Source organism: Salmo trutta, chromosome 14, assembly GCF_901001165.1.
Source record: "Salmo trutta chromosome 14, fSalTru1.1, whole genome shotgun sequence".
Lineage (NCBI taxonomy): Eukaryota > Metazoa > Chordata > Actinopteri > Salmoniformes > Salmonidae > Salmo > Salmo trutta.
Genome location: NC_042970.1, coordinates 12,991,183 through 13,135,361, shown reverse-complemented (window position 1 = coordinate 13,135,361; position 144,179 = coordinate 12,991,183). Strand labels below are relative to the sequence as shown.

The 144,179-nt window shown below is 42.7% G+C and overlaps 5 protein-coding genes and 1 pseudogene across 7 annotated transcripts in view; 3 read left to right on the top strand and 3 right to left on the bottom strand.

Annotated features, from left to right (window-relative positions):
• Window positions 1-7,467, top strand: part of LOC115207432 (monocarboxylate transporter 1) — a 19,213-nt gene extending 11,746 nt beyond the window's left edge. For all 3 annotated transcript variants that reach the window (XM_029774501.1, XM_029774502.1, XM_029774503.1), the window contains 3 exons: window positions 2,992-3,135; window positions 3,468-4,253; window positions 4,398-7,467. In XM_029774501.1, coding sequence (XP_029630361.1) covers window positions 2,992-3,135; window positions 3,468-4,253; window positions 4,398-4,660 — 1,193 coding nt within the window. In that variant the 3' untranslated portion in view covers window positions 4,661-7,467. The remainder of the gene's footprint in view (window positions 1-2,991; window positions 3,136-3,467; window positions 4,254-4,397) is intronic.
• A 24,203-nt stretch (window positions 7,468-31,670) lies between these two features.
• Window positions 31,671-54,507, bottom strand: LOC115207431 (sodium-coupled monocarboxylate transporter 1). The gene is made up of 15 exons (XM_029774500.1): window positions 53,229-54,507; window positions 52,007-52,072; window positions 51,699-51,750; window positions 50,564-50,631; window positions 47,096-47,250; window positions 46,855-46,995; window positions 46,618-46,747; window positions 46,330-46,418; window positions 44,417-44,529; window positions 44,135-44,202; window positions 43,953-44,039; window positions 43,541-43,734; window positions 40,116-40,225; window positions 39,640-39,725; window positions 31,671-32,556 (listed from the first exon to the last, which is right to left on the bottom strand). Exons 1-15 carry the CDS (start codon window positions 53,583-53,585, stop codon window positions 32,434-32,436), a joined length of 1,839 nt encoding a protein of 612 aa, XP_029630360.1. The 5' UTR covers window positions 53,586-54,507; the 3' UTR covers window positions 31,671-32,433.
• A 4,158-nt stretch (window positions 54,508-58,665) lies between these two features.
• Window positions 58,666-59,515, top strand: LOC115207430 (thyrotropin subunit beta-like; annotated as a pseudogene).
• Window positions 59,516-72,641: 13,126 nt separating this feature from the next.
• On the top strand, window positions 72,642-79,528 carry LOC115207429 (mitochondrial glutamate carrier 1). Its single transcript, XM_029774499.1, has 10 exons — window positions 72,642-72,752; window positions 73,864-74,001; window positions 74,225-74,350; window positions 75,243-75,298; window positions 76,678-76,768; window positions 76,924-77,042; window positions 77,149-77,341; window positions 77,476-77,630; window positions 77,748-77,823; window positions 77,960-79,528. Exons 2-10 carry the CDS (start codon window positions 73,979-73,981, stop codon window positions 78,117-78,119), a joined length of 999 nt encoding a protein of 332 aa, XP_029630359.1. The 5' UTR covers window positions 72,642-72,752; window positions 73,864-73,978; the 3' UTR covers window positions 78,120-79,528.
• Window positions 79,529-82,021: 2,493 nt separating this feature from the next.
• LOC115207428 (CD9 antigen) lies at window positions 82,022-94,411 on the bottom strand. Its single transcript, XM_029774498.1, has 8 exons — window positions 94,130-94,411; window positions 89,642-89,744; window positions 85,358-85,455; window positions 84,485-84,559; window positions 84,283-84,378; window positions 84,084-84,149; window positions 83,642-83,725; window positions 82,022-83,495 (listed from the first exon to the last, which is right to left on the bottom strand). The coding sequence occupies exons 1-8, from the start codon at window positions 94,196-94,198 to the stop codon at window positions 83,430-83,432; spliced, it is 657 nt and encodes a 218-aa protein (XP_029630358.1). The 5' UTR covers window positions 94,199-94,411; the 3' UTR covers window positions 82,022-83,429.
• A 17,856-nt stretch (window positions 94,412-112,267) lies between these two features.
• LOC115207427 (nerve growth factor) lies at window positions 112,268-142,325 on the bottom strand. The gene is made up of 3 exons (XM_029774497.1): window positions 142,193-142,325; window positions 117,243-117,385; window positions 112,268-112,981 (listed from the first exon to the last, which is right to left on the bottom strand). The coding sequence occupies exon 3, from the start codon at window positions 112,967-112,969 to the stop codon at window positions 112,355-112,357; it is 615 nt and encodes a 204-aa protein (XP_029630357.1). The 5' UTR covers window positions 112,970-112,981; window positions 117,243-117,385; window positions 142,193-142,325; the 3' UTR covers window positions 112,268-112,354.
• Window positions 142,326-144,179: the final 1,854 nt, after the last annotated feature.

Below are 144,179 nucleotides of genomic sequence, written 5' to 3'. Positions count from 1 at the left end.
CTTTTACTCTTCCATCCATTGAAGCACAGTTATTAACAGTGCAACAGTATCTGTCTCTACAGTCCGTGGATGGGGTTCCTCTCTTCCCATTGTACTTGTTAATGCTCTGATCAGATGAATGTTGTCCCAGGTGTCTTCTGAGGCTGAGGAGATTAAATGATTTACATGAGAGTGGCAGGTGAGGCAGACTGTGTCAGCTGGTCTAGCTTCCTGTACTGACTGGGTTGAATCAAACGCTAGGTGTCAGACAGGTCTTCCCAGTGGAGCGTTGATACGCCTCTTTTCATCTGCATGACATTCAACACGAACAGACAGAACCGTAATCAGAGGGACTCTTGTACTCAAGACTCGTTGTCCCACAAGAAGAGGTCTGAGGCTGGATAAAAAAAGCACTGTCAAATAGTGAACAGACTCGTTTTCTCTCAAGGAGGGGAGATAAACTGAATAAACATATTCCCGAGATATGATGCTGTTTTAGAAAATGTCCTCTTTTTTCCATATTGATGTTGTCCTGTACACATTGTTATTAGCTGCAAACTTCTACAGCATTTTCAGCTAGCTTAGTAGTAGTGCCTATTTACAATAACATGTGGAAGAAAAACTACTGAAGGAGTAATTACCAAAACACTGAGGATTAGTGCTGATATGTTCCATGTATAGTACCACATACTGTATACAGTACAGTAGGTCAAGCTTCAGCAATAGCAGCACTTTATGAAGAACTCTTTAACGATTTCTGAACCATTTCCCTATTTCAGTATAGAGGGGACCCAGCACCATGTGTACATATGTACATATTGTCCACTAAGAGAGATAATCCGCCATTTCCCTACTAGAGTACATAGCTGCCATGGCTGCCCCCCACCAGCCCAGTGAATGAATGCTATTTATTGTTCAGCAGCCCATTCCCTCAAAAGGTAGCACTTAGCTCAGGCGCACATTCAGGACCTGCATGGGCGAAAGCCAGGTCATTGGGTCATGCAGTAGCTTTGTCTCAGACGGTTCCCAGTTCTCCCACTCTGAATGTTGCCTGTTAGTTGGGCTGTGGACACATGACTGCCTGGCTGGCTGCGCATGATGAGGAGCACATGGCTGTGTGGGGGCTGACCTCTGACCTTTCTACAGGACCGGAACACACAGGCCCTGTTAGACTCAGACCCTAATGATGTCTATGACCTATTCCTGGCAGGCGTAAAAAAAAGGGAGGTTACAGCCAACAGTGCACAGCACACAATGTGTTCTTCTAGATTGTAGTTACAGTAATCAATGAGTAATTGAATCAAATGGCTTCAGAAAGCCCTTTTTTACATTAACAGCTGTCGCGAAGTAAACAACAGGAACCTGGCCTAGAACCCCAAATAGCAAGCAGCAGTACAGTGGCAATCCATGCTCAATTGTGCATGTACGCTTACTGGTGCTACAGAAAATGGGTTGTGTTTCTTGGCTTATTCAACTGTAAGTTGCCATAACAATGTATTGTAGAGTGTTCATGTGTCATCCATGAACGCTACAAAAATAATAATGTTATGGAAAATGTATACATTGACTAAATAATGGGACATAATCCTCTTGTCTTGACCTCTCTTTAATTTCTTTCCTATCCTTCTCATAATGTCTTATATTGTCAGGGTTGGTCTTAGGGTGCCTCCTCAGACTTTTCACCCCCCCACCAGCTCATCTTCGGAGAGAGAGGGGTCAGGCTCTTTGTTGGTGTTTAGCCTCGCCTGTATTAGAATCTAAAAAGCCTTTGTCGTGTTCCGAGCTGGCAAATGAGTCTGGACAACCTCTAAACAAAAACTGTCACATTCCATTTAGGTTCCTTCAGTGGTGCCGGGATTTGGCAGGGAGGCTGAAGCGTCTTCCACATGGATCTTCGTTCCCATTTAGGCCTTGTTGGTATAGGCCAGACAGATGGTGGGCATGCAGCCAGCAGAACTCTGCATGCCATCTAGGCATATATGTTTACAAGTTGTAGTGAGCTAGGGGTTGTTAGGCTCATTTTATGGCCCGTAGTTACCTTAAATTTGTGTTGCCAAACCCTCTGAGATTTAGCCAAACCTAAATGGAATGAATATGTTTCAGTCTAAGACTATAACAAAGTGGAGCTATTGTGAATGTAGCCTCCAAATTTTCCAGTAGGGGAGGTGATAGGGTAAGTAGAAGTAGACCATTGATTAGAAAATCTATGAGTAGGCTATGTTTACCAAGTCATATCAGTAGACAAGCTGTCTATTTCAACAGCAGTAGCAGGCTGAGTGGGACAAAGGTAGAGTCCCTCTCAATGTGAAGCTCTCATCTTTCAAAATGAAGGGATATTATTTACTATTACATGGGAACTATGGTAGATTACCCATAGGAAATGAGTGACTACATGTAACCTGCTCTACTGTAGCGTACTTTAGATGCATTTTTTCTATACCCAACCTCTCTAGCACAAACACACAAAATCCTGCACAGGATTTTACAGTAGCCTAGTTAGAAGTGCTCTATAAGCGACAGAGCCCTCTTCTTTTGTCATTCCCCGCACATACGTTAGGAATACACAAACTGTAGCCACACCTCACAATATCTTGTTTCATCGCGATTGTCTTGTTTTCTGTGCGATTGCATTGCCAACAGTGGCTAGACCAGAGAAATTGCTGCAGTGCAGCAGTGAGACAAATCATTGCAGAAGTTGTGTGGAAGCTCTGGCTGCACCAGCGTTTCTCAGAGTTGGGGCTTTAGGGACCTCTAGTGGTGAAATATAAAATTTCTCTAAAATTGTAGACTTTTCTTATGGTAGTCTAATTCGCATTTTCACCTATTAAAGATTTAAAATCACGTTAATCAAGGAAATTAATTCAAGATGCGAATTTGCAATTCTCTAAAGTTTTTCAAATGAAATTTCGATAGTCATTATGGTATAGTCAGTTATGCTTGGGCATATTTGCCTAACGTGAATTTTCCCAATGTATGAATCATCTTGAGTGCTTTGTATTTGTCACCTATCAGGTCCTATCAGCAGTATCCTGGTTAATAAGTATGGGAGTCGTCCCGTCATGATGTGTGGAGGATTCCTGTCTGGCTGTGGACTGATTGCTGCCTCCTTCTGCAACTCAGTGGAAGGACTTTACTTCTGTGTGGGAGTGGTCGGAGGTAGGCCTCTATTATGGTTAGTGCTATCCGGGATCCTCAGGACGTCCCTAGCTTACCCTTAACCCCTACCTTAACCATTTTACATTTCAACTTCAATGGGGAGTAGGGACATCCCAAGGAACCCGAATAGTAAGGATATGTTCATTAGTTTACTGTTCATTAGTTGCTGCTGTTGAGGAAATGTATTGCCCTCTGGGGCCCTCTTTAGGAAATCTATTATCACTTTCTAGTATCCTGAATTTCTTTTCGGTCTGGTTTCATGTGTTATGTATAATGAATAACTATGCTGTCTGATATTGGACTGAATGAATGTATTTAATATATTTCAACAGGTTTGGGACTGGCATTCAATCTGAACCCAGCCCTTACTATGATTGGGAAGTACTTCTACCATAAGCGGCCCATCGCCAATGGAATCGCCATGGCGGGCAGCCCAGTGTTCCTATCCACCTTGGCCCCTCTCAACAGCTGGTTCTTTGACCAGTTTGGTTGGAGGGGCAGCTTCCTGATACTGGGAGGCCTGCTGTTCAATTGCTGCGTCGCTGGTTCTCTCATGAGACCCATCGGACCAAAACCACAGCCTGCCGTGAAAAGTGAAGATGCTGCAAAAGAGAGTACGACGTGTGGGCAGAAGTGCAACAGTTTTATTGACCTCTCGCTGTTCAAACACCGGGGCTTCGTGCTCTACCTCATGGGTAACGTCATCATGTTCTTTGGTCTCTTCTCCCCACTAGTGTTCCTTAGTAACTTTGCCAAGAGCAGGAACATCCCCAAAGAGAAGGCAGCCTTCCTGCTGTCTGTCCTGGCCATTGTGGACATGGTGGCTCGGCCCTCCATGGGCATTGTGGCCAATACAAAGTGGATACGACCCAGGGTGCAGTACTTCTTTGCCTGCTCTGTGCTGTTGAACGGTGTGTGCCACGTCCTGGCGCCCATCTCCGTGGACTACACAGGCTTCGTTATCTACGCCATCTTCTTTGGCTTTGCCTTTGGCTGGCTGAGTGCGGTGCTGTTTGAGACGCTCATGGACCTTGTGGGAACACAGCGCTTCTCCAGTGCAGTGGGACTGGTCACCATTGTGGAGTGTGGGCCTGTCTTGTTAGGTCCCCCTTTGTTAGGTGAGTGCATACATGTATTTGGAGTTTACTTAAGCTCCTTGTTTCTATTTAAAGGCGTTCAATCATCTAACTGGTTTATTTTTTATGAAAAGCAAAGACTTAACTTATGATACAAGTTAGAATTCATATTTTGTTTTGTCACAGGGAAATTCAAAGACATCTACAATGACTACCAATACACCTACCAGAGCTGTGGGGTGATCCTTATCATTGCCAGTGTGTTCCTGTTTGTGGGGATGGGTATCAACTACCGGTTGTTGAACAAAGAGAAAAAGGAGGAGGAGGAAAGGAATGCTAAACTGGAGGGAGAAGAAGAAGAGTCCAACAAGGACAATGCTACCAAAGAAGCCACCAATGACAGGGTGGGAGCAGTTGACAAGACAAAAACTACAGAAGACATAGTCTAACTTTCCTTGACATCAAATTCACACATTCACATGGTATCTCAATACAGTCAATGCGATAATATAGACATCAAATTAATTTGGTTCAAGTCTTTGGCAGACAGCAATGTTCATGTAAACATATTTCTTCACCATTTCCACTTCTGTCATTGAATAACGTATTATCAGCATAATATGACTGTGTCAATATACATGTATGTATGCAACTTTTTACTGAAATATACGGCTGCCCTGCCAAAAAATACTATATTTTACGAATCTGGAGTCCAGATAGTACATTTTCTGCATAAGTGTTGTGATATATTTTAGAATATTATTATATGGAGGTAATTTTTATGTGTATACTGTATTTGGAATTTCAGAAGTCCACCTCAAATAACTACTATGTACAGTATTATTCTGTGAAAGCACTTAATGGATATACTACTGCTTTTAGAAGGTTTAATGAATCACTGTAACATTTTGTTCACACTGATGAATGGTAGGTTTCTTTAATCTCCGAAAGCATTGACACATGAATAATCAGGCATCTCTTGATATTCACAGGTCTTCAATACATCTTCAAAACAATTATATTCCTGTGTTGACTGTACAGCTAAAAGCTAGAGAGACCGATAACAACACCAAAGATAATACAGTATGAAGACTTGCAGAAACTGCTTCTGCAATAGAAATCCCCGATCACACTTGTGGAGTTGTCACTATTTACAAAAACTGGCTATATCCAGGGGCGCAACTTTGGTTTTAGAAGTGGGGGGGACATAACCATTATTATTTTTTTAATCCAGTCGGCTAAACACTCGAAACAACCTACCCAACCGCTCAGAGGCGTCCTCATGGTCCTAAAGCACACCGTTGCCTGGTTTTGTATCATATTCAACTGATAAAATTAGGGAGGGACAAAATGCAATTTCAGAATGTGGGGGGATGTCCCCCTCGTCCCCAGTGATAGTTGGCTATATCGTTAAAATTATGTAAACAAAAATGGGCTTTTTGGTATTAATTTTAGTTTAGGCATAAGGTTAGCATTTTGGTTAAGGTTTGGGTTAAGGTTAGGTTTAAAATCAGATTTTAAAAAGAGAAATTGCAGAAAAAGGCAGGGTTTAGCCATATTTCTCACTATATGCCTCTGGTAACTAGTGATGACCACATTTTGCCGTTAGCTAGCTAAACTCATGCGTAGAAACACATCATCAGGTCTAACGGTTGTCTTGCGCCAAAATGCGCATGTGTAGGCCCTAAAATTAATGTCACTAATTCAATATAAAAAAATATGTATATATATGTACGTGTCAGTTTGTCACTTTCACGAGGTTGGAATAATAACTACTTTAGCCATTGGCTCGAATCTAGGTTGTGCCTTTAGATTTTGAGAACATTTACAGAATTTTGCACTTCTATCACTGACTTCTCATTCCTGGCCTGGTCTTCATGGTCTGTTTCGCAAAGCGTTTCCAGAAGTCTAGCGATGTTGCGCATCTGGGCTTAGAAACTCTTGGTGCTTTCAAGACAGCTGGGAACCTGGGAAGTACTGTTAACAACAGCAAGGGCAGGTTTTCGGCAGGCGTTTAGGACACTGGGTGCTAGCTAGTTAGCTAGCTAGGATTCCAGCAGGTGTTCGGCAAGCCGGAGCAAAAAACACTGTGTGATAGCTAGCTAGTTAGCTAGGACTCCGGTACACAGCAGCAGAAGAAAGGTTGCTAGTTAACGATAGCTAGGACACTGGTAGACAGTGTACTTCGCCCATGCCTGTCATGCACTAGTTTCCCACAGTTCTGGTAGTAATGGCGAGGGCAGATGTTTAGCAGGTGGGAATGAAGGATACTGTGTGCTAACTTGTTAGCTTACTAGCTAGGACGCCGGAACACAGCTAGCGGGGGCGACTCCGGCAGATAGCTGTCGGGTGGGGTTCCTGCGGATGCTTGGAATTTCCAGTTACTACATTTCCTGCCTTAACCCATTAGCTATTTATCTCCACTCTGTGGCAGTATTTACTCTTACGTTAATGACTCTTGAGCTCCTGAAAGTTTATCCTCATCCTGGAGGAAATTGTTTGCACGTTATATTGGAAAATTACACTGTATATCACTGTTACTGATTGATTTAATTTTAATTTTAAGTAACTTAAAAAATATTCCTGACATAACCACCTTGAGGTTGCACTGATGTAGCCTACTTGATGAGACTAAAGTCATAATTGGGAATGCAGAAATCAAGGGTTTGATCCAATGAAAGTTGATAGGCATTGATTGTCATGTGATGGTACCCTGATCCATGAGGGAACAGACAATCTTTGGTCATCATCATCATTTTCATATGTTCAAGGGCACTTGGAGGGTCTGGAAGGGATCCAGCTTTCTGTCAGAATTTACTTTTCTTATCAGGGTGAGGAGAGATTACGCAGCAGGTTAGGAGAATTAGGTTAAGATTATGTTTTCATAAGGGTTAGCTAAAATGGCCAAAAAAATTGCCTACTTTTAACGTACATTTTTCAAAAGCTGGGTCCAATCTAGACATGACCGACTTGAAGGGAGGCCCTTTGAGTTCAGCACACGAAGACACTTTTAATCATGTGTGTCATACATGGATGATGACCATGATGTGAATGGTTTTGTGGCATTTTAATGAATGTCTTTTTTTCTTTCCACAAAAAATACAACTGAAATGGGATGTTGTGTTCATATAACATGTAGAGCTAATGTATTATGATGTATTTAAAGATATATTCAAAATGAGGAAAATGCAATGACAAACAAATGAAGAGTTATTTACTAAGTATAAGTATAAAATAAAATATCCCCACAGCTATTGGACTGTTTGAATTCATTGGCTAACCTGGATTACAATGTTTCCATCGATTAGTATAATGCAGAGCAATATATTAAGAAAATATAAATATATGACTGGTTAATGTACATTTATTTCACATATGTAGGCTATCTATTTGATACAGTACATTCTGCACGCATTCACACCAACAACAAAACATCTGCCATTTGAACAAAACAAACATTGGCTGTCTTCACTTCCAGGTAGGGAGCTACTAGCTAACATTAGCTAATATTTCACAATTAGATATTAATTATTTAGCTTGGTAGCTAAGTATGTTATTGCAAAATATTTTGTTTTGCTGTAAATGTGCCCAGTCTCTAGCTAGGTTAGCTAGCTAGCTAACTTTTTGCTAGCTAGCTATTGTTGTGACAATATTTCAGTTTGCTCACTAACATTTTCTGGAAAAAAAATAGCTATAGCCAAAAGCCCTTGCTTGCTAGTTTACTAACTGTCAATAAAGTGCTGTTGTCAATGAATATTAACGTTACCAATTCGTTGTCAGCATGGAGAGAGAGAGAGAGGATTCAACTTCAAGCTGTTGGTTCCTCCTACAGAGACAACCCACTCCCAGGCACTGTATGTTCAGCTGTTGGAAAGCCGCTGTCGTGTTTTTGGCATCATTAAACTGAAGATATGTTTATCAAATAACTCTCTGTAATTATTATTACGCAATTAAACTGATTAATCGTGTAACTGTAATTAACTAGAAGGTCGGGGCACCAAGGAAAATATTCAGATTACAAAGTTATAATTTTCCTAATATAACTTCCAGATATTATAATATCTGATCGATTTGTCTCCTCATTAATGATGTGTTATTTACCTCACGTCAATCTCATTCCAAACGTCGTAAATTGTTGGTTATCTGCACGAACCCAGTCTTCACTATGAGTCATCCATACATCAATTGTCTTAAAATCGTTTATTTACTAATCTAAGTAATTCACAGAAATGCTTAAACAAACAGATATGGTTACAAGGAAATGATAGGAGAATGTGCCCTAGTGGGCTAAACCGGCATGGCGGCTTGGTACACAAAGAAAGGGGGTTGGGCTTGAATGAAAGAGCGGGAAGACTGAGGAACGAAGAAACAGCTAAGCTATCGTAAATACAGAATCTTATGCATTCTAAATTACCGCCCATTTGGAAAAGGAAAATGCAATAAATATTTACTCTGAGCTGCGCTTCGGTAGGTTGGTCGTAGATGCTGGCCGTGTTGGCCAACAGAGATCTTCCAGTCCTCGGAAGAATGTCACTGGTGGTAAAATGGATACGTTGTAGTATCTTCGTCGTGTGTTAGACTGGATACGTCATCCATCCTTTCCTAGCTCACGTCTACAGCGGCCTCTGCTAACTCAACGGCTAGGAAGTATCACTTCTGTAGTGAATAAGGGTTCAAAGTTCATACCATTCGCAACCAAAGCTCACGCCGAGGTTGGCTTAGTTCTGTACTTGACATGTGTGTCCTTTTAACGCAGAGGCTGCAGACCTCACGTACCCGGAACAGACTGGTTACGTTTTCGTCACTGACTTATATAGTGGCAAGGGGAGATGGGTGTGTTTCATCGTTTATAACCCCTGTCTCTTCACAGGGGCGGGCCACTGATTGGTCAGGGCTCTTTCCTTATGAAAACCCAATTCTCTCATTTGGAAGCTAAAATTACATTTAATCTCCTAACAAACAGTTTCAATATCAAACATTTAAATTGCACAACAATTCCATGTGAATCTGATAACTAGAATGTGTAGACTTTCCCAGGTACAGTTTATGTCATCCTGTCATCAGTCATAATGTCTCAGATGACAACCGAACTGACATCCATACTCATTAAGTTCCAACACATATTTCCAACTGGTTCTATTACCGAAATATGGTTCCTTTCCCCCAACTTGTTTGATGTTCCCAGACTCTCTATATTTAACAAAGGCTATTCAAAAGTCCTTCAGTAGGGTCAGAGAGAGAGGGGAAGGGAGAAAGGTATTTATGGGGGGTCATAAACCTCACCCACAGGCCAACGTCATGACACCGCGCCAGGAGCCGGTCCTACCACTGTCCTTCCTACCACACCCTAAAATGCTAAAAACCGCTCCACACTCACAAAATCCAACACCCATCAATTTTTGTGACTACCTGGACCTACCAATTGGTTTTAAAGTATTGAAACCAAACCATATGGATTTCAATGAAAAGTATTCGAATAAACATGGAAAGGTGAATGTAAAAAGCGAACATCATTTAAAATAGGCTACATGTGTAAGGCTTGGGCATAGTTGAGGAGGAATCAGACGCAGGAAACAGCGATAAGGGTGATAGCTTTAATGCTCAACACGGTAAAACACCAGCCACCCCAAATAGCGAACTGAGCGCACACAAAATCAAATTGCCCCAAACACAGGGGACAAAACTCGAGCAGGAGGGGGCGCCACCTTCAGTGGGAGTCGTGACAACATGTCCTATTAAACAGCATATAAACACTCTAAATAGGTCAGGAGCCAGACAAGGAGCCTAAGAAGGAACAAAAATGAATTATTTAGGCTACATTATTTCAAATATTTCAAGGCTATAGCCATTAGGCTGGCAGGGATATAAAGCACTCAGCATTTTAACAACATTTCATTCTATTAAATAATTATAGTCTATACATTGCGCATATAGGCTGTGACTTACTTAGAATTAAGTACAAATTAAACAAAACATGACTTATTACTGCCTTTGAATTCATTTTTAGAAACACGAGTTTGGCCAGTCTGGGGCTTCAGACTCATGCGATGGTTCCAGGAGAGCCTGCCAGCAGCGGAGAATGTCCTCTCCACACTTGCAGAGACACTGGGGATTCTAAACACCCTTTTGGCCACTCTTGCCAGGCTGGGCAGAGATTCAATTGTGTTTTACATTTTTCTATAGGTAAGCCTAAGGTTTTTAGGCAAAATAACCCTGTCAAAACGGAAAGCTCCTTGAACGTGGGAATATGCCAGGCCTCTTAGGCCAAAATCAATTATGGCCTATTGTATAGATAATAGTATGAAAATTAACGAAACGTTTAGGAGATCAGATGTTTAGTTAATAAACACTTCGCTACAATGACACTTAGTTATCTACCCACCTTGTTCCTTTATTTTAGCATGTGCACGTAGTAATTACACCATCATACTTTTGGGATTCGTGTCTTTTCAGATTCCACAATGATTCTTTAGTTATTTCATGTAGCCAGCGTGTAACAACTGCCATATCCCGCGGGTAGAACAATGGAATCCGATATGTAACCTAAAAGTTTAGCACCATACCAGCAGGTGGTATCCAAGCTTTACACATAACAGTGGCCACTTCATCCCTCTCTTGGTCTTGGTCCTCATCTTTGTAAGTCACCTTGATTTAGCACCTGTGTGTTTTATCAGTTTCTTTATGATATTCAACGGATATTCGTGCTTTCAAACCTCAATAGCTGTAATGGTTATCGCTGGTGAAGGAGGACCAAAATGCAGCAGGACTGTGTTTGTTCATTTTGAACATTTATTAAATCAAAATGAACACAAAAAAACAACAAAACAAACTCACGATCACCGAACAGTCTTCTCAGGCTCATACACGCTAGACAAGAAACAATCTCCCACAAAACCTACACCAAACAATTACCCATATATAGGACTCTCAATCAGAGGCAACGAGGAAACACCTGCCTCCAATTGAGAGTCCCAAACCCAATCAACCTAACATAGAAATACATCAACCAGACTACACATAGAAATACATCAACATAGACCATAACTCAAAACCCGGAAATAATAAATCAAACGCCCTCCTAACTAACACACCACCCCAAACCACATAAAACAAATACCCTCTGCCACGTCCTGACCAAACTAAAATGACAATTAACCCTTATACTGGCCAGGACGTGACAATAGCTGTCACGATTGTCGTAAGGAGTGGACCAAAACGCAGCGGGAAAATGTATACTCATCTACTTTTTTTTATTTGAAGAAGGAAAAACAAAAATAAACACGTATACAAAAACAAACGACTCCAAACAGTCCCGTCAGGTGCAACAAACACAAAACCAGGAAATAACTACCCACAAACCCCCTTAGAACAAACACCCCTATAAATAGGACCTTCAATCAGAGGCAACGAGAAGCAGCTGCCTCCAATTGAAGGTCAACCCAATAAACACCACATAGAAATAGACCAACTAGAAATAACATAGAAATACACTAACATAGAACATAACCCAAACAACCCCGAAACACCCTAAACAAACACCCCCTGCCACGTCCTGACCAAACTACAATAACAAACAGCCCCTTTACTGGTCAGGATGTGACAATAGCACAACAATGCACAGTTCTTATTTTCAAGATTTGGACATTAATTTGCTTTCCAAAGCTAATAAACATGTAGAAATGTGAGCAGCATTTTGTATTCCTAGTTGAATTAGTTAGGGAGCGTAAAAAAAGTACAAACTTTTCTTAAATTCGAATTTCAATAGCTCCTTGGTCATGTGACCTACTGACCTCGAACAAGGTTCAGAATGTACACTTAGTGGGCATACATATTGCACACCATTTAGTTTGTCCATTTTCATCTCACACATTTTTTTCAAAAGATCTATTTTCAATAGCTCCTTGGTCATGTGACCTACTGGACTCAAACGAGGTGCAGAATGTCCACCGACTACCCTTCTATATTGCACACCCTTTAGCTTGTCAATTTTCATCTCACACAATTTTACATGAATTTTGTCATCTTTAGAATTCCAATAGCTCCTTGGTCATGTGACCTACTGACCTCTAACAATGTTCAGAATGTACAATCAGTGGGCCTACACATTGCGCACCCTTTAGTTTGTCCATTTTCATCTCACACGATTTTACATGAATTTTGTCATCTTTAGAATTTCAATAGAACCTTGGTCATGTCACCTACTGACCTCAAACTACTTTCAGAATGTCCACGGACTGGTGGAGACGGGCACTGCGAGGCGTCCAGTGCGGTAACGTGACCTATCCCGGAGAAGCTGGCGGGAGCCCCGGGGAGAGTTCTCTTTTCTCTGTGAAGGGCAGGGCGCCCTGGAAACCCCGAGAGAGGGACCCAAGCCCTGGAAAGCGTTGTGATTTCGGCGGTGTCTGGTGAGCTCTCGCTGGCCCTTGAAAATCCGGGGGCCATACACATATCTGCAGCAGGTGTCCAAGGTGAACAGCCTCTGGCATGTTATAACAATGTTGGTAAGGGAAGTTGGCAAGTCAGATATGTAACTTCGGAATAAGGATTGGCTGTAAGGGTCGGGTCGGTCAGTCGGCTGGGGTGTGAAGCAGGGCTGGGATTGAGCCGTGACTGGGCGAGCAGTCGCTCCGTCGCCCTCCTCTCGCCACCTTTGGAAGTTCGTGGTGCGGCCCATCTCGTGGTGTGTGGTGTTGCAAGGGGCTGTATGAGGGGGTTTGTCGGGGTGGTGTCTGTCGGCGGGCCGAAGGCGGACCGGTGGGGGGTTGGGGTAGTGGAGATGGCATGTGCCTTACCATTAGCTGACACAACCAGGCCTCAGGCTTGCCTGAGTGCGGGCCACCACACATTGTAGGTGGGTAGAGACTAAACCCAGTGATAGGGCATTGCATAGGTCTGGCTCATGCCCTACAAAGTGGGGAGAGGTATCTCCAGCTTGTCTGGAGAGGGAGGCCTACATCTGATGTGGGTAGTACCATCCACGCCCATTGATTTTCTGCGGAGCCATAAAATGGACGGGAGAAGCATAGGTTCCTGCTGGGCATGGATCACTGAATGTCAACTTGATGAAATTCAAAGGAGCATACCCACCTGTAGTAATCCTGCTCAGTAGGAGAGGAACCGCAGGTTCAGACATTTGGTGTATGTACTTGGCTGAGGAGCCAATGGTGCGAAGCTATCATCTGTGAGATTATGACTGAACGCCTCTAAGTCAGAATCCCCCCTAAACGTAACGATAACGTAGCGCAGCAGATCTTCGGTTGGCCCGGGATAGCATGCCTCTTTTGGCAGGTGAGTAGAGCCGTTCGTGAGGGGGTTGGGGTGCGGCCGGATGAGTTGCCGCCCCTCTCCTGATGCGTACCACATGTTTGTGGGGAACCTGGTGCTAAATCACTTGTAGATTACCTGACTCTGGGTCAATATGTTGTACGTAGCAGAGCAGCTCACTCACTGCGATCTATTGAAAGTCAGCCCTCAATCCAAGCTTTTGTTGGGGACAGAAGGCGTCTTCCTCGATAATAATCCTTCTTTACTTACAGGTTACCAGGTGCACGCAGAAGGGCCAGGGGCCAGAGGCCAAACACAGAGCGTGAGAGAGCCCAGGCAGGTGGGTAGAAGATGTAAGACATTGATATTGGGCTCTGGATAGCTGGGAGGCTACGTGATGGTCGCCCAGCCACCCGGGCCTGTCCTCTTGTGGGACTGTGAGTCAGGTTGGGACTTGATGTGGAAGTCAAAGGGTCACCAGGTGCACGAGGAGGCCTCCCCCAATGCGGGGGGCACTCAGAGTCAGAGCAGGGGCAGCCGGAGTAGGGACTTAGTCTCTGAGCAGAAAACAGGTGCACAGAACCTGTTTCGGGTTACCAGGTGCACGTGGTTCCTGACAGTGGGACTATAGACGTTTTAGTAATTCCAGGGAGTAAGCTATACTCTATGGCCAAAGGAGAGGGGTGTTGACGGGGTAGGGAGAGTAGGTGTGGAGGCCTGAAGGTCTGTAGTTCCAGGGAGTAAGCCTAGAGGCCAGGAGTCAGAGGTCACCAGGTCAATGGGGGCCTGCCTGGAGGTTAGGAAGGCCCCAGGGAGAAGGCCAAAGTGAATAGGTGTGTGAGTGACACAGTCTTTCAGGGGGGCAGAGCCGGCAAATTCATGTAAAATCATATGAGAAAATTGACAGACAAAAGGGGGTGCAATTTGTAGGCCCACTTAGGTGTACATTCTGAACCTTGTTTGAGGTCAGTAGATCACATGATCAATGAGCTATTGAAATTCTAAAGTTTACAAAATGTATGTATAATCATGAGAGATGAAAATGGACAAACTAAAGGGTGTGCGGTATAGAAGGGTAGTCAGTGGACATTGTTTGAGTCCAGTAGGTCGCATGACCAAGGAGCTATTGAAATTAGAAACATTGAAAAACATAGAAAATTCATGTAAAATTGTGTGAGATGAAAATGGACAAACAAAAGGTTGTGCTACATATAAGGCTACTCGGACATAAGACTAAGGAGCTATTGAAATCTGAAAGTTTGAAAAATGTATGTAAAGTCTCATGAGATGCAAATGGACAAACAAAGGCTGTGAAATGTGTAGGCCCGCTCAGTGTACATTATGAACCTTGTTTGAGGTCTGTGGGTCACATGACCAAGGTGTTATTGAATTTCAAAAACGTTAATAAATAATTGAAAATAGTGCGAGACGTAAAATCGACAAAACAAAGTGTGTGCAATGTGTGTCTATGCCTTTGGGTTAGCTAGAACCAGTATTGAAAGTTTTAGGAGTAATGGTTAAAGAGCTATTGACATTTGAAAAAGTAGATTTGTCACTATGTTGGTGGTCCCTAACTGCTGTTGTAAGGAAAACTACAGGCGAATATCAGTTGAATATCCAACCTGAATCTGTCTTTACCTCGGTCTAAAGCAAGGGGCTATTAGCAGCACACAAGTTGACTACAAATGCATGCTGGCATGCCCTGAGCTCGTGAAGTGAGTGCTATTGGAGTGCTACTGGAGCGAAATTGGAGCAGGTAAGAAAGCCGATGCTCTAGCCTTTGGCTCCACACTCCAGTCAAATTGGGGCATGCTCAGCTCCAGCTCTGCTCACATACTCTGTTCACCGGACAGGTTTCTACCGTCAACCCACATGAAATAGTGGAGGATAGTGGATGTGTCATGCACACTTTGCAGCATGTTTTGCTGGAAATAAAATGGTTTGGTATTTTGTCAATATGAATGACCTCGTATCGATGTGCTACTTCATTTCTTAAAGGCTGACTACACTGCAAAATCAATTTTGAAATCTATGTTATTCGTCCGTCTGCGTTTCCAAGGGCTAAAATATAATTCAGTTCTATTTCTGATGCAGATCGCGCTGCAAGTCCTGCCTCTCCCATCTCCTCATTGGTTTATAGAAGCAGGTACCCACGTGCCATCTCCTCATTGGTTATACCCACGTGGGTGACTGAAAGACGAACGAAGTCAGTGGCGGTAATGCACCTAATTTATGGAAGTTGCCAATCGCAATATAAAGTCAAGAGAAGAAAAAGCCTGGAAGGAGGAGAGATGACTAGAAACGATTCGGTTGACCGTTATATGTGTGGATTAATTGCCGGAGTAGAGGACCTTGTGCATTTCAGGTAAAATAACAACTCAATGTTAATATCCCAGGACAAATTAGCTAGCAACAGCAAGCTAGCTAAAAAGGACAAATTAGCTATCAAGTGGTAAGCTAGCTAGCTAAATTGCCATAAATGTTTAATGCTTTTCGACCTGTCCCCAAATTAATTTAATTGGTTCAGAGTTTGTTTAGATATTTTAACCTGCGTGTTGTGATCACATTTGGTGTGGGGGGACAAAATACATTGATGCACGCTGGCGCACAATGGGGCACGCGCGCAGCCGGTTTGGGTTCCGTGTTATAATAAATGTTTTGACAAAGAGTCAAACATGCCTTTTCCCTCGACGAATATGAAACCCACCAGATCAGGTATTTTATCATATGGAACATTAATTGCAGAATGCTGACACTTTTTTAAACATTTAGTGTGTTTTTTCAGACCCAGATACTACATTGATAGTGTTTTTTAGTCAAGGAATTAGGTTTAGGCTAAACCGGCTCCTAGAATTTTGGGCAAAGTTGATTCATTCAAAGGCATGAGTTGCACATTCATCTCGAGGTAGAATACTTTCCTAATATATTTTCTCTCAAAAGATGCATTCAAGATGAAAGTTGTGCCACCAATGAAAAATGAAGAAGTAAGTAAACTTAGTTTGGTGTGACACAGATAAAAAAACAATACTATGTGATGTGACATGGAGCTGGTGGGTTGTAGGGGAATAAAACTGCAAAGTGGAAAAGTCAAAGTGGACTCAGAGGCTATGCAAAAAGATATGAAGCTGCAAGAAAACAAAACAACATTTGAAACCTAACGCAAAGCCTTTCAAGAATTGCAGGTATGTACCACAGTACCAGTACATGTTAAGGTATAGGCCTATATTGAAATGACAGAGTGAAAATGCTACAGTCCTTTAAAAAAGTGTATTATTATTGTTATCGTATTTTCCTTTATCTTTCCGTTCGGAAATGAAAGCCTCACTATTAAACTAGAAGATCAGAGCAGTGAGAATGATGATCCGCAGAACAGGTATGTATTTGATTACAACATGATACTTTCACTATAGATTGTATGATCATTCTGCTTTTATCTGGCGCGTTTATTTCTCGAACAGAAACAATGCAACATGGAACATAAGTCATATACTGAAAGATACGTTTGAAAGATTAGCGGAGAAAGTCCATCTACATAAGTAAAACATGCCGTCTTGTCAGCCTGTGTACATGCTAGTACCTAAATACAAAATGAGGACATGTTGTGGTCTACGTTGTCCTCAAACTAACCTATGTTCTCTTAGAGAAAAAACCCATCACATGTTCATGGACAGAAGATCAAATATTTTTTGTCACATGTGCCGAATACAACTGGTGTAAACCTTATCGTGAAATGCTTACTTACAAGCCTTAGCCCTTAACCAACAATGTCCGGGGGTACAGGTTAGTCGAGGTAGTAATCGCTGTTCTGATATCCTGAAGCTCTTTTCGGTCTTAAGAGAAGGTAGCAGAAGCATTATGTACAAAATAAGTTACAAACAATGAGAAAAAACACACATAATAGCATAATCGGTTAGGAGCCTGTAAAACGGCAGCCATCCCCTCCAGCATCATTATCACAGTGAAAGTACTCAGGTGAATATTAATATTTCCTGTTCTTTTGATTATTTGTTATCTACATGAATAAAGCACGTATGGTTACATGATGCTAGTGAAATGTGTTTATTTAATGAACTGTTATAGAGGATGAATGCTGCCTTTAAGAGCCTACGTATTCAAGCAGAAACTGACCGCCATGAGATGCTGAAAGGTATGTGTACTTGAAATACTGTATATAATCATCAATGCACTTGTGTTGTTATGAACATAACACTAGGCAATGTACACAGTATTTACAAACAGAGCAACAACTCCTTTGGTGTGAACATTTCACACAGTCAAAGAGGGTTTGTAAGAATTGAATGATCTAAAGGAGAAGTTTGAGGAAGAATTCAGCATGAAACAAGAAGAGATTGGTCAATAACTGACTCAATCAACATGAGTAGAGTAATGGGCACCGTCTTGCTGAGTGTTTCCCAAAACACACATTTTTGGAAACCTCTTGTTGTCACACACAATATGAACAGTATGTAGACTATTCAAACTGAAGATATCTCATACACGTTGTGATACAGATGAAAAGGAAGAACAAAAAAGAAAGACTTCAGTAAATCCTGTTCAACCTCTATGAAAGCCAAGAGAGTTGCAAAAGTTTACAAGAGGCAGCAAGTAAGATTGGCACTTGAAAAAAATCTAATTTATTTTGATTTTGTTCATTGATTAGGCCTAGGTGTGAACTTTTCCATAAATTCCATGCATTTTACTGAAAGTGTAACTTCAAGCATGGTAGCTGCATCATAACTGCTTTACTCCTGTAAAATTTCATGATTTACGACAAAAATCCTATTTTTTTTGACAGAGCAACATCAGGAAGGCCTTCAAAGTTCCAAACAAGAACAAGAATCCCTGTTAGAGTCTGCAAAGTGCCGAACAGCTCAATAAAGACTTTGAAGTTAGTATGTTATCTTGTACTCCAATATGCTGATGAAGATAATATTCAGAACACAGGTTATGCAATTCATCATGCATATTCCAAGGGGGCGTATGTTTAATTTTACATTCTATATTGTTATTTAGCTTTATGTGGCTGTGGACAGAACATAATGAGACAATGGAAAACATGCATTGTTACTTATTTGTATTTAGCTTGTATGCAACCAGAGATTAAACATCAGTTTTGTTTTCTCGGAGAGATTAAAGAAAAGAAAGACAGCCAGCTACAACTCCTTGAAGATGAACTGGTAAAGATTATACTGTGTTTTGTGAACTCAAATTGGCACTTCCCTCTCATAAATGTCATGCCTAGTCCATGTAGTGAGGTTAATGAAAGAGCAATTATTTAAATCTTGCCTTTAGGATGTCAAAACAAAATCCATACAGTCACAAAGTTGTTGAGACCAGAACATCAGAACTCACCACAGAGTTTGAGATGAAACATGCTGAAATTCACTAATTCAAGGTGAGATGATGACCGTTGTGTAGATACATTTGTAGTGCTACTTATTCAGAAGGATATTGTTTGCTTAAATCTTATTAATGTGTTGTACCCTTCTAGAATAAAGTCTGCTGAAAACAATTTACTGGAAAAGGCTCTTGAAAAGGCTGAAACGATGCAAAACTATTTGAAGGAAAAAGCCAATATGACTGAGGTTTGATTCTATTAATTGTATTTTCCTAGCACAATATTGGCCTCAATTTTTTGTTTGACACCTGTACATGCATGCGTCCAGGAAAGAGATTGTTCATATGTTCTCTCCCACAGAGGAAAATACAAGAGATTGAGGGGCAGTTATCTGCTGCAATGAGAAGAGATGAAAAATCCATCAAGGAAAAAGATAATCTAAAGACAGACATTGTACAACATGAGTAAGACCTTTGATGTTCAAATATCACTTATACAATAACAGTTTTCCTCCATGTCTCCAATTCTCCATTTAAATAATGCTGAATGTGAACTCTTCCCCAGGGTGAAGTATGAAGAGCTATCAGCAAGTTTCAATCAGCTGCAACTTGAGAACAAGACTATTCTGGAGAAGATGCAGAATGAATCCTCAGAGGCAACCCTTCTTGTAGCACGACTAAAAGTCTGTATGAATTGAACATGTGTTGCTATATGTATAGAATAATACAGAATAATTTAGCAGTTTTCTGATCATTTATGGTATTGTGTTGTTATGGGAATATTTTCTCTCATTCAGGAGAGGGAGGCAAAATAGATGAAGATGAAGGAAATTGAAAGACTCCAGGAGGAAAACCATCAATTATGGTCAGAGTTGATTGTTAATATTTAATATGCTGCTATTAATATGCTGCTATTTTTATTGACTTGGCCAAAGATTTTGATATGGTAGACCATTCCATTGTTGTAGGCCGGCTAAGGAGTATTGGTGTCTCTGAGGGGTCTTTGGCCTGGTTTGCTAACTACCTTTCTCAAAGAGTGCAGTGTATAAAGTCAGAAAATCTGCTGTCTCAGCCACTGCCTGTCACCAAGGGAGTACCCCAAGGCTCAATCCTAGGCCCCACACTCTTCTCAAGTTACATCAACACCATAGCTCAGGCAGTAGGAAGCTCTCTCATCCATTTATATGCAAATGATACAGTCTTATACTTAGCTGGCCCCTCCCCGGATTTTGTGTTAAATGCTCTACAACAAAGCTTTCTTAGTGTCCAACAAGCTTTCTCTACCTTAACCTTGTTCTGAACACCTCCAAAACAAAGGTCATGTGGTTCGGTAAGAAGAATGACCCTCTTCCCACAGGTGTTATTACTACCTCTGAGGGTTTAGAGCTTGAGGTAGTCACCTCATACAAGTACTTGGGAGTATGACTGGACGGTGCACTGTCCTGCCACCAGCATATATCAAAACTACAGGCAAAAGTTAAATCTAGACTTGGTTCCCTATCGAAATCGCTCCTCTTTCACCCCAGCTGCCAAATTAATCCAGATTCAGATGACCAGCCTACCCATGCTAGATTACGGAGACATAATTTATAAATCGGCAGGTAAGGGTGCTCTCGAGCGGCTAGATGTCCTTTACCATCCGACCATCAGATTTGCTAACAATGCTCCTTATAGGATACATCACTGCACTCTATACTCCTCTGTAAACTGGTCATCTCTGTATACCCATCGCAAGACCCACTGGTTGATGCTTATTTATAAAACCCTCTTAGGCTTCACTCCCCCCTATCTGAGATATCTACTTGCAGCCCTCAACCTCCACATACAACACCCGTTCTGCCAGTCACATTCTGTTAAACGTCCCCAAAGGACACACATCCCCGGGTCGCTCCTCTTTTCAGTTCGCTGCAGCTAGCGACTGGAACAAGTGGCAACAAACACTCAAACGGACAGTTTTATCTCAATCTCTTCATTCAAAGACTCAATCATGGACACTCTCTCTGACAGTTGTGGCTGCTTTGTGTGATGTATTGTTGTCTCTACCTTCTTGACCTTTATGCTGTTGACTGTGCCCAATAATGTTTGTACCATGTTTTTGTGCTGCTACCATGTTGTGTTCCTACCATGCTGTGATGTAATGTGTTGCTGCCTTGCTATGTTGTTGTCTCAGGTTTCTCTTTATCCAGTGTTGTGTTGACTCTCTTGTTGTGATGTGTGTTTTGTCCTATATTTATATTTTATTTTGTTTTTTATGCCAGGCCCCCGTCCCCGCAGGAGGCCATTTGCCTTTTGGCAGGCCGTCATTCTCAATAACAATTGCAATGCAGCAAGATACTATTTATGTTAGCTGGTCCGCTTCCGTGTTGTGCGGGATTATTTCTATTGTGACGGCTCATGTTTGTGTCGGCGCTATTTTACGCCGTGTGTATTTTCTCCCCTGTGTTTGGGAGTATTTTGTTTGATGAGTGAGTGTACATTAAATACGCCACTACCCTGTGCTCGCTGCTTCCTGTGCCTCATTCCTTCACCACGACTGCCAATCCGTTACAAGGTTGGAGTCATTAAAACAAGTTTTCAACCAATCCACAAATTTCTTATTAAAAAACTATAGTTTTGACAAGTCGGTTAGGACATCTAAAATGACTTTGTGCATAACACAAGTAATTTTTCCAACAATTGTTTACAGACAGATTATTTCACTTATAATTCACTGTATCACAATTCCAGTGGTTCAGAAGTTCACATACACTAAGTTGACTGTGCCTTTAAACAGCTTGGAAAATTCCAGAAAATTATGTCATGGCTTTGGAAGCTTCTGATAGGCTAATTGACATCATTTGAGTCAATTGGAGGTGTATATGTAAACTTCTGACCCACTGGAATTGTGATACTGTGAATTATAAGTGAAATAATCTGTCTGTAACAAATTGTTGGAAAAATTACTTGTGTCATGGACAAAGTAGATGTCCTAACCGACTTGCCGAAACTATAGTTTGTTAACAAGAAATTTGTGTAGTGGTTGAAAAAACAGTTTATTGACTCCAACCTAAGTGTATGTAAACTTCCGACTTCAACTGTAACCTGATCCCTGCAGGTACAGGAAGTACAGCTTCGAGCTACAGAGGCCATCAAGAGTAAGGAAGATGCTGAAGTCAAATGTCAGAACAAGGCAGCAGACATGGTTGCCGTGACAGAAAGCACAAGGTTAAGTTCTCTGTTGGTATCAGAACCACTATGACAAAATGGTTGACGAGAAAGATGCAGAGCTTGATGAGAAGAAGAGGAAAGACATGGAGGCAGCTGTTAATAGAACATCACTGGTATGATACATGATAGTATATGAATTAACATGTCATTGTATTAACTGGGAGTATTTCAGTAGGGTGTTATAGCTCTGCTTCTTTTCTGATTTTTCCTCAGGAATTGGATCTGTCACAGGAACAACTGGAGAAAGAAATGAAGGAGAGGGTAAGTCCCCTGCCATCCACCATGCTGACAAAGCTGTGTCAAGTGACAAATGTTGTCTATTGACTCAGTTGTGATGTCATGTTGTGTTGTAGGAAAGCTGACTACAGGAGATTACAGGCCTGGAAAAAGAGACGGCGTGTCAGAAAATGAGCAGGCAACTGGAGACACAGGATAAACAGGTACATATTCAGATATCAGAGCATTACAACAACACTTAGTGTTGTTTAAAAGTGTCTGACAAAACTATTGTTTTTCCCCAACAAAAAAATATTTGCAAATGAGCTAGCTGCCTGAGTCAAAGTCCATAGAAGTTACAGTGGGGGAAAAAAGTATTTGATCCCCTGCTGATTTTGTACGTTTGCCCATTTACAAAGAAATGATCAGTCTATAATTTTAATAGTAGGTTTATTTGAACAGTGAGAGACAGAATAACAACAAAAAAATCCAGAAAAATGTAAAAAATGTAATAAAATTATTTGCATTTTAATGAGGGAAATAAGTATTTGACCCCACTGCAAAACATGACTTAGTACTTGGTGGCAAAACCCTTGTTGGCAATCAGAGGTCAGACGTTTCTTGTAGTTGGCCACCAGGTTTGCACACATCTCAGGAGGGATTTTGTCCCACTCCTCTTTGCAGATCTTCTCCAAGTCATTAAGGTTTCGAGGCTGACGTTTGGCAACTCGAACCTTCAGCTCCCTCCACAGATTTTCTATGGGATTAAGGCTAGGCCACTCCAGGACCTTAATGTGCTTCTTCTTGAGCCACTCCTTTGTTGCCTTGGCCGTGTGTTTTGGGTCATTGTCATGTTTTGGGTCATTGTCATAGCCATCCATGACCCATTTTCAATGCCCTGGCTGAGGGAAGAAGGTTTTCACCCAAGATTTGACGGTACATGGCCCCGTCCATCGTCCCTTTGATGCGGTGAAGTTGTCCTGTCCCCTTAGCAGAAAAACACCCCCAAAGCATAATGTTTCCACCTCCATGTTTGACGGTGGAGATGGTGTTCTTGGGGTCATAGGCAGCATTCCTCCTTCTCCAAACACGTTGAGTTGATGTCAAAGAGCTCCATTTTGGTCTCATCTGACCACAACACTTTCACCCAGTTGTCCTCTGAGTCATTCAGATGTTCATTGGCAGACTTCAGACGGGCCTGTATATGTATTCTTGAGTAGGGGGACCTTGCGGGCGCTGCAGGATTTCTGTCCTTCACGGCGTAGTGTGTTACCAATTGTTTTCTTGGTGACTATGGTCCCAGCTACCTTGAGATCATTGACGAGATCCTCCCGTGTAGTTCTGGGCTGATTCCTCACCGTTGTCATGACCATTGCAACTCCACGAGGTGAGATCTTGCATGGAGCCTCAGGCCGAGGGATATTGACAGTTATTTTGTGTTTCTTCCATTTGCGAATAATCGCACCAACTGTTGTCACCTTCTCATCAAGCTGCTTGGCGATGGTCTTGTAGCCCATTCCAGCCTTGTGTAGGTCTACAATCTTGTCCCTGACATCCTTGGAGAGCTCTTTGGTCTTGTGTGTGGCTCAGTTGGTAGAGCATGGTGTTTGCAATGCCAGGGTTGTGGGTTCGATTCCCACGGGGGACCAGTACGGAGAAAAAATTTATGAAATGTATGCATTCACTACTGTAAGTCGCTCTGGATAAGAACGTCTGCTAAATGACTAAAATGTAAATGATTGCTTCTGTGGACAGGTATCTTTTTTACAGGTAACAAGCTGCGGTTAGGAGCACTCACTTTAAGCTCACTACCTGTATAAAAGACACCTGGGAGCCAGAAATCTTTCTCATTGAGAGGGGGTCAAATACTTATTCCCCTCAGTAAAATGCAAATCAATTTATAACATTTTTGACATGCATTTTTTTCTGGATATTTTTGTTGTTATTCTGTCTCTCACTGTTCAAATAAACCTACCATTAAAATTATAGACTGATCCTTTCTTTGTCAGTGGGCAAACGTACAAAATCAGCAGGGGATCAAATACTTTTTCCCCCACTGTAGGTGTTCTGAAACACTCAGCCACGATGCCTAAGGACAGTCACACAAAGCCTCTGTAACCCAATCCCAAAGCTCAGACAAAAGAGATGCTGTGACTCCAAACATTAATGTAAGTGATCATGAACGTCTTAAAAATGATTGGGTTCTTTCTGGTCAAAAGCTTTCTGAGATGTTTCTCCATTACATCCCTGTGCATGATCACTGTATAATACCTCAGATTAACTGATATATTTTTGATGTGTCACAGGAAATGGAAAGCGAAGCCCCAAGAACGTCGTCTTGGAGCTTCATGACTACAGTTAGAGCAACACCGCAAATGAAGGTATTGGAATCGGTTGATTATTTTGTGTGTTTTATTTATAATGTAGGCTGTTCTATCATCAATGAGCTATATGTTGTATGATCACTGTAGAATTTATTAGATTAACTGGAGTGGTATGTTTGTGTCAAAGGAAAGCAAAGCTCTCAAAACTCCATCTTGGCGTTCCCCTAGTACAGCTGGCGCAACACCACGGATTAAGGTGGGGCTAGATTTTTTTATGTGTAGTATTCACTAACTGTGTTTTATTTGTTGACCGTGACATGTGTACCATTCCCCCAGAGGATTCTCTCCATCCTATTTCTCTGTGATTGAGTGATTTTCTCCAGTCTTACAGAATCAGAACTCCTCCGTCCGCTGGGAAGTCTGTGTCCTGGGGGAAGAGCATAATGGAGCTTGACCCCAAGTCTGACAGCTCTGAACATGAAGATTTATATGGTCGATCTAATGAACACACTGCTTTAACCTCTTACATCTAGACGTTCCGATAGCGGAACACCACTCCAATATCCAATGATAGGGCGTGGCGCGAAATACAAACTCCTCGAAAATCCAAAAACTTCAATTTTTCAAACATATGACTATTTTACACCATTTTAAAGACAAGACTCTCCTTTATCTAACCACACTGTCTGATTTCAAAAAGGCTTTACAATGAAAGCAAAGCATTAGATTATGTCAGCAGAGTACCCAGCCAGAAATAATCAGACACCCATTTTTCAAGCTAGCATATAATGTCACAAAAACCAAAACCACAGCTAAATGCAGCACTAACCTTTGATGATCTTCATCAGATGACACTCCTAGGACATTATGCTATACAATACATGCATGTTTTGTTCAATCAAGTACGTATTTATATAAAAAACCAGCTTTTTACATTAGCATGTGACGTTCATAACTAGCATTCCCACCGAACACTTCCAGTGAATTTACTAAATTACTCACGATAAACGTTCACAAAAAACATAACAATTATTTTAAGAATTATAGATACAGAACTCCTTTATGCAATCGCGGTGTCCGATTTTAAAATAGCTTTTCGGTGAAAGCACATTTTGCAATATTCTGAGTAGATAGCCCGGCCATCACAGGCTAGCTATTTTGACACCCACCAAGTTTGGTACTCACCAAACTCAGATTTACTATAAGAAAAATTGGATTACCTTTGCTGTTCTTCGTCAGAATGCACTCCCAGGACTTCTACTTCAACAACAAATGTTGGTTTGGTTCCAAATAATCCATAGTTATATCCAAATAGCGGCGTTTTGTTCGTGCGTTCAAGACAAAATCCGAAGGGTAACGAAGGGTGACGCGCGGACGCGTATCGTGACAAAAAATGTTAAAATATTCCATTACCGTACTTCGAAGCATGTCAAACGCTGTTTAAAATCAATTTTTATGTGATTTTTCCCGTAAAATAGCGATAATTTTCCAACCGGGCGACGTTGTTTTCGTTCAAAGACTGAAAATGTAAAATGGACCCTTCACGTGCACGCGCGCACCCGTCTCATTGTTCTCAGATTGACCACTATCCAAATGCGCTACTGTTTTTCAGCCAGGGACTGCAGAATCATCATTCAACATTCTGGCGCCTTCTGAGTGCCTATGTGAGCCTTAGAAAATGTCACGTTACAGCAGAGATCCTCTGTTTTCCATAAAGAGGCTATAGAAGGCCAAGAAATGGTCAGAGGGCACTTCCTGTATGCAATCTTCTCAGGTTTTGGCCTGCCATATGAGTTCTGTTATACTCACAGACACCATTCAAACAGTTTTAGAAACTGTATGGAGTTTTCTATCCAAATCAAACAATTATATGCATATTCTAGTTTCTGGGCAGGAGTAATAACCAGATTAAATCGGTACGTTTTTTATCCGGCCGTGAAAATACTATTACTACCAAATAAAATTATTTGGTAGTAATTTGACATACATAATATACACTGACTGTAAAACACATTAAGAACATCTGCTCTTTCCATGACATTGACTGACCAGGTAAATCCAGGTGAAAGCTACGATCCCTTATTGTCACTTGTTAAATCCACTTCAATCAGTGTAGATGAATGGGAGGAGACAGGTTAACGAAGGATTTTTAAGTCTTGAGACAATTGAGACGTGGATTGTGCCTTTCAGAGGAACAAGAAAACAAATGTAAGTGCCTTTGAACGGGTTATGGTAGTAGGTGCCAGGCACACCGGTTTGTGTCAAGAACTGCGACGCTGCTGCTTTTTGGGGGGGGGGGCCTATTGGCTAGGTTTGACTTTACAATTGATAAAGTGAAGTTAAAGAAGAGATTTGAGGTAAAAAATCATAAACAATAGGCTGAAATGAATGAGAAGTAGAGGCCTCATAGCCTTGGGAGAGCTCTCGTTCTTCAGTTAAGATCTCCAGGTGGAACTGTGATGGCTGGGACACACGTAGATGGTTGTCAAAATCCATCATATCAAATCAAAATCAAATTGTATTGGTCACATACACATGTTTAGCAGATGTTATTGTGGGTGTAGCGAAATGCTTGTAATGCTCAGTAGTTGCCATAGTAGGATTATAGATTTGTGAACCATCATGGAGTCCTCCAGAAATGACTAGTGTGTTGTCTGCTGCTTGGGATCGACCCACTGAAATGCGTTGAGTAGAGTTAGAAAACTAATGTGACATACACTACAGTAGCACAAATGTGTCAGCTTGTAATACAATATTCATAAATGTATGAAACAATAATGAAATGTAAATAATAACTCCCAACTGTGTGCGTACAGTGTTGACCAACATTATCTTTATTTCTCTCAGACTGTTTGTTCTAATATTGAAACAGCAGAAGCCTGTACTTGTCCTGTTTTTTTTCACAGTCACAAAGGATACCATACAAATAAGTCACAACCCACGTTTTGACATTTTATTCAGGTAGGCCTGCTGTGTATAATACCCTTTGTATTAGCAAATGTTACAGCAAATGTGTATTTGACCGAGGTAGATACAACCTAAGAATTGCCCGCTCTTTCAGCCCACTAAAGAATTAGCATCATAATAGTATAAGAATATTTCAAAGATAAATACACATAACAGAGACAGGGGACAAGACGTCAATAGAGTAATAACGATTAATGGAAATAGTGTTTTTTTCTGTAATAGGGAATTATCAATGGAAATAGTTGGTTTTTAGTTCAACATCTGTTAGGAATGTCAGTCCTGAACTTATGGTGTAGCACGTTCTCACTGGTCCAACCTGAAATAGGATAGAGTTTTATTGCAAGGAATTCTAATTGGTCAGCCACGGGCTAGGGCTAGGTTATAAACTATATCCTGTCCCTCTGTTCACTGGAGAGAAACACAGGAGAGAGTCTCAGGAGAGCATCACTGATGACAGGGGAGAATGACCATTTACTAGTGTGCACCCCGCTAACTAGCTAGCCATTTCACATCGGTTACAGCAGCATGGTCTCCCATTTTGATTGGAGACGTGTTCAGGATGTAGTTTAGTTCATTCTGGACTAGCTGGCGTGGCTCACCATATCTCGCTTTCAGGGCCTGGAGAGCAGCAGTGTATGGTGTTGCGGAGGGCATAAAGGATTTGGCCAGCTTGTATGTACTGGGAAACCGCAAGTGATCCATCAGTACTTGGTATTTGTAGCGTTCTGACAGATGACTGTGAATACCCAGTAGGCTCTCCAATGCCATTTCCAAAAGGACAAAATCACTCTCATTTCCGCTGTCAAAGTATGGCAGTTTGGGTCTGGGAATTCCATAGGCAGTTTCATGATGTTAGGTCACTCTTCTGGTTGCGTGAAGGATAAACCCGGGACTGCTGATGAGCTCACTGTGGCCTCATTGGGCCTGTCCACTACTGTCCCAGACCCTCCATTGGTGGCAGCCTGAATTGGTTGAGAGCCCTCCCACCTGATGGTTGATGACTGGCCTGGCCCAGGCCCTGGATGAGAGGAACGATTTGCCGTGGTTGGTAATTGGCGGAAAGGCGAAGGAGTGGTGCTTTGTCTAGATGGAGGAGGAATGCTAACTTGTGTCATTGGCATAGAGGGCATTGGCGGAGTGGCTTGTCCCCCGTGCTCCATGTTGGCTGTTTGTTCCTCTCCAGGAAGGATGAGACCATCCGTGCCTCCTCCAATTCCCTGCTGGCTTGACGGTGCCGTCGCTGCTGTGCCAGCTCCTTGGCATTGAATTCCCGTTCCTGTAGCGCTCTACGGGCCTGCACATCCAATAGGTGACACTGTTCATCAGCCTGTCGTTCCTCCTCAATCTGACGCTCAATTTCCTCCAACGCTAGTAGTTTCATCCTCTCTCGTAGGACAGCGGTCTGTGAATCACTGAGGGCTAGTGAATGGCGGCTGCCATGGCCACTTCCAAAGGGGTATCCACTGGTCGAACTCTCACTCCATGTAGAGTGATGATTTCCCATTACTTAAGGGGTGAGCGGAGCCTGCCTCAGGAAGCTGGTTGACCTGTGCTGTGGGAGTTACCTCCTCCATGGGTTCTTCCTGTAGACCACTTTCCCATCCCAAAGCAGTTTCTGGTCCTTGGCTCAGAGGGGATGGTTGATGGCTGAAACGTACAGTTGATCCATCGCCACTTTGAGCTCTGGTGGGCTTGCCCTTTGATGTGGGAAACGCCACCACACAATCCTTAAGATAACCAATTCTTCCCTCTCCTCCCTTTCCTTTTCACCTGTCTTTGGTTCAGTCTTCATCCGGCTCGAAGAACCATTGAAGACTAGTGGAATCTGTGTGGGTAGCTGGACAGGTAGGATGACTGACAGTGAAGGTGAACAGGTGGTCACGGGTCAGGTGACAGAGGAATGGATGAGACTGAGGCAGGAATTCCTTTAATCATAAAGGAAGTCTGTGCTGCATAACAAAGGAAACAGAATAACATGTATCCAATCAAATTCATAATCAAAGATCAAATCATAACAATCATTCATTATTAACATAATGAGGTAATTCAGAAATTCAGTTCAATAAGGAACCATCCTTGAGTCATTTAGGCTCGTAACTATTCATCATAATCATGAGAAGAATAATACAAATAATTAAATCAGTGATCGGTTATTCAATCGATACTCCCCATTAGTTTGATATCAGAATTGATCAGTTCAGCAAACAATGACATTTCATATTTCACCCTTTCAAGTTTGTCTTCGTATGTACATGTAATTTCATTCCATATTAACCATATATCGATGGCATAATTGGTCTGTGATGATCTGTAGGGCCGTGATCATTGACCATTTACATTACATAATAGGTTTGAAGCGTGCGCTCCAAGCCGCGCTCTGCGGTATTAACTATAAACAATAACTGATGGCCCGCTCTCCCGATCGCAACAGATAGTTCAGATGAAAGGTAACAGATTCGGTGGACGTACGTGGATTCATCGACGCACAGAACTTCTGGATTAGATGGAGTCAACCCCTTACAGCCCTTTAGGGATAGGGGGCAGTATTGACAATTTTGGAAAAAATGTGCCCATATTAACTCTTACATCTAGACGTTCCGCTAGCGGAACACCTGCTCCAATATCCAATGATGGGCGTGGCGCGAAATACAAAGTCCTTGAAAATCCGAAAACGTCAATTTTTCAAACATATGACTATTTTACACCATTTTAAAGACAAGACTCTCCTTTATCTAACCACACTGTCCGATTTCAAAAAGGCTTTACAGCGAAAGCAAAACATTAGATTATGTCAGCAGAGTACCCAGCCAGAAATAATCAGACACCCATTTTTCAAGCTAGCATATAATGTCACAAAAACCAAAACCACAGCTAAATGCAGCACTAACCTTTGATGATCTTCATCAGATGACACTCCTAGGATATTATGTTATACAATACATGCATGTTTTGTTCAATCAAGTTCATATTTATATCAAAAACCAGCTTTTTACATTAGCATGTGACGTTCAGAACTAGCATACCCCCCGCAAACTTCCGGTGAATTTACTAAATTACTCACGATAAACGTTCACAAAAAACATAACAATTATTTTAAGAATTATAGATACAGAACTCCTTTATGCAATGGCGGTGTCCGATTTTAAAATAGCTTTTTGGTGAAAGTACATTTTGCAATTTTCTGAGTAGATAGTCCGGCCATCATGGCTAGCTATTTTGACACCCACCAAGTTTGGTACTCACCAAACTCAGATTTACTATAAGAAAAATTGGATTACCTTTGCTGTTCTTCGTCAGAATGCACTCCCAGGACTTCTACTTCAATAACAAATGTTGGTTTGGTTCCAAATAATTCATAGTTATATCCAAATAGCGCCGTTTTGTTGTGCGTTCAAGACACTATCCGAAGGGTAACGAAGGGTGACGCCCAGCGCGTTTCGTGACAAAAGAATTCAAAATATTCCATTACCGTACTTCGAAGCATGTCAAACGCTGTTTAAAATCAATTTTTGAAACCATGGAGTCTTCTTGTGCACGCGCGCCCCAGTCTCATTGTTCTCAGATCAACTACTATCCAAATGCGCTACTGTTTTTCGGCCATGGCCTGCAAAGTCATCATTCAACGTTCTGGCGCCTTCTGAGAGCCTATGGGAGCGTTAGAAAATGTCACGTTATACCAGAGATCCCCTGTTTTGTATAGAGATGATCAAGAAGGCCAATAAATGGTCAGAGGGTGCTTCCTGTTTGGAATCTTCTCAGGTTTTGGCCTGCCAAATGAGTTATGTTATACTCACAGACACCATTCAAACAGATTTAGAAACTTTGGAGTGTTTTCTATCCAGAGCTAATAATTATATGCATATTCTAGTTTCTGGGCAGGAGTAATAATCAGATTAAATCGGGTACGTTTTTTATCCGGCCGTGAAAATACCGCCCCCTATCCATAACAAGTTAAACAGCCTCCTACTCAAACTCAGAAGCTAGGATATGCATATTGTTAGTAGTTTGGTCCCATTCTTCAGACAGACGTGATAATAAGTGTGCATTTGCCTTGTCTAGCTCATTGCCTTGTTTATGAAAACTTGACAATATAAAAAAATTCCCAAAAGAACAATCGCAGATAAATCAAGCAAGCAAACAGATATGCATTTCAGCACAATCTTTATATCCACAAAATTAATATTACATACTGTAAAATGTCTCATATCAGCCTAAAGTGCTGTAAACACAAAATAAATATGATTACATATGAACTGCATATGCTTATTTGTACTGACAAATAAGTTAGATTCACATTATTATATATTGTTTTATCTTAACACATGGTTGAAAAGTCCTACCTTACAACAAGTGCTGTATACATTAAAATATTGCTTTACATTGCAGTACCCTTCCATGGTCTAGGTCAGGGATGCTCAACTACTATTTGGGAAGGTCTGGCCACACACATTTCCTAGGTGGCTGGATGGATATTGTAATTTATTGGGATAGTAACAAACCACCTCACAACACATGGGATCCTAAACTGTTCACACCCCTCTTGTTGGTTTAGAGAACATTTAACAGTTTTAAAGCTCATTTCCTGCAATTCTACACATTTTGCCATGTCTTATGCATGTTCATATGATACTTTAATGACTCCACAAAATCAATGGAGGCCCCCTGGGTGTCGAGGCACCTGGGCAAGTAATCTGGCTATGATAACTATAAGATTTAGATAGCTGGTTAGCCTAACATACATGAGCTAGCTAGTTGATCAACTGGATCAACCTGCATTATTACACACTTGGGGTTCCTTCTCTTAGTAATGAATTTCGTTACAATAAAACTAGAATGGAAAGGTGAGAGGAAAAATCATTCTCTTGGAGCACTCCAGTTGACAGAGTGCATTTAGCTTGGTGGCAGCATCACATTTTAGTGACCTTCTCCACATCCTTCTCCACAATGTTAAACTGAGGGTCTTGGAATCCAGCGTTGTTTGATCCCTTCAGCTTTGACCCAGCCTTTTCATTTATCTCTGGTTCTGATGCCTGCAGAAGACACACAAAGACCACACCGGGAGCCAGTTAACACAGACACAGAACATTTAATACAGCTGTAGGCCTACGGTATGAGAGAGAGAGAGAGTCATGCTCAACATGAGCTCCTGATATATTCATATTTTTTTGTTTTTAGAATGAGATAAACACTCTAATCGAAAAATAATTCCAGACAAGAAGTGATGAACAACAAGTCTATGCATTCAGAATAGAAAAAAAGTAACTTTGCACCTCAAGTTAAGAAGTTTTGACTCTAGCTAGCTAGCTACACAACAAAGACCTAGCCAGCAGGCTAGCAAGCTAGCCAGAAGAAACGAGCTAGAACAAACCTAGCAAGGGGTGTTAATACAACTACATCAAACAACCAAACTGAGTGAGTAAACCAAAAAGGAGCACGGACTAACTTTAAACATATCTTCTGTTTTTTGGTGTGAAGATCTGTCACTCTTTTTGCTGGTTTTTGAACTAAATTAGCGCTAGCTAGCAACAGCAGCAGACAAACACACCGGTTGCTATGGCAACGGGGCAGCAGAACAGAGCAGCAGCTGTAGTAGCAGAGCCCACAGGCATCATGTCCCCACTCCCCTTCAGCGCTGAATCCATTCCCTACCCTCCAGAGGCCAAAAATGACACAACGAGGAAAGCTTTTAAACAGACACTACTAAAGGGGAGGCCAGAAACCCTTTTTGCAGACCTCTACAAAAACAGTGATGTGACATTTTTTTACATTTTAGTCATTTAGCAGACACTCTTATCCAGAGCGACTTACAGTAGTGAATCCATACATTTCATTTATTATTATTATTATTATTTTTTGTACTGGCCCCCCGTGGGAATCAAACCCACAACCCTGGCATTGCAAACACCATGCTCTACCAACTGAGCCACAGGGAAGACTAATTAACAAAATTAGCGTTACATTCAGGTAGTCCCTTCATCCCTGTTTCCAATTTTTATTTTTTACCCCTTTTCCTCCCCAATTGGTAGGTAAAATCTTGTCCCATGTGAGTAATCTCATCTTCCTCACTGACCAGCCAAATGCATGGCGCTCAACAGTGTGCTGTCACTGCCCATCCATAAAGAAAGAGGGAATCTGTAATGGGTGGAAGCTGAAAATCAAAGAGACAGACGACCCTGACAGCACCATGATAACAATCAACCTCTTCAAGACTGGGACTGTCATGGTGCAAGGTAAGATTAGGCTGTTTGAAACAGACTTTCAGACCATTAAGGAGAGAGCGGCGAGCGAGAAGGACACCATCAGTGACTTGCCCTTCCACAAGACAAACTCCACCAGCACCACCCTCACCCCTACTATCCCCACCCAAAAAGGCACATCCAGCACCTCTCTTCCCACCATAGTGGAGGACACGCCCCAGGAGGAGAGCAACCCCCTCAGTGCAGAGCAGGCTCAGGCCCTCCTCACCACCATGGCTGCCATGAGGGAGGAGTTCACCAAACTGGAGGGGGAGGTGGTCCTGCTCAGGGAGAGTGTGAGCAAACAGCAACCAGACATCCACATCTTAGAGGAGCTCCTAACCAAGGTGCGGACAGAGCAGGACAGAAGCCTTGCAACACAGCTGAAAGAGGTTCAGCAAGAGAGAGACGGACTCAAGAGAGAGCTGGCTGATCTAACAAAGGAGGTGAGAGAGCTCCAAAAAGACAGGCAGAGCAGTAATAGCGATCTGACCTCACTAAGAGAGTAGCTGCAGGAGAGAAAGAGAACAGAGGACAGGCTGCAGGAGAGAAAGAGAACAGAGGACAGGCTGCAGGAGAGAAAGAGAACAGAGGACAGGCTGCAGGAGAGAAAGAGAACAGAGGACAGGCTGCAGGAGAGAAAGAGAACAGAGGACAGGCTGCAGGAGAGAAAGAGAACAGAGGACAGGCTGCAGGAGAGAAAGAGAACAGAGGACAGGCTGCAGGAGAGAAAGAGAACAGAGGACAGGCTGCAGGAGAGAAAGAGGACAGAGGACAGGCTGCAGGAGCAGCTAGATCACCACTCTATGACCTGCCCTCACACAGCAGAGGAGCCCAGCTCAACCAGCCAGGCTTCCCCAGCCCTGCCTGCTGCACCCCTCCTCCCCAGCCCACAGAACAGCCTCCCACTGACAGCGGCACCGGCACAGACCAGCCACACCCCTGCTCCAACATCCACCAGCCCCCCCCCCCCCCCCTCTGCCCCCTCCAGTCCAGAAGAAACACTGTCTGACATCGTCCTGTTAATGGACTCAAATGGGAAGTTTGTTCAGGAGAATAAACTTTTCCCTGGACACAAAACGATAAAGGTCTGGTGCCCAACAACGCAGAGTGCCATGGAGCTGCTTGATATGGCCCATCTCGGGTCGCCAAGCCACATAATCATACACACCGGAAGCAACGACCTGCGTGCTCAGCAGGAGAGGGTGGCGACTTCACTACTGGGAGTGTTTGAGAAGGCCTCCGCAATCTTCCCCACTCAAGAATCGTGGTGTCAACCCTTCTACAGAGGAAGGACTTCCACCCTGCCACAATCCAAAGAATAAACGCCAGCCTCTCCCGGGACTGTGCCCTGCGACCCAATGTACACCTGGCCCACCATCCCACCCTCGATCTGGACTGTCTCTATGACCATGTGCACCTGTACAGGGAGACAGTCCCCATCCTTGCCAAGACTCTCAAGGATGTCGCTTTAAACTGCAGCCCGACCTCTCCACCCAGGAACAGCGGAGCAATCTCCACCCCACCGAGATCACCGAGACAACACCCCGGACCAGCACCCTTGAACCCCCAGCCACGACCACAGCACCACCAACCTCAATGCCCACCACAGCCAGCGCAGCACAGACCACCCCAGCCCAGCTTCAGAGCCACCCAGACGAGGCCTCCCACCCCCCTGCCCCCCACCGCAGACCCACACTTGGAGGAGCCACAGCCCAGCAGGCAGAGCTACGCACAGGCTGTGAGAGGAGCAACTGGTCTAGCCCCCACCAACGAAATGAGTGACATTAAACAAATGCTGAGTCTACTATGCTCACGTGATAGGCCGAGGGTCATGGTAAGATGAGCACAAGAACTCCACCATCCTCACACTACACCCACCCAAGTGGCATAACACAAATGCTATCTTAAATGATAAACAAATCACATTTGCATAATAAAAGATGACTTCAATTGAAAAAAAAAAAATATTTTAATAGTTCTTGTTGGATTGTGAGTGTTTGTCTCATTTTGAAGGTAAAGAAAAAAAGTTATGAAATCTTTTTACATTGCATGTTGGAATTTACAAGGGTTGAAGTCCTCAGCTTTTGGGCTAAAAAGTAGAAACCCAGTCTTCCTGAAATAAATTGATGATGTTGATATTGTAGTACTACAGGAAACATGGTGCAGAGGTGATGTTTCCACTGGCTGTCCACTAGGTTATAGGGAGATATTCCTACCATCCACCAAATTAAAAGGAATCAGACAGGGCAGAGACTCAGGACAGGGCAGAGACTCAGGACAGGGCAGAGACTCAGGACAGGGCAGAGACTCAGGACAGGGCAGAGACTCAGGACAGGGCAGAGACTCAGGACAGGGCAGAGACTCAGGGGGAATGCTAATATGGTATAAATCTGAACTAATTCATTCAATCAAATTGATCAAAACAGGAGATTTCTTTATCTGGTTAAAAATCAACAAGGAGGCTATCTTGACAGATAAAAACGTCTTCCTCTGTGCCACATACATTCCCCCCTCAGAGTCACCCTAGTTCAACAAAGAGAGTTTCTCCATTCAAGAGGGGGAAATTAGTCACTTTCAGGCTCAAGGCAACGTACTGGTCTGTGGAGACCTGAATGCTAGAACGGCAGAAGAACCAGACATTATTAACAGTCATGGGGATAAACACCTACCAGGAAGCAACAACCTTTCCCTCCCACATACCCCCACAGAAACAACTATGACAAAGTGAAAAACAAAAATGGAGTACAGCTCGTGAAGCTCTGTCGAACACTGGGTCTGTACATAGTCAATGGTAGGCTGAGAGGGGACTCTTTTGGTAGGTACACCTACAGCTCATCCCTTGGCAGCAGCACTGTAGACTACTTCCTCACTGACCTAAACCCAGAGTCTCTCAGGGCCTTCACAGTCAGCCCACTAACACCTCTCTCAGACCACAGTAAAATCACAGTGTATCTGAGAAGAGCGGAAGCCAACCATGAAGCATCACGGCCCAATAAATTACATGGTACTAAACAGGCCTATAGATGGAGTGCAAACAGTACAGACATCTACCAAAAAGCAATTAGTAGCCAAAAAATACAATCTCTCCTGGACAACTTTTTAGCCTTAACATTCTCCATCAGCAACGAAGGTGTAAATTTGGCCATTTGGAACATAAACTTTATATTTGACAAATTAGCCTCCTTGGCTTATCTAAAGAAGCATAAGAGCAAACCAGAAGTAACAGAAAATGAAAAATTGTTTGATAATGAATGCAAAAATCTAAGAAAGTAATTGAGAAATATATCTAATCAAAAACACAGAGAACCAGACAACAAAAATATACACCTTCAATATGGGGAAACACTGAAGCAATACAAACACACCTTAAGAACAAAAAAGGAAAAGCACATTAGAAAACAGCTGGATGTAATTGAGGAATCCATAGAATAATAATTGGAATAAATTAAACAAACCTCATCAGGAGGAATTGGCTATCCAAAATGGGGATATGTGGAGAAATCACTTTGCAAACCTCTACAGCGATATAACAAAGAGCCCAGAACAAAAAGATATACAAGACAAATTACAAATCCTTGAATCAGCAGTCAAAGACTATCCGAATCCTGTGGATACCCCAATTACAGAAGAAGAATTATTGGAAAAACAACGCACTCTCCAACCCAAAAAGGCCTGTGGTGCTGATGGTATTTTAAATGAAATGATCAAATATACAGACCACAAATTCAAATTGGCTATACTCAAACTCTTCAACATTATCCTCACTGCAGGTATTTTCCCCGATATTTGGAACCAGGGATTGATCACACCAATCTATAAAAATGGAGACAAATTTGACCCAAATAATTACAGAGGAATTTGCGTTAACAGCAACTTAGGGAAAATTCTCTGCAGTATTATAAATAGCAGACAACACCATTTCCTTGACGAACACAACGTCCTGAGCAGAAGCCAGATTGGATTTCTAAAAAAATTATCGTACAACAGACCACATTTACACCCTCCACACTCTAATTGACAAACAAGTAAACCAAAACAAAGGCAAAATCTACTCGTGTTTTGTAGATTTCAAGAAAGCATTTGATACAATTTGCCACGAAGGTCTTTTTTATAAACTAATAGAAAGTGGTATTGGAGGGAAAACATATGATGTTATTAAATCAATGTACAGTTAAAATGCAGTTAAAATTGGCAACAAGCAAACATACTTCTTCTCTCAGGGACGGGGAGTGAAACAGGGCTGCCCAATAAGTCCAACACTATTTAACATCTACATTAATGAATTGGCAAAAACATTAGAAGAATCGGAAGCACCTGGTATCACCCTACACAACACTGAAATCAAGTGTCTGCTGTACGCAGATGACCTAGTGCTGCTGTCTCCCACTAAAGAGGGGTTACAGCAGCACCTAGATCGTCTTCACAGGTTCTGTCAGACCTGGGCTCTGACAGTTAACCTAAAAATATATATATATAATGATATTCCAAAAAATGTCCGGAAATCAGGATGACAAATATAAATTCTATTTGGACACAGTTCTATTAGAACACACTAAAAACGACACATATCTAGGACTAATTATCAGCAACACAGGTAGCTTTCACATGGCTGTGAATGAGCTGAGAGACAAAGCAAGAGCATTCTATGCCATTAAAAGGAACATTAAAATTGAAATTACAATTACAATCTGGCTAAAAATTTTCCAATCGGTTATAGAACCAATTGCTCTATATGGCAGTGAAATATGGGGTCCACTCTCTAATAATGAATTCACCAAATGGGACAAACATCCAATTGAAATACTGCATGCAGAGTTTTGCAAGACTGTATTGCAAGTGCTTAGAAAAACTCCAAATAACGCATGTAGAGCAGAATTGGGCCAATACCCCCTCCTCATTCGAATAGAAAAAAGAGCCATCAAATTTTACAATCATCTAAAAACAAGTGACCCCAAAACATTCCATCACACAGCTCTACAATGTCAAGAGATGAAACCAGAGAAGAGTCCCCTCAGCCAGCTGGTTCTGAGGCTCAGTTCACAAACCCAAACCAACCCCATAGAGCCTCAGGACAGCACTCGGAAAATCTGGCCCAACCAAATCATCACAAAACAAAGATAAAAATATATCACCTATTGGAAAGACACAACAAAAAATCAAAGTAAACAATGCTATTTGGCTCTAAACAGACAGTACTTGGTGGCAGACTATCTGACCACTGTGACTGATAGAAAACTGAGGAAAACACTGACTAGGTACAGTCTGGCTATAGAGACTGGTCGTCACAGACAAACCTGGCTGCCCAGAGAGGACAGGCTGTGCTCACTCTGCTCCAGGGGAGAGGTAAAGACAGAGCTGCATTTCCTATTACACTGTGACAAATACTCATACCTAAGACAATATTTCTTTCCCAAAATTATAATTCAATACAAAGAATTGGAAACTATAAAAGATGAAGAAAAAATCAAATATTTATTGGGTGAAAAGCCAAAATGTGCACTTTTGGCAGCCAAATATGTGTCCTCCTGCCACAACCTGAGGGACTGTCGATAATGTCGATAATATTTCCCATCTTGTTTTGTTTTGTCTTTCATACCATGTCATGCGTCTTCTCAGTCATGTTGACACTGGTCTACTACCATCGCTTTAATGTATTGTTGTTCTGATTAACATTGTTGTTGTAGTTGTTGTTAATGGTAATCCCATGTCCACTACTACTATTATTATTGCTGTTGGTCCCACCATTTATTTATATATAAATATATATATTTTAAATATATATAATATATATTTTTTTCTATATGTATACTTTGACAATGAGAGAGAGAGAGAGAGAGAGAGAGGTGGGGTGAGAGGTGGGGTGAGAAGCTTTACCTCTGAGTCCTTGCCACAGCCAGCGCAGAATAGATCACTTCTCCTTACAAAGAGATCTGAGCTTAGCTTCTCCTGCTTGCAGCCACCTGGACAGACAACACAGGGAGACGCCATGCTTAACTAACTGCATAAAATATTAATTTGAACCAGCCAAAGTCATTATGCCTAGTGCCAGGAATTTTTCCTTTAACAGACCTGACCAGGAACAACTAGCCCCAGAGTTAAGAGCTTAGTGGTTAAGAGCTTTGGGCCAGTAACCAAAAGGTTGCTGGTTTGAATCCCGAGCTGACTAGTTGAAAAATCTGTCTGTGCCCTTGAGCAAGGCACTTAACCCTTATAGCTCCTGTAAGTGGCTCTGGATAAGAGTGTTTGCTAAATGGCGTAAATGTCAAATGTAAAGTTTGTCCTGGTCAGGTCATGCAGTCAAAAATAATTTATATCATGCAATATGCTGTTAGGGTTGGAGGTAGCCTCACCTGTGATAGCGCTTACCACCAAGCCCACGATCACAGTCACCAAAGTGCCCAGAAGACAGAAGTACAAGTAGGACAGGGAGTACCATGAGTCTGCCAGAGCCGGACGGTCACTGTAACAACAAGATGAAGAGTCATACCTGAGCCTCCACTAACACAGTAGCCTTGTCAAATCAAATCTTATTTGTCACATACACGTTTAGCAGATGTTATTGCGGGTGTAGCAAAATGTTTGTGTTTCTAGCTCCAACAGTGCAGTAATATCTAACAATACACAGAACCTAAAAGTATAAGAATGACAGGACGATATTAGGACGAGCAATGTCAGAATGGCATAGACTAAAATACAGTAGAATAGAATACAGTATATAGATATGAGATGAGTAAAGCAAAAATATGTAAACATTATTAGAGTGACTAGTGTTCCATTAAAAGTGGCCAGTGATTTCAAGTCTATGTATATGGGACAGCAGCGTCTAAGGTGCAGGGTTACGTAACCGGGTGGAAGACGCCTAGTGATGGCTATTTAACAGTCTGATGGCTTTGAGTTAGAAGCTGTTTTTCAGTCTCCCGGTCCCAGCTTTGATGCACCTGTACTGACCTCGCCTTCTGGATGAGAGCGGGGTTAACAGGCAGTGGCTTGGGTGGTTGTTGTCCTTGATTATCTTTTTGGCCTTCCTGTGACATCGAGTGCTGTAGGTGTACTGGAGGACAGGTAGTTTGCCCACGGTGATGCGTTGGGAAGTTGCCATACCAGGCGGTGATACAGCCGAACAGGATGCTCTCAATTGTGAATCTATAAAAGTTTGTGAGTGTTTTAGGTGTCAAGCCAAATGTCTTCAGCCTCCTGAGGATGAAGAGGCACTGTTGCGCCTTCTTCACCACACTGTCTGTGTGGGTGGACCATTTCAGTTCGTCAGTGGTGTACGCCGAGGGACTTGAAGCTTTTCACCTGCTCCACTGCGTCCCGTTGATTTGGATAGGGGCGTGGCTCCCTCTGCTTTTTCCTGAAGTCCACGATCGGCTCCTTTGTTTTGTCGACATTGAGTGAGAGGTTATTTTCCTGGTAATCAGGCCTACTACTGTTGTCTCGTCTGCAAACTTGATGATTGAGTTGGAGGGGTGCGTGGCCACGCAGTCATGAGTGAACAGGGAATACAGGAGGAGGCTGAGCATGCACCCGTGTGGGGCCCCTGTGTTGAGCATCAGTGAAGAGGTGTTGTTTCCTACCTTCACCACCTGGGGGCGGCCCATCAGGAAGTCCAGGACCCAGTTGCAGAGTGTGGGGTTCAGACCCAGGGCCCCAAGCTTAATGATGAGCTTGGAGGGTACTATGGTGTTGAATGCTGAGATATAGTCAATGAACAGCATTCTTTCATAGGTATTTCTCTTGTCCAGATGGAATAGGGCAGTGTGCAGTGCGATGGCGATTGCATCATCTGTGGATCTATTGGGGTGATAAGCAAATTGAAGTGGGTCTACGGTGTCAGGTAAGGTAGAGGTGATATGATCCTTAACTAGCCTCTCAGAACTTCATGATGAGAGAAGTGAGTGCTACAGGGAGATAGTCATTTAGTTCAGTTACCTTTGCTTTTTTGGGAACAGGAACAATGGTGGACATCTTGAAGCAAGTGGGGACAGCAGACTGGGATAGGGAGAGATTGAATATGTCCTCAAACACTCAAGCCAGCTGGTCTAGGCCGGCAGCCTTGCGAGGGCTAACACGCATAAATCTCTTACTCACTTCGGCCACAGAGAAGGAGAGCCCACAGTCCTTGATAGCGGTCCACGTCGGTGTCACTGTGTTATCCTCAAAGCGGGCGAAGAAGGTGTTTAGCTTGTCCGGAAGCAAGACATCGGTGTCCGTGATGTGGCTGGTTTTCCCTTTGTAGTCCGTGGTTGTCTGTAGACCCTGCCACATCCGTCTCGTGTCTGAGCCATTGAATTGCGACTCCACTTTGACTCTATACTGATGTTTTGACTGTTTGATTGCCTTACAAAGGGAATAACTACACAGTTTGTATTCTGCCATATTCCCAATCACCTTGCCATGGTTAAATGCGGTGGTTCGCGCTTTCAGTTTTGCTGCCATCTATGCACGGTTTCTGGTTAATGTAGGTTGTAATAGTCACAGTGGGTACACCATCTCCTATACACTTCCTGATAAACTCAGTCACCATATCAGTATATTCGTCAATGTTATTCTCTGAGGCTACCCGGAACATATCCCAGTCCGGATGATCAAAGCAATTTTGAAACGTTGATTCTGATTTGTCAGACCAGCATTGAATAATCCTTAGCACCCTTACTTCCTATTTGAGTTTCTGCTAATAGGAAGGGAGGAGAAAAATGGAGTCATTATCAGATTTGCAGAAGGGAGGGCAGGGGAGGGCCTTGTAGGCATCCCGGAAGCTGGAGTAGCAGTGGTCGAGTGTTTTAGCAGCACGAGTACTACAGTCAATGTGTTGATAGAACTTCGGTAGTGTTTTCCTCAAATTTGCTTTGTTAAAATCCCAAGCTACAATAAATGCGGCCTCAGGTTATGTGGTTTCCAGTTTGCGTAATGTCCAGTGAAGTTCTTTGAGGGCCGTCGTGGTGTCAGCTTGAGGGGGAATATACACGGCTGTGACTATAACCGAAGAGAATTCTCTTGGGAGGTAATACGGTCGGCATTTGATTGTGAGGTATTCTAGGTTGGGTGAACAAAAGGACTTGAGTTTCTGTATGTTGTTACAATTACACCATTAGTGGTTACTCATGAAACATACACCCTCGCCTTTCTTCTTCCCGGAGAGTTCTTTAATCCTGTTGATGCGATATACTGAGAACACAGCTAGCTGAGAACCCTGAGCTCGTCTAATTTATTGTCCAGAGACTGAACATTAGAGAGTAATATACACGGATGCGGTGGATGGTGTGCGCGCCTCCTGAGTTTGCCTAGAAGTCCACTCCGAATACCTCTTCTCGTCGGCTGTGTTTTGGATCAGCCTCTGGAATCAATTAATTTGCCCTGGGGGGTACGAACAAAGAATCCAATTCGGGAAAGTCGTATTCCCGGTCGTAATGCTGGTGAGTTACCGCCACTCTGATATTCAAAAGTTATTTCGGGTGTATGTAATAATACAAAACATTTCCTGGGATAATAATGTAAGAAATAACACACAAAAAAAAATAATACGAAGTTGCTTAGTAGGTAGAAGCAGAGCTGCCCTATCTGTCGGCACCATCTTGTGAAACCAGACTGAGCGCTGCATTGACGTTTTCATTCAGTGAAACAGAATGAGCTCGCAAGATCAGGCTGGTTCAACAAGGCTGCTAACCCATAGTTCGCTATAAGCACCATAGGACTCTGGAATAAAATTGTGCACTATATGTGGAATAGGGTGACTTTGAAGACAGTGATTATAAAGTGACCTCGAGTAACTCACTCAGGCAGAGGGGTCAGTGTTACTGCACTGGTCCATGGGGCAAGGGTGGTGTAGTTCAGGTCCTGTGTGCGGTTACAGCCTGCCACACTGATTGGCAGGGGGTTGGTTTTATCAGCTAAGGGTGGGTATATCTGAGCTCCAATCCCCACCCACAGGGTAATAACAAGGCCCACAATCAGCCCTGTGAGTCCCCCCTGCAATGCACAAGGAAGCCGTCTCAGTGTCACCCATAAAGATACATTACATTTCTATGTCATATTGTCTAACGTTGTTTTGTATTCAACAACCAAAATCTTTGTATGTCAGAACATGTATAGGGTTACTGGTTAGTAATATATCTTTGAGTAAATTAGTAAATCATTCTTTAAGTATGAATAATGAAAGTGATATGAATAAGATGTGGGATACCTACTGTTGAGTTTGCTGTGCGCCAGAACATGCCTAAGAGGTAAAGCCCAAGTAGAGGGCCACTGATCATTCCAAATATGGACAGGGCTGCCTGAAAAGAGACAACGTTAGAGACATAAAGTAGAGGTGACAACTACCAGACAGCAGGTGGCGTTACGGAGTCACTTCTGATTATAGTTTTCCTACCTGCAGAATGCTCCCCATCAGTGAAGCTATTGCAGCCATCCCAATGCACAAAAATCCGAAGAAAACACCTGGAATAGGTGCAAAGGTAATTAAATATTCCATACACATTTCATGATTATAAATATATTTCCATGCAAAGTATTTTTCCATGCAAAGTATTGACATATAATGTACATACCTCAGCAAATGTCAAACTGACCTTTATTTGTGTGACATTACTATTTGAATGAACCCAGATATAATTGTGTTAGTCTTATACACAGTGTTTTGTGTGAAACTCACTGAGGCCCATGTTCATCCAGGTCACCTGTTTATCTGTCAGGTTTTTGTACACTGGCCTGATGAAGTCCTCCACAGTGACAGCCACCAGCGCATTGATGCTGGAGGACACAGTACTGAAACAGATGCAATGATGAGGCAAAGAGAAAGAGGAGGAATTGCCCTTTGTCTGCAGGGAACTCATGGTTTAAAACATTCATTGGTAGTGTCATGACTTTGCCCTCTTTGAGTACAGCGAGCACAGTTGACCCCCTCCCCCTCTACCATCCCCCTACTTCTGCACCATCTCCCTGTCTCCTACACCCAGGCTGCTGTGGTCAGAAGGCGGTCGTAAATTCCAAAGGGAATGTCCTGCCTCACAGGCCACAGTTTTGAGACAGGGTGGTTTCATGGAGAGACAAAGGAATTCTTCCAACTCACAGGACGGGGGAACCGAATGACATTTATGTTCTGAAGAAGGTATAAAAGATCGGTGAAGAATCCAGCTACGAACTGGTCCGCTTGGTACAATTTTATGGAACTCATGAGAGACAAGATTGCCATATTACCATAATAATGTTTATATAATAGCCTCAGCTATGAGACTTACGTCTAAATGGCTGTATACAATTAATGAATAAGGATAAACCTATTTGGAATATGTTGAGATGCTATGTACTGATGTTAATGTGAGAGAATTGTATTTCTGTTCAAAGCTTAACTAAGTCACCGGCACGCCCCCAGGGACACAGACAGGACAAGGCGTCATGTGACAGCCTTTTCTACGTTCAGTATATGAACCCCCACCCAGAATGTCTTTCTTCAGACCAGCTTACCTCGAGAAGAGAGAGCCAAGGTTTGACCATGCATTCCTCTACTGAACTTTAACCATACCACGTGGTTAAACTTTTAGACTATCGATACCGACAGAATAATTACAAGTCTTTGATATTAATTACTAGTCTGCAGCTAGAAATTCAGTATCATTGAACGCAAAGATCGACAAAACATCCATTCTATAACGACATTAATGAATGTCGCTTTGAAAGATCCATTCTAACCGAGAGAGAGAGAGAGAGAGAGAGAGAGGACGAAACTCTCCAACAAAGATCACGACGACGCACTGAGCGTAAATATATATATTGATTGCAATTGTTTCCGAATGAGTGAGCGTTCATGTGCAAAGGATTAGCATATAAATTGTTAATATTTATCAACTCTGTTGTGCCTCCTCAGCTGCCCTTTATCACCCTTTGTTTAACAAGCCGCCATGCCAGCTTAGCCCACTAGGGCACATTCCTCTACCATTGCTTTGTAACGATACCTACTGTTTTGTATGCTTTCTGTGAATTACCTAGTTTAGTAAATAAATGATTTTAAGACAATTGATGTATGGATGACTAAGTGAAGACTGGGTTCGTGCAGATAACAACAATTTACGACGTTTGGAATGAGACTGGACGTGAGGTAATAACACATCATTAAAACAAGAAGATAATAGATCAGATCTTATAATATAATATATAATGTTATAATATCTGACAGTTATATTAGGAAAATTATAACTGTGTAATCTGAATATTTTCCTTGGTGCCATGACCTCCTAGTTAATTACAGTTACACGATTAATCAGTTAATCGCGTAATAATAATTACAGAGAGTTATTTGATAAACATGTCTTCAAGTTAATGATGCCCAAAGACACGACAGTAGGTTAGTTGTAAAAGTAGTGGAAAAATTGCATGCATTTGTTAGTGTATACCAGCCATACGGAATAAGCGGACCGCGGTCTGGTTCCGGATCCAGAACGGGGAGGGGTTGCGAGGTAGGGGTTTGTTACTATGCTGATAAGTGACTATATCTATCCCGATCTTTTCCACCTGGAAGATTTGTGTCAGCGGACCTTCTCTATTTGAGTTCCGCTGGAGAATACTCACCTCAGTGTACCACTGTATGCTGCCGCAACAAACAACCCAGGGACTCCAGGATAGGCTGCCAGGATGTCCATTACCAGGTATGGAAGCAGCTTGTTTACACACACACACAACACACACTATTAATCCCACACACAGTCCTGTCCAATTCACACATACATATTAATACACACTTGTACATGTGTGAAATAGGACAATATAAGCACCCACCCACTAACATTCAATAACACTGCTATCGTGCAGCACTGTCCATGCCTGTGTAAGAGCCATAGCTGTCTTACATTTACTGACCTGATCAAGTGCCCCTACATCACCATTAGTGAGTGGATCACAGTTCTTGTAAATGGAGTACATGGTGAGGCCGGAGAACACTGCTAAGCTCACAGTCACCCAGAGACCAATCATATTCACATACAGTGACCTGAGGATTTTAAAGAAAGCCGACATGGAACAAACACTCATATTGCTATTCTTCAATCACAGCTTTTCCTGTATGTTATGACTGTGGAAGGTAGGAGTGCCACTCACAGTTTGGCTTGAGTTAGGGTTTTGCAGGAGATGTAACGCTGCACCTGGGACTGGTTGATGGAGTAGATGGACGCCCACATCACACTGCCACCAACCACGATTGTCCAGAACGTGTGACGCTTCAAAGGGTCTGGATCAAAACTGCATTAGAAGGTATTAAAGTGAAAATGCTCAGCTAACTATGAGGAGTCATACTGTGGTGGTAATTAATCCCTGCATGACGTGTGGACATTTTACTTACTCAAAAAGGTTGAGCCTGCCTCCTTGGTAGCAGTCATCCCAGATTTTCCCCAGACCTCCCTGGATGACAGCCCCCCTGGCGATGACGGCCACGAAGCCTGCTAACATGATCACCATCTGGAACACGTCTGTCCATATGACCGCCTTCAGACCTCCCTGAGAACCACAATGCAACATGGAGTCAGGGGAAGGAAGGTATGCTGCAACTTCATGTGCACCAAAGAGGTTTGTTCATGTGTAGGTTAAAGTGTGTTCCCTGACCCTGTGACCTGACCAGGAAAAAACTGGACCCTTTTCCCATAACTGGGGCTGAGAATTTTCCCTGCATGAACATGTCATGGGGTCAGGAAAAACTCCTGGCCCTGGGCAAATAATTTTTTCTGTAATGAGTCCGAAGAGAAGGATATACTGCTTTTTCGAGACAAGGCCCAAATCCCTGTCATCCGCGTGAAGAAAAGACAGAGAAAATGGGGGGAGGAGGGCGGGGTGCCTTGTAAGAATTAGCCGACGAGTAGGTAAACTACCACTACCACCACTACCCTATTATTGGCCAATGTGTAATCATTGGAAAACAAACTGTACGATCTACGATTAAGACTGTCTTACCAACGGGACAATAAACACTGTAATATCTTTTGTTTCACAGAGACATGGTTAAAATATAGAGCTGGCTGGCTTCTCCCTTTGTCACATCTGCTCCTGCTCCTCCCCTCCGGCGTATGACGTCACCAGAGTACTAACCACCGGTCCTGGGATTCATCATTACGCACAGCTGGCATTCATTATTACGCGCACCTATGAATCATTACACCCTGCATCAGCAGGACAGAGCAGATATGTCTGGTAAGATGAGGGGCGGGGGTGTGTGTCTATTTGTCAGTAACTGCTGTTGTGCAATTTCTAATATTAAAGAAGTCTCGAGGTATTGCTCGACTGAGGTAGAGTACCTCATGATAAGCTGTAAACCACACGATCTACCAAGAGAGTTCTCATCTATATTATTCGTAGCCATCTATTTACTACCACAAACCGATGCTGGCACTAAGACCACGAGCCGTATAAGGCCATAAGCAAACAAGAAAATGCTCATCCAGAAGTGACGCTCCTAGTGGCCGGGGACTTTAATGCATGCAAACTAAAATCCGTTTTACCTCATTTCTACCAGCATGTCACATATGATAGCATAGACTGGAATATGTTCCAGGATTCATCCAATGACATTGAGGAGTATACCACCTCAGCTTCATCAATAAGTGCATCGACAACGTCAACCCCACAGTGACCGTACGTACATATCCCAACCAGAAGCCATGGATTACAGACAACATTCGCACAGAGCTAAAGGCTAGAGCTGCCACTTTCAAGGAGCAGGACACTAATCCGGACACTTATAAGAAATCCTGCTATGCCCTCACATGAAACATGAAACAGGCAAAGTGTCAATACAGGACTAAGATTGAATCCTACTACACCGGCTCTGACGCTCGTCGGATGTGGCAAGGCTGGCAAACTATTACGGACTACAAAGGGAAACCCAGATGTGAGCTGCCCAGTGATGCGAGCCTACCAGATGAGATAAATGCTGTATGCTCGCTTCGAGGCATGCAACACTGAAGCATGTAAGAGAACACCAGCTGTTCCGGACGACTGTGTGATAACGCTCTCTGTAGCCAATGTGAGCAAGATCTTTAAACAGGTCAACATTCACAAAGCCATGGGGCCAGACGGATTACCAGGACGTGTACTCAAAGCATGCACGGACCAACTGGCAAGTGTATTCACTGACACTTTCATCCTCTCCCTGACCGAGTCTGTAACATCTACATGTTTCAAACAGACCATCATAGTCCCTGTTCCCAAGATAGCAAAGGTAACCTGCCTAAATGATTACCGCCCCGTAGCACTCACGTTGGTAGCCATGAAGTGCTTTGAAAGGCTGGTCATGGCTCACATCAACACCCTAGTCCCACTCGAAACAGATCCATAGATGACGCAATCTCAATCGCACTCCACACTGCCCTTCCCCACCTGGACAAAATGACCACCTATGTGAGAATACTGTTCCTTGACTACAGCTCAGCGTTCAACACCATTGTACCCTCAAAGCTCATCACTAAGCTAAGGACCCTGTTACTAAACACCTCCCTCTGCAACTGGATCCTGGACTTCCTAACGGGCCACCCCCAGGTGGTAAGGGTAGACAACAGCACATCTGCCACACTGATCCTCAACACTGGGGCCCCTCGGGGTGCATGCATAGTCCCTGATCACCCACAACCCACAACTGTGTGGCCAAGCGCGACTCCAACACCATCATTAAGTTTGTTGACGACACAACAGTGGTAGGCCTGATCAACGACAATGATGAGACAGCCTATTGGGAGGAGGTCAAAGACCTGGCATTGTGGTGCCAGGAAAACAACCTCTCCCTCAATATGAGCAAGACAAAGGAGCTGGTCGTGGACTTTAGGAAAAGGAGGGCCGAACAGGCCCGCATTAACATCAACGGGGCTGTAGTGGAGTGGGTCGAGAGTTTCAAGTTCCTTGGTGTCCACATCAACAACAAACTTTCATGGTCCAAAGACAGGCAAGGCGACACCTTTTCCCCCTCAGCAGACTGAAACAATTTGGCATGGTTCCCCATATCCTCAAAAAGTTCTACAGCTGCACCATCGAGAGCATCCTGACCGGTTGCATCACTGCCTAGTATGGCCAAGTTTCCTGACGTCCGGGACCTATATACTAGGCGGTGTCAGAGGAAGGCTCAAAACATTGTCAAGACTCCAGTCACCCAAGTCATAGACTATTTTCTCTGCTACTGCATGGTAAGCGGTACTGGAGCACCAAGTCTAGGACCAAAGGCTCCTTAATAACAGCTTCTACCCCCAAGCCATAAGACAATTAATCAAATAGCCACCTGGACTATTTACATTGACCCCTCCCTTTGTTTTTACACTGCTGCTATTCGCTGTTTATTATCTAGGCATAGTCACTTTACAAATTACCTCGACTAACCTGTACCCCCGCGCATTGACTCGGTACCCCCTGTATATAGCCTCGTTATTATTATGTTATTTTATTTTGTTACTTTTGGATTTTATTAAAAATGTTTACATTAGTTTATTTAGTAAATATTTTCTTAACTCTATTTCTTGAACTGCCTTATTGGCTAAGGGCTTGTAAGTAAGCATTTCAGGGCTTCTAAGTAAGCATAAGGTTGTATTCGGCGCATGTGACAATACAATTTGATTTGATTTAATGTCTACTTGTTAAATGTTGGTAATTTCTTATTGTAAATGTAATTGTTTGTAATATATTTTAAGCTCTGTGTTGGACCCGAGAAAGATTAGCTGACGTTATGGTGTCAGCTAATTGGGATCCTAAAAAATATTCAATTTTAAAATGTGTATTGTCATAGCGTGAAGGAGTTGATTGCTGATTGGTGAGTGAGATCAGATGAGCCACTGACCAGAGTGCAGTAGATGATGCACACCACCCCAGTGGCCACCAGCACTCCCCAGAGGTTCAGCCCTGTGACTGAAACACACACAAGTATAGACCCATTTACACAGCTTTTCCAAATAATACTCTACAACTGTTTCCATGAGTTGAAACAAATAGATAAACGCAACATGTAAAGTGTTGGTCACATCTTTCATGAGCTGAAATAAAAGCTCCCAAAAATGTTCAATATGCACGAAAAGCTCTCCACAAATTAGTTTACATCCCTGTTAGTGAGCATTTTGTTCTTTGCCAAGATAATACATCCACCTGACAGGTGTAGCATATCAAGAAGCTGATTAAACAGCATGATCATTACATAGGTACACCTTGTGCTGGGGGCAATAAAAGGCCACTCTAAGTGCAGTTTTGTCACACAACACAATGCCACAGATGAGGGAGTGTGCAATTGGTAAGGTGGCTGCAGGAATGTCCACCAGAGCTGTTGCCAGAGAATTTAATGTTAATTTCTCTACCATAAGCCGCCTTCAACATCATTTTAGAGAATTTGGCTCTACATCCAACCGGCCTCACAACCACAGACCACGTGTGTTGCGTTGTATGGGTGAGCGGTTCACTATTGTCAACATCGTGAACAGTGTGCCCCATGGTGGTGATGGGGTTATGGTATGGGCAGTCATAAGCTACGGACAATGAACACAATTGCATTTTATCGATGGGAGGCCCATTCTTTTTAAGGTATCTGTGACCAACAGATGCATATCAGTATTCTCAGTCATGTCAAATCCATAGATTAAGGCCTAATGAATTTATTTCAATAGACTGTTTTCCTTATGAACTGTAACTCAGTAAAATCTTTGAAATTGTTGCATGTTGCGTTTATATTTTTGTTCAGTATAGATACATATGAATTCTCTGTGATATTATCACTTAGCGTAACGACATCTGCATATCCTCTTTCGTGCTGCATCAACTGATAAGCAATTAGACAATACCTTTACTGGCAGATCACAGACCAATTTAATTAGCTAAAAATGTATCATCAGTTTGGTCCAGAGATTGACCTTCTGTCATCACTCAGATAATAATATTATTTTGATTCATTTAAGGGACATTACAGAGATACTTTGCATATGACTTACTTTGATTGAGAGCAAGAGCTGGGGCGTAGATGACCATACCAGTGTACAGGGCCTGAAACCAAATCAGACATTAGTTGGTGGATGTAAACATATGCTTGATGCACATTCATAAAGCGGAATGTTTACCTTAGATGCCCAGATGGCTTCCTGAAATCAGGCAGTGGAAAAAAGGACAAGGACAGATTTTGCAGTTTTTTGTAGTTATTGCATTATTGAGATTGTTGTTTCCACCATATCCTTTGGAAAACATTAGCTTCGTTAAGATCTACCCTTTTGCCCCATTTTCATGATGTTAACTGAATATTTACCGTTTGTATGATGTACATGGTGGTCCCGATCACCCGAATCAACTTGTTGAAACGCATCTCCAGATACTAGAGAGAAAATAAACATTTCAAACCTGGCCTGATTTCATTGGCTTTTTACACTTGTAAATCTTTTTTCCTAGTCAGGAAGTGATGATGAAGAAAGATTCATAGACTTTTCAGTAGTCTGTCTATCTGCAGGTCTATTCGCTTTTTTTAATCTTAATTTAAGGTTAGCATTAGGCATAAGGTTAGCAGAGTGGTTAAGGTAATTGTTAGATTTAAATCAGATTTGATGTCTTTGTGTCAATGCCAGCCAGTGAATACCCTGCAGAGCTGCCTCCAGTACATGACTCATAACAATAAATCCCAACCTGCTAAATGGTTGCTTGGTGCACAAAACTAATTAAATACCTGTAATTACTTTAATGGCAACTAGTCACATATTTTTAGGAGGTAAAGTCCTCAGATGCTGAATGTAACAGATGTAACATCTTGGCACCCCTCCTGGATTAGATTGTTTTCACGGATCACTGACTAATTATTAGTTACATTACAACTGCTGGGGGCCTCCTGAGTGGCGCAGCGGTCTAAGGCACTGAATTACTACAGATCCTGGTTCGATACCGAGCTGTGTCGCAACCGGCCGTGACCGGGAGACCCATGAGGCGACACACAATTGGCCCAGCGTCGTCCGGGTTAAGGGAGGGTTTGGCTGGCCGGGATGTCCTTGTCCCATCACGCTCTAGCGACTCCTGTGGTGGGCCGGACGCATGGACGCTGACACAGTCGCCAGGTGTACGGTGTTTCCTCCGACACATTGGTGCGGCTGGCTTCCGGGTTAAGCATGCATTGTGTCAAGAAACAGTGCGGCTTGGCGGGGTGTTTCGGAGGACGCACGGCTCTCGACCTTCGCCTCTCCCGAGTCCGTATGGGAGTTGCAGCGATGGGACAAGACCGTAACTACCAATTGGGGTAAAAAAATACAACTGCTGGACATTTTAGAGCAAACCCTCTCATCTTCACCCCCCTAGCTGATTCATCTTAATTCATTCCTCTATACCTTTATCTCAATCCACCTTGCTTGCACTTGCTGTTTGACTGATACAATGGACCCAAAGGAATCATCAAGCTATTTGCACCTCAAATGTTTTAATGTATTTGACATACTGTATATGTATTTGACCCAGGTGGGTCTGACCCAGCCTGATATATCTTACAGTACCTCGTAAGTGCTGGTAATGCCCAGGCGGTAGAAGAGAGGGACGAAGATTTCAGCGGTGATGATGGACATGATGGCATAGGAGATGCCAAATATCCAGAAGGCCGCCCCAAACCGATAGGCCTCTGCTGGAGTGCCGATCACGGTGATGCCAGACATGAAGCTGGCAGTGAGGGACATGGCGACGGGCACCGCTGTCATCTGACGGCCCCCCAGCAGGAACTCATCGCTGCTAGTGTTCTTGCGGCCCCGGATGGCTTGGAACAGGCCGATGCCGGCCGCCCCCAGGACTGTGCCCACAAACACCACATAGTCCCACACAGAGAACGAGGCCACTGGGCCCCCTGTACCTGTCGTCATGGTTAATGAGTACAGAAGAGATCCCTCCGGCAGAGACCAACACTTATCTAATCTTCACTATCTAACCACTTTCACCCACTGGTCGCCACTTAGATCTTACAGGTTGAATGTTAGGCAATGTTGCTAATGTTTAATTTAATTTCTTTCCAATGCACACTATTTTTCCTATTTACAATTTAATCAGATAAATTGTATGTGAATTACAGAACAGGTGTAGCATTGATATTTAACTTTCACTAAGTAGAAAAGGAATGTTTGATTTTATCAAGAATGTCAAAATAAATCAATTTTGTTCAAATTGAGGCCAACCTTTTTTCAGTATTCCAAGAAAATAAAACAATAGCAAATAAATTCTCAGTCAACTAGATAAGCACCTCAGAAATGTATTAATCCAGATAAAATGTTGGGATTATTGCAGTTCTTTGACACTTACAATAGACATCCACAATTGAAAGAAACATCCTTATACAAATGTCCTAGAATTCCAACAACAAATGTCCAATATTCCTATTTGTTAAGTCTTCCGTACTTGTTGAGGTTGAATAAAGTTGAGAATTACTAGAAATGCATCCTCCTGTTTAGCAAGACTTCCTTGTGTAGTCCCCTTATCCTAACAAAAGCATGGAAGGACACACTCTTGGTGTCGGCTAACCATAAACACACCTTTAGTTAATCATCACCCAAGGACAAAATATACAGAATTCACTGCACTGCCTACCAAGATTCTAAAACGGAATGATCCTTATATCTGACTTGGTGAAGTGTGTTTGGCCCGCCTTCCGATCTACCAATTAATAGAACGGTTGGTATAGTTCTAGTGGTATAACACCATGTATGGTCAGCCTGACACTGTTGTGACTTTCAAAGCATGAAAAAGGTTCTGCAACAAGAAATCCTCCAGTACTTATGGACTCCAAGACCAGATTGCTCAACATTTGACTGATTAGACTTTCCAGAGAAGCAAAGTCAATTTGAGAAAAATAATGCAGTCATAGATCAGCCATAAAACATAGTCATAGGTCAGCCATAAATAAGCCATTCCATCCCATTGCACGAGTCAGTACGTTGGAAAAACAATTCTAGTACATATAGATATAAGCACTTGTAGAAAGAGAAGACAATGTCCAGTTTTTAGGAACATATGGATACTGAATCACTCAAGGACTCAAACTGTAATGCTCCTATCCAGAGATTGCATTCATTTCAGTAACATTTGTTTTAGTGTGAAATGTTGGATAGGGCACCATCAAAAAAAAGTCCTCTCAGTTACAACCTTACACGAATATGAGAGACAGAGATAATCCTCTCTACAATCATTAACTTCAAATGAAAACACTTGGAGATAAGGGGCCATCCAGGATTGGTGTAAAACTGTTGGACGGCTGGATATCTGTTCCCATCGTTGCAGTAGATTATTATATGTTCTGGAAGGCAGCATCGAGAGCTTACTACATGCCAATCAAGCACGTAGATTTTACAGTTGGGTTAAGTTTATTTAAGATTATGTAAAAAGAAAACAAGGAGAAAGCCAACATCGCATTTGGACATTGGGACAGACAAGAATATTTGGTATAATTTGAAAGATTTCAGATGAAAATAAGCCTGATAGAACAGGAAGACTTGACATCTGAAAACTGGCCACACGTCAGTTCAACTTCTACTCACTTAGAACCCTTTGGAATGTTTTTCTCTCTTCGGCTGTCCCCATAGGAGAACTCTTTTTGGTTCCAGGTAGAACCATTCTGGGTTCCATGTAGAACCCTCTGTGAAAAGGGTTCTACCTTCAACCAAAAGAGTTCTACCTGGAAACAAAAAGGGTTCTCCAAAGGGTTCTCCTCTGGAGACAGACGAATAACCCTTTTAGGTTCTAGATAGTGTCGTTGTGATTTACATTTGGTTGAGTTGTCAACTAATGTGAATTCAATGTGAAATCAACCAAAAATGTCACCCTGTCATTGGATTTAGGTTAAAGGTTGGTTGAAAAAAAGACAAAATTCATAATTTTCCACATTGATTTGGTCGAAATGAGGTGGAAACAACGTTGATTCAACCAGTTTTTGCCAAGTGGGTACTTCTGACTACAAGATTTACTTTAATCAGTCATGACTAGGTGTTCAGATTAAGTAAGGAACTGAACATTCATTGGCTTTGAGCCTATTGCTGAGGAACACTGAACAATTTGTTCCATTTATTGTTTAATTGCCACTAGTCTTATAGTGTTCCAATTTGCTGAATGTCACGTTGCCTTGGTGCTCCCAGTCAGGCTGTGATAGCTCTACATGGTCTACATACACCATTCAAGCATCATGTAGACAAAGCAGGCACAAGTCAATACAGGATTTACAACACTGTTTACCAAAAAAGGCTCTGACTTTTCAGTTTCTACGTGGGCTGGCACCTGTGTCTCACTGGGACATGGCTCCAGTGGCAGTGTGGTGAAGGTTAGGTTTCAAATCCGATTTGATGACTTTGTGGCTGTACCAGCTAGTGACCACTCTGCAGAGCTTCCTCCAGAACAAGATTCATTATGAAAACCTGCTAAATTTGAGTCTATACCAGACTTCATAACATATCACAGTTCGTAGAACTTTACAAACTGAACGCTATAATTTTATCTAAACTCAGTAGGCTTACTAATCTTAGGCCTAAACGTATTGCACGCGCTCAATGAACAGCTGAAGAAGCTGTTCGCTCCTGCACACATTGGCACATTTTTTTCAAGCAAGCGCAAGCACCATTTTTTAAAATGGGTTTTATAGTAAGTAATTTCAACCAAAATAAATAAATGTGATTACACTGAATCAACATGGAAAACTGATTGGATTTGCAAAAACTCTTCAACGTAAGGGAATTTCATCCAACTTTGAACCTAAATCCAATGTCATGGTGAAATGTTTTGTTGATTTCATGACAACTCAACCAAATGTAAATCAAAAATAGATGTTGAACTAACGTCTGTGGCTAGTGGGACATTGTATGTAAAAATGTAGGACCTTTTAATGTGGCTGTGGCATGAACACAACCAGTCATGATGTTTTCATCTGATTGTCAAACAAATCCCCTTCAAAAAGTAGGTTACCTTCGCACATTCATCCAAAATAATTCCAGCATCCGATGTACAGTAGTGCGGGCCAGGCCCCCTAAAGCCATAATGCCGGCCCCACATGACGTATAGGAACATGTAGATCTGAAAGAATTGGATATGTAAGCTTATGGTTGCATCTCCACTTTGCCCTCTAAAAGGTTTGGTGGAATTTTCAACTTAATGAAGACCCTATACTTAAGATCCTATTCCTAGATCAGAATAACATTTACGGGCCTCCTGAGTGGCGCAACGGTCTAAGGCACTGCATCACAGTGCTAGAGGCATCACTACAGACCTGGGTTTGATCCCAGGCTGTGATCGGATGTCCCATAGGGCGGTGCACAATTGGCCCAGCATCATCCGGGTTAGGGGAGTGTTTGGCCAGGGGGGCTTTACTTGGCTCATCGTGCTCTAGCGACTCCTTGTGAAGGGTCGGGCACCTGTAGGCTGACCTCGGTCATCAATTGAACGGTGTTTCCTCCGACACATCAGTGCTGCTGGCTTCCGGGTTAAGCGGGCGGGTGTTAAGAAGCGTGGTTTGGCGGGTCATGTTTCGGGAGAGACGCATGACTTGACCTTAGCCTCCCGAGCCTATTGCAGCGTTGAGACAAGATTGACATTCTGGAGAAAAAGGGGGTATATAAAAAAAGAACATTGACAATTGAGTCATTTAGCAGACACTCTTACCTAGGAGTTGGGTTTGGAGTTGTTTCTGGACCGGGTCAATCGGACTTCACCACTTCGTTTTCTATTGTGCTAACCAGTGAGATTGCTACATACTGCAGTACAGGATGTGACTGCTAAAAACAAAAAGCTTATTATGAGGTTATTACAGATTAACCCCTCACCCCACACATTACTGTGTGGAAGTTTGTAGTTACGGCGGGTGCCTATTATATAAATATTTTTTTAAGTAGCCTTTCACCCTTACCATCTCTGACTTTGCTGATATCTACTTTTTTGAGGAAAAATGTACTTACTATGACTGTGATATGTGGTTGTCCCACCTAGCTATCTTAAGATGAATGCACTAACTGTAAGTTGCTCTGGATAAGAACGTCTGCTAAATGACTAAAATGTAATTGCAAATGTATTTATGTATGTCAACCTGATAATGGGTCTGGAGACTCCTGCTTTCACTCGGTCAGAGATGGGAGATAATGGTCCAGTAGGATCAAGGTGGATTAGAATGCCTGTATAAAGACCATCAGGCAGCATCATCAGGCCTGCAGGTGCCCAGCTCTACCAGGTGAGTGAGCAGAGCTGATCTGACAGGAACACTGGTTCAGCTTCTTTTGTCCAGCTATTGGTGCAGCCTTGCTGAAGGACCGACTTTTGTTTTATTTACATGGCTTATCATATGTACAAACATCCATTTTTTGGATAGATTTACTAATTATATATATATATATATATATATATTTGTTCATATTTCCAACTATAAAACTATAGATATGTTCATATTTTCTTCTTGACATTGACTTTAATTCCATGCAGGTTCTTGATTGTATGACAGAAAGTGTCACGTCCTGGCCAGTATAAGGGTTAATTAGTATTGTAGTTTGGTCAGGACGTGACAGAGGGTATTTGTTTTATGTGGTTCAGGGTGGTGTGTTTGTTTAAAGGGTGTTTGATGTAGTATTTCCGGGGTTTTGGTTTATAGTCTATGTTTATGTATTTCTATGTGTAGTCTGGTGAGTGTGTTTCTATGTTGTGTTGATTGGGGTTGGGACTCTCAGTTGAAGGCAGGTGTTGTCTATCTGCCTTTGATTGAGAGTCCCATATATTGGGGTGTGTTTGTGATTCGTGGGTGATTGTTCTGTGTTCAGCCTATGCTAGCCAGACTGTTTGGAGTTGTTCGTTTCTTTGTTATTTTTGTACGTTCATTTTTGAAAGTTATTAAATAAACGTCAAGATGAGCATACACGTACCTGCTGCGTATTGGTCCTCCTTCACCGACGACAACCGTGACAGAAAGTTGTCGCTGCTTGTCAAATGGAATCGTCTGTGGCCATGTGTGGTCTCCTTGGCCTGCTGTTCAGCCAAGCTGTCCCCATGTGTGTGCCCACGGACTACACTCTGTATGAGAGACATGAATGTGACTTCTGCGTGGCCATCAATACTACCATTTGCATGGGTTTCTGCTACTCAAGGGTAAGCAGGCTACAAGCTGAACCTGACATTCTAAGTTTTCAACAAGAAAAAATCTGTAAATTCACTCAGTTTAAAACGTTTATCCTCCCACAAAAACATGTTTTGTTTTCCCTTTATTTGATCAGCATAGTCTCATTGAGATTAAGCATATTCTTTTACAAGACAGACCTGGCCATAATTGCAGGACACTAGTAGTTACAGACAAGGTCAATTATACAACATACCATGTGTGAATTATATCCTGTCACATGTTGTGCATTGGAGAAGAGATTGTAAAATATATGTATTGTAAAATATATGTATTGAAACTTGAACTATGTAAAATTCCACTTGGCAGGCTGACCGTGAGGCATATTTGACCTACATCGCATGCATTTAATGTATATATGTTTAGCATGTGTCTGTGATAATCAGGACAGTAATATGAAGGAGCTGGCTGGACCACGATTCCTGGTCCAGAGGCTGTACCTATGACCAGGTGGAGTACCATACAGTGATACTGCCTGGTTGCCCGCTCCATGCCAACCCTCTCTTCACCTACCCCGTAGCCCTCAGCTGCCACTGTGGCACTTGCAACACAGACAGTGATGTGTATGCCCACAAGGCCAGCAGTGGTGACAGCCCCAGGTGTACCAAGCCACTCAGACACATCTACCCATACCCTGGCCTGAACTACATCCACCCCAACTAAATTCTCTCCCTTCCGTGGACAGATGTAGGATCTTAATTTGAGCCAGTTTTCTACAACAGGAAAATAATCCTTTAGCAACAGGAAATGCTAATTATTATATGGATTATAGTTCATGGTCATTTTTTGGAGGGTTGATACATTTTTCGTTAGGGTAAATCATGCCTGACATTTTAAAGTGGAAATTACAAATTTTAGAAGCCTTTTTGCTGAGCAGGAAAATTCTCAGCAACAAAAGAGTGATCAAATTAAGACCCTGCATCTGTATGATGGCTTTAATGACCATACTACCAACAGGGGAGGTAATGAGAATGATCAGTTCAAATGAAGTTTATGGTCAATAGCCTACTCATTATCAAAATAGAACATCATTGTGCTTAGCATTGTGTTTGTGTTTGTGGTGGATACATACCTGTGGTGGATACATACCTGTAGCTACAGGGTGGTGGACCCCATGTATTGTGACATGTATAGTGTCTGTTTTGTTTGGTATCTGGATATGCTTTTTAGTTTACTGCTATACTTACAATGGAGGCTGACCCTGGTATTTTTGTCTGCTTCCTGGGTTTGTCCTTCTCTGTCTGTCCTGCCCATTGACTCACTGAGCTATTTTGTTTACGTTGAACCAATACCATGAATGCAACTAGATTAAAGCTGAAGTCTGTAAATAGTTGTCAGTAATCTTAATTAATCACATCCTGTGTAGGAGCACAGCTTGCTGTCACACTCAAAACACAACACAGACACACTGACAGCAACAACATAGTGATTAACAAGACCTTGGCAATGACTCCCTGACTTTCCCTCTGTTGGCTTGATAATCTGATTGTAAATTATTTCTGTGTGAAATAATCATAGAGCTATTAGCCTGTGCACTATTAAATAAAAAAACATTCTAAATTCTAAAAAGATTTAGTAGTAGTTTTGTCAAAAAATGAATACAAAATAGTATAATGAATTACTGTTTAATTTCACCAAGTGCACTCGATGAACAGACATTACTAATACACATCATTGAATGGGATTTCATACATTATCCTATCCTATCCAAAGTGCATCTGGTTATAACTTTAGTCTCATGGGAGTGTATCACAAGGGGCATGTGTGGTCAGAAATAAACAAAGGACGTTTGGGGAGACAGCTGGTGGTCTATATATATAAGTCACCAGCTCAGAGGGGGACATGTTATGCGCCTGTCATTTGGACTCCCTTCTATCCCAATCAATGCTTAATCTGATATTATGAATTTTCCAAACCTTATGTTGTAATCCAGTCTGTGTCAATGTGACAAGGGTCATGACATGATGCTGACTCAAAGAGGGAAACCACAGGGCAGGGAGAGGTAAGGAGGCTTAGATGGAAATGCTGAGCGATTCGTGCTTTTGAGGTTGGTTCGGATTGATTATCAAAAAATGTATTGGTCTTCGATTTCTGTTTCGATAAAACATTTTTTACATTAAATGCATTGTGCATTATGTGGGTTGAATGCTAACACAGAATAAAACAATTACCGTAATTTCCGGACTATAAGCCGCAACTTTTTTCCCAGGCTTTGAACCTCGCGGCTTAAACAATGACGCGGCTAATATATGGATTTTTCCCGCTTTCAATTTTTTATTTTTTTTAAAAACACATTCTGTGACGTGCTCAGTTCTTTGGCGGCATGAAACTTTCATTAGACCAATGAAATTGCCGAACGGGTTAAGGTCAAACAACTTTTTTGTTTACTGTTTAGATTAAATCGAGCGCTCTCAAACTTCCCATCATTCTGATTACGGTAGTCATTTTGTCACCCTCATCATGGCAAAGACACGGAGAAATGCATATGATGCAGCTATCAAGTTGAAGGCGATTGATCTGGCTGTTGGAAAAGGAAATAGAGCTGCTGCACGGGAGCTTGGTCTTAATGAGTCGATGATAAGACGTTGGAAACAGCAGCGTGAGGAATTGACTCAGTGCAAAAAGACAACTAAAGCTTACTGCTAATTTTTTTTTGTTTGTTACAAGCCGTGTTTCGTTAAAGCCTGTGTAAAGTTCATTTGTTTCAATGTACCGGTAGGCACCTGCGGCTTATAGACATGTGCGGCTTATTTATGTTGAAAATAATATTTGTTTTTAAATTCAGTGGGTGCGGCTTATATTCAGGAGCGCTCAATAGTCCGGAAATTACGGTAACATAAGTCCCATGATTTATTCACATTACTTTACTAAAATACTTTAGTTGTGCATATTACATTTGATTACTTTACTATTTCATTCAGAGTCATCATCTCATCTCTATAGAGCTGCTGCCTATGCTGTCTGACAAAATCCCTATTTTGTAGTTCTTCAAAGTAAATAAGGAATACTTTTATGACTAGAGGTCGACCGGTCAATCGGAATGGCCGATTTAATTAGGGCAGATTTCAAGTTTTCATAACAATCATAATCGGCATTTTTAGACGTCGATTATATTGCAATCCACGAGGAGACTGCGTGGCAGGCTGTCACGTTCTGACCTGTAAAGGTGTTATTTGTTAGTGTTTAGTTTGGTCAGGACGTGGCAGGGGGTATTTGTTTTGTGGTTCAGGGTGGTTGTGTGTATGTGTCCATGTAGAGAGGGGTATTTGATTTATTAGTCCAGGGTTTTGGTTATTGCTCTATGTTAGTTTATTTCTATGTTCTGTCCCGTCATTTGTATTTCTACGTTTAGTTAATTGGTGTTGGGGCCTTCAGTTGAAGGCAGCTGTTTATCGTTGCCTCTGATTGAAGGTCTTATAATTAGGGGTGTGTTCGTATTGTGGGTAGTTGTATTCTGTTTTGTGTTGTTCACCTGACAGAACTGTTAGTGTCGTTTTCGTAATTGTATGCGTGGTTCATTTTGTTTCACCTTCTTCAATATTAAAAGATGAGTATACACTTCCCTGTTGCGTCTTGGTCCTCCACACACGACACGCGTTACACAGGCTGACCACCTGTTACGTGAGTGCAGGCAACAAGGAGCCATGGTAAGTTGCTAGCTAGCATTAAACTTATATTATAAAAAACAATTAATCTTAACATAATTACTAGTTAACTACACATGGTTGATGATATTACTAGTTTAACTAGCTTGTCCTGTGTTGCATATAATCAATGCGGTGCCTGAAATTGTCATTTTGCGTTCAGTGTAAGCAGAGTCAGGGTATATGCAGCAGTTTCAGTCGCCTGGCTCATTGAGAACTGTGTGAAGAACATTTCTTCCTAACAAAGACCATAATTAATTTGCCAGAATTTTACATAATTATGACATAACATTGAAGGTTGTGCAATGTAACAGCAATATTTACACTTAGGGTTGCCACCGGTTTGATAAAATAGGGAACGGTTCCGTATTTCACTGAAAGAATAAATGTTTTGTTCTCGAAATGATAGTTTCCAGATTTGACCATATTAATGAGCTAAGGCTCATATTTGTGTGTTTATTATAATATAATAAAGTCTATGATTTGATAGCGCAGTCTGACTGAGCGGTGGTAGGCAGCAGCATGCTCGTAAGCATTCATTCAAAACTCACTTTCCTCCATTTGCCAGCAGCTTTTCGCAATGCTTGAAGCACAGCGCTGTTTATGACTTCCAGCCTATCAACTCCCGAGATTAGGCTGGCAATACTATAGTGCCTATAAGAACATCCAATAGTCAAAGGTCTATGAAATACAAATGGTAGAGAGAAATAGTCCTATAATAACTACAACTTAAAACTTAACTGGGAATATTGAAGACTCATGTTAAAAGGAACCACCAGCTTTCATATGTTCTCATGTTCTGAGCAAGGAACTTAAAACATTAGCTTTTTTACATGGCACACATTGCACTTTCACTTTCTTCTCCAACACTGTGTTTTTGCATTATTTAAACCAAATTGAACATGTTTCATTATTTATTTGAGACTAAATTGATTTTATTGATGTATTATATTAAGTTAAAATCATTGTTCATTCAGTATTGTTGTTGTAACTGTCATTATTATAAATATATATTTTTTTAAAAGGCTGATTAATCGGTATCACCTTTTTTTGGTCCTCCAATAATCGGTATCGGTGTTGAAAAACCATAATCAGTCGACCTCTTAAGACTGCTGAATACCAAATATCAATAACTTAGATCATGTAATATCAGGTAGAGATACCTTGCAAAGCAACAGCTGGTCTCCATTTCAGGGGTTCTCACATTTTTTCAGCCTGGGACCCAAATTAGAAATGTTGTGTTTTAATGGGACCCAAGCTTATAAAAACATGCAACTATATGTAAATATGGTAAATGTGTACATTACATTGTCCTAATGCCTAAAACAAAGGCAATCTAGACAAAAACAAATAATTCAATGAAATAACCATAAATAGCTATCCATGTGTATTGTTCCCCATTAAAAACACTATTACATATCTGTCTAGGTTGGAACTGTTGCTGTTAAAATACAAGACATCACTTTCATTCTGAACTGGAATAAACAATAATTTATACAGTAAGATGTACAGTAGACCTGATTATTTTTCATCTGTACTGTTACTTAGGGTTGCAGTATCAGTAGCTAGCTAGCTTGCTTTTCCTAACGTTCACGTTAGCTAGCTAGCTATTAGCTGTGTACGTTTACTTTTTTTAAGAGAAACTCACATCGACTACTATGAGAGATAGTAATCCCTTATTTCTGCTTACAGTGTCATCATCAACTGTTAGAAAATGACAATAATGCCTTGCTAGCAGATTTACTCTTCCACTGTCGAAGCACTGTTTCCTGAAGCATTCTGCCCTGTTCTGAAAAAAGTCCCTGGGTTTACCGTCATGCTGTGGATGTTTGGTCAGGACGTGTCGTTCTTTTGTTCGTTTTGAGACTCATTACTGAGCACTTCCTATCGCAAAACGCATTGTGGGCGCTCCTCGTTATTTCTCAAAGTTTGCATGAAACCAAGAGAGAGAAACGCATTGCTGTATTTGCATTTCATGACGATTGAGTTCAGTCAGAACTTGTAGCTAGCTTGAGTCAATTCGATAACAGCGGTGAGTGACGGCGAGTTGGAATGACAAGTCAGTGACTGACAGCGCTTCATCTGCTGCTAAACGACAGTGCCGCAGCGTGTGTGTCGCGGAGTGACCTTCAAGAAAAGTGCCGGAAAAGATCAGGTATACCACGAGGCACACGCACGTCTTCCTCCCACTCGCGCATCTGCCAAGCTGAGCAGAGGCAACGCTGCTAAGCAGAGAGCGTACTGAACAGCGAGCGCAGTTGCACTTGGCCAAATCAATTCTAGTAATTCATGAAATAATGATATGATACATTTACTCTGACACGTCGCGACCCACCATTAACTGGTCTGCGAAATGGAAAAAACTAAATGGAATTCAAATAATTGAACCGACGTCGACCAATTAGTTGTTTAAAAACCAAAAATAACCGAAATGATGGTTAATCGCTCAGTACTAATAGATGGAACATGACCATAGATATTCAATGTCAGATAGCATTTATCAGAAATGATTTCAACATCACAAAATTGCGTATCGAGCACTCGGCACCCTAATATACATTATTGTTATATTGTCCCCCCACCTTGAAACTTCCTTGTCAATACTACATAACTAGAATTGACCTCATGAAAGACTCATTGATTTAATCAGATTGGACTGTGATTATAAGTGTGTTGCTTTTCCATTTGTATTAAATGCAATTGGTTTAAAATGAATAAAATACTGTTGGCCTGAATTTACTCTGAAACAATCAGACTAATCACATGACAATGGTGTGAATTGTCCAGCTGACATACCACATCAAGCTGTGTTTTGAAGAGAAAAGCCCTGATACTCTGATGAATAAAGCAATCATCCAAACAGAATTTGACTCCTCAGCATTCTTTTAGACAGAATTGAATTGGCTACTGTATGTAGGGCACATGCCATTCACAGTTCCATTCAAACAAATCTGTGTAGTTTTGTTTGTGTTCCCCTTTTTCGAGTGGTAGGAAACCAATCACAACAGAGGATTACTTGTCTGAACATGAGGGGCCATATCACCAACATTAAGTTCAATGACTGTGATGGAAATTATTTTTCCAACTAACCATTTGTCCAACGAACCATGGCAGAGTTAGTGCCTACAAAAGGACACCATTATTATTTATCTCTATTGGGCTCCTTGATAAAAATGGAGCAATGTTTGAATGCTCCAGGATATCTGAACATCATTGCCAATCAGGTGCATCCCTTCATGGCAACAAATCAAATCACATTTTATTGGTCACATACACATGGTTAGATGTTATTGCGAGTGTAGCGAAATGCTTGTGCTTCTAGTTCAGACAGTGCAGTAATATCTAACAAGTGTTCTAACAATTCCACAACTACCTGATACACACTCATCTAAGTAAAGGGATGGAATAAGAATATATACATATAAATATATGGATGAGCAATGACAGAGCGGCATAGGCAAGATGCAACAGATGGTATAAAATACAGTTTATACATATGAGATGAGTAATGCAAGATATGTAAACATTAAAGTGGCATTATTAAAGTGACTAGTGATCAATTTTATTAACTTGGCCAATGATTTCAAGTCTGTGTAGGCAGCAGCCTCTGTGTTAGTGATGGCTGTTTAAGAGTCTGATGGCCTTGAGATAGAAGCTATTTTTCAGTCTCTCGGTCCCAGCTTTCCTGTGGTTGAAGCGGCGCTATTGCGCCTTCTTCACCACTGTCTGTGTGGGTGGACCATTTCAGTTTGTCCGTGATGTGTACGCCGAGGAACTTAACTTTCCACCTTCTTTACTGCTGTCCCGTCGATGTGGATAGGGGGATGCTCCCTCTGCTGTTTCCTGAAGTCCACGATCATCTCCTTTGTTTTGTTGACGTTTAGTGAGAGGTTGTTTTCCTGACACCACACTCCGAGTGTCCTCACCTCCTCCCTATAGGCTGTCTTGTTGTTGTTGGAAATCAAGCCTACTACTGTTGTGTTGTCTGCAAACTTGATGATTGAGTTGGAGGCGTGTGGCTACGCAGTCATGGGTGAACAGGGAGTACAGGAGGGGGTTGAGCACACACCCTTGTGGGACATCCAGTGTTGAGGATCAGCAAAGTGGAGATGTTGTTTCTTATCTTCACCACCTGGGGGTGGCCCATCAGGAAGTCCAGGACCCAATTGCACAGGGCAGGGTTGAGACCCAGTACCTCAAACTTTATGATGAAGTCTGTAGTCAATGAACAGCATTCTTACATAGGTATTCCTTTTGTCTAGGTGGCAGTGTGATGGCGATCACATCATCTGTGCACCTATTGGGGCGGTACGCAAATTGAAGTGCGTCTAGGATGACAGGTAAAGCACTTCAGGATGGCAGAAGTGAGTGCTGCGATAGTCATTTAGTTCAGTTACCTTTGCCTTCTTGGGTACAGGAACAATGGTGGCCATCTTGAAGCATGTGGGGATTGCAGACTGGGACAGGGAGAGATTTAGTATGTCCGTAAACACACCAGCCAGCTGGTCTGCGCATGCTCTGAGGATGCGGCTAGCGATGTCGTTTGGGCCGGCAGCCTTGCGAGGATTAACACGTTTAAATGTCTGACTCACGTCGGCCACGGAGAAGGAGAGCCCACAGTCCTTGGTAGCGGGCCACGTCGGTGGCACTGTATTATCCTCAAAGCAGGCAAAGAATGTGTTGAGTTTGTCTGGAAGCAAGACATTGCTGTCCGTGACGTGGCTGCTTTTCTTTTTGTAGTCCGTGATTGTCTGGAGAACCTGACACACATGTCTCATGTCTGAGCCGTTGAATTGTGACTCCAATTTGTCTCTATACTGACATTTTGCTTGTTTGATTGCCTTGCAGAGGGAATAACTACACTGTTTGTATTCGGCCATATTCCCAGTCAACTGTCCATGGTTAAATGCAGTGGTTCACGCTTTCAGTTTTGCGCAAATGCTGCCATCTATCCACGGTTTCTGGTTAGGGTAGGTTTTAATAGTCACAGTGGGTACAACATCTCCTTCACACTTCCTTATAAACTCACTCATCGAATCAGCGTATAAATCAATATTATTCTCTGAGGCTACCCGGAACATGTCCCAGTCCGCATGTTCAAAACAATCTTGAAGTGTGGATTCCGATTGGTCAGACCAGAGTTGAATAGTCCTTGTCACGGGTACGTCCTGATTGAGTTCATGCCTATAAGAAGGGAGGAGAAAAATGGAGTTGTGGTCAGATTTTCCGAAGGGAGGGTGGGGGAGGGCCTTGTAAGCATCCCGGAAGTTAGAGTAGCAGTGTTCCAGTTTTGCCAGCATGAGTGCTACAATTAATATGCTGATAGAATTTAGGTAGCCTTCTTCTCAAATTTGCTTTGTTAAAATCTCCAGCTACAATAAATGCAGCCTCAGGATATACAGTGGGGCGAACAAGTATTTGATACACTGCCGATTTTGCAGGTTTTCCTACTTACAAAGCATGTAGAGGTCTGTAATTTTTAGCATTGGTACACTTCAACTGTGAGAGACGGAATCTAAAACAAAAATCCAGAAAATCACATTGTATGATTTTAAGTAATTCATTTGCATTTTATTGCATGACATAAGTATTTGATCACCTACCAACCAGTAAGAATTCCAGCTCTCACAGACCTGTTAGTTTTTCTTTAAGAAGCCCTCCTGTTCTCCACTCATTACCTGTATTAACTGCACCTGTTTGAACTCGTTACCTGTATAAAAGACAGCTGTCCACACACTCAATCAGACTCCAACCTCTCCACAATGGCCAAGACCAGAGAGCTGTGTAAGGACATCAGGGATAAAATTGTAGACCTGCATAAGGCTGGGATGGGCTACAGGACAGTAGGCAAGCAGCTTGGTGAGAAGGCAACAACTGTTGGCGCAATTATTCGAAAATGGAAGAAGTTCAAGATGACGGTCAATCACCCTCAGTCTGGGGCTCCATGCAAGATCTCACCTCGTGGGGAATTTAAATTATTATTTTTACATTTTAGTCATTTTTAGCAGACGCTCTTATCCAGAGCAACTGCATACATTTCATACATTTTTTTTTTTTTTTTCATACTGGTCCCCCGTGGGAATCAAACCCACAACCCTGGCATTGCAAACACCATGCTCTACCAACTGAGCCACACATCAATGATCATGAGGAAGGTGAGGGATCAGCCCAGAACTACACGGCAGGACCTGGTCAATGACCTGAAGAGAGCTGGGACCACAGTCTCAAAGAAAACCATTAGTAACACACTACGCCGTCATGGATTAAAATCCTGCAGCGCACGCAAGGTCCCCCTGCTCAAGCCAGCGCATGTCCAGGCCCGTCTGAAGTTTGCCAATGACCATCTGGATGATCCAGAGAAGGAATGGGAGAAGGTCATGTGGTCTGAGACAAAAATAGAGCTTTTTGGTCTAAACTCCACTCGCCGTGTTTGGAGGAAGAAGGATGAGTACAACCCCAAGAACACCAACCCAACCGTGAAGCATGGAGGTGGAAACATCAATCTTTGGGGATGCTTTTCTGCAAAGGGGACAGGACCGTATTGAGGGGAGGATGGATGGGGCCATGTATCGCGAGATCTTGGCCAACAACCTCCTTCCCTCAGTAAGAGCATTGAAGATGGGTCGTGGCTGGGTCTTCCAGCATGACAACGACCCGAAACACACAGCCAAGGCAACTAAGGAGTGGCTCGGTAAGAAGAATCTCAAGGTCCTGGAGTGGCCTAGCCAGTCTCCAGACCTGAACCCAATAGAAAATATTTGGAGGGAGCTGAAAGTCCGTATTGCCCAGTGACAGCCCACGAAACCTGAAGGATCTGGAGGTCTGTATGGAGGAGTGGGCCAAAATCCCTGCTGCAGTGTGAGCAAACCTGGTCAAGAACTACAGGAAACGTATGATCTCTGTAATTGCAAACAAACGTTTCTGTACCAAATTTTAAGTTCTGCTTTTCTGATGTATCAAATACTTATGTCATGCAATAAAATGCAAATTAATTACTTAAATCATACAAAGTGATTTTTCTGGATTTTTGTTTTAGATTCCGTCTCTCACAGTTGAAGTGTACCTATGATAAAAATTACAGACCTCTACATGCTTTCTAAGTAGGAAAACCTACAAAATCGGCAGTGTATCAAATACTTGTTCTCCCAACTGTATGGTTTCCAGTTTACATAAAGTCCAGTGAAGTTCCTTGAGGGCCGTCGTGGTATCGGCTTGAGGGGGGATATACACGGCTGTGACAATAACCAACGAGAATTATCTTGGGAGATAATACGGTCGGCATTTGATTGTGAGGAATTCTACGTAAGGTGAACAAAAGGACTTGAGTTACTGTATGTTGTTACAATTACACCATGAGTCGTTAATCATGAAACATACACCCCAGCCCTTCTTCTTCCCAGAGAGATGTTTATTTCTGTCGGCGCAACGCACAAAGAATCCTCTGTATCCATCTGCAAATTGATTTTTTTTCAGCAGGATAATGCTCCATGCTACAAGGCTAGGATTGTCCAGGAATGGTTTCACAAACATGACAGTGAATTCAGCTTACTGCAGTGGCCTGCCCAGTCATCAGATCTTAATCCAATTGAGCATCTTTGGGATGAGATGGAATGAGCAATTTGGAGTAGAGATCCACCACCAGCCAACTTGACAACTGTGGGAAGCACTGGAGTGAACATGGGCCAGCAGCCCTGTGGAACGCTTTCGACACCATGTAGAGTCCATGCCCAGACGAAGTGGGGCTGTTCTGAGGGCAAAAATAGGTACAACTCAATATTAGGAAGGTGTTCTTAATGTTTTGTACACTCAGTGTATACGCCATTTAGCAGCCATGTTTGTCCAAAGCGAGTCATGACTTACAGTAGTGTGTGAATTCATATGACATGTTTTTATTGTGGAGAAAGAAACAATAAATCATTTTCAAACTTGTCTGACATCTCATTGGTTTAAAGCAACATATTTTATTTACCTTTATTTAACTAGGCATGTCAGTTAAGAACAAATTCTTATTTACAATGACGGCCTACCCCGGCCAAACCCTAACCAGGACAACACTGTGTCAATTGTGTGCCGCCCTATGGGACTCCCAATCACAGCCGGTTGTGATACAGCCCAGGATCAAACCAGGGTCTGTAATGACAGCTCTGGCACTGAGATGCAGTGCCTTAGACTGCTGCGCCACTCTGAGCCTCCAAATATGCCTGAAACTCATGACTGATTGTTTAGATATGATAATAATGTAGACACCTGTAACCTTGATGGGATGTTCTTGTGACTTGCCTGAGATTCATTCCATATATGGATTTCAGAGAACATGCAATGAATCTCACTTACAGCAGTGATGCTAAATAAAAGATTTGATTCAATATTTATGTTTTAAAGATTGTGATGTTGTTTTGTGATTTAAGGACTGTGTTATGACTTGTTTTAAAAATAAAAATCATTAGTAATTGAACAACACCTATCTATTATAACATCCCTTACTTACCCAGCTCGTCTTTGACCCTTGACCCTTGACCCTGTGTGTTGGCTCCTGTACTGTGGTGGATAATGATTGGAATATAAATTAATGAACAGTTAAGCATGATTGTCTGTGTTTGCTTTCCCATGTTAAGGATTATACATTGACATTATGTTTGGGATTATAGCACTGCAAACATCCAACTCATTGTAATTGTTTTATTTGACACAAACTTTCAGATAATTCAAGTCTCATTCACTCAGTTATGGTTAGCATTATTTTGGATAGCTTGATGTAAACCATTTTATGTAATCCCCCTTTCATGCTTTTGTAAAAAAAATCCCCACATGCAGTGCAGTTCAATTTCAGTGATCCTGTCCTAGTTTGTGTGTAGGCCTATTGAAAAGCAGTTGAAGAGTCTACCCATAGTAATGAATAAGATAAGGATCTCTGTGATCCTACCCATCTGATATATTTGACTCCTCATGCCATGTAGGATTTGGTCAGATGGCCTTTGTCTATACTAATAACACTACTATACCAATAACACACTAAGTTTAAAGTTGTATTAGTCCTATCTTATGTGGAGAAAGTTTGTGCTATGTCCAATCATAGGCCTATACCCAGTGGTGTAAAGTACTTAAGGTATTTTGGGGGGTATCTGTACTTTACTATTTATATTTTCGACAACTTTTACTTCTCTACATTCCTCAAGAAAATAATGTCGTTTTTACTCCATACATTTTCCCTGACACCAAAAAGTATTAGTTACATTTTGAATGCTTAGCATGACAGGAAAATGGCCCAATTCATACATTTATCAAGAGAATATCCCTGGTCATCCCTACTGCCTCACAGACTCACGAAACATACACGCTTCATTTGTAAATTATGTCTGAGTGTTGGAGTGTGCCTCTGGTTATCGCTGAATTAAAAAAAGAAAAAGGTATCTTCTGGTTTGCTTAATTTGAAATAATTGATACTTAAGTATATTTTAGCAATTACATTTACTTTTGATACATGATTATCTATGAAACCAAATACCTTTAGACTTTTACTCAAGTAGTTTTCTTTCTGGGTGACTTTCACTTTTACTTGAGTCCTTTTCTATTAAGGTATCTTTACATTTACTCAAGTATGACAATTGGGTAGTTTTTTCACCACTATACCAAAGATACTTTTAACTATGTCTCTGTGTATATTCTCACTGGCTCTGGGAAGATGTAAGTAGGAACTGATCTTGGATGAAGAATCTTGTTGATGTTACCATCCGCAAATCTTCACGAAAATTCCAAACTAACCTTAGATCAGCACCCAGGGGCCACTTCAACCTTTAATCCCCGCCACTACAATTTCAATTTAAGGGGATTTATTGGAATGGTAAACATGTTTACATTGCCAAAGCAAGTGCAATAGATAAACAATAACAAATGTACAGTAAACATTACACTCACAAAAGTTCCAGAAGAATAAAGACATTTCAAATGTCATATTAGGTCGATATGAAGTGTTGTAACGATGTTCAAATAGTTAAAGTACAAAATGGAAGATAAATAAACACAGGTTGTATTTATAGCTAACGAAATAAAAGGACAAATGAACCGTCAATGTGTACATTTGAAAAACACGATTGGAATAAATTTGAACTCTCGTTTCGAATAGTTGGCCCCGCCTTCATATTTAATGAAGTAGTGGAATTTTCCAGTATGTCATTCAGTAGGTTTCACAACTAATGACAAGACAGACGATACTTTTACGTACTAGAACGACATTTCTCATCTGACATTTATTTCAGGTGAGTGTCTTTCGCGTTATCAAATATAACTATTAGCTAATGTATCACTGGATTGACACTTTCTATGTCATCGTTGCTCAATTTCTTATAATGCATTATTGAAAGAGTAACTGCCGCGGCTAGCTAGTTAAAGTTAGGTAGCAAGTTAACACTAGCTTACTCTGAGTGCAATTCAACTACATATTCGAATGTTAAGTATTATTATTTGTTTTATATATAGAGGAACTTGATTAATAATCTTACAGCAACGTTATATATCTACGGAAGATACTGAATTAACGTTAGCTAGCTAACGCCATTTCCGGATAAAAAACAGCTAACTAGCTAGCGTTGGTAACTTAATTAGCTAAGTAAATAAGGCGCAATCGTAATGAAACATATTGTTGCTATTATTGAATAAGATTACTTAGGGAAAATTATAATATAATAGTAGCTAGTTAGTTAAGTTAATGGATGGGGCTGGCAAAAATGTAGCTAACTAACGTTAACCACTAATTTTACATTTTATGCATTTAGCAGACACTCTTATCGTGAGCTATTTCACTTTAATTTAAAGCTAGAATCCTTATTTGCTACATACATTTTTGGATACATGCATACATACATATATATATATATATATATATATATATATACACTATGTATGTGTGTGTCCAAAAATGAATGCAGCAAATAAGGATTCTAGCTTTAAATTAAAGTGAAATAGCTAACTAACGTTAATTATTAAACTGGTTTGGGGTGTAGTAAAGTTACAAGTTAGACTCAAGTTGAATCTTGTTCACGTCCTGACCTGGAATGTCTTTTACCCTAGCAACTGCCAAAGATACTGGAGTTGATGCCTCAGGGCCATGCAAACTGATGCCCAAATATAGACTTCCTGTTACTGAGCATGTATTGAGATTCACTTTTCACTTCCAGTAGGAGGCAGGTTGTAAACCCTCGTGATCCTTTGAGGTGTGAGTGGGTGGAGATTATCCAAGGGGCATGTTGCTGTATGTGTGTGGGATAGGCTTTGTGTGTATTAGGTTTAATTTTGCATGTGTGTACTCACGCTCAGGACTCTGACAGGCTTGTCTATATATAAATAATCTCCCTGGCTCTTCCTCTCCAGAACTCTAGCAGCAGCTCATCAGCACTTGATCTACTGACCGCTTAGATCGACTTACGACTGACTAACTAAGATATCACAGCTCCGTTCTACATCTGCTACCTATCTGAAAGTTACCATGTCTCACCAGCAACAGATCAGGTACTGTAACTGAGGCTTTCTCTCATCTGTATTGAGCGTCTCACTTTTTTTACTCAATATGTGCAATATCTAGAGAGTTGCTTAGTTTTTTCCCCCGTGTTAGTAACCCAGGAAAATGTTTCCATAAAGGTATCCTTCCTTTATGTTTTATCTATTTCAAGTGCCTTGAAGGTGTGTGTAATGCCAATCTGAACCTAATCTCAAATGGTTTTATTTTATCCAGCCTTCCTGCTAAACTGATCAATGGTGGTATTGCTGGCATTGTTGGGGTCACCTGTGTGTTTCCCATCGACCTTGTAAAGACCAGGTTACAGAACCAGAGGCAAGGTCAGCAGATCTACAAGAACATGTGAGTCCGTCCTCCCTTTTCATGTCATGCTGTGTGGCTGCATAGCTAAATCTTGATAGGTAAATTTATTTGACCGTTTTTAAAAACACCACAAAGGACATGGAATAACACTAATATAGGATGGGATATCTTGAGGTGTGCTTCAGATAATGCGGCTGCTGTTGTGCGAGCATAGACTTGTTCCCGGCTTTGAGTCCCATGTCTGTGACGACCGACTGCCGTCATTGGCTCATTCTTCCTGTTGAGTAATCCTGAGGAATGTGTGAGGGGAGTGGAAATTTCCCTTTGCTCTGTGCACCCATTCAGTTTGCATCTCCACCCTAAACCCCTTGATGTTACTTAGTTCTGACTCTGTTTTACCTATAGGTAGGCCTGGTGCAGTAATTGTATAATTGTGTAACTGCCGATTATGGATTGTCCATCATGAAAAATAGTTGACAATTTACCTGATAGCAGCAAATGGAAGTAAGCCTGGTTTACATCATGAAAAATAGTTGACAATTTACCTGATAGCAGCAAATGGAAGTAAGCCTGGTTTACATCAAACAGCTTATATAAGCAGAGACGAGGGGAGGCAAAACTAGCCAGTTCTAGAATTTTGTGGAACAGACATCTGACTGAAGATGGGACGGCTAGGCATTAAAAAAGATTGACACTTGCGGTCGAGTCCGCTTCTGCCATAACATGGACTCTTTACAACGTGATGAGACTTGTTGCTATTGTAACGTTCTAAACGGTGACTGCAGTCATTTGGCTGACAAATAACCTTACCAAAAATTCCACTACCGTCACAGCCCTACCAACACGAGTAGGTAGGGCTGCTCCCTCGGGAGCCCAAAGGAAGAAGTTGTGGTAAATTTCCCTCATTCTGACATGTTGTGTTTTCTCTTAGGCTGGACTGCCTCATTAAGACTGTTCGATCAGAAGGATACTTTGGCATGTATAGAGGTAAGAGTCATTACATTTTTTGTCCTAGTTTTATAGTACTGGTTCTATATCTAGTCAACAAGGGGGTTATTAGTGAAATTCTGACCGATTGCAAGAAAATTATTTTAAGCTATAACTGATCTGTATTTAATTATTTGCTTAAAGTGAAAGCAGTCAAGTTGCTGTTCAATCACAATCAATGCAGTAGTTTCTCATTATTGATAGAAGTAATTATGTTCGGATGTGATCTCAAAAGTTGATTGATTGTCACTGCATTGTACTTATGTAGTGATGTTTAAATGCATCATTAGAAATTGGCTTGTTTCTTTGTACTTATTTATTTAGATTTTAATGAATGACAAATGGTAGAATATTCCCCAATCCTTTAAAAGCGAATGGCCTAATTTTCAATTGATGACATGATTGATGCAATGTTCACAGTGAAATGCATTACTTTAGCTGTACTGAAACTAAATACTGTATGAAACACATTGACACGTTTGTGATGGGCAACATCATGTACATAGCCTAGTGTCTTTTATGGAGATAAGGTTGGAGTTCATTTTATGGGACTCCATTTGTATGAGGAATACTTGCTTTTTTTTTGCATCTGTTTTTTTTCCCATGTTACAGACCTGGGTCCCCCTGGGATATTGAACGGCTAGCCGATATGGCACAGCCACACTGAAGGCAAATCATTTAATGGTTCTTACAATAATGCTTTATTTCAACTAGGCAACCATTTCCCATTTGTTCAATATTTTTCTCCTTACTGTCTTCATATCAGTGAACCTGTTCTTTCTGCTTTTGACTCCTTTCGCTTACTGACTTTTCACCAACACTTGTGACCATTGCCAAACAATGCTCTTGTGAAAATGTATGTCGTAGTAGTGGCTAAGGTGACTTTCATTCTCGTCTATCCATTTCCCACTGGCATGTAGGCTAGCCTATGTCTTAATGTAAAGTCTTCTTCCCACATTTGTTTTCTAAAGAAAAGTTGGTCTTCCAGTAGATTAGCCTAAGCATTTTTCATTTTCTCCTGGAATTTACTGTCTTTTCTGCATCCCCTTCTCTAGTGTTGTCTGATCTCTGTTCGCATTCCTGTTCCGCTTGCTTCTCATCATGTTTCTCATGTTTAAATGTAACTCATTAGGTTGACTTATGCTTTAAATAATCTCCCTCTGTGATCATGCCAGAGCAGCCATCCTGTGCGCTTCTTGTCTATTTCATTTAGAAAAGTGTGTATTAGATTGATAGCTAGTACTGTACAGTCAGTGGCATTGCATACTTAAATGGACCGATGGTGGTGGGGAATGTTTTTGTTTGTAACATTTCCTTGTAAACACATTTTGATGTATGATTTTTAAGGTTTGACTAATGTTCAATTGTTTTGTCTTCAGGTGCTGCTGTGAATCTGACCTTGGTCACTCCTGAGAAGGCCATCAAACTAGCCGCAAATGACTTCTTCCGCCAGCATCTTAGCAAAAATGGGTAAATAACTGTTTACATTTCGGCCAGTGAAGACGGTAGATTAAGAGTACAGATGGGTGTTGATAATAGATATATAATGGGGTGTCCAACTAGTCATTGAAGAGACCAATCCTATCCCATGCATGCTTTCTAACCTCTCTGACTCCTTGTTGCAGGAAAGGCTTGACGGTGTTTAAGGAGATGTTGGCAGGTTGTGGTGCAGGCATATGCCAGGTTGTCATTACTACTCCTATGGAAATGCTTAAGATTCAACTTCAGGACGCAGGGAGGCTAGGTAAGCAAGTACACCGTATTGATTGATGGAAGTTATATTACATGTGATTCCTACAGCGGCAAATACATCTTGTGCAAGTATATTAATGTATTTTTGTTCCTCCCAGCGGCTCAGCAGAGAATGCCAGCCATGATGTCTCCCACTAAGCTGGCTGCCACTAACACAGTGCTGAGCAGGTCCTACAACGTGGGGCCCAGTCCTGCAGCCAGGGCAGTGTCTGCTACCCAGATCGCCCGGGACCTTCTGCACACACAAGGCATCCAGGGCCTCTACAAAGGCCTCGGGGCCACCCTCATGAGGTAAGGGCTTCTTATACCTTCATGTAAAGTCAAAGGCCTGAAGTAATTGTTATTGGGGCTGCTAGGCTAGAAAAACTGGAATAGCTTTAGAAAACAGATTTACAAACCAGTAAAATACTTGTCTTCTATTTCAGAGATGTTCCCTTCTCCATGGTCTACTTCCCACTGTTCGCCCACCTTAACCGGCTGGGCCAGCCCTCTCGAGATGAATCAGCACCCTTCTACTGGGCATTCTTGTCTGGCTGTCTGGCTGGCTCCACTGCAGCTGTGGCAGTCAATCCTTGTGATGGTGAGTCTGGAATCTGTCTCCATTTGTGACCCACTTTTATTAAGCTAGCAGATGTTTTTTTTTGTTTGTTTTACTTCTATACTTCCTGGTCTAACAAGTTCCCACTCTTTATTTCAGTTGTAAAAACGAGATTGCAGTCTCTGAGCAAAGGGGCCAACGAGGAGAGCTACAATGGTGTGGTTGACTGCGTCAGGTAGAGTCACTCTTTAATCATGCTATTTCCTGACTTTGAACTCGTTGCAACTTTACAACCAGTGTGCTCTATAAAAATTGATTTACACACATTCCTGAAATTCAAGCAGTGATTTATTTCCTCTCTCTCCTTGCAGTAAGATCATGCGTAAGGAGGGTCCCTTTGCCTTTCTGAAGGGAGCAGGATGCAGGGCGCTGGTCATCGCTCCTCTCTTCGGCATTGCACAGGTCATGTATTTTATTGGCATCGGAGAGTTCATCCTGGACCAGTCACCTTTCAACTACTTGTCTGCATGAGACAAGACCAACACTACCTGGCTGTGCATGGGACTTTCTCACACGTCGCATGAAGAAGTATCTCAGCAAAATACTGGCAGCTATATTCCATCAGTATTTGGTACAGAAAAAATAAACTACGTAAGACTGAGGTGTCTGTCAGAGCTTTGGAGCCTAGAAAAGAGAGAAAAAAAAAACATTCTATAGTTCTTGACTTCCTGTATGGTCTAACAGCTGTACTGCACTTCCTCCAAATATTTTCCTGGCTTATTTAATGGGCTGTGAACAACGATTGCACTTGAAGGTGTCTGTTTGCTGAACTGCAGACTGTGAAGTGCAGCAGTGGCACTGGCTGGGGAGTCTCCCTGGTTCCTCTCCCTCTGTGAGGGGCCATTTCAACACAACCAACAACTGAAAGCTTTTTTTATCTAAAAAATATTTGATAATTTATGATTCTACTTTTGTGCTGTTGGTTGAATGCCATAGTGTGATGTAAAGATTTGTATAGGTCACAGGAGGTTGGTGGCACCTTAATTGGGGAGGACGGGCTCGTGGTAATGGCTGGAGTGGAATAGGTGGAATGGTATCAAATACACACATGGTTTCCATGTGTTTAATGCCATTCCATTTGTTCCATTCCAGACATTATGAGCCATCCTCCCCTCAGCCTCCATTTGTGAAGGTATTTCATAGCGTCTGTAATGTTTTTGCAGTCATGTGATTTCAAGCTATCAATTAACCTGATTTACACATTTGAATTAATTTAACTGGTCGATTGAGAAGGCTAAAGAAACGCGTTAGAATGACCTTTTTACATATTTTTTTTCAACAGATACCTCTTCAACTCACATTTCACTGAGGTTTAGTTTGAGACAGAGGGACCAAGCACCTAGGGGTTATTCCACAGCTACACCTCATGGTTCGCTGCCACAGACACTCACATCTTAGTTTATTTTTTACATTCTAAATACTTGATTAATTCATATTATATATATATATATACACAGTAAGGTTGTGAAGTGTTCTGTTATGGTCTATGTTACTTCAGGCCTATAGACTTTTAGTTTATGGCCATCATTTTGTTTTTTATTCATGACATGCCCCTAAATGTAATGCATATGGTTTTGTATTTGCCTTCGCTGAGTGGATTGGCATTTTTCACTATAAGGAAGTGATACTGTATCGAGACAATGAGCCTGCCAAATAGCATCACCGACGCTATCTGCACCAGGTCATCTAACAAAGGAAATGACTTACAACATAAAGTGATGTATGTCTAATTTTGTTTTGTATGTATTTAAGTGATGCCCGGGTTGACTCATAACCTGCAGTCCTGACTGTTATATCCACGGGACGGGCCGGTTTAGGTTCATGCAATGTGTGGATGAAGGGCGGGTTGAATAAAGTATTTAAAAAAAAGAATAAATCCATACATGTATACTTCTTGTGCAGGTCATGTAGTTTACATTGAGGTTTATCGCACTTGACTTAGCACGCGGCGCCATAACGTTATGACACTATCATAACCATGTCATAATATACATATACATATGCACAAATGTATGTGGACACCCCTTCAAATTAGTGGATTTGGCTATTTTGGCCACAGCTGTTGCTGACCGGTGTATAAAATCGAGCACACAGCCATGCAATCTCCATATACAAACATTGGCAGTAGAATGGCCTTACTGAAGAGCTCAGTGACTTTCATCGTGGCACCGTCATAGGATGCCTCCTTTCCAACAAGTCAGTTGGTCAAATGTCTGCTCTGCTAGAGCTGCACCGGTCAACTGTAAGTGCTGTTAGTGTGAAGTGGAAATGCCTAGGAGCAACAGCGGCTCAGCCGTGAAGTGGTAAGCCACACAAACTCACAGAACAGGACCGCAGAGGGCTGAAGCACAAAAATGTATCTGTCCTCAGTATCAACACTCACTACCAAGTTCCAAACCGCCTCCGGAGCAACGTCAGCACAAGAACTGTTCGTTGGGAGCTTCATGAAATGGGTTTCCATGGCCGAGCAGCCACACACATGCCTAAGATCACCATGCGCTATGCCAAGCATCGGCTGGAGTGGTGTAAAGCTTGCCACCATTGGACTCTGGAGCAGTGGAAATCCGTTCTCTGGATTGATGAGTCACACTTCACCATCTGGCAGTCCGACGGACTAATCTGGGTTTGGCGGATGCCAGGAGAATGCTACCTGCCCCAATGCAGTGCCAACTGTAAAGTTTGGTGTAGGAGGAATAATGGTCTGGGGCTGTTTTTCATAGTTCGGGCTGGGCCCCTTATTTCCAGTGAAGGGAAACCTTAATGCTACTGCATACAATTACATTCTAGATGATTCTCTGCTTCCAACTTTGTGGCAACATTTTGGGGAAGGCCCTTTCCTGTTTCAGCATGACAAGGCCCCGTGCACAATGCAAGATCCATACAGAAATGGTTTGTCGAGATCGGTGTGGAAGAACTTGACTGGCCTGCACAGAGCCCTGACCTCAACCCCATCGAACATCATTGGGATGAATTGGAACGCCGACTGCAAGCCAGGCCTAATCTCCCAACATCAGTGCCCGACCACACTAATGCTCTTGTTACTGAATGGAAGCAAGTCCCTGCAGCAATGTTCCAACATCTAGTGGAAAGCCTTCCCAGAAGAGTGGAGGCTGTTATAGCAGCAAAGGGGGACCAACTCCATATTAATGCCCATGATTTTGGAATGAAATGTTCGACGAGCAGGTGTCCACATACTTTTGGTTTTGGTCATGTAGTTTATGTCATAACAGCTGACATAATATGGTCATAACACCTGTTGTGACATATATTGTATTATTTTATGGCTGTTTATGACACCTACATAAGTGTCAAAACCCATATTTATTCAAATGTGTTTTTTTCCCTGCCAAGAAGTTTCCTTTTGTTTGAAAGTTTGTTTCTTAAGTCCTTTGTTGTAATTAATTATTTACATTCATGTTTTTTTCATCATATTTTAACTAACTTGTAAAAAAGATACTTAATGACAATGTCAAGAAGCATTATGACCATCATAATCATATAAGCCAGATAGGCCTGTCATGTGCATGCCCTTATGTCAGTCATCAGTCAAAAAGAGGGTGCCTTGTCCTGCTCCTGAAATCTGTTCCTGCATGCATCCCAGTCATCAGAAAGAAAGCATTGGGGTAGGTGCAAGTCTGACAGCAATGTGTGCCCAATTACAACAATATTTTAATCTGGTCAATTTCAGAAAATATGATATAACATAAACATGCTGTTGACGAGTAGGCTATGGTGTAATGGAATGTTTTGCGTTGTGTGGTAGGTTTTGTAGGTGTCATAACCAACCATAAAATAACTACCGTTGTAGGTTTTGACACTCTTATGTAGGTGTCATAACCAACCATAAAATAACTACCGTGGTAGGTTTTGACACTCTTATGTAGGTGTCATAACCAACCATAAAATAACTACCGTTGTAGGTTTTGACACTCTTATGTAGGTGTCATAACCAACCATAAAATAACTACCGTGGTAGGTTTTGACACTCTTATGTAGGTGTCATAACCAACCATAAAATAACTACCGTGGTAGGTTTTGACACTCTTATGTAGGTGTCATAACCAGCCATAAAATAACTACCGTGGTAGGTTTTGACACTCTTATGTAGGTGTCATAACCAGCCATAAAATAACGCAATATATGTCACAACAGGTTAAAATATATGTGTCATGACAAGTTATGTCAGCTGTTATGACATATTATGACATGGTTATTGTGACCGTTTCATAATGTGTTATTATGCTGGGTGTCAGGTAGTGTTACCGGTTTTTCATTATTTTTATCCGGCATTAATGCGTAAACCTAAGCTTTAGGACTTACCTGTATGTTAAAACTTAATTTTTCAATAAATAAATGTTCAAGCGAAAAATGGGAACTGTACAGCGCATTTTCTATATTTGCTGGTTAGGGTCGGGCATCAGATTATACCATTATCACATATATTCAGGCGGTTGCGGAAGGTTATTATCAATTGCGAGTGAACAAACAACTGACCCCCACATCCCTAATGTTTGTCAAATACAACTAAAAGCTTTCTGCCATTAACAAGGTTACATAGTCTAATTTCTTTTAGCTTTCTCACAGGAGATCCAAAAACATTTAAATAGGATAGAAACAGAACTCATTTTACCAAATGGACATGCTGATAAAATAAAAGCATTCAATGTCTTTTTGTTTGACATTATTAGCATACATAACCTGGATCTACAACAGTGTGGGCCAACAATATTAACACCCAATAGAATTCATTCAAAATATACACCAACTCACTGGAACAGTTCACACGTGTTCTCTGAGACCTCACACAGGACACTGGAAAAAAGCTTGAACATTCAGACTTAAGGTTGGACATTAAAAGAAGGACAGTACAGTGCTTCATAAAATGTAGCTGCCTCCTGACAGAATATTAATGACAAAAGTTCTTCAGAATGTTGGTCAAGTTGAAATCAGCTCTTTTCCAACAAAAGGTGCAGGGTATGCTTGTAGCAGAGCAACACTATGCTGATGGGCAAAGTAAAGGAACACAACATACAGTTTGTTAAAGTAGAATATGCAGCTGTGGTAGGAATAGGTTGCTTGGGCTTGTCTATACAAAGATACACATTTTAGACATTTATCGAGTAATGAAATGTATGATGCATACAGTAGGTGCAAGTCCCAACAACAGTTATGTAAAACTCAATGACTGAAGTTAAGATTACTGACCTAAATACAACTTTACAAGCAGATAACGTACGACTACAATAGTTCTGTACACAAAATTAACCCTTAAACTGAGGTTACAAGACATTGAATAAATAATGTTAAAAACAGCACACATAGGAGTTTGTATACAGCAATGCTCCTCAGCCATCACATTCCTGCTTCAAAGAGGAAGACGTTACATGAACATGGAACGCTAGCAGTGTTAGAGGATGCGAAAAATGGGGAATGTCTCAAAGTAGTTCCAAATGCTGAGCCACGTTGTGCTTAGAGAGGAGGAGTGCAGTGAGAGGCCAGTTATTCAGGTCACAGAGATGCCAGAGGAGAGAGAGGGGGTCTGGTCTAACTGCCTCTGTCCAGGGGATGGGGAAATCCCTGTGAACATTTGAGTGTGTGATATCACACCCGCACCACTAAATTGACCCCTGGACTTGAATGTTTGTGTTAAAAAAGGCTCCCCTGTCCTCCATCCCAGATGTGATGTACCCTCCTTGTTCAGGCATTGTGATTATGAAGAGCTGGTGAGTCGGTATAAAGCCTACAGGGTGGGAGGGGTAAGGCTGGAGCTACTGGGTCTTTCTAGATCACCTCCCTGTTGTTCCGAATTGCACAGCAGAGGACCATACTGAAGATCATACCAATGACCTGAGGAGAGAACAGAAAACTATAGTAGACTATAAGCTTGTAATACAGTTATGCAGATTTCTTGTAATATGTTGTAAATAATTATATAACGAGCTACCATATGTAACATAATGTAATTTGTGCCCGAGTGTCAGTAAGATTCTTACCATTACTCCTGCAACACCAATCCCCACATATCCGATAATGTAGAGCTTTTCATTGAAAAAGTCCATTATTGCATTCAGACAGTTCTGGAAACACACATAGCATAATGTCACTTACAATACTTTTATTCACTTTTTCCTAATAAGAGAACATTAGGGATTATATATATATATATATATATATATATCCCTAATCTCTGAAACCCATGATCTAAGCACAGCTATAGGTACTACTGTACTATAACTAGACTATACAACTAGATATTAATAATCTAATTTGAAATTAGGCAAAATAGATAACAGCGGCTTAAAGTAATGGCTATCAGACAGTACAGGAGACAAGAAGTGGAACTACGGTAAAACAATGTTGTTTTCAATGGTGTTATACTGCCACCTAGAGGAATGTATGATACTGCAGCAGGAGAGCACAAATAGTTGTTTTTACCTTTAGGTCTTCATCACCATGAAGACACAGAGACGGGTTAGGTACGGAGTCACCACAGCAATTCAGCTACAAATGATAATAAAACAGAATATAACAAATAAATATGGCATATCAAAACATAGAAATGGACAACATTGACAATGTGACATGATCAAGAAGTACTTAATGAGCGCATAAAGAAAACTGTAGTTTAACTCACAACAGTGTGGTAAATTGCTGCTATTGCCGTCCGGTTGGAATTCTCAGAACCTTCTGAAATAGATTCACTGTAGAACTTTTGAACATCTTCAATGATCTAAAACATAGATTAAGGATGAATTAAAATTAGTCAGAGATTGCAGTATCAATAATCTGTCTTTCATTCAAGTTTAATTTCAGAACATTGATTGGAGTGGATATACCTTGTCTTTGCTCATGAATCCAAACACACCTGCAGCAACCTCTGCACCAACGATTACAATAAGGCAGGCAAAGAACTGCAAAACAGAGAGGGCAGTGACATATTAAACCAATAAGGCCTGAGGGGGTGTGGTATATCGCCAATATACCACGACTAAGGGCTGTTCTAAAGCACAATGCAACGTGGAGTGCCTGGATACAGCCCTTAGCCGTGGTATATTGGCCATATACCACAAACCCCATAGGTGCCTTATTGACATTATAAACTGGTTACCAACATAACTAAAGCAGTAGAAAGAAATGTTGTCATAGCCATGGTAAACCATCTGATATTTTTATTTTACCTTTATTTAACTAGGCAAGTCAGTTAAGAGCAAATTCAAATTTTCAATGACGGCCTAGGAACAGTGGGTTAACTGCCTTGTTCAGGGGCAGAACGACAGATTTGTACCTTGTCAGCTCGGGGATTCGAACTTGCAACCTTTCGGTTACTAGTCCAACACTCTAATATACCACGGCTGTCAGCCAATCAGCATTCAGGGCTCGAACCACCCAGTTCATTTTAATGCATAGCCTACCATAGAGTATCCTGTACATATGGCCAGGAGTTTTCCCAGATCAGGACATCCGGTTAGTAAAAACTCTGGGCCTGCTGACAGTATACTCATCAGAGAAGCCCACTGGGCACACACTGGTGGAATCAATGTTGTTTTCACTGCAATTATGTTGAACCAACGTGGAATAGACATTGAATTGACGTCTGTGCCCAGTGGGAGGCTTGTGTTGACTCAAAATGGTTGGGTAGAGCTACGTTAAAATTGCATTCCACTGAACAGAGACAGGTGCCTAAGGTAAAACTCCCACCAATTACCCACCGACGCAAGGAGACACTGTGACTCCTTCACAGCTCCACAGCAACCAAAGAATCCCACCAGCGTCATGCCCCCACCTGCACCAATCAGTATGTACACGGCTGAGGAGAGATAGACAGAGAGTGAGCTGGGGGGGGGGGGGAATATCCCATATATAACACAGCTAACATGTTAACATTCTGAAGTGTCAGATGTGGAAAATACAGGAGCTGAAAGGAGATGCAAAATCCTGACAGTTGTGAAAAGTGTCAATAAAACAAGGTACTTTTCTACTTCAAAGTGCCTCTCGGTTGATTTGAATATATTTTGCATACCCTGAATATCTTGGTGTCGCTAAGGTAATCCAACACACATCTTTGCTGAACTTGCAGCAGTACATTTCTCTACAATGTCTCTCATCAACACAACACTCATTTTCAGAGGCATGTGGATGTCGTTAGCTGCTCCACCCCTGCTTGAGCAACATTACCCCTCTCAACACAAGGAGTAGGAAAGATAATAATCTCGCCTCACTACCAGCCCTGTGATGTCCCCCCCCCTCACTACCAGCCCTGTGATGTCCCCCCCTCACTACCAGCCCTGTGATGCCCCCCTCCCTCACTCACTCACTACCAGCCCTGTGATGCCCCCCCTCCCTCACTCACTCACTACCAGCCCTGTGATGTCCCCCCCTCACTAAAAGCCCTGTGATGTCCCCCTCACTACCAGCCCTATGATGTCCCCCCCCTCACTACCAGCCCTATGATGTCCCCCTCACTACCAGCCCTGTGATGCCCCCCCACACTCACTACCAGCCCTGTAATGTCCCCCCCTCCCTCACTACCAGCCCTGTAATGTCCCCCCCTCCCTCACTACCAGCCCTGTAATGTCCCCCCCTCCCTGACTACCAGCCCTGTAATGTCCCCCCTCCCTGACTACCAGCCCTGCAATGTCCCCCCCTCCCTGACTACCAGCCCTGCAATGTCCCCCCCTCCCTGACTACCAGCCCTGTAATGTCCCCCCCTCCCTGGCTACCAGCCCTGTAATGTCCCCCCCTCCCTGGCTACCAGCCCTGTAATGTCCCCCCCTCCCTGACTACCAGCCCTGTAATGTCCCCCCCTCCCTGACTACCAGCCCTGTAATGTCCCCCTTTCCCTGACTACCAGCCCTGTAATGTCCCCCCCTCCCTGACTACCAGCCCTGTAATGTCCCCCCCTCCCTGACTACCAGCCCTGTAATGTCCCCCCCTCCCTGACTACCAGCCCTGTAATGTCCCCCCCTCCCTGACTACCAGCCCTGTAATGTCCCCCCCTCCCTGACTACCAGCCCTGTAATGTCCCCCCCTCCCTGACTACCAGCCCTGTAATGTCCCCCCCTCCCTGACTACCAGCCCTGTAATGTCCCCCCCTCCCTGACTACCAGCCCTGTAATGTCCCCCCCTCCCTGACTACCAGCCCTGTGATGTCCCCCCCTCCCTGACTACCAGCCCTGTGATGTCCCCCCCCTCACTACCAGCCCTGTGATGTCCCCCCCCTCACTACCAGCCCTGTGATGTCCCCCCCCCTCACTACCAGCCCTGTGATGTCCCCCCTTCACTACCAGCCCTGTGATGTCCCCCCCTCACTACCAGCCCTGTGATGTCCCCCCCTCACTACCAGCCCTGTGAGGTCCCCCCCCTCACTACCAGCCCTGTGCTGTCCCCCCCCCCCTCACTACCAGTCATGTGGTGGCCTCCCTCACTACCAGCCCTGTGGTGCCCCCCCATACCCCTCACTATCAGCCCTGTGTTGCCCTCCTACACCTCTCACTACCAGCCCTTTGATAGGGTAGTAATGGTAAACCAGGGCAGTCCCCATGCTTCATGTTCAGGGCTTAATCAACGACACAGGCAGGACCTGCTATGGCTGCCTAATTAAATCACATTGGGGCCGTGGTGCACCAAGGTTGTTTTCGTTGCTTAAGAACAATAGACAGGAGGTGTGGCGAAGCGGTCCGCTGTGGCTGCGCTGTGGTTGGGGGAGGAAACTGGGAACAAGAGGGCTGACTGAGCTCAAAGCTGATCTCCTGCTTAGCAATGGAAAACACCATAAGACAAGACAGGTGCCTTGCTTTACACAAACAAAGCTAGCGACATTGATAAGAGAGACCTTCCCAACACATGTACAGCACTCATCCTTATCAATATCTGCCATATCTAAGCATTTGCACTTTGTGTTGGCCCAGCATTGGTGGAGGTTAGCAATGGGCAATGCAAATCTTTGAGAGTTCAGTGTGCAAATCTACCGTGGCTGCTCCCCATAGGCTTGTCTCAGCTTAGACAGACACAGAAGTGACAGAATGGAAAGTGAATCATCCGTAGAGAATGCTGCCATCTTGCCACTCTATGGTATCTCTGTCTGTTCAGTCTAGTCCGGTCTTGTCGGGACAGCTCCAATAAGGCCTTTCGCTCTCCTATGGTTCTTATACAGCCCAAGATAATATGCGTCTTGTGTTGCCAAGGCAATATGATAAAAGCATGATCAATCGTAGTGATTTTTTGTTGTTGTTGCAATGTCTCCACATTAAATATGAAATTAAATGGATAAGAACACAAGGTTATGCATGTATTGTTGGCTACAACCAATACACTCTTAGAAGAAAATAAAGTGCTATCTAGAACCTAAAAGGGTTCTTCGGCTGTCTCCCTAAGAGAACGTTTTTTTTGGTTCCAGGTAGAAGCCAAAAGGGTTCTGTTCTACCTGGAACCAAAGAGGGTGTACCTATGGGGATGGCTAAGAACCCTTTTGGAATCCTTTTTTCTAAGAGTGTATTACCAAACTCAGAAGTCACTATGTTGGGTAAGAAGCTTTCTTTGTGCCACATGCTTTGTTTGGATGCCCAGGCAAGCGCTGGTATGACATTTGCATTGAAAGCCAAAATTAACTTGATAGTGTTATCATAACCAGATACACTGCATACATCATCCCAAAGCTTGGGCATCTATCCAGATCTTCTTTTATTGCATTTAACTGGGATTGAATCAAGAAGCTGACACCAGATGTCAATATCACAATGTGCAATGAATGACGCAATGTTTGATGATATCATGACTTTCTGGCTGATGGGAGTGGCGGTCGCTAGGAGACTGTAGCCTCAGAGCACCCTGAGGGCAGCAGCCAACTGGGTGAAGGCATGGTGAAGAGCTGATGAAGTGAAGTCACCATTTTAGGTCATGCTCTAAATGGGAGTAACAAGAATAGACTGCATTCTACTGATTTCCATGGTGGAGACCCATTGAGAGAGATGCTATTATATGGAACACTGAACTGAAGTGTACTTAATGCTGAACGTTGAGAGGCATGGTGTGAATGTTATTGTTATCGTTTTCATATAATTGAACGCTCAGGAAAATGCCCCTCCAAGCACTTTCTCTTCAAAGAGCTCATGTGGGAAATATGTTTGTCGTTGCAAGAATAAACCTGTTATTATGCCCTAAAAGGGGATGATGACCCACAGGCAATTGAGTGCTGACTCTCTAATAGAATAAGCCATCAAAAAGGTCATTTACAACATGAACAATGTCTACACTGTATTTCTGATCAATTTGATGTTATTTTAATGGACAAAAAATAGCTTTTCTTTAAAAACAAGGACATTTCTAAGTGACCCCAAACTTTTGAACGGTAGTATGTGTGCCATTCAGAGAGTGAATGGGCAAGACAAACGATTTAAGTGCCTTTGAACGGGGTATGTTAGTAGCTGCCAGGCGTACTGATTTGAGTGTGTCAAGAATCACAACGCTGCTGGGTTTTTCACACAACAGTTTCCTGTGTGTATCAAGAATGGTCCACCAGCCAACTTGACAACTGTGGGAAGCATTGGAGTCAACATGGGCCAGCATCCCTGTGAAACACTTGACACCTTGTAGAGTCCATGCCCGACGAACTGAGGCTGTTCTGAGGGCAAAAGGGGGTGCATCTTTATAACAGGAAGGTGTTCTTAATGTTTTGTACACTCTGTGTATGTTCCTATGAGAGGAACAGGTTGATGGGAAATGCTTCAACAAACACAAAGATAGCCACCCATTAAATACTGTACTTCAAACGTATTCCTACCCTAGTGAACATTGTAGGTAGCTGGGCTGTGTTCCGTACAAGGAAATGTGAGGACATGTTCTCAAAACCTTTTTTGAAACAGAGGAGATGTTAGCATTTTGCTATGGTTATGTTGTGCCATACTAAACACGAGACTGGTAACTAATTCCAATAGAACAGTTTGGAGGGTGTTCAGCTGGTCTGGGCTCCTGGTCTCACTGGGAACTGGACTCACCTATGAAGAAGGTCTCAGGGGCTTCCTCTCCAGTCAGGAGCTGGACTGTCTCTGGGTCAAATCTAAGCCATAACCCCACTGCCAACACAAATGAGCCACACAGCTGGGGTGCAGAAAAGGAGAGGTCAAGCATAAACATACACCAATATTCACTGTATAACATTAATGGAAATAAAGAAATACATGTATTAATTAATCATCAACATTGTTATACAGATATTCACTGTTTAACAGTGCAACACATTGACAATCAATTAACCCATTCTGCACAATATTGTATACATTCTTTGTTTTTATGTCATCATGAACCTTAACCTTTATTAAAGCATGATGTTGCATACTAGAGATGAGATACAGACTGACTGGTGTCTATTAATAATAACATTGTCTAGAGTTGACCTTGAGAACAGATCAGGACACTGCACAGCACTGATCCCCATGACAGCCTTACCAGATACAAGGTGGAATTCCATCCATGTGCTGCCTGGCCTTACATAGAGGCTGAGCAGATACTCTTGAGCGGACTCTTCAATAAAACATTTTACTCAGAAAAAAAACTACTTTCAAAATGGCTGTTTTCATTAAAAGGAACAGCCAGTACGAAAATAATTGACTTCACAACCAACCATAGCCCTTGTGTGTCCTATTAAAAATCCATACACCATAAACAGTTGTTTTCAACCATTACTGCACATAGTAGAAATGCAATGGTATTATGTTGTAATAAAAAAGTAACACATGCTAACTAGTCCGCTTTTAACCTCTGGGGCCTTTGGCCTTCCGAGCACCAGACGCTGACCTAAGGTCAGTGTTACATTTTAAACCCCTAATGTGGATGGATAAGCAGAGGGATAGGCAGAGGGTAAACTAATCCTAAATCTGTGCCTACAGCTAAAACCTAGACAGGGCAGCCCGTGGTGTCTCAGCCTCAAGCTGTGTCCACTACCACCCCGCCCTCTTTGGCTTTCTCCTCACCACTACGACCCTGCCCTCATTGGCTCAGCTCACAACGCTGCTGCTTTTGTCTCTTAACTAGGCACAAAGGGCTGCTGTCTGACGAAGTGACACCACTCTGGGGACGGCCAATTGTCTTACAGTGGGCAGAGAGCTCTAGATCGCAAAGTCGGGAACAGAGATACTCTAATATCCATAATATTACGTATACCATCAAGAACAATGTATTTGTATTTCAGTTTCAGAAATGTGACACATTGGTCAAAAAAGGTACTTTTAGAAAACAATATGAAAACAGGTTAAAAACTTCATATATGAAGATATCTCTTAGCAATGTGACAATTGTTAGATAATATCTGACAGCATTGTTCCCTTATTCTTCGGGTAAAAGGCCTAAAAGTCTATTAGCATATTGGCCTGGAAACCCGACGTTTCCGGCAGAAATTAGCGTTTGAATCAGGCAAGTTTCCTCTCATAACCTCTACAAGCCAGAATGTTGAATAAAATAATATTTTAACGTACTTTACAGGTTGTCCATACAGTTGGTCCTTTTGGCCAGTAAGAATGTGAGACAATATATCCTACATTTTTTAAAGCGCTGGCAATGCGTTCAGATTTCTATCACCTGCAGCATGCACAGAACCATGTAAACACGTGCATGAGCTCGTCAAGTATGCATGCGTCTTGTTCATGTATTTTTATCTTGTGTGCCCACTTCAGGTGGTATAAATCTGAACACACTACCAGTGTGTCAATGTAATTATACTTTCCTCTGGATATACTCTCACATTCCCACCGCCAAAAGGACCAACCGCACAGACAACCGGTAAAGTATGTTAAAATATAATTGTATTCAACATTCTGTCTTGTAGAGGTTGTGAGAGAACATTTGCCTGATTCAAACGCTAATTTCTTCCCTAGAATTCAATGCAATTCAACGTTGGGTTTCCAGGCAATAAGCAAATGTAAACTTGATATTCCAAGAATGAGCAGAATCTGTTCTAAAATAACAACAACCTTCTTTAAGATGTGACCAAAACAGACCCCCCCCTTCAGACAAAACTCATCACAACGCCAAATTGTTCATGGGAGGGGGATCGGAAATGTGGTGAGCCATCATAGCCATAGAATTAGGAATTAGAAAACTAGAATGGATATTAACCTTCTTATGATGGCCTAAATGTCTGACATTTTAGTCAGGGAGTTGGTCAACCATGGTTTGCCAGTGTTGAGATAAAAGAATGTAAAATTTGATTTTAGATTTTTCTGTTATATTATTGACTGTATGTTTGTTTATGTGTAACAACTCTGTGTTGTTGTTTTTGTCACACTGCTTTACTTTATCTTGGCCAGGTTGCAGTTGTAAATGATAACTTGTTCTCAACTACCTGTTTAAATAAAGGTGAAATAAAAAAAATAATGCATTTTAAGAATTTATCTGCACTGTATGTTTGATAGCTAGCCAGCTTTAGAGGAATGATTCCATAAATGTTTCAAATTCACTGCTAATAATCTGATTCGATATTCACCCACGCACACAAATTGAGGAAAACAAACATTTTTTTGCCATTGACCCCCAGTGTAAAAGAGCCAACTTCATAGCAAATTTTCTGTTATACAGAAATAGCAAAATGTGCCGAAAAGCTGCTGTTCAACCAGGTCCAAAATCCCAACCTGCGGTTCACAATACTCCTACATAGGGAAATTGTTTAGTATACTACATGTGTTACTCCACTCACTACTTGTAGTTGAATAGTCCATTTGCTTGTGTTGATGGTCTTGGCTAGCTTAATGATCTGGTCGGTAGCTGGCTAACACTCACTCACGTGGCTGCTAGCACCGTCATGAAAAGGGGCATGAGGGAAGCCCTATCATATTACGTTTAAGTAGTGAGAATGCCTGAGAGCAGGCAATGTTGAAAAGTTATCTTTAGGCATGTTGGACTTTTCTTGAATGTAGTTTTGTAATTGACTAAAACAAGCAAATTGTGTTTGAAAAAGGTCATGTTTTTGGTGTGAGCCAATGGGGTAACCAAGGTAAGCACTGGTTGTTTCCCCACTGGCTGGTAGGGCCGCGACGTTCTATCTAATACCGACTGGGAGTACAGTGGTTGTTCCTCCTGCGTCGTACTGCAGCACAGCTTGCGGGCTGCCGCAGAATTCTATGGCACGTTATTTTAGTGTCAGCCATTGTTGCCATTAATGCTAGTTAGTGCTAGTTTGACCACCAGAGGGCATCTTTAAGAAGCATTTGACTGTTTTTTAATATTGTTGAACTAGAGAATTTAAAACCTTTTTTTGTAAGAACATAGTATATGGGATTGATTAAGAAGTTTATGCCAACATTCCATTCAAACAATACAGTCCATCCACAGCCAGACACGGGAGGAAATCAGTTGATGATAGGACTTAGACAAGTTGTAAATGCAACAAGTACTGATATTGTATTATATAATAGCACTCACAGCTTTCCAATGAAACAAAACATGGAGACATGTATGGTCTGTTTACATATTTTAGGCTATTTATCGGAAAATTGGTATAAAACCCGTGGAAACTATATTTTAATTAATATTTTAGGTTGACAATAATTCTATTACACAATTTCTGATATATCACATGCCTTACTTTTATTTTCCTACATAGGAAAGATTATGCATCTTCTGCCATTCATTCCAATTAGACAGGTTTGGATGTCTCCCTGACCAACATGGATGCCATTTCCACCCCATTCTGAAACGGTTAGGTTTTATGACATACCCCATCTAGTTATTTAATAGAATCTATATTATCATAGATAGCTTTGTTGGAAATGTAGAAACAAACTGCAGTTCTGCAACAAATGCATAGGCCTATGCTATGTTTGACTCACATCAGGGAATAACAGTGTCTACAGCAACATAGTGAGACTGTATAAAGCCTCGTTATTGTTATGTCACTTTCTTTTATATATATATATATATATATATATTTTTTTTACTTTAGTTTATTTACAAAATATTTTCTCAACTCTTTCTTGAACTTCATTGTTGGTTAATGGCTTGTTAAGTAAGCATTTCACGGTAAAGTCTACACCTGTTGTATTCGGCGCATGTGACAAATACGATTTGAACACTTAATTTGAACATACTTTTTGCAGACATATAATAGTTGTTAACATAGTTAATTCACGCATTTTGTTGACATTATACATGAAATTCAGATGGTACAATGTGCCACCTCATGGTTAAAGAAGGATAAGACTACTATTGGTAACAACATACGTGGAAAAAAGAAACGAGTTATATTGATAACTCTGATAAAAATCAGATAACATTGCAGAGACAGACTTAAAACGAAATGAAGTTTCCCTCCAGACCTACATAAGAATAGAAATGAATCGGCTTCAACCAACGCGAGAGATTCACTTGCTGCAAAATGCATCCGCAATTTATAAGGAGTCACTATACATCACGATCAATTATGCACACATGCAACCTAAGTTATGATTGAATAACTGTATATTAAATTGACCGATAGTAGGACCAACACTTACCCATAATATGAAGTTGAAAACGAAAAGGACATATTTCACGCATTTCATCCCACCTTGCACTTCACTCATGATTCCAGAGTTGAAAAAAAATCCTAGATCCTAATAAAAGATCAAGAAAACAGTGAGACTTTGTTCAAAATGTGGGTTGGAAATAACTGGACATCAACCATACAACCCGCGCTGCAATCTCAAAATGATTGCAGGAGCCAAAGATTTTTAAGGAAACCAAGATAGACCACGCTAGCGATATCCTATTGGCGCGTTCTGGTTTACACCTGCATATTTCCGTTAGGGAACGCCTACTCTGTGAAGTGCGCGTGTGCATTAACTCAATTCGCCCTTGCACTCCTTCTAAACAGCGCGAATTTTACAAGACTTTTGCAAAGGGTGTAGTCTACAAAACTTAGTCCGTTCCGTTCATAACAGATTCTAGTTTTGGGAACAGTAATTGTATTGAGATCAAATGTTTAATTGATGAGAAGATTTGCAAAATGTCGTCCAAAATCCATGTCGTTCCATCTTCTCCCACAGCCCACCAGTGGGCTTCCCCTCACTACCGTAGTGATGGAACTGCACACCGGATGCTTCACATTTATACATCCAGTGAAATATCTGTCTCATTGTTACAGCTGTAGAGGAATTTTACACTAGTTGTCGGACCGCCCATTTTCTGTCATTGGCTCGTGAGTGTAGAGATTAATCAGGTAGCTGGGTTAGTTGACAACGTCACGAAAACGATATGAACACTTTAATGGGGTAAAAATCTCTTGTTGTGATTATAGATGACCAGATAGCTAGCTGTCAACAATGACACGAAACTGCCATGTGGGGAATCGTAAGTGACTCATCTCAGCTAGTTTCATCTTGTTCTTTATACAATGTCTTGTTTTGAGGTGTTTTGACTGATTTTATGTCAATGCTAATATGGAAAAAATTCTGTAGCTAGCTACCAACAACTGCAAGCTGTATTTGAGCGACAACAAGTGCTTATTGTGTAAATGTATATGTGTTTTCAATTAACATTGGAGAAAAAATATGGTTTATGTTTTGTCAACAATCTAAACCGGTTTTGTTGCTAAACAACCAATCCCACTACTTCACCACAGTGGACGTGTCATAATACCCATAAAACCTAGCGGCAAACACAGAAATGGTTCCAATCGTTTTTTTTTTCACCATTCATTTTACCATTAGGGAATTTAGAACCACTTCAAACAAGGCATGTGTTTCATGTAGGCTTTCCCTGGCGTAACGTTTTGATAGCCAGGTAAATCTCTCTTGGACAAGGTGACTTTTATCAATATATTCGGCTCTATTTACTCTGATTCGAAAATGCTAATTAGCATAAATGTAGACATGCAAGGTCTCTGCATGCTTCTGCACGTCATAGCTAGCTGCCACCTTTGTTTTACCAGATCCTCTTCTCCTTCAGCCGGTGGAGGTCTATATTTAATCCCTTTAGAATTTCTGCCAACTATATGAACAAGGTGAAATATATTTCAATTCATGGTGTCAGAATGCACTGCTTTATTAAAGAAATTCAGAACTAACTTGTTGACATGTTCTGTTGCAGATTCAAAGCCAGATTAACTCATTGCAGAATGTATCCATAATCATGCATTAATAAGCATACTTATCTGACAAGAATGCACCTAGTCACCCATCAATCACGTCAAACACTTGAAGTCCAACAATTACATTGTTTTAAAGAAATCACAACAGTAAACAATGCATTCATACTGTCTGTCTTTTATACATAAAATATAAACATCTAACTTGAAGTAAACAATAAATGATTTATTCATCAATGCCACAAACATGGGACATTGAAGAGCACCATATTAACTATTATTACTATCTGAGAGCGCAGAGATTTGTCTACTTTTCCTTTTTAGGAATTAGACCAGCAGAAATAACACAAAATGTAAATCAGCATATTGTGATTTTTGGTGGGTGAGATACAAATGGAGAAACTACTGGATGCGTAAAGTAGATTTAATATAAAATGCTAGGTCAACTCCTGCTGAATGAGAAACACACTTAACAGACTCAAAACAAGGAAGCCATGCCTAAACATAGCTATATCAACAGCCTTCTGGTCAATGTAACAGGTCCATGTTGCTGATGTCAATTGTGAGCAGCACCTTTACCACTGCATTCAGTCTGAACCCCAGAATAAGAGGAGTACAGCATTACACAGGTGAAAAGAAGGTAGCAAAAACAGTACACCACAACACTTTTAAACGTGTTACTAGATGTTATCATATCAGGAGAAGAACAAGGAAGCTGGATTTGGAAAATGGGTGAAGGTAGGGTAGGTTTATAGCAAGAAGATGGAGAGTTCCAAAGTGTCAAGTTGAGGGTCCATGGAGCATAAGGCATGGTGTGGAATAAGGGGTAACTAGAGGGATGGTTGGCCATGGAATGAACATTTAAAAGGTGTGCTGGTGTGCTTCTGCATCCCTTTTTAGGTCGTCACAAATACCCTAGCCCATGTCCAGTCATACTCAGGGTCTCAGCGTGTGTCCCTCGATGTCATTCCATCTCGGTTGCAGCGTTCAAATTGTGGTCATCATGTGTCTGTGAATCACAACATTAGAAGGAGGACAGCTCATTGTTAGTAATGGCCGTCGGAAGGCAGGGTGGTGCGGCAGGTGCCGCTTCTCATACGAATGCTGTTATTTTATCTAAAACATCAGGTGTACGCCGACCCCAGCTAAGTAACTCATGCAAAGAGTTAAAGCGCAATTATGTGTTTTATCTCCAGTACTTTGCCATGATTGTCAGTTATGTAGCTGCTCTACTGATAATCTCAGTGCGTCCTTGCTGGGATGACACAATCAATCTACTGCCGGAGAATATCAACACCAAACACATTGGTTCACCGTTCCACGGGAGCGGATAGTACACAGCATACCATAATGTTCTGAATAATCGCCAAGTCTACCTCGCTCCCTATTCCACTGAACCGCTTAGGCCTAACAAACACAAGTCCAACATTTATCGGAAACTGTTAAACTACCTGTTCACTACCCTCCTGTTCTCCGGGGATGTGCAACTCAATCCTGGGCCTAACATCACTGAGCCAGCAATACTCACCGGACTGGAAGCAGTGGATGGCCTCGTCCACTGATCGTCGCCGCTGTGGAAGTGGGTGAGTGCTATGGTCCCATGGTTTCTCTCGACTCACCCGGCTCCAGGATAGATTTTGACTCTTCAAACATACCCAAGCCGCTATATGCGATCCCTGACTTTGCTTCTGGTATGCAAGCTGTTTTAATTAGTTCTCCGCATCCAGTGCAAGCGGGAGGGATTGTTAATTGCGCTACCGAATTGCCCCTAATCAAAACAAAACGGCCTAAACCCAGCCATCAGAAAATGTAACTTTTTTCAATGTGTCAATCACTCTCGAGTCATCTGGGACCCACAAGCTAAACCCAAGGGACTACTAGGGGGGCACTTGAGCATTCGTAGTGTCATTCCAAAAAGTGATCAAATTCAACATCTACGCACAGACTCCAACCTTGACTTCCTCTGCCTCTCAGAGACATGGCTCCATAAAAACTCTCCATATGCTGCTTTGATTGTGCCTGGCTACAATGTTTTCAGGAGAGACAGGATTGAAGGAAGAGGAGGGGGTCTGATGATTTACATTAAAGAACATATCCTATGTAAACAAACTGAGTGGTCATGTGATAATGAACTAGAATTTATTGGCCTGGACGTTACACTTTCTCCCCAAATGTCTTTTACCCTAATTGGAATGTATAGACCACCTTCCACCAAAAGTGTGTTTTTTGATCAGTTTAATAACATGCTTAGGGAATGTGATTTTGGGAAAGAGGTCATCTTAATGGGAGATTTTAATATTATTTATGAAGACAAGTCTTGTAGGAAAACCCTCAAACGGATCACTAATACCTCTGACCTTACACAGCTAGTTAAAGGGCCAACCATGGTGACTTGTTGCTCTAAAACACAGATTGATTTGGTCTTCAGTAATAAACCAGAGAGAGTGACTAAATCATTCAATATGGTTACTGGGCTATCTGATCATAATCTGACACTTATAGCCACAAAGCTGTCTAAGAGCAGGTTTAACCTCTACTGTTAGAAAGCCGGATCAACTAAGAATACCTAAGAGTGAATTCAACTATTTGAAAACGCAATTAATGGAATTAACTGGAATGATCTTTTGTCCTATACAGACGTGGAAGCTGATAGAAAAACCTGACTATCTACAATCTAGACTACAATAAATGGCTTCCTAAAGAAAATCAAATCCAAACCTAGCCAAAAGAGCACTCTTCCTTGGCTAAATGGAGAAATCTGGAAATTGATGAAGGAACGAGATTATGCTCTAAAAACAGCCCTAAAATCCAAATTAGAGAATGACAGACGTAGGTTTACCATGTTGAGAAATAAGGTGATGAAAGAAATCAGACAGGCCAAGGCAAACTTTTTTATTAACATAATTGGTGAGGCAAAGGGAAATTCTAAATTGATCTGGGAGAATCTAAAAAAGTTAACAGGGAAAGACCATAGTAACACTGCAAAAAGACTAGAAATCAAGGTGAATAACAATCTAACACAGGATGCAGTCGAAATAGCAATAGCCTTCAATTCCTACTTTATTGACTCTGTCAGGGTACTGACACAGAACCCCTCCACTTGTTTCTTGGGGTCAGTGCTCGTGAATGACGCTCAACCTGTCTTCATCATAAGGGAGATTTCTGAGTCAAAGGTGAACAAGGTGATTTAGCTCACTAAAGAACTCTAAATCCAAAGATGTATTTGGGCTGGACTCTACCTTTCTTAAAAACGACCAAGAGTCACTCATTGGCCCCATTACTAAGGCCACCAACACATCTATTGGTCTGGGGGTGTTTCCAAGGGTATGGAAGTCGGCCATAATAATGGCCATCTTTAAATCGGGCGACCCTGCTGACGTGAGTAACTACAGGCCCATTAGTATACTACCTGTGGTGTCGAAGGTTGTTGAAAAGTGTGTAGCAGAACAACTGATTGCCCACCTCAACAACAGCCCCTTCACATTACACTCCATGCAGTTTGGCTTCAGAGCGAAATACTCCACAGAAACGGCCAACTGCTTTCTTCTGGAAAATGTGAAATCCAAGATGAACAACGGGGGCATTGTTGGGGCTGTGTTTCTGGACCTAAGGAAGGCTTTTGATACTGTTAACCATGAGATTCTCATCACAAAAATGTCCAAGTTCAACTTTTCCCCCGATGCCTTGAGATGGATGAAATCATACCTTGAAGGCAGAACTCAGTGTGTCAGAGTGAGCAATGAGCTGTCGCCCACTCTTAGCTATGATGTGGGCGTGCCCCAAGGGTCAATACTGGGGCCCCCCCTGTTCAGCCTGTACATTAATGATCTGCCCTCTGTCTGTACTGGGTCTGAAGTTCAAATGTATGCAGATGTTACAGTGATATGTGGGCATGCAAAGAGCAAACAACAAGCTGCACAAGAACTCACTACTGTAATGGTCCAGGTTACAAAGTGGCTCAGTGACTCGTGTTTGCATCTCAATTTGAAAAAACAGTTTGCATGTTCTTCACAAAGAGGGCAACAGATGCTACTGAGCCAGATGTCTATGTGTCAGGGGAGAAGCTCCAGGTGGTATCTGATTTTAAGTACCTTGGCATCATACTTGATTCTGACCTCTCTTTTAAAAAGCATGTGAAAAAGGTAATTCAAATAACCAAATTCAACCTAGCTAATTTCCGATTTGTATGAAATTGTTTGACTACAGAGGTAGCAAAATTGTACTTCAAATCTATGATACTCCCCCACTTAACATACTGCTTGACTAGTTGGGCCCAAGCTTGCTGTACAACATTAAAACCTATTCAGTCTGTCTACAAACAGGCTTTCAAAGTGCTTGATAGGAAGCCCAATAGCCATCATCACTGTTACATCTTCAGAAAGCATGAGCTCCTGAGTTGGGAAAATCTTGTTCAATACACTGTCTTGTATTCAAGATCCTAAATGGCCTGGCTCCCCCACCACTCAGTATTTTTGTTATACAGAAAACCCAAACATACGGCAGCAGATCCACAAGGTCTGCCATGAGAGGTGACTGTATAGTTCATTAAGGAAAAGCACCTTTAGTAAATCCGCTTTCTCTGTGAGAGCTTCCCATGTCTGGAATACACTGCCATCAGAGACACACAACTGCACCACATATCACACTTTCACAAAATGCTTGAAGACATGGCTAAAGGTCAATCAGATTTGTGAACATAATCCCTAGCTGTGTATTGCCGCTTTCCATGTTGTCTGTTGTCTTGCTTGTGAGGTGTGGAAACACTTTGTTGCTTTTATGGATTTTGTCTTGTTGCTTTTTGTCCTATGTTGCTCTGTTTGTATGCTATGTCTTGCTTGTCCTATGTTGCTCTGCTTGTGCTCACTGCTCAATGATTGTCTATATTGTAATTGTTTTTAATAACCTGCCCAGGGACTGCGGTTGAAAATTAGCCGGCTGGCTAAAACCGGCACTTTTTCTGAAACGTTGATTAATGTGCACTGTCCCTGTAAAAATAAAATAAACTCAAAGATGACTGATCACAGTATTTCCACAAATTGAGCCATAGACAATACAACTTAAGCAATGAGGACAGCATTTGGTTGACAACATGGTGGTTTAAACTGTGTCTAATGTGTTTGAATGATGGAAGAATCTTACCCCAGCTGTAGGTCCATTTGAGTGTGTGTGGTCACTTAGGCCTGCACATAAACCAGTACTGGGACAATTGGAGACTTGGTTTGTCTTCGGGTCTGCATCTGTAAAGGTCAAGTACAAAATTGAGGAAGTTAACAATCTATGGCTTAGATTGAATTCAAAGTTGACACAAATGCTAAACTAAGCAATACAATGCAACAAACTACAACACATATGAACCACACAGGCCAGAACAATAGCCTACAGTACCAGTCAAAAGTTTGAACACACCTACTCATTCAAGGTTTTTTTTTTTTTTTTTTACCATTTTCTACATTGTAGAATAGAAGTGAGACATCAAAACTCTGAAATAACACACATGGAATAATTCTGTAACCAAAAAAGGGTTAAATCCAAATATATTTTATATTTGAGATTCTTCAAAGTAGCCACCCTTTGTCTTGATGACAGATTTGCACACTCTTGGCATTCTCTCAACCAGCTTCATGAGGTAGTTACCTGGAATGCATTTTATTTAACCTGTCAAGGTATAGGGGGCAGTATTTTCAATTTTGGATGAAAAGCGTGCCCAAAGTAAACGGCCTAATACTCGGGCCCAGAGTCAAATATTTGCAAATTATTAGTAGATTTGGATAGAAAACACTCTAAAGTTTCCAAAACTGTTTGAATGATGTCTGTGAGTATAACAGAACTCATATGGCCGTCAAATACCTGAGAAAAATACAAGCAGGAAATGAAAATCTGGTTCCTGTAGTTCTTTCAAGTCCCTGCCTATCGAACACACAGTGAGTTAGGGTTCATTTTGCACTTCCTAGGGCTTCCACTAGATGTCAAGAGTCTTTAGAAAGTTGTTTGAGGCTTCTATGGTGAACAGAGCGCCAAAAAAGGAAGTTAGAAGTTGGTGACCCAGGGAAGGGGCATCAGTTCATTTGTGCGCATTCACGCGAGAGTTAGCTGTGTTCCAAAACGTTTTTCAAGACACTGGAATCGTGCGGTTGGAATATTACTGAAGTTCTGATTGAAGAAGGCCCTAAAGATTGATGCTATACAACGTTTGACACGAACGTAAATATAACTTTTTTTTACTTTTCGTCGTGACATTTTCCTCACGCGTCCTACATTTTGAGTAGCTTACTGAACGTGCAAACAACATGGAGTTATTTGGACATATATTATGAACTTTATCGAACAAAACAACATTTATTGTGGACCTGGGATTTCTGGAAGTGCCTTCTGATGAAGATTATTAAAGATAAGTGAATATTTATAATGCTATTTATGCATTTAGATGACTCCAAAATGGCGCCTATCTGTAATTGCCTGATGTATTTTTCTGAGCGCAGTACTCAGATTATTGCAAAGTGTGCTTTCCCAGTAAAGTTATTTTGAAATCTGTCAATGCGGTTGCATTCAGCTGTTAATCTATAATTCTTTGAATAACAGTTTAATATTTTATCAACGTTTATGACGAGTATTTTTGTACATTGTTGTGCTGATTCACCGACAGTTTTGGGGGAAATACATTTTCTGAACGTCACGCGCTAATGTAAAATGGGGTTTTTGGATATAAATATGAGCTTGATAGAAAAAATGCATGTATTGCCTAACATAATAACATAATGTCCTAGGAGTGTCATCTGATGAAGATTGTCAAAGGTTAGTGCATCATTTTAGCTGGTTTTCTGCTTTTGGTGACGCTTGTCCTTGCATTGAAAATGGCTGTGTGTAATGTTTTGTCTATGTACTGTCCTAACATAATCTAACTTTATGCTTTTGCCGTAAAGCCTTTTTGAAATCGGACAACGTGGTTGGATTAAGGAGATGTTTATCTATAAAATGGTGTAAAATAGTTGTATGTTTGAGAAATTTGAATTATGACATTTTGTTGTTTTCGAATTTGACGCTCTGATTTTTCACTGGCTGCACGGTGGGTGGGACGCAAGCGTCCCACTAGCCTCAAAAAGTTAACAGGTGTTGTAAAGGGGTGCGTAACTGGTGGCAGTGAAGTCAGACGCAGGAGAGCAGAACTAGGTAATAGCCGGAGCAGTTGAATTTCAAAAGCAACGGCATAATGAAATAACCAACATGTGTACAAAACCCGAAGCGCACCAGTAGACATGTGCACAAGCACTTACAACAAACAATTCTACACAAAGACATGGGGGGGAACACTGGGTTAATGAGGGAAATGAGAACCAGTTGTGTTGGAAAACAAGACAAAACAAAATGGAAAATGAAAAGTGGAGCAACAATGGCTAGAAGACCGGTGACACCGACCGCCGAACACCGCCCGAACAAGGAGAGGAACCGACCTTGGTGGAAGTCGTGACAGTACCTCCCCTTGACGCGCGGCTCCAGCAGCACGCCGACACCGGCCTCGAGGACGACCCGGAGGGGGAGGTGCAGGGCGATCCGGACGGAGACGGTGGAACTCCCGCAGCATTGAAGGGTCCAACATGTCCTCCACCAGAACCCAGCATCTCTCCTCCGGACCATACCCCTCCCAGTCCACGAGGTACTGAAGGCGCCCTCACCCGATGCCTCGAATCCAGTATGGATCCAACGGAGTACGCCGGGGCCCCCTCGATGTCCAGAGGGGGCGGAGGAACCTCCCGCACCTCAGACTCCTGGAGCGGGCCAGCCACCACCGGCCTGAGGAGAGACACATGGAACGAGGGGTTAATACGGTAATCGGGGGGAAGCTGTAACTTGTAACTCACCTCGTTCAGTCTCCTCAGACTTTAAATGGCCCCACAAACCACGGACCCAGCTTCTGGCAGGGCAGGTGGAGGGGCAGGTTTTGGGTCGAGAGCCATACCCAGACCCCGGTGCGAACACCGGTGCCTCACTGCGGTGACGGTCTGCGCTGGGTTTCTGGCGCAGCACGTCGCACTGAAGGTGAACATGAGCGGCGTCCCATGTCTCCTCCGCGTGCCGAAACCAGTCGTCCACCGCAGGAGCCTCGGTTTGACTCTGATGCCAAGGAGCCAGAACCGGCTGATACCCCAGTACGCACTGGAAGGGGGAGAGGTTAGTGGCGGAGTGAGTTCTGGGCCATCACTGCCCAGAGCACAAACGCCGCCCACTCCCCCGGTCGGTCCTGGCAATAAGACCTCAGAAACCTACCCACATCCTGGTTAACTCTCTCCACCTGCCCGTTACTCTCTGGATGAAAACCTGAGGTAAGGCTGATCGAGACCCCCAGACATTCCATGAACGCCCTCCAGACCCTCGAGGTGAACTGGGGACCCCGATCAGACACTAAATCCTCAGGCACCCCGTAGTGCCGGAAGACGTGCGTAAACAAGGCCTTCACAGTCTGTAGGGCCGTAGGGATACCGGGCAGAGGAAGGAGACGGCAGGACTTAGAGAAACGATCTACAACAACCAGGATCGTGGTGTTTCCCTGTGATGGGGGGAGATCGGTCAGGAAATAGATCGACAGGTGCGACCATGGCCGTTGTGGAACGGGTAAGAGGTGTGACTTACCTCTGGGCAGGTGCCTAGGAGCCTTACACTGAGCGCACACCGAGCAAGAGGAAACATAAATCCTCATGTCCTTGGCCAAAGTGGGCCACTAGTACTTCCCACTCAGACAGCGCACCGTCCGACTGATGCCTGGATGACCAGAGGAAGGTGACGTGTGGGCCCAATAGATCAGCCGATCACGGACAGCAGACGGATCGTACAGACGCCTAGCGGGACACTGGAGGGGAGCGTGCTATGCACGTAACGCCTGCTCAATGTCCGCGTCCAGCTCCCACACTACTGGTGCCACCAGGCAGGAGGCCGGGAGTATGGGAGTGGGATCCATGGGCCGCTCCTCTGTGTCATACAGCCGGGACAGTGCGTCTGCCTTCACGTTCTGGGAACCTGGTCTGTAAGAAAGTGTGAAAACAAAACGGGTGAAAAACATGGCCCACCTTGCCTGGCGAGGGTTCAGTCTCCTCGCTGCCCGGATGTACTCCAGATTGCGGTGGTCAGTCCAGATGAGAAAAGGGTGTTTAGCCCCCTCAAGCCAATGTCTCCACGCCTTCAGAGCCTTGATGACAGCCAACAGGGTGAATGTTCCATTAGCGGGAAAACACCATTATCCAAAGTGACTGCAAATGCGATTATGCATGTAATGCTTTTTATTATAAAGGTGAATTTATTTTTGTGAAAATTGTCTTCCCCAAACTCTGCCTCTAACCAGAATAGAAATTGTGGGAGGCCCCGGTGCACAACTGAGCAAGAGGACAAGCACATTTAGTGTCTAGTTTGAGAAACAGATGCCTCACAAGTCCTCGACTGACAACTTCGGGATGCTGGCCTTCTAGGCAGAGTTGCAAAGAAAAAGCCATATCTCAGACTGGCCAATAAAAAGAAAAGATTAAGATGGGCAAAAGAACACAGACACTGGACAGAGGAACTCCATAATACTTTTTTCCAATCTTCCTTTGTCCTGTGTCTGTGTTCTTTTGCCCGTCTTAAACTTTTATTTTTAATGGCCAGTCTGAGATATGGCTTTTATTTGCAACTCTGCCTAGAAGGCCAGCATCCCAGAGTCGCCTCTTCACTGTTGACGTTGAGACTGGTGTTTTGCAGGTTTTGAGCCTGTAATCGAACGAACAAATATTGACGCTCCAGATACTCAACTAGTCTAAAGAAGGACAGTTTTATTGCTTCTTTAATCAGAACAACAGTTTTCAGCTGTGCTAACATAATTGCAAAAGGGTTTTCTAATGATCAATTAGCCTTTTTAAAATTATAAACTTGGATTAGCAAACACAATGTGCCATTGGAACACAGGAGTGATGGTTGCTGATAATGGGCCTCTGTACGGCTATGTAGATATTCAATGCAAAATCTGCCGTTTCCAGCTACAACTGTCATTTACAATATTAACAATGTCTACACAGTATTTCTGATCAATTTGTTGTTATTTTAATGGACAAAAAATTTGCGTTTCTTTTCAAAAACAAGGACATTTCTAAGTAGCCCCAAACTTTTGAACGGTACTGTAAGCTGAGCACTTGTTGCTATATATCATAATATGTTTATTATGGAAATAGTCCTGTGGGATCTTTGTTATGCCCAAAACACCATCATGACCACGCCTTGTAAGTCACTCAGGATTCCACTATGACGTTGCTCATCAATCATTTCATGAAAAAAATAGTTGTACACAAGTCTGTTGAAAAAGTTCTGATACATCAGATAGCATTATATTGGTGGTTTTGAATTTCCAGCAAATATATGGTTGTGAAATACAGTATGCTAGCACATGACTCAGAGACGATAGGTGAAAATCGAATATCATTGTTTCATTGAGCCAAATGAAAGGAATATTATTATGATTCATTTTTACAGTTATCTTTGGTTTTCTTTTCATTGTTAGAGTAGCAGAGCACCTTTTTTATCTCGTATTACTCTTGTTCATTGGCAGGGAAGGAGGTAGGGCATTAGTTGTGGCAGTGAAGGTCACAGCGAGCTCTGCTCATTTTGTTTTGACTCAATGGGGTGGCAGGGTAGCCTCGTGGTTAGAGCGTTGGACTAGTAATCGAAAGGTTGCAAGTTCAAATCCCAGAGCTGACAAGGTAAAAATCTGTCGTTCTAAACTGGCAGTTAACCTACTGTTCCTAGGCCGTCATTGAAAATAAGAATTTGTTCTTAACTGACTTGCCTAGATTAATAAAATTGGCTGTTTTTTGGCTGAGGAGAGAAACAGCGACCTCTCGGTCTGAATGGCTTCTCTATCCAAATATATCCTGTGGATCAAACAACTTAAGCATTTTATTTCTCTCTGGTTAAGGACATGACCAATAACTTAAGCATTTATATTGGGTCATCAGCCTACATCTGGGTAAAATCACTGTTTTACTAAGTGTTTTTGTTTTGTTTTCCAACTAGGAATAGTAAATCACTGGCAAGGAACTCATGGCATAGATTGTTGGTTTAACATTACTCCTCTGAGAGGAGTTTGTTGTTGTCTTTTACATGTACTTTCTCCATGACCAGAATGGTACTGCTGTCTAAGTACAGGCACTGTACCCCAAACGGACTGTTTTCTCCTGTCCTCTACCACCCGCCCTCTTTGGCTTGTCTCACAACACCACTGCTTTTTGTCTCTTAACTAGGCACAAAGGGCTGCTGTCTGACAAAGTGACACCACTCTGGGGATGACCAATTGTCTTAGAGGGCAGAGGGAGAGAGAGAGAGTTCTACACTCGGGAACAGAGCTGAAGTACTGTAATATCCATCATATTTATATATATCTTTTTTTAATGTTTTATTTTATAATCAAGAACAATGTGTTTCAGAAATGTAAAAAATTGTTAGAAAACAATATGAAAACAGGTAAAAAACATTTGATAGGAACACATTTCTTAGCTATGTGACAACAATTGTTAGTTAACCGCTGACAGCCTTGTGCCCTTATTCTTGGATAAAAGGCCTAAACGTGTGCTGAGTCTGACAACATGTCTATAAGCAAATGTAACCTTGATATTCCCGAGAATGAGCAGAGCCTGTTCCCATCCTTTCTAAAATAACAATAAACAGCTTTAAGATGTGGCCAAAACAGACCCCCCCCCCCCCCCCCACCCAGACAAAACTCAAGACACATTTCCAGAAAAAAAGTCACATAGCATCACAATTCCAAATAGTTTGAGGGAGGGGGATTGGAAATGTAGTGGGACATCATAGCTACAGTACATGACCAAAAGTATGTGGACTGCTAGTCGAACATCTCATTCCAAAATCATGGGCATTTAATATTGAGTTGGTCCCCCCACCCTTTATGCTATAACAGCCTCCACTCTTCTGGGAATGCTTTCCACTAGATGTTGGAACGTTGCTTTGTCACTTGCTTCCATTTAGCCACGAGCGTTAGTGAGGTCGGGCACTGAGGTTTGGCGTTTAGGCCTGGCTTGCAGTCGGCTTTCCAATTCATCCCAATAGGGGTTAGATGGGGTTGATGTCAGGGCTCTGTGCAGACCAGTCCAAGTTCTTCCACACCGATCTCGCAAACCATTTCTGTATGGACCTGTATGCACAGGGGCATTGTCATGCTGAAACAGGAAAGGGCCTTTCCCAAACTGTTGCCACAAAGTTGGAAGCACAGAATTGTTTAGAATGTCATTGTATGCTGTAGCGTTAAGATTTCCCTTCACTGGAACTAAGGGGCCTAGCCCAAACCATGAAAAACCGCCCCAGACCATTATTCCTCCTTCACCAAACTTTAGAGTTGGCACTATGCATTGGGGCAGGTAGCATTGTCCTGGCATCCGCCAAACCCAGATTAGTCCGTCAGACTGCCAGATGGTGATGCGTGATTCATCACTCCAGAGAACGCGTTTCCACTGCTCCAGAATCCAATGGCGGTGAGCTTTACACCACTCCAGCTGACGCTTGGTATGTTGATCTTAGGCTTGTGTGTGGCTGCTCGCCCATGGAATAATCTGTTTATTATGGAAATAGTCCTGTGGGATCTTTGTTATGACCAAAACACCATCATAACCACGCCTTGTAAGTCACTCAGGATTCCACTATGTTGTACACAAGTTTGTTGAACAAGTTCTGATACATCGGACAGCATTATATTGGTGGTATTGAATTTCCACTAAATATATGATTTTAAAATACAGTAGCCTATGCTAGCACTTGATTTAGAGAAAATAAGTGAAAATGCCATATTGTTTCACTCATCCAAATGAAGGTATTAATTTATTTTATTTATTTTTTACCTTTGATTTTCATTTCATTGTTAGAATTGCAGAGGACCTTTTTAATCTCGTATTACTCTTGTCCATTGGCAGGGAAAGAGGTAGGGCATTAGTTGTGGCACCGAAGGTCACAGCGATCTCTACTCATTTTTTATTTTATTGGCTGAGGAAAGGTAAACAGCGACCTCTGCTGGCTCTCTTTCAGAATGGCTTCTCTATCCAAATACAGCCTGTGGATCAAACAACTTCAACATTTTATTTCTCTCTGGTTAAGGACATGACCAAGAACTGAAGCATTTATATTGGGTCATCAGTCTACATCAGGGTAAAATCACAGATTTACATATGGTTTTGTTTTCCAGCTTGGAATAGTAAATGGTTATCAAGTGTAACTAGCTGGCAAAGAAATCATGGCATAGAGATTGTTGGTTTAACATTACTACTCTGAGAGGAGTTTAGAGTAGTCTTTACCTGTCCTTTCTCCTTGACCAGAATGGTACCCTGTCTATGGCAGTATGAATGTGATTGGCGATGGTCAATGTAGTGATGTCTTTGAGCTGTAGAGAGATTGTTGATCATCATGAAGAACACTAGAGGGCAGTATTGATCTGTGGTTTACGCTCCACTATTGAATGTTGGCAAACCTTGTTTCAGGGGTTGACTCTTCTTCAGCTTTAAAACATCCCTTAAAAGATCAGCCTTCTAAATATCAGAGTGAAATGGAAATGCATTTGAGTGTGTATTTGAAATTAACCACTAAATCTGAATTTACACAAAGTGGATTGAATAGAGCCCAATTTGTCTGCATTCTTCACCAGCATGTCACTTATGTTAGGTCAACAAAAACGCCACCTCTATTTCCTCTGGAAATAACAGAACAAGCGCTCACTGAAAATGACAGAGAAACTGTTGTGTAACGGTAATGGGACAAAAATGCTGGCCTGCTCTTACATTTCTGCCTTTAGGACTGAAAGTATTCTGTTTAATGTTACTGTGACTTCTGTAAACTCTCAGACTGTAGATCAGCGTTATTCTTTCCTGGTCCCAGAGACCCACATGGTATGCATGTGTTTGTTTCAGCCAAGAATTACACTTGATTCAACTAATCAAGGGCTTCATTATAAGTTGAATACATTGAACCAGTTGTTCTAGCACATGGGCTGGAACAAAAGTGCAATTTCAAGTTTAATTTTCCAACAGGAAGATTTGAAAATACATACAGATGTAGGATCTTAATCTGATCAGTCTTTTGTTGCTGAGAATTTTCCTGCACAGCAGGAAATGCAAACTTGTAGTTTATTTGAGGGTTAAAAAGGCTTCTAACATTTGGAATTTCCACTTGATTTGCCCTAATGAAAAATGTATCAACACCTGCAAAAATGTTCATTGTTTATAATCCACATAACAATTCACATTTCCTGTTGCTGCAGGATTATTTTCCGTCTGTAGCAAACTTGCTCAAATTAAGATCCTACATCTGTATACACGCTGAAGTATCTATTTTAAACTTTAATTTACAATACATACATTACAAGTCACACCATGTGGGTCTTTTTAGGTTTAGGGTTGAAGACAAGTGCTGTAGCTCCACAGATGTGACCTCATTACCCTGTGGTTAACCTGACCTGCTCATCCCTGGGGTCACAGCCAGGAGGTGGATGCATTGCTGGCCGTCCAGCTCAGTGTTTGGGTTGTGGAGATGATCCATGCAGCCAGGAGGATATTCCAATCCCTTGATTTATCCCAGATGTAGCCAGGACTGCTGGGCCACGTTAAAGGTGTCTGAGGGACAGTAGAGTTGTTTGGGTTGAGTTTCCCGAATGCATCGGTCTGTTTCAGTTATGGGTGAAATAAGATAAATAGATTGTCATGGCCATGGGAGAAATAAAAGTGCTACGGAGCTTTCGAGAAACCTTTCAATGATCATGAACATGGCACATCTTCTAAAATGAAATAGACCAAAAAGTGGAAAAACTGTGTTCTGGAGTAAATTTCCAGAAAGCCTCGTAGCCAACATGGCACTTTAGGTATTCTCTTCAAGTTATTTCTCTCCATGACGCAAACGGACTGAGGCTTTCGGGAAAGTCAGCCCATGGAGAGAAATAAAGCATCACGTTAGCTACGAAGCTTTCGGGAAACCTACCCTAGGACACATTTTTTCCACAGGGACTTTTTATTTTAGATATGCCTGGTTCATCCAAGTTGAAATGGAGATTCTTTGGGAAAAAAATGATTTTTTTTTTCTTCCTGAAATAACAAAGTGAAATCTCAGAGGTATGAGCCAAAGGCTGACCAAAGCACATCAAAATAATGCCATATGTTTCTATTCATCCACATTCTCATGGAACAGGATTTTGTGTCGTTTAGAAAACCTCTAAGTATAGCGACTTGTTTTGACAGTACAGTACTGTCTCCTAGCCTACCTGTTATTTGTCCTTCTGTCAGTCTGACTGTTGTTCATTAGTCCCTGTGACGGACACCAGACCCATCACCCAGACAATAACGCCACACAAGATGCAGTGCATGTACTGAGGTGTTTAATAAATAACAACAACAACAACAACTAATAAACAAATGGTTGGTTTATATACATGCAGTCCTCAATCAATAATTAACTGTGAGCTGAGGGCTGGGGTGGGGCAGAGAGTGTCAGAGTACTCCAGTGGGGTGGGGGGTTGGAACTGCAGTACTCCAGTTGGGTGGGGAGTTGGAACTGCAGTACTACAGTTGGGTGGGGGGTTGGAACTGCAGTACTCCAGTTGGGTGGGGGGTTGGAACTGCAGTACTCCAGTTGGGTGGGGGGTTGGAACTGCAGTACTCCAGTTGGGTGGGGGGTTGGAACTGCAGTACTCCAGTTGGGTGGGGTGTTGGAACTGCAGTACTCCAGTTGGGTGGGGTGTTGGAACTGCAGTACTCCAGTTGGGTGGGGGGTTGGAACTGCAGTACTCCAGTTGGGTGGGGGTTGGAACTGCAGTACTACAGTGGGGTGGGGGGTTGGAACTGCAGTACTACAGTGGGGTGGGGGGTTGGAACTGCAGTACTCCAGTGGGGTGGGGGGGGGGGAACTGCAGTACTCCAGTGGGGTGGGGGGGGGGGGTGGAACTGCAGTACTCCAGTGGGGTGGAACTGCAGTACTCCAGTGGGGTGGGGGGTTGGAACTGCAGTACTCCAGTGGGGTGAGGGGTGGAACTGCAGTACTCCAGTGGGGTGGGGCGTTGGAACTGCAGTACTCCAGTGGGGTGGGGGGGGTGGGGGGGTGGAACTGCAGTCCTCCAGTGGGGTGGAACTGCAGTACTCCAGTGGGGTGGGGGGTTGGAACTGCAGTACTCCAGTGGGGTGAGGGGTGGAACTGCAGTACTCCAGTGGGGTGGGGCGTTGGAACTGCAGTACTCCAGTGGGGTGGGGGGGTGGGGGGGTGGAACTGCAGTACTCCAGTGGGGTGGGGGGGGGAACTGCAGTACTCCATTTGGGTGGGGGGTTGGAACTGCAGTACTCCAGTTGGGTGGGGGGTTGGAACTGCAGTACTACAGTGGGGTGGGGGGTGGAACTGCAGTACTCCAGTGGGGTGGGGGGTTGGAACTGCAGTACTCCAGTGGGGTGGGGCGTTGGAACTGCAGTACTCCAGTGGGGTGGGGGGGGTGGGGGGGTGGAACTGCAGTACTCCAGTGGGGTGGGGGGGGGGGGGGTGGAACTGCAGTACTCCAGTGGGGTGGGGGGGGGGGAACTGCAGTACTGCAGTGACTTCATAACAGTACCATGTGTTCCTGTCGGTCAGTACTGCAGCGACTACAGGACCAGTGATTACAGTACGGTCACTGTCGCCAAGACTTTCGGCTGAGCACACACACACAGGCCACGTCGATGCGGATCAGTCTCCAGGCCACCAGGTCCTTAAAGGAAGTCAGCGCCCGCACGAAGGTGTGCGAGTTGGTGCAGTAGGAGTTCCAGTGTCGCCCGTCGATGCCCAGGCAGCCAGAGCTACCCGCCCGGGCACCACGGCACGTAGTCTCAAAGAAGTACTGCTTTTTCTTGACGTTGTTAATGTTGACGTCCGGGAGCACCTCCACCTCATTGCCAGATATATCTGTGGCCTTGGTCTTGTTGCCTACCCAGTTGCTGACACTCTCACACACAGAGTACACCCCTCGGTGCTGTGGCTGACCTACCATGCGCCTCGCCCTGCTGGCCCCTGACCCCTGGCGTCCTGTGGGCTCCGTGTCGGGCGGCTGCGCACTGAAGAGAACGCGGGGCGAGCGGTACCGTCGCTTGGTGAAGAGTTTGGGGTCCACGGTGGGGGCAGAGTTAGGGGTCCTGTTAGGGGCAGGGCCCTGCTGCTGAGCGGAGGCCGGGGGGCAGAAGTCCCCTCCCATGGTGCACACGGCCTGGGCACTGACCACGAGGATCAAGACCAGCATGGACGACCTCATGGACACACACACCTGGCGGGATCAAACACACACACCAACATTAGGGATCAAACACACACACCAACATTAAGGATCACACACAGACACCAACATTAGGGATCACACACAGACACCAACATTAAGGATCACACAGACACCAACATTAAGGATCACACACACACACCAACATTAAGGATCACACACAGACACCAACATTAAGGATCACACACAGACACCAACATTAAGGATCACACACACACATGCACAGATGTCAACATTAGGGATCAAAAACAAACACACACACACACACACACACACACACACACACACACACACACACACAGATGTCAACATTAGGGATAAAAAACACACACACATACACACACACACACACACAGAGAGACGCACACGGACACAGACGTCAACATTAGGGATCAAATACACACATACACACACAGACGTCAACATTAGGGATCAAATACACAAACACACAAACAGTAAGGATGAAATACACACACACACAGACGTCAACATTAGGGATCAAATAAACACACACACACGTCAACATTAGTGATCAAATACACACACACACACACACACACACACAGACAGACGTCAACATTAGTGATCAAATACACAACCACACATGCACACACACAAACACACAGCCGTTAACATTAGGGATCAAGTACGCACACACACACACGTCAACATTAGGGATCAAATGCGCACAGAGACGTCAACATTATGGATCACACACACACACACACAGACGTCAACAATAGAGATCAAATACAAACACACAAACAGATGTAAACATTAGGGATCAAATACACACACATACACACACGTCAACATTAGAGATCAAATACACACACACACCAACACACCCACCCACACACAGACAGATGTCAGCATTAGCGATCAAATACACACACACACATGCACACACAGAAACACACAGCCGTCAACATTAGGGATCAAAAACGCACACACACAAACACTCACAGACGTCAACATTTGGGATCAAATGCACACACAGAGACTTCAACATTATGGATCACACACACACACACACACACACGACAACATTAGTTATCAAATAGACACACGTCAACATGAGGGATCAAATACACACACACACACGTCAACATGAGGAATCAAATATGCACACACACACACACACACAGACGTCAACATTAGTGACCAAATTCACACACACACACACACACACACACACACACACAGACGTCAACATTAGGGATCAAAAACGCACACACACATCAACGTTAGGGATCGAATACGCACAAACACACACACACACACACACACACACACACACACACACAAGGAGACATCATCATAATGGATCACATACACACACACACACACACACACACACACACACACACACACACACACAAGGAGACGTCAACATCAGCGGTCAAATTCGCACACACAGACACACACACACAGACACACACACAGACGTCAACAATATGGATCAAGTACGCACACACACACACGCTCACACAGAGACGTCAACATTAGGGATCAAATACACACACACACACACACACACAGAGACGTCAACATTACTGACCAAATTCTCACACACACACACACACACACGTCAACAATATGGATCAAATTCACACACACACACAAAGACGTAAACATTAGGGATCACACACACACACATACACACACACACACACACACACACAAACAGACAGATGTCAACATTAGCGATCAAATACACAAACAAACACACACACGTCAACATTAGGGATCAAGTACGCACACACTTCAACATGAGGGATCAAATATGCACACACACACACACACACACAAACGTTGACATTAGTGACCTAATTCACAAACGCGCACACACACAGGTCAACATTAGGGAACAAATACACACACACACGACAACATGAGGGATCAAATATTCACACACACACAGACGGCAACAATATGGGTCAAGTACGCACACACACACACCAACATTAGGGATCAAATATACACACACACGCACACACACAGAGACGTCAACATTAGGGATCAAATACACACACACACAGACGTCAACATTAGGGATCAAACACACACACACACACACACACACACACAGAGAGACCACAGTTAAGGGTCAAATACACACACACACACACAGACATCAACATTAGAGATCAAAAACATACACACACGTCAACATGAGGGATCAAATATGCACACACAAACACACACACACGTCAACATTATGGATCACACACACACAACAACATTAGGGATCAAATACACACACCTACACACACACACAGACGTCAACATTAATGATCAAATACACACACGACAACATTAGGTATCAAATACACACACACAATTCAACATGAGGGATCAAATATGCGCACACACACACACACACACACACAGATGTTGACATTAGCGACCAAATTCACACACACACACACACACACACAGATGTCAACATTAGGGATCAAATATGCACACACACAGGTCAACATTAAGGAACACACACACACACACACACACACACACACACACACACACAGAGACGTTAGAGATCAAATACGCAAACACAGACACACACACAAATGTCAGCATTATTGATCAAATAAACACACAAACACACACACAAGGAGACGTCAACATCAGCGATCAAATACGCACACACATTCACAGACACACTCACACGACAACATTAAGGATTAAATACACACACACAAACCAACATTAGGGTTCACAAACACACACACACACACACACACACACACGTCAACATGAGGGATCAAATATGCACACACACACACAGAGACGTCAACATGAGGGATCAAACATACACACACACACACACACAGGTCAACATTAGGGATCAAATATGCGCACACACACACACACACACAGACGTCAACATTAGTGACCAAATTCACACACACACACACACACACACACACACACACACACACACACACACACACAGACGTCAACATTAGGGATCAAATACACACACACACACACATCAACATTAGGGATCAAATACACATACACACACACACACACGCACACACACATGTCAACATTAGGGACCAAATACAAACACACAAACACGTCAGCATTATTGATTGAATAAACACACACTTAAACACACACAAAGACACGTCGACATTAGTGATCAAATACGCACACACACACATACACACACACTCACACACACACAGATGTCAACATTAGGGATCAAACACACACACACACACATCAACATTAGGGATCAAATACACATACACACACACGCACACATGTCAACATTAGGGACCAAATACAGACACACACACGTCAACATTAGGGATCAAATACACACACAGACACACACACACACACACACGTCAACATTTGGGATCAAATGCACATACACACAGACATCAACATTATGGATCAAATACACACACACACACACACACACACCAACATTAAGGATCAAGCACAAACATGTCAACATTTGGGATCAAGCACACACACACACACACACACGTCAACATTAGGGATCAAATCCTGTTGAAGTCCTCTTGATACTGACTGACATCTGAGAAACTCAAGGCTGGAAACTTGGATTCTACTTCCTTTTAGCTTAGAATATAATATATTCTAAGCTAAATATTCTAATCTATATAACAGACTTGTTTCAAAATAGGTGAGAAACTCTGTCCTATTCATCCATGGAGAAAGGTAGCTTGAGGAATATAATGTGGGCTGAGTGTGATGGCTCAGTGTGATGGCTCAGTGTGATGGCTCAGTGTGATGGCTGTATCATACAGTGAATCAAAGATACAACAGCTGTGAGGTTGTCTGCTGACTGGTAATCACAGCTCACTCCCTGTGTTTTCCACGTGCTGTGCAGATAGAAAACATGTTTTCTCTTGCGGCGGCATTGAACGTGTTATTAGTGTGTTGTACTTATATCTCTTATACTTGTATCTCTAACTCTACACCAGGAGGTTTTATAGTGACCACCTGACCAGGGAAAATACTCTGACCAGGGAACATACTCTGATCAGGGAACATACTCTGATCGGGGAAAATACTCTCATCAGGGAAAATACTCTGACCAGGGAAAATACTCTGACCAGGTGAACCTTTTTTTGAGATTGTGACTCGCACAGAGATCTTAATTGAGTTTGCATGTCACTTCTCTCATCAGACGTTTTATGAAAATAAAGTTATTCAAATTTGAATTGGTTTGAAGATATGAGAACACCCCTCTTGCTTTGCTCACCTGTGCCGTGTTTCTTCCCCGTGAATTGTGGCCCCAGGCGGGGCGGGCTCCTAGAGCACGTGTTCAGAGCGGACTGCCTTCCAGGCTCCTGCCATCAGGCCTGTCTTTCTGGCTCTCTGTGGCCCCCAGCTCGGCCCTGGCCCCTGTCGAGGAAGAGAGAGAAGGCATGCGACCAAAGCACATTGCTTTTTAATAATAGCACATCATTTGACAAGCTCACTTCGATAATCTGACCAAAACTTGGTGAATTTTAGTTTTAATCTTCAGCTTGATCTTTCACTGTTCATGCACCTTGGTTTAAAGCGAGGTAGCGATTTAGTATTATTTTCCTTCTGCACTGTGGTGTCATACACAGGGTTTGTAAAGCATTCCAGCAAGCCACTCTAAACACAGGAAGGGCCAGTGTGTTATACTCACACCGTTACATACACCTGATACACAGGATAGGCTAAGTGTTGGGGTTTGTTGTACAGTGTTGGACCTGTGGGTTTTATTGTACAGAACACACATAATCCTCCCTATAGAACACACATAATCATCCCTATAGAACACAGAACACACATACTCATCCCTTTAGAACACAGAACACACATACTCATCCCTATAGAACACAGAACACACATACTCATCCCTATAGAACACAGAACACACATACTCATCCCTTTAGAACACAGAACACACATACTCATCCCTTTAGAACACAGAACACACATACACATCCCTATAGAACACAGAACACACATTCTCATCCCTTTAGAACACAGAACACACATACTCATCCCTTTAGAACACAGAACACACATACTCATCCCTATAGAACACAGAACACACATACTCATCCCTTTAGAACACAGAACACACATACTCATCCATATAGAACACAGAACACACATACTCATCCCTTTAGAACACAGAACACACATACTCATCCCTATAGAACACAGAACACACATACTCATCCCTATAGAACACAGTACACACATACTCATCCCTTTAGAACACAGAACACACATACTCATCCCTTTAGAACACAGAACACACATACGCATCCCTATAGAACACAGAACACACATTCTCATCCCTTTAGAACACAGAACACACATACTCATCCCTTTAGAACACAGAACACACATACTCATCCCTATAGAACACAGAACACACATACTCATCCCTTTAGAACACAGAACACACATACTCATCCCTATAGAACACAGAACACACATACTCATCCCTATAGAACACAGAACACACATACTCATCCCTTTAGAACACAGAACACACATACTCATCCCTATAGAACACAGAACACACATTCTCATCTCTTTAGAACACAGAACACACATACTCATCCCTTTAGAACACAGAACACACATACTCATCCCTATAGAACACAGAACACACATACTCATCCCTTTAGAACACAGAACACACATACTCATCCCTTTAGAACACAGAACACACATACTCATCCCTATAGAACACAGAACACACATACTCATCCCTATAGAACACAGAACACACATACTCATCCCTATAGAACCCAGAACACACATTCTCATCCCTATAGAACACAGAACACACATACTCATCCCTATAGAACACAGGACACACATTCTCATCCCTTTAGAACACAGAACACACAGGCACACAACAGCTATAGTAGATACACCACACCAGACAGTAGTTCTCCTGAGGTTAGACAAATGTACTGTATGTATGGATGAAGAGGCAAAGAATTTAGCAGAGCTGGTTGTAATATCTTCCCAGAGAATATCTACAGAATACAGCTTTGTGCTGCAAGTTCTTCAGCATAGTCACGGTCAGAAAGGAGACATAAGTAATGCAGATTGTCAGTGCAGCATCAGCTCAAATGCCTTGAACCTTGAACGATTTCTATCCTACTTTACTGTATACACCGAGTGGACAAAACATTAAGAACACCTTCCTGATATAAAGTTGCACCACCTTTTGCCCTCAGAACAGCCTCACTTTGTCGGGGTCTTTGTTGACTCCAATGCCTCCCACAGTTGTGTCAAGTTGGCTGGATGTCCTTTGGGTGATGGACCATTCTTGATACACTGGAAACTGTTGATCCTGAAAAACCCAGCAGCGTTGTGATTCTTTCCACTAACCGGTGCGTATGGCAGCTACTAACATACCCCGTTCAAAGGCACTTAAATCTTTTGTCTTGCCCATTTACCCTCTGAATTGCACATACACAATCCATTTCTCAATTGTCTTGAGGCTTAAAAATCCTTTATCCTGTCTTCTCCCCTTCATCTACATTGATTTGAAGTGGATTTAACAAGTGACATCAATAAGCAATCATAGCTTTCACCTGGATTCACCTGGTCAGTCTGGAAAGAGCAGCTGTTCTTAATGTTTTGTACACTCAGTGTATAATAGCCATGTTTGTCTTTCTCACAGGGAAAGACATTTTGCCAAACTAATATGGAAATCGTAATGAAAGATTCTGCTACACCCTTCTTGTTTTCAGTTGCATAACATTCCCTGAATCTTTGAGACCATGTAGTAAAGTTGCACCATGACCAGAATACTGTTTAAGACTCTGTGGAAGGCACCATGGTTTTTAATCTGTATGCTGAATATGCATGCATGCATAGATAAACATACCTTTTTTGCTGTGTCACTGTAGAGGAATTACACCCAGTCATTGATGTGGTCTGTTAGTTCAGAATAGCACGGCCCACCCACAACCACTGACCTACCACTCATTAGCTCTAATGGAGTCAGTCCATTTAATGAATTCTGTCTGGCATGACTGACAACCAGATCCTGGCGACAAAGACAATCCACCATCTGCAGCTCGGGAAACAACCCCCCCCTCCCCCTTCCCTGAAAACGTTTGCTTCATTCATATGGTAAAAGTCACACAGTGCCTCTGGTAACCTGAGCCTGTCTGCCTGGCTCCCATTCAAAGCCGTCGGGAGTAGAGTGAGCTGTGGCCCCGATGTCTTTATCTGAGGGCCACCTCTGGGCTTTGAATGACGTGCTGCTCAGTGCGTTGCTGTGGGCATTCTTGCGGAACTGCTCACAGCAGGTATGAAGCATCGCATTGTGCTGGCCTAGAGCCTGACATATCTAGAATCTAAAAGGGTTCTTCGTCTGTCCCCATAGGAGAATCCTTTTTGGTTCCAGGTAGAACCCCTTAAAAAGGGCTTTACCTCCTATGGGGACAAACCCTTTTATCATTTTTTTAAAAACATTTTAGTCATTTAGCAGACACTCTTATCCAGAGCGACTTACAGTAGTGAATGCATACATTTCATACATTTTTTTTCCCGTACTGGTCCCCCGTGGGAATCAAACCCACAACCCTGGCGTTGCAAACACCATGCTCTACCAACTGAGCCACACGTGACCTAAGATTGTAGCAGGGCTGTTTGGGGACGAGCAAGAAGAACCATATGGATACTGGGAATAGTTTGGTCTTTACCCTGATGACCCAAAGTAAGTTTCATGTTTTAAAGTAAGTAAGCATAATACATTGAGGGTCAGTCAGTTCTTGTACCATATTTTCAATGTGCAGGGATACTGGCTCGATAGAGGCAGATACTGTATGTATTGGAGGGGTATGGTGACTAGTATCAGGATATATGATAAAACGAGTAGCAGCAGCGTATATGATGATTGTATATGAGTGGGTCAAAATCAAATCAAATGTATTTGTGACAAACACATGGTTAGCAGATGTTAATGCAAGTGTAGCGAAATGCTTGGGTGTGTGTAGAGTCAGTATAAATGTATGTGTGTCAGTGTGTGAGTGAGTGTGTAGGGCCCTGTGAGTGTGCAAAGAGAGTGTAAAAATAAAATACAAGGGTAACTCAGATAGTCCGTGGAGCCATTCTGTTAGCTATTTACTGTAGTTATCATAGTTAGGGGCTCCAGCGTGGCACCATGGTCTAAGGCACTGCATCTCAGTGTTAGAGGTGTCATTACAGACCCTGGTTCGATTCCAGGCTGTATCACAACTGGCTGTGATTGGGAGTCCCATAGTGTGGAGCACAATTGGCCAAGCATCATCCGGATTTGGCTGGGGTAGGCCGTCATTGTAAATAAGAATTTGTTCCTAACTGACTTGCCTAGTTAAATAAAGGTGAAATTGTTTGAGACTGATGACTGTTCTCTTCTTTTATCTGATTTTATTCAAAGTGACTGACCAAGAGATACTGTATATTGCAATGCTTCAGGAAGGTTTGGCAGATGCTAGACAAAATATGTTTTATCCTAATCAGTGAATTAGTCTGTGATAATGGTTTCAACACAACATTCCTGGGGGGTGATCATTCATTTCTGATTTCTCCCCTCCTGATACTCCCATTGGGGAAACTAGACTTTCCTGGAAAACTGAACCTACTGTAAAGTGTGTTACACTCTGCTTGAAATATGTCTGTTTCAGTGTCAACAAAGCCAGTGTCAGATGAAATACACACACACACACACACACACACACACACACACACACACACACACACACACACACACACACACACACACACACACACACAGGGCTGGCTCTCGCCTTTTGGGGGCCCTAGGTGAGAATTGCACCAAGAGTTTTTAAAGTACATTTTCTGCAATTCTACACATTGTACCATGGCTTATGCCATGTGAAGGATTGAGTGAGAATGACTAACTAAATCAATGCCCTGCGTGCCTGGTCGGTATTCGGCCATGATTACTACATGTTTACATAGCTGGCAAGACTAATTTACCAATCCAAACAATTGTTAGGTGACATGGCTAATTGAGTGACTGACATAACAAGCGAAAAACTGCTGATTCACAACCAAATTTCAAACATGCATCTTGTGTATTATATTATACCTCTCAACTAGCAGCCTGGGGCCCTAAGCAACCGCTTAGGCCTGGAGCTGGCACTACACACACACACACACACATGCACACACACACACACGTCACACATACAAAACACCAGGTGACACTGTAGGAGGGGAGATTATGAATTACCAATTACCAATTTGTAAGTCGCTCTGGATAAGAGCGTCTGCTAAATGACGTAAATGTAATGAATTGGTGTGAGAGAATGATCGCTGTAACCTCATCAGTCTTCACTGGTGGGTCAAATGTTCCATTGGTCAATGCCACTTTATACAATAACTGTGTCAGGTCTTTTCTCACCACACTACCTGACCAGGAATGAAGCTGGGTCATAGTAATACACTACAACTTGGATTCTAACAAAATGCCTGGCCCTAGTCGAGAGATTCAATTGTCTACTCATAGGCTTAATCAGCTGGTGTATGAAACTGACCATGCTCAGACAGCAATGCCAGGTTCAAAACAGGACTGGAGAAGAAATAACCATGTTAAACCAGGTCAAACGCTTCCGCACATGCTCTGAATGGATCAACTCTACTGTGGTAGCACTCATTCATTTGAAAATAAATCTCAATTAGGTGTCCGCTCTGAAGATGGTTTGTTGGGATGACACTGTGGCCTGTTAGAACCTGAGGTACATTTGCTTGTCTTTAATAAGGCCCAGTGCAGTCAAAAACGTGATTTTCCTGTGTTTTATATATACTATAAGTATGTGGACACCACTTCATATAGACTTATTTTTCTACTGTATTATTGACTGTATGTTGTTTACTCCATGTGTAACTCTGTGTTGTTGTTTGTGTCGAACTGCTTTGCTTTATCTTGGCCAGGTCGCAATTGTAAATGAGAACTTGTTCTCAACTTGCCTACCTGGTTAAATAAAGGTGAAATAAAAAATAAAATAAATAAATAAAGTTAGTGGATTCGGCTATTTCAGTCACACCCGTTACTGACAGGTGTATAAAATTCAGCACACAACCATCCAATCTAAAATAGACAAACATTGGCAGTAGAATGGCCTTACCGGAGAGCTCAGTGACTTTCAACGTGGCACCGACATAGGATGCCACCTTTCCAACAAGTCAGTTGGTCAAATATCTGCCTTGCTAGAGCTGCCCCGGTCAACTGTAAGTGCTGTTATTGTGAAGTGGAAATGTCTAGGAGCAACAACAGCTAGGCGCAAAGTGTTAGGCCACACAAGCTCAACGAACGGGACCGCAGAGTGCTGACGTGCGTAAAAAATTGTCTGTCCTCGATTGGCTGGAGTGGTGTAATGCTCGCCGCCATTGAACTCTGGAGCAGTTGAAATGCGTTCACTAGAGTGATGAATCATGCTTCACAATCTGGCAGTCCAAGGGACGAATCTGTATACATACTTTTGGTCATGTAGTGTATATTTCCACACTGAGGTTGGAATAATACTGTGAAAATTATGACAATGCCTGTTTGAAAAGAGCTGTTTGAAAAGACCACGTGAAATTTCAGCCTGTTTTGATGGGATGGAGTTTTGGCCTGCCTGGTGACCTCACCAGGTAAATTAGTTAATAAACCAATAATAGAGTTCCAAACCTCTGCCAATAACAGCTACTTTTCATTTTTTTCTTTTTGACAATTTGAATTGAAAACCATCGCAGTAAGGTATTTAATTGTTACCCAGAAATGATTTGATATTGAGATAGAAACGGCTACATTGGACCTTTTTTAAGAAGGTCTGCCGGGCTTGGCTTTAGACGCAGACAGGGACTTCTGAGTGATTGTCATTACATCATTCAAATAAGTTTTGGCACATTGCTTTAATAACTTGACCCTGATTATAAAAGGAGAAGTAAACAATAACTTTTACTGAATCGGAGAAAGGAATAATGAGGAATTACCATTGGCACAACCAAACCCAAAACTAAAGCTGTTTTGAAATTGTAGGATACCTGTGTATTTCTCATTGTGTGTAAAAGTCATAATTATTTCAGCCCTACAGATTTAGGAGATTCATTTAAGACAGTTTGCTACAGCAGGAAATGTATCCTACAGCAACAGGAAATGTGAATACTTTTTTGTAGGGGTTGATACGTTTTAAAGTGAGAATTACAAACTTTAGAAGCCTTTTTTAACCTTGAAGACATTACAAGTTCGAATTTCAAGTTAGGGAAATTCTCAGCAAAAAAAAGAGTGCTCAAATTAAGATCGTACATCTGTATGACTAAACGGGATTCCGTTTTCTCCATTGTGAAGCCAAACCCTGGACAAGAACGCAGGAGAACTGACTGCATCAGGCAGGAGAACAAAATGAAAGTCCTGGGGAGAATCTCAATTGGATTTTCTTGATTCCTCGCATCCTCCCCTCTGTCCTCTCCTTGCCTCCTTTCGAAAAGGTCAAAGGTAATTGAGCAGAGGAAACGTGGGAACAAATGCTCTTGTATGAAATAAAACTCTCCTTCTCTAGTGCGTCATATGACAACCGCAAATGACAGAGGTGGAATCCCATAAATGTAGCTAGTTGTGCAAGACATTTTCCAGAGAAAAGTAGCATATGGTTTTTAAATGTTTGCATGCTTTTCTCATCCAAGAAAACAACAGCCGTTTCAAAGGGAGTGTGGGAGATTTTAAAACTCTTCCAAGATCGGATACACCTGAGCAATCGGGGATAGGAGCAAACTCCTCCGTTCACCTATTTAACGAATTGACACTCCAGTTGGTGACCAGTTATCGGTTTCCGCGTCACGGAGGAGAGGGGGATGGAGGAGACTAAGACAGGACAGACTTTTGCCCTATTGAGAATTTCCACAGATTTCATCAACAAGAAGAACATGCTCCTTGATCATTATTCTTTTGTTGTCTGTGGCTGAACAATCCATCAACCATTCAGACAATAGTTTATCATGTGACATCAACATCCTGGACTTCCTGACAGGCTGCCCCCAGGTGGTGAGGGTAGGCAACAACATATCTGCCACACTAGTAACCAAAAGGTTGCAAGATCAAATCCCTGAGCTGACAAGGTAATAATCTGTTGTTCTACCTCTGAACAAGGCAGTTAACCCACTGTTCCTAGGCCGTCATTGAAAATAAGAATTTGTTCTTAAAACTTCTTTCGGATAGGGGGTGGTATTTTGACGTCCGGATGAAAAGCATGCCCAAAGTAAACTGCCTGCTACTCAGGCCCAGAAGCCAGGATATGGATATAATTGGTAGATTTGGATAGAAAACACTCTAACGTTTCTAAAACTGTTAAAGTAATGTCTGTGAGTATAACGGAACTGAAATGGAAGGCGAAACCCCGAGGACAAACCATCCCAAAAAATTAAAAGTTCAGCATACCACTGATTTCAATGGTTGGCACTTTTATAATAGGGCGAAATCGTCCCCGATTGCAGTTCCTAGGGCTTCCACTAGATGTCAACAATCTTTAGAAAGAGTTTCAGGCTGGTTTTTGGAAAAATGAGGGAGAAGTTGTAGTTTTTCTAAGTGGCTCCCATTTTGGCTGTAGTGTTTCCAAGCGCATGGCCGAGACAGCGCTTTCTTTTTGTTTATCTCTGGTAAAGACAATAACGATTCTCCGTCTTAAATTGTATCATTTATTTGCGTATTAGGGTACCTAACGTTTAAAAAAATATATATATATTTAACCTTTATTTCACCAGGAAGGGCTCATTGAGATTTAAAATCTCTTTTTCAAGAGCGTCCTGGCCAAGATAGGCAGCGCCAAGTCATTACAAAAATTACAGACAAACAACATGAAAAACTACAAGTAATCTAGTAAAAACCATAGAATTAACAAAGAATATAACAAAATCAAAAACAGCACATTTTTTGATTATAAACGTTGATTGACTTGTTTGGATAAGTTTATTGGTAACGTTTGGGATTCATTTTGTATGCATTTTGAAGAAGGGAAACCGAGTGGATTATTGACTGAAGCGCGCCAGCTAAACTGAGTTTTTATGGATATAAAGAAGGACTTTATCGAACAAAAGGGCCATTTGTAATGTAATTGGGACCTTTTGGAGTGCCAACAGAAGAAGATCTTCAAAGGTAAGGCATATATTATATCGCTATTTCTGACTTTCGTGTCGCAACTCCCTGGTTGAAAATGATTTTATATGCATTTGTGTGCTTGTCACGCCCTGACCTTAGAGATACGTTTTATTTCCTCTAGTTTGGTTAGGTCAGGGTGTGATGTGGGGTGGGCAATCTAGTTTTTGTATTTCTTTGTTTTGGCCGAGTATGGTTTCCAATCAGAGGCAGCTGTCTATTGTTGTCTCTGATTGGGAATCATACTTAGACAGCCCTTTTCCCCACCTTCTGTTGTGGGATCTTGTTTTTGTACAGCTCAGTGAAAGCCTGCAGAACGTGACGTTCGTTTTCCTTTGTTTGTTATTTTTGTTTAGTGTTCTGAGTATAAATACAATTTTATCATGAGCACTTACCACGCTGCACCTTGTTCTTCTCCTTAAAACGATCATTACAGAAGATCCCACCACAAAAGGACAAAGCAGCGTGGTCAGGAGACATGGACCTGGGAAGACATCCTGGATGGCAAGGGATCCTGGACGTGGGAGGAGATCCAGGCTGGATGGGATCGCCTCCCATGGGAACAGGTGGAGGCAGCGAGAGCAGAGCGGCGATGAGATGAGGAACTAGCATGGCAACGAGGCAAGTACAAGAGGCAGCCCCCAATTTTGTTTTGGGGGGCACACGGGGAGATTGGCTAAGTCAGGGTTCAGACCTGAGCCAACTCCCTGTGCTTACCGTAGGGAGCATGTGACCAGTCAGGCACCGAGTTATGCTGTGATGCGCACTATATCGCCAGTGCGCATTCATAGCCCGGTGCGATCTGTGCCTGCGCCCCGCATTTGCCGTGCTAGAGTGAGCATTCAGCCAGGATGGATTGTGCCGGCTCAGCGCTCCTGGTCTCCAGTGCGCCTCCTCGGTCCAGGATATCCTGCGCCAGCTTTACGCACTGTGTCGCCAGTATGCCTTCACAGCCCAGTTTGTCCTGTGCCAACGCCCCACACTTGCCGGGCTAAACTGAGCATCCAGCCGGGACGGGTTGTGCTAGCCATATGCTCCAGACCTCCAGTGCGCCTCCACGGCCCAGTATATCCTGCGCCAGTTCTACGCACTGTGTCGCCAGCGCGCCTTCACAGCCCAGTTCATCCTGTGCCAGCGCCCTACACTTGCCGGGCTAAAGTAAGCATCCAGCCAGGACGGGTTGTGCCAACCCTAAGCTCCAGACCTCCAGTGCGCCTCCACGGCCCAGTATACCCTGTACCTGCTCTGCGCACCCGGTCTCCAGTGCGCCTCCCCAGTCCGGTGAGACCGGTTCCAGCTCCATGTAAGAAGCCTCCAGTGATGATCCATGGTCTGAAGCCTCCAGTGATGATCCATGGCCCGGAGCCTGTAGGGATGATCCATGGCACGAAGCCTCCAGTGATGATACATGGCCCAGAGCCTGTAGGGATGATCCATGGCACGAAGCCTCCAGTGATGATCCATGACCCGGAGCCTGTAGTGATAATCCATGGCCTGGAGCCTCCAGTGATAATCCATGGCACGAAGCCTCCAGTGATGATCCATGGCCCGGAGCCTCCAGTGATGATCCATGGCAAGAAGCCTCCAGCGACGGTCCCCAGTCCCGGAGCCTCCAGCGATGGTCCCCAGTCCGAAGCCTCCAGCGACGGTCCCCACCTTGGTCTTCTCCTTACGACGATCGTTACAGTGCTGGGCGCTGTCCTCAGATAATCGCATGGTTTGCTTTCGCCGAAAAGCCTTTTTGAAATCTGACACAGCGGCTGGATAAACAACAAGTTATGCTTTATTTTTATGTATTTCACTTGTGATTTCATGAAAGTGAAATATTTATAGTAATTTAATTTCAATTTCGCACTCTGCAATTTCACCGGATGCTGGCCAGATGGTATAAAATAAAAATTGACCCTCAACGCGGGGGCGCATCAGGGGACCGTGCTTAGTCCCCCCTGTACTCCCTGTATACCCACAACTGCGTGGCCATGCAGGACTCCAACACCATCATTCAGTTTGCTGACGACATGACTGTAGTAGGCCTGATCACCAACTATCAGAGACCTGTCAGTGCCAGGACGACAACCTCTCCCTCAATGTAAGCAAGACAATGGAGCTGATCGTGGACTGCAGGAAACGGAGGGGCGAGCACCCTCAATTTACATTGACGGGGCTGTGGTCGAGCAGGTTGAGAGCTACAAGTTCCTCAGTGTCCACATCACTAAGGATCTATCATGGTCCACACACACCAACACAGTTGTGAAGAGAGCACAGCAATGCCTCTTTCTTCTGAAAAGATTTGGCATGGGCCCTCAGATCCTCAAAGTTCTACAGCTGCACCATTGAGAGCATCTTGACTGGCTGCATCCCTACTTGATATGGTAACTGCTTAGCATCCGGCCGCAAGGTGCTACAGATGGTAGTGCAGTACAAGAGTGCAACACTTGGTCCGAGCTCCCTGCTATCCAGGACCTCTATACCAGGAGATGTCAGAGGCCCTAAACATTTTCAAAGACTCCAGCCACCCTAGTCATAGACTGTTCTCTCTGCTACCGCACGGCAAGCGGTACTGATGCACCAAGTCTGGAACCAACAGGACCCTGAACAGCTTCTAACCCCAAGCCATAAGACTGCTGAATAGTTAGTACAGGTAGTTATTTGGTTAACTATTTAACTATCTGCATTGACCCAACATTGACCCAACTTTTTTGTCTCATCACATATGTTGCTGCTACTGTTTATTATCTGTCACTTTATTCCTAGTCATATGTACATATCTACCTCAATTTCCTCGTACCCCTGCACATCGACTTGGTTCTGGTACCCTGTATATATAGCCAAGTTATCGTTACTCATTGTGTATTTATTATTACTTTTATTATTACGTGTTTTACTTTTCTATAATTTCTCCATTTTATTTTTCTCTGCATTGTTGGGAAGGGCCCGTAAGTAAGCATTTCACTGTTAGTCTACACCTGTTGTTTACAAAGCATGTGATGAATACAATTTGATTTGACATGTGGAAGAGAATTCCTATTGTTGTGGGTGTGCTGCTGCTCCTACTGTGCTGCTTTTAAAACAGGTAAGGTAATATATTTTGTTTACATTTTTATTTATCCTACCGTAACTCACACAAGTAATAAGACAGAAACGTAAGTACGACGTACAATTTAAATACAATGATGTTTGCTTGGCGTTTATTCTAGACAAAATGCATTTACACGAGCAATGATATGGATGAATTTCAACCAAGAATGGTATGTTATCATAAACGGCTTCACCTTTTAACAAGGACTGAAGCGAAACAGCTAATCTCAACTGAAGCCCTGATTTGGAAAAGTGTATTTAAACCCGCTCCAGCTTGTCCAGGAGTTGGGAAATTGAATTGACTTTCCTTTGCCCTCTGGTGATTTATTGAGTCTGAACATTCTAAGGACGATAATAGCATGCAATTGAAGCATACCGTTCACCATTTTCTTGACAACCGTCTTGTTTTATCTAGTTGGGGTGAAAGGCATGATAACTCTGTGGGAAATCATCTTAAATATGACAATTCCAGAGAGTGAAATTGGCAGGATGTTTTGATTCAGTGCAGATGTGTGAGAGTGGAGGAAGGAGAATGGCGTCTGGGCCTGCTGCAGGCCATCGAGGACCTGTAGTAATCAGCTGCAGGACAGCTCTGTGTTCCAGCACACTGGCTCTGGCTGTTGTGTTGTGGAAGTGGGCTATAGTCCAATACATCTGCTGATCTCACAGATTGAGCCATTATTTACTATTCCATTCATAATACCAAGAAACCTAAATCAACAAATGGGATTGTGAAGACCTGAAGATGATGTGCAGAGTGTGTGTTTAGAAATGTCTCTGCAAAGAGCAAGTTTAGAAATGTCTCAGACAGTAAAACAGGCCTGCATTTTGCTGTCTACTGCAAGACAGTTGTGATGTCTGAAATAAACTAAAAGTTTGATGAAATCTATAATTTGGTAGACCTATGAAAACAGGCATCAGAATAAACACCTCTATCTTTCTGTCTGCCATTTGTCCTTAAATGTTTTAGTGTTGAAAACATAAATCAGCAATAAAGAAAAATGAAAGCAGGAGTGTACCAGAAACTTGTACGGAGCTGGAGTTTGACTAGGACAGTTTCATTAGTCACTGATGGCTGTGTTTGGTCTCTGTGCCGGGACGGGTCTCCGTACACACTGTCACTTTATACACATTAGCCTCCCTGGAACACATCTGTCAACAAGAGGACAACCAATAACTACAACCATAATAATACTGAGCAAAACACATGCAAGGCTTTGTTTTTCTGCTGGAAGTTATATGTTTACATCAATAACAAGATGGTTAAGATTTAAAGATTAGTACAGATTTTTCCATCCCCCACCCCCCTGGCATAATCATGTCTTCCTCTCCTGTCCCTATGCCTAGGTAGGAAAGGCATCAGTATGAAGAAGTGTAGCAACTCTCTAGCACGTTGCTCTGCTCAACTAAAACAAATGGTAACAAATATTTTGTCAACATGTATTTAGTTGGTAGCTGTGCTCCAGTTTAACCTAATGGAAATAGTCTTCGCATAAATAAAATGTCTCTCATATCATTGCACTGAATGATGTCAATGAAGTAAAAAAGGCAGAGAGCATCCTGTATCTCACAGCCAATACTGTAGTGTATTTTAAAGTGTATATCTTGGACCAATGGCAGCCATGAGGCCACTTTAGGCCCATTCAAGTCCAGCTAGGTCACAATGTTTTGCTTTGAAATAATGGAGGTTCCATCTGTTTACACCTTTGTTTCCTCTGTGTGTCTCTGTGGCTTGAATTGGCAGTCAGTCGGCAGCTTGAAAGAGTCTGTCCCAGATTGCATGTTGCTTTATGACTGCGCGCCGTGTCGGGAGGAAAGCATTGTTTGTTATGCTCTCCCTCTCGCTCCCAGAGTTGCAGAATGTGTTAAATGGTATTGCTCTAGTTTAAAGGTAAGTCATGAGTGGCTAAAAAAAACAGTGTGACCTTCAGTACCTACATGCTGCCTCCAAGTGGCCTTCACATGTTTCCGGTTCTCGGGAAAAGATCACTTTAGTGAGGTGCAATGGACCGAGCAATCGTGGTCCTGTTGTTTCTTTCAGATCATCTGAGCAGATGTTCAGATTTACATTATGTCCCACTGTATACAACTGTCTGCGGTTCCTCTAAATATTGAAATTAGATCCAACGTTTAGATGGCATACATAAATCTAGTTGCGCGGAACATCAGAGATGATTGCCCCTCTGCAAGTCAAATAAATGTAAAGCTTGTGATATAAAACATTTTGACTGGTCTGTGCTATTTTACATGCACTGATGCTGTTGTTCTCAAGCCTGGGCTCATGGTTCCACGTAAAGGCGTTACCGGCGGTTTCTGTTTTTACTAAAGTGTAAAGCGTATCCATGAGTCTGACTAGTATGGGAAAAGCTGCTGACAGACTATAAGAAACTTCTTTCCCTCCAACTGCCATGATATTGGCCGTGTCAGAAATCTGTCGTGCCTACTACTTACAAAAACTGCATACTGTGTACTAATCGTACTACATACTATTTAGAACTTACTGTTTACTAAAAATGTATGTACTAAGCAACACATAACATACCAGGCTCATTGATACTGAGAATGCATGATCTAATGTGCGATTGCCTTGTTCCCGCCATTCATTCATTTGGCAAGATGCTTCCCCTTATCTGATTGTCAGCTGTCAAACATACACGGACCTGAAAAGACAATGCTCTTCCTCAATAGCATGCAGCAAATTTGTAATATTATGAAATTGCACATACAATAAAACACTCTATTTTTGCATACTCAAACGTCCTACTAAAGACCCACGGATATTCGGACATGGACAATAATCTTGGCATGTTCAACCAAAAATGCAAAAATTTGTCATAAGAAATGTTTGCCTTGGGACAGAGCAACAAAATACTGACTACCTGAGACATTAAATATACATTTAGAGTGGAAGTAGAGAAGCATGTAATTGTGGTAGAATCAGCTGTGAATTAATGTGCAGCAGTGAGGGTTCAACAAATCAATGCTTTCCCATCTACCCTTTGTTGATCGTTATTAAATGAGCTATTCCATCAAGTGTGTCTTATCGCCTATAAAAACACTAGATTTTCAATTTTACAGGTCATAGCCAGTCCAGGAGAGAGTGTAGAGGTTAGGTACATAGTCTAAGCCCCAAATCACTCTGCACAACCTCAAGAGGCATAACCGTTTAGAGTGATATTATCCAATGAGTTATATCATCGGTCCACTTCCATTTGAAGTGGAAAGTTGGACTGTGTTTATCCCCTGGCTGACCTCCATTTTGCCTATTAACTTGTCCAATGTTATTGTACTGTTACAATCCAATGTTATTTCTTCCATGTGGATTTCAAAAACGTGGTCTACACAAATTGCATAGTAGACCTACTGGTAACTGCCAAAATAAAGGAAAACCCAAGATAAAATGTATTTTAATAGGGCGTTGTGCTACCACGAGTAACCAAAACAGCTTCAATACGCCTTGGCATAGATTCTACAATTGTCTGGAACTCTATTGGAGGGATGCGACACCATTGTTCCATGATAAATTCCATAATTTTTTTGTTTTGTTGACAGTGGTGGAAAACGCTGTCTCAGGCGCAGCTCCAGAATCTCCCATAAGTGTTAATTGGATTGAGATCTGGTGACTGAGGCACACACACACACACACACACACACACACACACACACACACACACACACACACACACACACACACACACCCTTTAAACCCCTTATGCTCATTTGAGACCCCTCTTTCAAAGTCACTGAGATCTCTACTTCTAGACATGGTACCCAAAATAACGGTCCACTGGGCATTTTTATACATGACGCTAAGTATGATGCGATGTTAATTACTTAACTCGGTAACCACACCTGTGTGGAAGTACCTGCTTTCGATATACTTTGTATCGTTCATTTACTCGTGTTTCCTTTATTTTGGTTGTTACCTGTATATGTATGACTATATGTGTTTATGTGTAAGTATATTAATTTGTAGCTCTATCTTACCTGTTAATGTGGGATTGAGGCCTATAGCAGTAAGCCGGACATGGCTTGAATTTTGAGGTATGAAAATGTCTGAAAAACATATGATTTTTTTTTTGTGAACTAACAGGTTATTTCTAGGGTATCCTGCCTTGTTTGAACTATCTGTTAAGTTGGAATGGGCTAAACTGCTCTGGCACATAATATGTGAAAGCAAACTAATGCAGACAGTATGTGTTTATGGCTCTCATCAACCCAAATGCAACACATATTGGGTCCTGCTACAAACCTCTTTCCTGTCTTGTTCTTGACTTAGACTGTCTTTCTCTTTTTTATTTCCATAATTGCAAATGTCAGTGCTCCTATAACTGCATGTAGTGGCTTGATACAGGGTCATTACACAAGTTATTCCAGTGATTTACTCTGGTAGAAGATCTGTGTAAAGTAGGCTATAGTGTGGCCAGGCATTCCAGTGCTATAGATATTTTTCTTCGAAGGTGGTCTTTGAGGGGTGAAATTAAATGTGTTTTTCATAATATGGTTTAATCAGTTCATTCTTGTTAGGCAGCAATGACTTCAATTCAAGCTAAACTAAAGTTAAACAAATGTGACATTTGCCATCTGTGAACTATTCTACGGAAGTTATTAAACATCCAATTGAACCACCTCTCAATAAGGGGTGGATTATGCTATATAAATACGATCTTATTTTCACTTTTGATTGAAAACGCCTAATGTTCTGAAACATATGAGTGGGGAGATGTAGTGTCTGGGAGTCCAGGCCCACCAGCCACCTGTGGGACAGATTGTTTGGCAGATGAACCAGGGCCGTGAGGTCAAACAGCTGGGTGTGAGAAAAACCCTCCCTGGACCACAGCTCTGTATAGCTCTGTATACATATGTAGTTCTGTATAGATGTGTAGCTCTGTATAGATGTGTAGCTCTGTGTAGATATGTAGCTCTGTGATGCTCTGTATACATATATAGCTCTGTGTAGCTCTGTATAGATATGTAGCTCTGTGTAGCTCTGTATAGACATGTAGCTTTGTGTAGCTCTGTATAGATATGTAGCTCTGTATAGCTCTGTGTAGATATGTAGCTCCGTATCGATGTGTAGCTCTGTATCGATATGTAGCTCTGTATAGATGTATAGATATGTAGCTCTGTGTAGATATGTAGCTCTGCTTCCCTGTGGCTCAGTTGGTAGAGCATGGTCTTTGCAACGCCAGCATGGTGTGTGCAACGCCAGGGTTGTGGGTTCGATTTCCATGGGGGGCCAGTACAAAAAATTAAAATAAATAAATAAAATGCATGAAATGAAATGTATGTATTCACTACTGTAAGTCCCTCTGGATAAGAGCCTCTGCTAAATGACTGTGATGTGTAGCTCTGTATAGATGCTTAGCTCTGCATAGCAGATAATGAATGACAGAAGAGGAGTACAGATATCAGGCTAGCATTAAGGCCATCTTCAGCAAAATAAATTGCTTGTTTCAATTTGTAGATAATACCTCCAAATACATCTCAGGCAAATCATAACAGGATAGACTTACAATATCACCAAACTGAAATAGAACACACCTCATCACAGATATGTATCTGGATGTAAATATTGTGAGAAGAATTTTCCAGGTATAATATAACACAATACAGTTTTCACTATAACACATTTTGTCATCTAGGATTTTTACTTCCTGGTTTCATTCTGTTTTCTAGGATTTTCACTTCCTGGTTCCATTGTGTTTTCTAGGAATAAGGATCACAGAGCATTTAGACACCACTGTACCTGTTTGTATGCATTAGGTAAAGGTGTTTCCTTAAGAGTTACAACTCAAGGAAACCATTAGGATGTCATAAATCCAGTCATTCATTTATATTTATTATTGGTTAGAAAAATCCATGCTCAGTCCCAGGAATGCATATTTAATTTTTGTTGGGCTGCTCTAAGGCCACATATTTCTCCCCTGTGCACTCTCCTGTCTGTCCTTCTACTAGTAATCCTGGGGATCAACCAGAGGAAAGCTTGGGGGCTTTGGTCCGAACCATGAAACCCTTCCAGCAGGCAGGGAAGGATTATCTGTCCCTAAGGACCTGTTTTCAAGCCCTTCAAACTGCCAACTCTGAGAGACGTCAGGTGGAGTTAAGCACTGTAAAACAACTTCCCTAAGACCAAACCACACACAATACCTCAGGATCAGAGACTCAAAAAGGAGTGGCTGAATGTCGATTGGGCTGGAAAACTGTTGTGCTTAAGCCACGTAAGAACTTGTTTGTGCAGGTAAGATTTATGCAGACCCCAGGAGCGGAATTTTAGGGAGTCTTTTTCCATTATTAGCACATGTTCTGTGTTAGCAGAGATAATGATGAGTATCATTCGAAGTAAAGCATCTCTGGTGTGATGCACTGCATACAGTTCTTCTAGCTCTGGTAAAATGAAGTGTGTTGCGTGCTGTATAGTTGAGGCCCACCCATTACAAATATCCAGAAATGTATCTATGTTTATTTGGAATGCAGTAAACACCAGGTGGAAAGAGGTCAAAAACATTAGCAAAACATTTATACTGCTTGGTATCCTAAAGCCATTAGCCGAAGCCCCAAGTGTTTCCCAGGAAGTTTGAGTACTGTGGAGATCAACATTTTAGTGCAGCTGCTCTCTTGCTTCCTCCAGCCTCACAGGTTGAAAGCCCCTCACAATTATCTCAAACTGTGTTTTTAATTCACAATGAAATTAAACACAGACTGCCTCTTGCTAATCAGGAGACTCTGAGGTATGTTGTGGTGAACTGTCATTACAATTGAATTGTGGGAACCTGCTCTAATTAAGTATGTAGTGGGTCTATCCACTGGATGGCTCTGAATGCACTGTCATGCAGTCAAAGCTAATAACCACTTTTGGATATTTTTATTTTTATCTAACCTTTATTTTATCAGGGAGTCATAAGTGTATATTTTATCAGGAAACTAACAAGTCGTTGGCTGTTCAGTATTTCATGTATCACCCCTGGTGTTCTGTTAAATTATTTTGCTATTTGAACAATTTATTTTTGTATAGAAACTCTGAAACATGAGCTTGTCTGACGTGTCGGACTTGACAATAGTTGCTATCCATCGGAGTGCTGCGATTGGTTGGCCACAATTCTGGGGCGTGGCTTAGCGAAGGGTAAATTCCATTTGCAGTTTGGCTCCCTCAGTCATAAACGACTAAATTTCTGTGACCTCTATGTGAGTAACATTTGCGTGACAGCTCTTTGAAGGGGAGCGAACATGGGCCTTGGGGACATACCTCAGTGTATCCGGAGAGGAAGAGGCGAAGCAAGAGTGTTTACTCCGCCCAAAATCTGTCCAAGAAAATAAGACCAGGGAGGTCAATGAGAGTCAAAAAATTGAATTGCTAATTTGCTACGTGAGGCTTATTTGATCAAATAGAAGTTTCGTAATGGTTAGGTTGTTACGAATGCGCTGATTGTATGTGGATTCACGTGGCATTTCGGCAAAAAAAAAGTATTTTATTTTTTGACTTAATATCGGAGTTATGACTGTTGTTCAAGCAGGTTGATGTTTATTGTCATGGAGGCAGAACTGAGCGGTTTCTGCTAGATGGGCCAGCTGCAAAGTCAACATTGGCAATATTGTCAAAGTTATGGAAACAAAAATGTAATTTTTGCTCTTAAATTAAGGTTAGGGTTAGGCATTAGGGTTAGCAGCGTGGTTAGGGTTAGGCATTAGGGTTAGCAGCGTGGTTAGGGTTAGGCATTAGGGTTAGCAGCATGGTTAAGGTTAGGCATTAGGGTTAGCAGCGTGGTTAGGGTTAGGCATTAGGGTTAGCAGCGTGGCTGGGTTAGGCATTAGGGTTAGCAGCGTGGTTAGGGTTAGGCATTAGGGTTAGCAGCGTGGTTAGGGTTAGGCATTAGGGTTAGCAGCATGGTTAAGGTTAGGCATTAGGGTTAGCAGCGTGGTTAGGGTTAGGCATTAGGGTTAGCAGCATGGTTAAGGTTAGGCATTAGGGTTAGCAGCGTGGTTAGGGTTAGGCATTAGGGTTAGCAGCGTGGTTAGGGTTAGGCATTAGGGTTAGCAGCGTGGTTAGGGTTAGGAATTAGGGTTAGCAGCATGGTTAAGGTTAGGCATTAGGGTTAGCAGCGTGGTTAGGGTTAGGCATTAGGGTTAGCAGCGTGGCTGGGTTAGGCATTAGGGTTAGCAGCGTGGTTAGGGTTAGGCATTAGGGTTAGCAGCGTGGTTAGGGTTAGGCATTAGGGTTAGCAGCATGGTTAAGGTTAGGCATTAGGGTTAGCAGCATGGTTAGAGTTAGGCATTAGGGTTAGCAGCATGGCTGGGTTAGGCATTAGGGTTAGCAGCGTGGTTAGGGTTAGGAATTAGGGTTAGCAGCATGGTTAAGGTTAGGCATTAGGGTTAGCAGCGTGGTTAGGGTTAGGCATTAGGGTTAGCAGCGTGGCTGGGTTAGGCATTAGGGTTAGCAGCGTGGTTAGGGTTAGGCATTAGGGTTAGCAGCGTGGTTAGGGTTAGGCATTAGGGTTAGCAGCGTGGTTAGGGTTAGGCATTAGGGTTAGCAGCGTGGCTGGGTTAGGCATTAGGGTTAGCAGCGTGGTTAGGGTTAGGCATTAGGGTTAGCAGCATGGTTAGGGTTAGGCATTAGGGTTAGCAGCGTGGTTAAGGTTAGGCATTAGGGTTAGCAGCATGGTTAGGGTTAGGCATTAGGGTTAGCAGCGTGGTTAGGGTTAGGCATTAGGGTTAGCAGCATGGTTAGGGTTAGGCGTTAGGGTTAGCAGCGTGGTTAGGGTTAGGCATTAGGGTTATCAGCGTGGTTAAGGTTAGGTTTAAAATCTGATTTTTTGACTTTGCGGCTGTGCCAGCTAGTGACCATTCTGCAGAGCTGTCTCCAGGGCAATAGATGCCAACTTAGATTGTTCACACACGTAACTGCCCTCTCATTAAATGGTCACACCTGATCTCTCCTCCTGCTTGCCTTCCATCTTTGAGGACATGTATTTGCATTGTTAGAGCGGTTACTCGACTATTGTGTGCATATACAGTGCATTCGGAAAGTATTCAGACCCCTTGACTTTTTCCACATTTTGTTGTTACAGCCTTGGATTACATTTTTCCCCCACATCAATCTACACACAATACCCCATAATGACAAAGCAAAAGCAGGTTTTTAGACATTTTTGCAAATGTATACAATCCTTTTTTTTTAAATACCACATTTACATAAGTATTCGGACTCTTTACTCAGTACTTTGTTGAAGCACCTTTGGCAGCGATTACAGCCTTGAGTCTTCTTGGGTATGATGCTACAAGCTTGGCACACCTGTATTTGGGGAGTTTGTCCCATTCTTCTCTGCAGATCCTGAGCGCTATGGAGCAGGTTTCATCAAGGATCTCTCTGTACTTTGCTCCGTTAATCTTGCCCTCGATACTGACTAGTCTCCCAGTCCCTGCCGCTGAAAAACATCCCCACAGCATGATGCTGCCACCACCATGCTTCACCATAAGGATGGTGCCAGGTTTCCTCCAGACGTGAAGCTTGGCATTCAGGCCAAAGAGTTCAATCTTGGTTTCATCAGACCAGATCAGATCTTGTTTCTCATGGTCAGAGTCCTTTAGGTGCCTTTTGGCAAACTCCAAGCGGGCTGTCATGTGCCTTTTACTGAGGAGTGGCTTCCGTGTGGCCACTCTGCCATAAAGACCTGATTTGTGGAGTGAGGCAGAGATGGTTGTCTTTCTGGAAGGTTCTCCCATCTCCACAGAGGAACTCTGGAGCTCTGTCAGAGTGACCATTGGGCTCATGGTCACCTCCCTGACCAAGGCGCTTCTCCCCAGATTGCTTAGTTTGGCCAGGTGGCCAGCTCGAGGAAGAGTTGTGGTGGTTCCAAACTTCTTCAATTTAAGAATGAATGAGGCCACTGTGTTCTTGGGGACCTTCAATGCTGCAAAAATGTTTTGGTTCCCTTCCCCAAATTACAGACAATTCCTTCAACCTCATGGCTTGGTTTTTTGCTCTGACATGCACTGTCAACTGTGGGACCTTCTACAGACAGTATTTATGCTGCAGTAGTTTATGTGTCGGGGGGCTAGGGTCAGTCTGGAGTATTTCTCTTGTCTTTTCCGGTGTCCTGTGTGAATTTAAATATGCTCTCTCTAATTCTCTCTTTCTTTCTTTCTTTCTTTCTCTCTCTCGGAGGACCTGAGCCCTAGGACCATGCCTCAGGACTACCTGGCTTGATGACTCCTTGCTGTCCCCAGTTCACCTGGCCGTGCTGCTGCTCCAGTTCCAACTGTTCTGCCTGCAGCTATGGAACCCTGACCTGTTCACCGGACGTGCTACCTGTCCCAGACCTGCTGTTTTCAACTCTCTAGAGACAGCAGGAGCGGTAGAGATACTCTCAAAGATCGGCTATGAAAAAGCCAACTGACACTTACTCTTGTTTTACTGACTTGTTGCACCCTCGACAACTACTATGATTATTATTATTTGACCATGCTGGTCATTTATGAACGTTTGAACATCTAGGCCATGTGCTGTTATAATCTCCACCTGGGACAGCCAGAAGAGGACTGGCCAGCCCTCATAGCCTGGTTCCTCTCTAGGTTCCTTCCTAGGTTTTGGCCTTTCTTGGGAGTTTTTCCTAGCCACCGTGCTTCTACACTTGCATTGCTTGCTGTTTGGGGTTTTAGGCTGGGTTTCTGTACAGCACTTTGAGATATCAGCTGATGTAAGAAGGGCTATATAAATACATTTGATTTGATTTGATTTGATTTGACTGCGTGGCCATGCACGCCTCCAACTCAATCATCAAGTTTGCAGACGACACTACAGTGGTAGGATTGATTACCAACAATGACAAGACGGCCTACAGGGAAGAGGTGAGGGCCCTCGGAGTGTGGTGTCAGGAAAATAACCTCACACTCAATGTAAACAAAACAAAGGAGATGATCGTGGACTTCAGGAAACAGCAGAGGGAGCAGCCCCCAATCTACATTGACGGGACAGTAGTGGAGAGGGTGGAGAGTTTTATGTTCCTCGGCATACACATCACGGACAAACTGAAATGGTCCACCCACACAGACAGCGTGGTGAAGAAGGCGCAGCAGTGCCTCTTCAACCTCAGGAGGCTGAAGAAATTCGGCTTGTCACCAAAAACACTCACAAACTTTTACAGCTGCACAATCGAGAGCATCCTGTCGGGCTGTATCACAGCCTGGTACGGCAGCTGCTCTGCCCATAACCGGAAGGCTCTCCAGAGGGTAGTGAGGTCTGCACAACGCATCACCGAGTGCAAACTACCTGCCCTCCAGGACACCTACACCACCCGATGTCACAGGAAGGCCAAAAAGATCATCAAGGACAACAACCACCCGAGCCACTGCCTGTTCACCCCGCTAACATCCAGAAGGCGAGGTCAGTATAGGTGCATCAAAGCTGGAACCGAGAGACTGAAAAACAGCTTCTATCTCAAGGCCATCAGACTGTTATACTGACTCAACTCCACCCACTTTAATAATGGAAAAATTGATGTAGTCAATTTATCACAAGCCACTTTATATTAGATAATGTTTACTTACCCTACATTACTCATCTCTTATTTATATACTGTACGCTATACCATCTACTGCATCTTGCCATCTGATGTAATTAAATGTATCACTAGCTTCTTTAAACAATGCCACTTTATATAATGTTCTCATACCCTACATTGCTCATCTCATATGTATATACTGTACTCTATACCATCTACTGCATCTTGCCTATGCCGTTCGGCCATCACTCATTCATATATTTTTATATACATATTCGTATTCATTCCTTTACACTTGTGTGTATAAGGTAGTTGCTGTGAAATTGTTAGGTTATATTACTTTTTAGATATTACTGCATGGTCGGAACTAGAAGCACAAGCATTTCACTACACTTGCATTAACACCTGCTAACCATGTGTATGTGACAAATACATTTGATTTGATTTGGAAAAAACATTAAAAACCTGTTTTTTTCTTTGATATTATGGAGTATTGTGTGTAGATTGATGAGGAAAAACTTGTATTTAATCCATTTTAGAATAAGGCTGTAATGTAACAAAATGTGGAAAAAGTACTTGTATAAAAAATACTTGTATAATATATAATATTTGTTGTATCTCAATAGGTATTCCTTTTTTCAGGGCATATGAAGTGAATGTCTAAATGAGAAAATGCAAACATAAAAACTATTCTAATTGCTAATCCAAGAAGTGTCATTAAATGAGTCGATTTAAAAGAAAGAAAACAAAACAGAAAATGGCTTGCTGAGATAGAGAGACAGAAACACAGAAAATGGCTTGCTGAGAGAGAGAGAGAGAGAGAGAGAGAGAGAGAGAGAGAGAGAGAGAGAGAGAGAGAGAGAGAGAGAGAGAGAGAGAGAGAGAGAGAGAGATAGATAGATAGATCTGGGTACTGCTGTAACCTGAGGAGCCTGAGGCTAGGCTATGAGCTAATATTCTTCCTGAGGAAACAGATCAGATGGAAGCTGCCCATTCAACCATGGGCTTCCATCTCTACCTCCTGTCTGCTGAGCCCTCAACCAGGCACCCTGGTCAAAGCCAGTTTGGGATTGAAATGCCTAAGTGGCTAGGTTTAAAACATCTATTTAAACATAATATATCAAGAGTGCCTTGGCATTTTTTAAATGGTATCCTCAACCAGACCACTGAGATGGAATGTTTAAACATGCAAGCAAGTACCATAATAAATGTCATAAATTGATATGGAATGAATTTAGAGCCTTTAGTACACAGTTGATGAAGAAGGTATTTGACTAATTACAAGAACTATATCAATATTTTAAAGAGTTCAACAGTATACTCTTCTGTTCAGCAATGTTGTTTTTCTATACAGTAATTAAAGCTTAGTCATATAATTTCCTACCCTTTCTTTTGACACAAGGGATGAGTAAGTATGTTTCCCAATGTGGCTTCACAAAACAGCAGCAGAGTGGGTGAACTTAAGACTGTAAAGTCTCCTACCTCTGCAACGGCTCCTCTCCCCTCTTCACAAATGGATGTCCCAACCAATACTAAGCTATATTCCAGTGTGAGTTATTCCACAGGTTTATCTTCATAAGTCAGGTCTCCTTCTCATTGAGGGAAGACAATACACTCAGGCTCTTGCACTTGTTTGGAAATCGATTGTTCGGAAAAGTCAGCGGAGTCCCAGTGCCTGGAGCTCCTTTCAGCTGGGGAGAGTGCTGCAGGTCCTAGTGCCTGGAGCTCCTTTCAGCTGGGGAGAGTGCTGCAGGTCCTAGTGCCTGGAGCTCCTTTCAGCTGGGGAGAGTGCTGCAGGTCCTAGTGCCTGGAGCTCCTTTCAGCTGGGGAGAGTGCTGCAGGTCCTAGTGCCTGGAGCTCCTTTCAGCTGGGGAGAGTGCTGCAGGTCCTAGTGCCTGGAGCTCCTTTCAGCTGGGGAGAGTGGTGCAGGTCCTAGTGCCTGGAGCTCCTTTCAGCTGGGGAGAGTGGTGCAGGTCCCAGTGCCTGGAGCTCCTTTCAGCTGGGGAGAGTGCTGCAGGTCCTAGTGCCTGGAGCTCCTTTCAGCTGGGGAGAGTGCTGCAGGTCCTAGTGCCTGGAGCTCCTTTCAGCTGGGGAGAGTGCTGCAGGTCCTAGTGCCTGGGGCTCCTTTCAGCTGGGGAGAGTGCTGCAGGTCCTAGTGCATGGAGCTCCTTTCAGCTGGGGAGAGTGCTGCAGGTCCTAGTGCCTGGAGCTCCTTTCAGCTGGGGAGAGTGGTGCAGGTCCTAGTGCCTGGGGCTCCTTTCAGCTGGGGAGAGTGCTGTAAGTCCCAGTGCCTGGGGCTCCTTTCAGCTGGGGAGAGTGCTGCAGGTCCTAGTGCCTGGAGCTCCTTTCAGCTGGGGAGAGTGCTGCAGGTCCCAGTGCCTGGGGATCCTTTCAGCTGGGGAGAGTGCTGCAGGTCCCAGTGCCTGGAGCTCCTTTCAGCTGGGGAGAGTGCTGCAGGTCCCAGTGCCTGGGGCTCCTTTCAGCTGGGGAGAGTGCTGCAGGTCCTAGTGCCTGGAGCTCCTTTCAGCTGGGGAGAGTGCTGCAGGTCCCAGTGCCTGGGGCTCCTTTCAGCTGGGGAGAGTGCTGCAGGTCCTAGTGCCTGGAGCTCCTTTCAGCTGGGGAGAGTGCTGCAGGTCCCAGTGCCTGGGGCTCTTTTCAGCTGTGGAGAGTGCTGCAGGTCCTAGTGCCTGGAGCTCCTTTCAGCTGGGGAGAGTGCTGCAGGTCCCAGTGCCTGGGGCACCTTTCAGCTGGGGAGAGTGCTGCAGGTCCCAGTGCCTGGAGCTCCTTTCAGCTGGGGAGAGTGCTGCAGGTCCTAGTGCCTGGAGCTCCTTTCAGCTGGGGAGAGTGCTGCAGGTCCTAGTGCCTGGGGCTCCTTTCAGCTGGGGAGAGTGCTGCAGGTCCCAGTGCCTGGGGCTCCTTTCAGCTGGGGAGAGTGCTGCAGGTCCTAGTGCCTGGAGCTCCTTTCAGCTGGGGAGAGTGCTGCAGGTCCCAGTGCCTGGGGAACCTTTCAGCTGGGGAGAGTGCTGCAGGTCCCAGTGCCTGGAGCTCCTTTCAGCTGGGGAGAGTGCTGCAGGTCCCAGTGCCTGGGGCTCCTTTCAGCTGGGGAGAGTGCTGCAGGTCCTAGTGCCTGGAGCTCCTTTCAGCTGGGGAGAGTGCTGCAGGTCCCAGTGCCTGGGGCTCCTTTCAGCTGGGGAGAGTGCTGCAGGTCCTAGTGCCTGGAGCTCCTTTCAGCTAGGGAGAGTGCTGCAGGTCCCAGTGCCTGGGGCTCTTTTCAGCTGGGGAGAGTGCTGCAGGTCCTAGTGCCTGGAGCTCCTTTCAGCTGGGGAGAGTGCTGCAGGTCCCAGTGCCTGGGGCACCTTTCAGCTGGGGAGAGTGCTGCAGGTCCCAGTGCCTGGAGCTCCTTTCAGCTGGGGAGAGTGCTGCAGGTCCCAGTGCCTGGGGCTCCTTTCAGCTGGGGAGAGTGCTGCAG

Coding starts and splice junctions, on each gene's coding strand:
- LOC115207427 (XM_029774497.1), bottom strand. CDS start 112,969: ATGAGGTCGTCCATGCTGGTCTTGATCCTCGTGGTCAGTGCCCAGGCC.
- LOC115207429 (XM_029774499.1), top strand. CDS start 73,979: ATGTCTCACCAGCAACAGATCAG. Junction 75,299..76,677: donor ATACTTTGGCATGTATAGAG/GTAAGAGTCATT, acceptor TTTTGTCTTCAG/GTGCTGCTGTGAATCTGACC. Junction 77,043..77,148: donor TCAGGACGCAGGGAGGCTAG/GTAAGCAAGTAC, acceptor TGTTCCTCCCAG/CGGCTCAGCAGAGAATGCCA.
- LOC115207428 (XM_029774498.1), bottom strand. CDS start 94,198: ATGAGTGAAGTGCAAGGTGGGATGAAATGCGTGAAATATGTCCTTTTC. Junction 84,560..85,357: donor CACAGTGTCTCCTTGCGTCG/GTGGGTAATTGG, acceptor TCTGTTTTGCAG/TTCTTTGCCTGCCTTATTGT. Junction 84,150..84,282: donor CAGCAATTTACCACACTGTT/GTGAGTTAAACT, acceptor TATCATTTGTAG/CTGAATTGCTGTGGTGACTC.
- LOC115207431 (XM_029774500.1), bottom strand. CDS start 53,585: ATGACGACAGGTACAGGGGGCCCAGTGGCCTCGTTCTCTGTGTGGGAC. Junction 44,203..44,416: donor CTGGATGAACATGGGCCTCA/GTGAGTTTCACA, acceptor CACCTATTCCAG/GTGTTTTCTTCGGATTTTTG. Junction 40,226..43,540: donor ACACTGACCCCTCTGCCTGA/GTGAGTTACTCG, acceptor TTGTTGTTACAG/TGACCGTCCGGCTCTGGCAG.